Source organism: Diprion similis, chromosome 11 (genome assembly GCF_021155765.1).
Source record: "Diprion similis isolate iyDipSimi1 chromosome 11, iyDipSimi1.1, whole genome shotgun sequence".
Lineage (NCBI taxonomy): Eukaryota > Metazoa > Arthropoda > Insecta > Hymenoptera > Diprionidae > Diprion > Diprion similis.
In genome coordinates this window covers 11,800,188-11,944,366 of record NC_060115.1, presented here as the reverse complement: position 1 = coordinate 11,944,366, position 144,179 = coordinate 11,800,188, and the positions used below count along the sequence as shown (strand labels likewise).

The 144,179-nt window shown below is 37.7% G+C and overlaps 14 protein-coding genes across 28 annotated transcripts in view; 11 read left to right on the top strand and 3 right to left on the bottom strand.

Moving 5' to 3' along the window:
* LOC124412389 (hyaluronidase B-like) overlaps window positions 1-1,288 on the top strand; it is a 3,487-nt gene extending 2,199 nt beyond the window's left edge. The window contains exon 5 of the mRNA XM_046892222.1: window positions 586-1,288. Within this exon, the coding sequence (XP_046748178.1) occupies window positions 586-903 (318 nt within the window). The 3' untranslated portion in view covers window positions 904-1,288. The remainder of the gene's footprint in view (window positions 1-585) is intronic.
* Window positions 1,289-2,304: 1,016 nt separating this feature from the next.
* On the top strand, window positions 2,305-17,062 carry LOC124412551. The gene is made up of 4 exons (XM_046892515.1): window positions 2,305-2,776; window positions 14,057-14,142; window positions 14,965-15,189; window positions 15,778-17,062. The coding sequence occupies exons 2-4, from the start codon at window positions 14,062-14,064 to the stop codon at window positions 16,354-16,356; spliced, it is 885 nt and encodes a 294-aa protein (XP_046748471.1). The 5' UTR covers window positions 2,305-2,776; window positions 14,057-14,061; the 3' UTR covers window positions 16,357-17,062.
* Window positions 17,063-19,891: 2,829 nt separating this feature from the next.
* On the top strand, window positions 19,892-40,020 carry LOC124412550 (polyamine-transporting ATPase 13A3). Of its 2 annotated transcripts, none has more exons than XM_046892514.1 (10): window positions 19,892-20,230; window positions 32,419-32,503; window positions 32,600-32,827; window positions 32,916-33,046; window positions 33,132-33,288; window positions 33,367-33,571; window positions 33,843-35,139; window positions 35,236-35,755; window positions 36,913-37,094; window positions 37,733-40,020. In XM_046892514.1, exons 1-10 carry the CDS (start codon window positions 20,215-20,217, stop codon window positions 39,193-39,195), a joined length of 4,284 nt encoding a protein of 1,427 aa, XP_046748470.1. In that variant the 5' UTR covers window positions 19,892-20,214; the 3' UTR covers window positions 39,196-40,020. The 2 variants fall into 2 exon arrangements, with proteins under 2 accessions (XP_046748470.1, XP_046748469.1); XM_046892513.1 differs by lacking the exon at window positions 19,892-20,230 and adding an exon at window positions 30,250-30,826.
* Window positions 40,021-58,719: 18,699 nt separating this feature from the next.
* LOC124412286 (glycine-rich cell wall structural protein) lies at window positions 58,720-61,040 on the top strand. Its single transcript, XM_046892031.1, has 3 exons — window positions 58,720-58,804; window positions 59,598-60,320; window positions 60,482-61,040. The coding sequence occupies exons 1-3, from the start codon at window positions 58,790-58,792 to the stop codon at window positions 60,740-60,742; spliced, it is 999 nt and encodes a 332-aa protein (XP_046747987.1). The 5' UTR covers window positions 58,720-58,789; the 3' UTR covers window positions 60,743-61,040.
* A 5,459-nt stretch (window positions 61,041-66,499) lies between these two features.
* Window positions 66,500-73,413, top strand: LOC124412767. Its single transcript, XM_046892884.1, has 4 exons — window positions 66,500-66,553; window positions 70,796-70,852; window positions 72,056-72,911; window positions 73,385-73,413. Exons 1-4 carry the CDS (start codon window positions 66,500-66,502, stop codon window positions 73,411-73,413), a joined length of 996 nt encoding a protein of 331 aa, XP_046748840.1.
* A 31-nt stretch (window positions 73,414-73,444) lies between these two features.
* On the top strand, window positions 73,445-75,519 carry LOC124412284. Its single transcript, XM_046892030.1, has 2 exons — window positions 73,445-74,789; window positions 75,391-75,519. The coding sequence occupies exons 1-2, from the start codon at window positions 73,469-73,471 to the stop codon at window positions 75,441-75,443; spliced, it is 1,374 nt and encodes a 457-aa protein (XP_046747986.1). The 5' UTR covers window positions 73,445-73,468; the 3' UTR covers window positions 75,444-75,519.
* A 5,564-nt stretch (window positions 75,520-81,083) lies between these two features.
* LOC124412402 (pollen-specific leucine-rich repeat extensin-like protein 1) lies at window positions 81,084-84,779 on the top strand. The gene is made up of 3 exons (XM_046892244.1): window positions 81,084-81,223; window positions 83,538-84,014; window positions 84,099-84,779. The coding sequence occupies exons 1-3, from the start codon at window positions 81,209-81,211 to the stop codon at window positions 84,234-84,236; spliced, it is 630 nt and encodes a 209-aa protein (XP_046748200.1). The 5' UTR covers window positions 81,084-81,208; the 3' UTR covers window positions 84,237-84,779.
* Window positions 84,780-86,454: 1,675 nt separating this feature from the next.
* Window positions 86,455-91,501, bottom strand: LOC124412247 (lysophospholipid acyltransferase 5). Its single transcript, XM_046891974.1, has 8 exons — window positions 91,334-91,501; window positions 90,896-91,003; window positions 89,597-89,719; window positions 88,702-88,817; window positions 88,459-88,617; window positions 88,113-88,340; window positions 87,713-88,021; window positions 86,455-87,349 (listed from the first exon to the last, which is right to left on the bottom strand). The coding sequence occupies exons 1-8, from the start codon at window positions 91,431-91,433 to the stop codon at window positions 87,077-87,079; spliced, it is 1,416 nt and encodes a 471-aa protein (XP_046747930.1). The 5' UTR covers window positions 91,434-91,501; the 3' UTR covers window positions 86,455-87,076.
* A 6,326-nt stretch (window positions 91,502-97,827) lies between these two features.
* LOC124412681 lies at window positions 97,828-99,861 on the top strand. Its single transcript, XM_046892771.1, has 2 exons — window positions 97,828-98,449; window positions 99,315-99,861. Exons 1-2 carry the CDS (start codon window positions 98,020-98,022, stop codon window positions 99,407-99,409), a joined length of 525 nt encoding a protein of 174 aa, XP_046748727.1. The 5' UTR covers window positions 97,828-98,019; the 3' UTR covers window positions 99,410-99,861.
* Window positions 99,862-100,238: 377 nt separating this feature from the next.
* Window positions 100,239-108,157, bottom strand: LOC124412679. 10 transcript variants are annotated; one of them, XM_046892759.1, is made up of 18 exons: window positions 107,531-108,157; window positions 106,863-106,968; window positions 106,500-106,633; window positions 106,317-106,415; window positions 106,132-106,245; window positions 105,957-106,064; window positions 105,495-105,863; window positions 105,138-105,413; window positions 104,712-104,960; window positions 104,497-104,629; window positions 104,258-104,401; window positions 103,680-104,151; window positions 102,561-102,704; window positions 101,695-101,991; window positions 101,323-101,497; window positions 100,960-101,148; window positions 100,637-100,753; window positions 100,239-100,578 (listed from the first exon to the last, which is right to left on the bottom strand). In XM_046892759.1, the coding sequence occupies exons 1-18, from the start codon at window positions 107,681-107,683 to the stop codon at window positions 100,390-100,392; spliced, it is 3,468 nt and encodes a 1,155-aa protein (XP_046748715.1). In that variant the 5' UTR covers window positions 107,684-108,157; the 3' UTR covers window positions 100,239-100,389. The 10 variants fall into 10 exon arrangements, with proteins under 10 accessions (XP_046748715.1, XP_046748718.1, XP_046748717.1 ...); XM_046892762.1 differs by having other exon boundaries at window positions 104,497-104,623; XM_046892761.1 differs by having other exon boundaries at window positions 100,239-100,575; window positions 107,531-108,156.
* Window positions 108,158-111,199: 3,042 nt separating this feature from the next.
* LOC124412680 (CD151 antigen) lies at window positions 111,200-119,337 on the bottom strand. The gene is made up of 7 exons (XM_046892770.1): window positions 119,119-119,337; window positions 115,065-115,163; window positions 114,741-114,935; window positions 114,267-114,437; window positions 112,245-112,337; window positions 111,936-112,076; window positions 111,200-111,705 (listed from the first exon to the last, which is right to left on the bottom strand). Exons 2-7 carry the CDS (start codon window positions 115,140-115,142, stop codon window positions 111,658-111,660), a joined length of 726 nt encoding a protein of 241 aa, XP_046748726.1. The 5' UTR covers window positions 115,143-115,163; window positions 119,119-119,337; the 3' UTR covers window positions 111,200-111,657.
* A 2,752-nt stretch (window positions 119,338-122,089) lies between these two features.
* Window positions 122,090-126,557, top strand: LOC124412501 (tudor domain-containing protein 3). Of its 4 annotated transcripts, none has more exons than XM_046892416.1 (12): window positions 122,090-122,351; window positions 122,520-122,595; window positions 122,723-122,922; window positions 123,007-123,154; window positions 123,247-123,480; window positions 123,556-123,701; window positions 123,774-124,022; window positions 124,361-125,063; window positions 125,179-125,292; window positions 125,388-125,487; window positions 125,662-125,691; window positions 125,983-126,557. In XM_046892416.1, the coding sequence occupies exons 1-12, from the start codon at window positions 122,326-122,328 to the stop codon at window positions 126,003-126,005; spliced, it is 2,049 nt and encodes a 682-aa protein (XP_046748372.1). In that variant the 5' UTR covers window positions 122,090-122,325; the 3' UTR covers window positions 126,006-126,557. The 4 variants fall into 4 exon arrangements, with proteins under 4 accessions (XP_046748372.1, XP_046748371.1, XP_046748370.1 ...); XM_046892415.1 differs by having other exon boundaries at window positions 125,659-125,691; XM_046892414.1 differs by having other exon boundaries at window positions 125,662-126,557.
* Window positions 126,558-127,081: 524 nt separating this feature from the next.
* LOC124412503 (cytochrome P450 9e2-like) lies at window positions 127,082-128,885 on the top strand. The gene has a single exon (XM_046892420.1). It carries the CDS (start codon window positions 127,315-127,317, stop codon window positions 128,860-128,862), a length of 1,548 nt encoding a protein of 515 aa, XP_046748376.1. The 5' UTR covers window positions 127,082-127,314; the 3' UTR covers window positions 128,863-128,885.
* Window positions 128,886-132,902: 4,017 nt separating this feature from the next.
* LOC124412502 (GRB2-associated-binding protein 2) lies at window positions 132,903-138,899 on the top strand. Of its 2 annotated transcripts, none has more exons than XM_046892419.1 (7): window positions 132,903-133,218; window positions 134,399-134,527; window positions 134,647-134,833; window positions 135,059-135,343; window positions 135,862-136,584; window positions 136,776-136,915; window positions 136,997-138,899. In XM_046892419.1, exons 1-7 carry the CDS (start codon window positions 133,138-133,140, stop codon window positions 137,234-137,236), a joined length of 1,785 nt encoding a protein of 594 aa, XP_046748375.1. In that variant the 5' UTR covers window positions 132,903-133,137; the 3' UTR covers window positions 137,237-138,899. The 2 variants fall into 2 exon arrangements, with proteins under 2 accessions (XP_046748375.1, XP_046748373.1); XM_046892417.1 differs by having other exon boundaries at window positions 135,859-136,584.
* Window positions 138,900-144,179: the final 5,280 nt, after the last annotated feature.

Genomic DNA, 144,179 nt, shown 5'->3' with positions numbered 1-144,179 from the left:
GTAAGCTCAATTGTCGTAAACCATATTTTGAAATAATAGAATGAAAAATTGACAATGTCAACTCACTTGCATAGAAGTAAATCCACGTGTCTAATTTTTTGCATGTGTCGACGTTTGTGGACCACAATACTCCTTAGTTAAATTGTCCTTATCTGACGTATATAGATGCATCTGACGACGCTCGCAGTGATTCATACTGCAGCCGCCTTTGATAACGAGACAGTACTAGATATCAGCGGTTTCATGAATGAGTCTTTTACAACCGTCAACGAGCCTTGACGTGACGTAAATCAGAGCTGCTTCGACCTAGAGATAGAGATCACTAACAATCAAATCACAGTTTGCAAATATTAAACGAACTAGACTGAGTGCATAACAATGTTTCCACAATACATATTCATCTCTTGTCGATGCATCGTTGAATCAAAGGGGTACTCATTCACTTAAATCAAGATCACTGCACACTGTCGTCGAAAATGACAAGCAAACAAATTACCAAAATCATTCAAACCTACTAACCGTAAGATAATTTGAAGAAATGCAATCATCGGTAAAATCTACATAATTGAAATTCGTCTTTTACAGGATGACGTGTACGACGGTTTTAAAACAATAAAAAGTTTAGGAGGAGACGGAATCGTGATATGGGGAAGTTCCAACGACCTGAACACAAAACTGAAGTGTCAGGCGTTCAAGGATTATCTGAACGAGACGCTCGGTCCAATCGCACGGAAATTCAACGAGGAAAGATCTCTATTGGATTTTAGAGAACTCGAAGAAGAAAAAAAGGGACCTGACTATTATACTACGACTGTTTCAACGGAAACGAGTATGGAGATTGAAGAAGAGGAGAGTGAGCGGTCGAGTAGTGTGAAAATCAATTTTATAGTGCAAAATATTTGACGCTCATTAGGGTTATGCGAAAATACTAATGTTGTGTAATTATTATAACTGGTCCTAGACCAGTTACTTTGTAAAGCCAGAGCGGCACTGCACTACAGAGAGCGCGAACAATAAAGTCAATGGCAACGAACAGTTCGAACTGATTCGTAAATTGGGCTCTTCCGTCAATACAACTGCCAATGGCTGAAACGACGCGTTTCGCTTAGCTTTCACACATGTTTCTTTATGTAAATATTTTATACAATGTAGTATTTGCAAGTGTAAGAGTAACGGTCACATTATTCTAAGTAATCAAAGAACTAAAGAAAAAAGTAAAATAGCTCGATGTATATATATAGGCATATTGTAAAAATAAAACTCGAATAAATTATGGCTTACCACCCAAGTGGAGAAATTGCAAATTATACCTGTCACATGACATACGTTGGGTGAAATCTCTGAAGAATTTATATACATATATTATGCACATACCGAGAATCGATGTCAATCCGGTGTTGCAGAAAACGAACGAGGGATTAATAAATCAGTACCCGAAGGTGCGTTCGTGTGAGTATGCGACATAGTGTGGGTACAGTTCGTCACTTTCCGTTTGATTAATTTGAAATCAATCCAGCTGAACCGGAGAACTCGTATATTTTATATCTGCACACACGCAAACGTGCCTGAGAGGCGAAAGACGTGTGCGCTGCAGGTATCCACCTATAGGCCCTATACGCCGTCGCATAAAAAGGTAAAAGAATTGCTATTAATCATGCGGTCGTGTAAAATAAAAGTGAGAATCCTATGACAGGGCGCGGAAGCCGTATATACACTGTCCGAGACTAACTCTTCAAGCCGCGTTCACAACGAACGTTCTGTAATTAATTTATCATTCCCTACAATGGAAGTCACGTATCCGAACCGCTGAACCGAACAGTTCGTCGGTTCTCACACGTCCTTGCATAAACGTGCATCTGTACGCAGGCCCTCTACGATTTGGGCCCGCACGTGTCAGACTCGAAACACGCATGCGCGATAATGCCGCGCGAGCGCGACGGGTGGCCGTGAGAATAAATCGGCAGTGCTATTCAACTCCGTTTCTCTGAACTCTGGGGCCCGCGATAGCGTCGCGCGACGCGTTGGCTTTACTCGATTCCGCTATGTTTTTCCATCTGCTGATTTTTGGTTTTGCAGGTGTGTTTCTTGAAAACGCACGCATGCGATCGACACCTTCTCCGTGATGCGTTGCTGCACGGTTCGATCCTCGTTGAATTGGCCGGTACACTCGCGTGTGCGATAGCGACAATGCGGCGCTCGGTCGAACCTCGTGTAAAATGCACTTTAGCGTCAGAGGACAAGACAAGTTTTACTGGTTCGAAGTGTAAGGCCCCGGGCGATGTGGCTTTTTACAGTCTCCTCCTATATGTACAGTCTCCTCGGAACAGTCTCTTGCGACGGTCGTAGGTAGTCGAGATCGGGCCCCGAGTCCAGGAGAGGAAGGAACAGCACGCCGCCACCGCCACGGGGCCGTCGAGATCTGCAGCTTGACCAGGCTCAGTCGGCTCCTGGCAGCCTCCGCGCGACGCACCAGGGACCCCGTTAAAAGACAGGATTTCGATCGCGACGAGGACGGTCACCGATCCGATCTCGTACGCGACCAATTGCGCCGAATCGTTCTACACGCAGGATCAACACGCGAGTCGAGTATCAGAGTCGCGTCTTTGCATTGTTCGCTTACTTTTAACTACAGAAGTACGTAGTAGGTATATTAATCGAATTGATAAGCGAGATAAACACGCGAGTGTAAATCCGATCGCAAATCGCGATATTTCAATTTTCTATCGTCTAGCTAACTGAAGCGGAGGTGGTACATAAGATACAACCTTCTTTTCCGGTGAGTCTCAATATTTTGTTTTTCATCACCCTCATTTACTCTCGACCCCGTTCTCAGTTATCGCCAATAAATCACGCATCGGATATTATCATACGTCATGCTAATCCTCGATTCGCGACTTACGTCATCGTTGATATTTATCTATTTTGAGCTAGCTAGGAGGCTTGTCAGACTGGTTGGCTTTAGGCGCAAAAGAATTGCGGCCTTACCGAGCTGCAGACATACACACACGCCGTGTTCCCCCCACCATCTGTACATGTTTTACCTCGCTAATATTCCGTGCCGATTTCCCAGCAAGTTCCTATACCGGCTTGCTTCTTACTTGGGGCAACGGCCGACGACCGACCGAATAAAACCAGCACAAATGTTTAACAACGATCTGCCGAAGATCTTTAGTCATTTTTTCATCTAGTACTCGATTGATGTTCATGGTTGAAGCTTGTTTTCCTGTCTTTTCTCGATTGTCTTTCGTAAAACGTTACCCAACCGATTGTTGAAAATCGAGTGATACGCCGAGACATGATGACTGTCTACCGCGACAAATTTGAAATTTAAATTTTTGTATCCACGGCAGACGTTGAGTACACATTCGTATAGGTACAACACCAATAATTACCGACGTATGTATACGATCAACACGTTTCTTCTTAGCGGATGTGTAAAATTGCTCTACGCATTTATACTTAAGCGTAAATGATAAAAATGGCAAGATGCGATAGTTAAGCTAAACACTAGATCTCTGGACATAAGGAAACTAACCGCGGAGAAGTTACTATAATAGAATAGGACGACGATCATGGATACTTAGATACCGATATGCCACTTATGGTTGAGCGAGGTTGATTATCGACCAGGAAAAGAGCAACGATTTCGAAACAATCCAGTCATGATATCATATTAATTACATTTGAAACGAATAATAGTGAAAAATATCATGCGATCGGTACAATGAACCACAGCGTGCTGCCTGGATTGTTGCCCACGCAATGAGGATCCAACGGAAGAGCGGTCATTGGGCCTTCGTGTACGTATAGCTAGGAGGAAGATTACCAATGCATCGCATTTTCCAAACATAAATATGGTAATGACGCACGATGCTCTGTGGTCCACCGGAGCGCGTGGGTGCCAGTTAATAAGATCTTACGCGATAGCGATACATAAAGAAAAGGCGGTCACGCGAGGGAGAAAGAAGGAGGGAAAAATGCCGGTGCCTGGAGGAGCTCTACGAATAAGAAGGGAGCGAAAGAGGCGGGTGGATAGGACGTGGAGAGACGGAAGAAAAAAAAGGGTGAAGGAAGAAGAAAAAAAAGGCGACAACAGCAGGGAGGATGCCCCGAAAACACGGTCGACGTGTGGCGCCATCTCAACTTTTCTTATTCTTTTTCTGTTTCACCCATACTAATTCTTCCCGCGTACGAGGCTCCGGGGTGGGAGATTCTTCGCCGGCCGAAACTCAGCCCTACGGGCCCTCAGGGGGGCCCAGGGCCCAACGTTCGACGCTCGACGCCCGCGCACCACGCGCGTATACCTCCCTATACAGAAAGTAATGCGTGTGGAGGAGCCAGTGCTCTGCCTCTGTATCTTCATGCATGGACCAACACCGAGAATACCCTCTTTATAGTTGGGTAGCGCGGAACAGATCGTTAAAATGTAATGACATTGTTGTTTTTAATGCCCACCTCTTAAAAATGGGCGGGTATATCCGAGGGGACTGCACATCTTTTTCCGAGGCTTGTCTCGCAGGGATATATGTATAGGTTTATGTATGTATGTATGTATACTGTATACCTATGGTATAATAGTATCGCTTAGAAATAAATTAACAACCGCGCATTCGGTGGCGCGGACACCATTCCGACACCTCGGTGAGAAAGGTCATAACGACATAACCTCTTCCGATCAGTTTGCCCCAACGTTTCGTGATTCTTTTTTTCTTGCTCTTCAAAGAAGTAAAAAACTAGCACTTGTTAGGTATACATGTATAGATATTGTTGTTGTTTTTTTTTCTTAAACTTGTTTAATTCCAGTCGCCGAGTAATCGAATGATCATCGCTTTTATACCTAATTTAAAAACACGTTCGATAAATATAACCTTCACTTTCTTTCTCCCTACACATACATTGTCACGATTAAGAATTGTTATATGGTTACGAAAGGTTGAACCATCACGTCCTTTACGAGATCGAAATAACATACTTCTGAAATTTCATTGGTTTACGCAGTTCGTACATTTCTTTCTCATTGGTTCAGAAATTGGAAGTTTTGTATCATCATATTTAATTCAACGAGTTCTCCGATTCTCCGTGACGTTCAAGGTTACCGTTCGAAAAACAATGGCTTGTACGACAAACCGCCGCTGCGTAGTGATGTAGTCCCTAAATTAAAGCCCAAGAAGCCTGTGTGCCATAATTGAGAAAAACCGTTCCTTTCTCATGGGGAACAGAAATAATACATGTACTGTGCATGCGACATATTACTCAGTATATTCTTGCATTTGCATCCTACAGGAATTTCTCATCCCGCCGCGACGATCGTCGTATTTTCGTTACGGCGCCATTTTGGCGACTCGCTTGTCGATTTCTTCACTGAAGCTTGAAACCTGCAGCGATGTTCATTGGCTGAAAAAGCGAACGAGTATCGACAAGTAATATCAAAATATAATATTTCAAATACAATATTTTGTACATGGCCCAAGGGCTGCGGCTGTCTTTATCATTTCAAGAATCATCCGGTGGCAGACTACGTTGCATGCACGTCATGGCTGTATGGTTGCGTCGCGGTACTTGCAAGGCCTACGACCAAGCGAGGTGTAGCCAATATAAACGTGAGGAAGGAGAAATACATACTAACGTATAATGCCCGAGGAGGATGCGTAGTACTGTGAGGTATTCTTCGAAGAACGCAAACATCAAAGCCGTCGGCAAATACCCAAGAATCTCATGAATATATTTGTTTTCACGGGTGTCACTCGCCGAGTTATGGTGGTTACAGCCTCCTTATCTACACTCGCGCGACGCTTACGGGCCCCGATCCACGCGGGTACCTGCTGCTAGCATCCATGCGCCAACTTCATGCTGCCCACCACCGCAGTTTTGCGCAAACTTTACTTTTGCCCGACTCGCGCGTTTGAAGGCACTTGCGCACATGCACGACGAGCATAAACCTACACCAAGAGCGCACCTGGAGCGACGGGTTGGTAGCTTGCGGTTGGTGACGTCGAAGGTGATCCGGCCCCGGCGAGGCACGGATCTTCGGTGTGTATTATACACGCGTATACAGCCACACGCATGCCGCGATGTTAATGCTGTTGAGCGTCGAGTACGCATGATGGGACGGATGTATGTGTGTTAGTACAGCGCGAAGGCATCTACCTATCCCAATATCAGATTACAGACGAACGGGGACGGTGGGGCAGATGGTGGTGATGCCGTTTGCGCGGGGACTCGTTCGCTTCAGTTTTATTTGTTTTATTACATCTTTTTCTGTTTCCTTTTTTCTTTCGTCTCTCTTCGATACTGTATAATTCTGCGAAATCTCCACCGTTGACTCACGGCAAAAATCGCGAATATGCAGTACGCGACTGCTGCTGGTGATTGGAAGCTTATAAACGTTTCGGGTGAATTCTGATGATCGCGGGGACCGCTTTTTCTCATCTGCAGCTGCTGCTACGTGGTTATACACTTTGCACTAGCAATGTCTCTACTCAGCTCTTGATTTGATATTATATCCTGTTCCATACTACATCTTGGAAAATTTAATGTCATTACAGACCTCTGTGAATCGCGACTGTACCGTGAGAACAATTCCATACGAAATTCTCGACGTTTTTTGACTATGTAAATCAAATCTGTATTTTTGAAAAATATAGATATCAGAAATTAAAGATGAAAGTTAAGAGACATTTACGAAGAATAATAATTTTTCAGGAAAAAAACAAAGTACCGGATCAGAATCATTGCGAAGACTTTCTACAAGTGAGTTCAATATTGCCGCAGAAATTCACCTGGAATGTTAAAGAAATTGTCGAAAGCCTAAGGTTCTTTCAGAAAGCTACAGCATAAAGATGAAAGAATTTGTCTATTTTACGGAACGTCCCCAGAGTTACAACAAATACAAAACTAAGAGCTCAATGTTCGCCTTTCAATTTTACTCAAAATTGCAGCAAAGCGTATTTTTTACTCCAGCGTACATGTTGAAAGTAACAATTTTTATCGTAAAACGAATCCCGCACTTATAAATTCAGAATTTTCTGAGTATGCATATCTAATAATCGTGAAATTGAATAAAAATCCGACAATCTGGTGATTCACTTACAGGTATCAAGTCGTAAACTACACCGCCTCTGTCTCACGATAGGAACATGTAGCTGATAGCTGGAGGACAAACGGAGTTACTACGTGTGTTACGTATTTCGAATGTATATTAAACGAGCTCGCAGATGGCCAAGGGATGCAGCTTGTGGAACGATCTCGTGTAATTACGGATACGATCGGGTAGATTAAAAGGAACGTTAACCGTTCGGCTTGTAACCCTATTCTGCCGACGCCTTACTAAATCGTTTATTCGGACACTACGTAATTGCTTTGATATGTGGTGTAGCAAACGAATAACCTTATATTATACGTATACATAGGCATGCATGCGTGTGTGCCGAGGTAAAATCATGGTGGCATAATCGTTAAACGTTCACGTACCTGTATAAATACACGTGGGTATGTATAGGCAGGCACATAATAAGGTATAGCTGTTTATCGAGATCTCCGTTATTTTTTAATTTCGGCACTTTCTCGTTGCGCTTTTACACGTCTATTTCATATTGGTGGGTATACATACCTGTTTACACACGCTCGCGTTGATGTATTTACTCTGAACTGACAACTATTGCACGAGACTATATGTAAGTATGGACACTGAACACATACCTATATATGTATATTGTATACTGCAGTCAAATGCCAGCTAATGAAATTCTGTCTTTCAAGTCATACCTATTATACCGATGGCTATCTATATGTATATTCATAGCAGTACTTGCACTTTTGGTGTTGCCATCACGGACAGCTTCATCCCAATCTCAGGCGTTCAATTTAAATTGATGTGTTTAAATGTAAATTATGTTTACACACGTCTTTGACGAACTTCAAAGGCGCTTGAATAATTAATTCTGTATTGGGTTCTTTGAAGAACAGAACCGCGCTAGCTTTCATTAATCGATGATTGATTTTTGCATGAAAGATTCAAATTGCACGTCAGCCAACAACAAATTTTAGCTTTAGAAATTTGCGCTGCGAAGAGCGAAAAGTACTCGTGATTTAATTTATAGCATTCATCGCAATTGTGTCACTTGAAGAGATGATGAACTCCTGACTCTATTACCCAAGACTTTCCTTGATCCTATAATATACCGGACAAATTTTTATTTATGATGCCCAAGAAAATCCTATGTAGGATCAAATCAATGGAAAGTAGACATTTACTAGGAATGAGAAACTTATCGTATTAACGGAAGTTGTAGAATGATCCAGGAGGATATACGGGAATGAACTTTGGACCATTATACGCAGGAGTTAGTTATGTCTCAGGCCACTATTTAATTATCTCAAATAATTTACCATTTCCATTATCTGCTCGTACGTTAATTGCGAATTATATATTAATATCGTCATAATGTTGCTAAACGTTAAAAGTATGGCCCGTAGCATGTTAAAGGATTGCTATTATTGCTACATCAGAAATAGATTTAGGGCCTGGTTTTCCATTTGATTAATTCACGATGATGTAGCCAGAAATGTCGGAAAATCTGTACTACGGTGAAAACATAAAGGAAAACAACAGTTTAAAGTGAAATAATCAAGGCGTGCAGTGTCCTTTATATGTTTTTTTGGCAACACCGTTTGAAACGGCGAGTTTCTTAAGTTTTCTCATGTACCTAACAGAATGTTGATTTTTATTCGGGCTTTCCTGTTGACTAACAATAAAAGTAGTTTAAGTCCTCTGTTTTATATCAGGAGAAAAAAATTGAAACATTTGACTCGATACGGTTGAATCTGGAAGTTCGCTTTAATTGCCTACCTTAAAACGGCTAATGAAAAAAATTTAACAAGTGTACAATAGGGATATGCAGGGGAAAAGTTATTTTGAAAAATTAGCTGTCAGAGTTAAAGAATCCTTAAATTATATTTCAAGCTTCGTGGAGGAGCGTTTTACGTCATAAGAGACGGTTTCTTTGATTGTGAAGCGATAGGAAGGTTGCGCCGTTGAGTGGCAGCGAGGTGCATATAATATAGGAAAGTCTTATTGTTATGAGAGAAGGTAGAGGCGTCGGAATGGGCGGAGGGGGCGGATGGGCACTTTGCGGTTTCGGAGCGCGTCGAATTTTGTTAAGAATCAAATTAAACTCACGACTGAACGTAGCCCCTTTATTCCCTTTGAAAAATAAGCAAGGCGAATTCTGCAGCAAGAGTCTGAACGAAGCGAACCTGGTGCGAAGAGGAGGTGCCGAGCTCAAAGGCGCAACAAAGAGCTATTGAGCTGGCGTGCGGTTTTCGACCGGAGATTGCAGCTGTCAGGGGCGGGCTTCGTTGGCGTCAATTTCAAGACCCTCCCCTCCCCCCCTCTCGGGGATAGATTGGCTCAATGTTTTTTAATCACTTTTTTCCAATCACCCCAATAAAAAAAAAACGTACACTGCTTCAAGAAAATAATATATCCCTCCGCGTGATGCACCCGATACGGGTCTGATCTGATAACCGAACAAATTCGAGTAGAACTCGCACCCTGAGGGTTCCGGACAAAGTCAATTGTTTTTTTCAGAATTTGTCCTTTACTTGTGCTGTGAGACCTTGCTTTTCTCCAAATTTCATGACTCTGGGTCAACGGGAAGTAACCTGTAGGTATCGATTTGTAAGTTTGCGAGTATCTAAATACGTGACATAAATGGCCATATTTTTTGATTCCGTTGACTTGGAAACTTGAATTTTTTACTTAGTATTTGATATTAATTTCAAATTTAAACCTCTACCCGTTCCTGAGAAAAAGGATTTTGACAGACGGACAGACGGACAGCCAAGTGATCCTATAAGGGTTCCGTTTTTTTCGTATTCAGGTACGGAACCCTAAAAAAGGGTAATGCGGGACTCCAAGGTGCGAAAAGTGGATAGAAACTTTGAATAACTATAACAGAAGAGATTCTACGTGTTTCTTTATATCAAATACTTATTCATTATATTGCAGCATGTATTTTAGGATCTTGATCATATTGGAAATATAGTAAGCCAATAAGAGAGAGGCTATACTACAAGAACAGAGTTAGGATATAGACTGAGTTGACTTTCTAGATAGTTGTTATTCTATGGTCTTCGTCGTTTGTCATGTATAACGCTACCTTATTGTAATCTTGTAACAGATGCCATCAGTGAAACTAAATAGACGCTATGCTAGTTGTACGAAGTTCTGTTTCTCGTTGTATCCTAATAAATACATTATAAACGTTGAAGTGTGCCATGAAAGAAATCCTGTCTCGTATTCATCTCTGCAACAGTTCAAAGCTCATCTAAGTTTCTTCAAATGAATCTTCATTTTGCTGTTATACAATTAAGCACTTCGTAAAATAAAAAATTTCTGCTTAAAAAACTCCAAGTTTTCCAAGTTCTGTTCTCGTTGACGAAACGCCAGTAGGTATTCTAAATCTGTAGTAGTCTGAACTCATATTCACCGATATTGTTTGCAGTAGGTACACATTCCTTCTGCTCTGTGCCATCCGCCACGGCAATGAAGTTCAGGATGAAAAGTTGATCGAACCAAAAATCAAATCTTACAGAATATCGTCTTGGTAATGTATTGAAGAGAATTAAATCCATGTGAAACGAAAGGGTGACTCAACTTTCATTTACTACGTCGTGCAGAACTTCTCTTCACAAAACCTCACGATCGAAGTTACTATGTGTCTACGTAGTACAAATGTTGATAAGTATTTCGTACATTCGTCGAGTTCCATATAGCTTCGAAGAGCGCGTCTTTTCAAAACTGAATTATGTATAAAAAATTTCTCAATTACGAAACTGCATCCCAGTGATGAGGTATAAAAGTTTAAACGGATTCTTTCATAGTTTCCACGTTCTGAATCATAAACTGACAATGAAACCAGTTACGTAAGAGTTTGAACGAAACAATGCCTAGACGTTGGATATCTGCGGTTTTCGATTATCTTGGGATTCTCCGATCAGTATATTACATTATAGAGATTCCGGAAACACGTGGTCATTGTGCAATGATTGTGCCCAGAAATACTTCTTTGATGTATCAAAAAATTTTATGTAACATCTTGGATATTCTGGCGTTTGAATACTTTAGAAGAACTGTATAGAAATAGAATGCAAACATGTTCGTTCTATTTCTCATCAACGCAGGACTTTATGCAACAAACATTTTAGAGTATAAACCGCGGCTTTTGCACCTGGAATTCTGTTCAATCATGTGAGACGATTTACCCCACCAACATTCTCTGTTTTCTACTGCTGCAAGTGTTCCTTTAGTTGAGAATTAAACCCATCGACGTTATTTCATATCCTATTCTTGAATAACATCTGCTTAAAAAACGATGTCTGGTAGGCATCACATGCGGTAGCTGTTGCTATGGATAAATTGTAAAAGACGTAAGCCCACCCTTTATTTCCGAGGTAATAAAGCTCAACTTTTGAATGTTCCCTAAAAATTCGATAAAAACCCTAAAGCGAAGAATGCTTCGCTGTGTCGGTATATTTATAATTCTATCCTTTACAATCCGACCATCGAGATAGAGCCCCGGTTCAAATTCTCGGCCCGTTTAGTTCGGGGCTGCAAAGCTTCATGGCTATGCAGTGCACCTCGATAAAAGCCTTACCAACGAGGACGGCAGTACCTTTGCTGCGAGGTGTTGACCAACAATACCAGGCTGTCCTTTGGCCCTTGTAAATCAGCCTTGAGCCCCTCGATACCTGGGGATGGTCCCTGTCGCGTTGTGCACGGCCATTCAAATCTTCGTTTGCCACGAAGCCTCCGTTAAGATGAGGACCGTATACCTATACCTACACCCGTTTCATTGCAGCTCGGTGCATTGGTACATTATAAAGGTTTCGCTGAATCCCGCAGACAAGAATTACTGGTTCCCCGTACGCTGGAGTCGTCCATGTAATACCTACCGCATGTGCATAATGCATGCAAGTTTGCAGCCGCGGCTCCATGAGCTGGTATATACATATATATACCAATATGTATATATTATATATGTATATGTGTTATGTGTGAACTGCGAGAATACGTGTGTAGCGATGCATGCCTACATATATTGTATACATGCAATTTAGCGCTATTGAAAGACACCGTAAGCTGCGCAGCGCAGGCAGGCTACAGGGGCCGCCATCCTGCACTGCACTGCACTGCAGCACCTTCGTGTAGAGTCGTTCTTGGCAGAGGCTGCGGCAGGTTCCCAGAACTTGAAATAAGAAACGGTTGAAAATCACCGATGCTGGACGTCGGCGCAAAAGGCATAAAAAGGAATACAGCGCCACACGCAAAATAGAAAAAACGCGAGCAAACAAACAACAGGAAAACACAACAAGTTAGAGCGAAAGCAAAAGGTTGGGAATGCGCCGTATTTCAAAGAAAAATTCGTGCTATCAAAGAACGAAAGTCACCTTTGTCAACAGACAGCATCTGATACAGCCACTCTGTGCTCGTTAGTGTCAGCTTGTCTGGTCCCCACGTTTATGGTGTGTAATATGTGTGCCTGTACGTATATCCAGGTGAGATTCCACGACGTTTAATCAGCCCCGTTTTGTCGGCAACTTCTTTCTTATTTCACCATATGTTTGCTACAATCTCATGGATATGATGAGAATTTTTGCACCTCAAAACAACCGTAAAACCAACGACACCGTGTATGTATCTTGCGCATTTTTGAGCTCAAGGCACCTGCGGACTCTAAGAAACACGATGTCTATTTGAGTTTATTCGGATTCGTTTATAAGCCGTAAATCTTACTACTTTGAATAATAAATAAAAAAATATCTCATCTTTCCGAGTAGTAGGCATATCACCATGTCCTTTTATACATAACTTTTTTCAATCATTAGGGCTAGTAAAACTGGCTGTCTAATGGATGCTTGGCTGCAGAATCTAATCGGGTACCGAAAATCATTGTGAGATCACATCAGAAGATTTTACAACTAGTTATAACATACTTGGGGCATTGGTTTCACTTTCAAACACAGTGTGAAGAAAAATCGTATTTTTTACAGCAATTTAGTCGGAAAAATTTACAAGAAGTGACCGAAGTTAGCGGTGCAAAAACTTTTGTTTTTTGTTTCTCGTTTTACATCATTTTTTCAGATTTACACAAGACGTGCATAAATCTGTGACAGCAAACAGTCTGAAAATACTGAATTCCCAACTCAAAGATCGCAGCAATAAAAAGTTGTGAAATTTTATCTTTGTTGTTTCGTTTCGTTACTTCAACTCGAACAATTTGAACAAAGTCAAATATTGAGGAAGGTCAGTCTGTTGCTTGGATAGCCAATTTTTCATGCAAATTTCTAGACACAGTTTCACATTTTGTTGTGGTTACATTATTTCAAGTGAATCGTTGCATCTACTAGTATCGTATTTCTTTTTCCTTTCGCCTATAGACAAGTTAAATTTCCACCATTACCAACAATTTCCAATTCTCAGGATATGATACTTAGATGAAGATCCGATATTTTTGCGAAAGCAATTTGGTGCTGAAGGCGATGAACAAGCTTTTTTGTCGAGTCAGTGGTGTAAAGCAGAATTTTTCATGTTCATCTCACGCGTTTTACAGTCTAGGCAGGTTTAATGCAGAGCGATTGTTGGATGGTCATAATAGTCGGGTAGGGCAGTGCAGTTGTGTTCCGACCAGCAAGTGACGCAACTCGAAGGGGTCGTCGAACCTTGGTCGACCTGAAACCTCACCTGCAGCACGAGGCCCTTGTATCTGCAACAGCCATTAACTTTCATTCATGCGAAAAAATCAACGGAATTTTAAATGACCATGGTTCATTGCGTTCGTCTAGTCAGAACTCCCATCACCACGCTAAAGTTGAGCTAAAGTTGAAAAACATTTTTCTGAGCTTTTCAAACGGCCCTCCATCTATTCAATATGCAGACTTTTCTTGTCCATTTTTGTTTCGTCTTACCATCCGGATTTGCTATCTATCAATGAGGGTTTTAAAATCTTGAGATTTAACAGTCGTGCTTAAATGCAAAACTTTTTAACTGTTTCAGCAAACATGGGCTTGGCAACAATATCGACATTCCTCGCAGTCCTGGCGGTGCAATTCTCGCTTCTACGAGCCCATCGGGAGCATAAGGTACGCTGACATTGTCCAGGTAGGTGATGCCTATCTCAACCTTTCACCTTCCGACATATTCCCATTCGATATAAGCCGTAGATGCCTTTGTGCGTGAGCGTTTATAGGTGCACACGACCGAAGCCTCTTCCTGCCCATAGAAGGGTCTCAGACTTGAATCGAGGCCCAAGCGGCAGCCCCCGTCCTTAAAAGACTCGCAACCCTCTATGGGCATCAAGGCCCGATTGTACAGGATGCGATGTATCTTGGGAAGAGCACGAAGCCACGTCTCAGCGATACTAAGGAACGATTCGCTTCGCTTTGCTTTACCTTGCTTACCCGGAACAAGTCGGAGAGAATAAAAGCTGGGGACTTGCTCGGCTGAAGATTTCTCGACTTATAATAGTCAAAAACGCATTTTAAGTTCCTGGTCTAGTCATCGCTGAGGCGTATTGTAACGTCGATGTATGGATGATTTTCAGCTACGCAGCAAGCAGCAGAGATAATTTATTGAAGGTGGTGATTCTGGGGCGTTTGGTTTCCCGGGTCCAGAGCTGTTGCAGGGCGTTTTATCTCGCTTGTTTAGAAGACAAGGTTTATTGGTGAAGACAAGGTTAAGCGTTGAAAAGTCACAAAGATACACAAGGCGAGTTGGGCTAACCTGCACGGTAACCCGTACACCTCCTAGTCGTAAATGTCTGCTATCGTGGCGTTTATCGATGCGAGGAAGTATTTGTGGAGGCTTACCCCGCTCTTCGTCCAAGCACTCCATATGCAAATTTTCATCCCGTCTTTTACTGCGCCGATATTTAACCTCCGGTACTGGGGCGTTGTTGTTTTCAGGTGCACAACATCGTACTCTATCCCGACAAGCACAGCTGGTGCAAGACAACCCCCATCAAGCAGGTCGTTACCTCGCCGCAATGTTCTTCCCAGGAATTGGATAATAACGTGTGCGTGGGTGCGTGCTTCTCTTATATGGTACCGCACAGCGAACCTTCAGCACCTGGTGACCTCATAAGACCTTACTGCGATTCATGCCAACCGTTGGACAGCATCTGGCACACGGTAAGAAAACACACTTTCTCGATGTATACATACCTATATCAGCTCCGATATTGTGTTGTAGTTTTGTTTGGCTCATTTTCCAATCATGGTACAGTTCGTTTTACTTATACTCAACGGGCATTCACTTTAACGAGAACGTTACGTGACGACACGCGTTATAAGTACAAATATTTGGTTAATCAAACTGTTTTCGCTTGCAAAATTAATTTTATTATCGCTTGTCGTATCTGAAAATGATAGTTAGAATAATTCAAAGACATTGCCATCTTTTTGCTCGCATGTTTGGAATTTGACTCACGATGATACCTCATTATTATTTCTTTAGTCTACTAGATGTAGATATAAACGGAATAAATATTTAGTCAGTAATTTCGAGCATTTGTTAACTATTATAAACGAAATGCCATGTCGAAGTAGAGTACTATTCTGATTCTAAAAATGATAACCTATACAATTGATCGAAAATGGTCTGACATTTACGATGCCATTGACATAGTAAAGAGTCCAGGTATCCATAGTATTGTTCCAGGATTTATACCTATATATGCGTATGTGTATTTACGTGTTTTCTTTTCAAACAATCTCCAGGTGACGTTGGATTGCAAAGATGAGGAAAGCAAGCCGATCACAATGCAAAAGCAAGTGCAGATAATCACAAACTGCTCCTGTAGTTCTTGTACGGAAACATCGAAGATTAAGTTGGACTACGCACCGTTGCTGCAGGAGCCATTGCCTGAAGAAAATTTGGACAAGAATTTGAACATCGTCGATGACACTCCGGACATATTATTGACCCCAACAATCGACGCTTCAGGAAATAATTCCAGGGATATGGTATTGGACCCCGAAAAGGTTATGCAATTACTGGGGCAGTTGAAGGAACCGGAAGGAGTAGAGAAGGTGAGCCCGGTGATGAGAGAAATTACCCAAGACAATTTCGAGAACGTTGAGGAACTGCTCGTCAAGCTTGAGAAGCGGGAACCGGAACACAAGCCGCATCACGTCGGATCGATGCATCGAGGACCCCATCATTCCCTTGTCTTAGACCCCGACGTCAAGGAGAAGATTGACGTTGAACCGCACCACCTTCATCCAGCTGTTGCGGGTCAGGAGATCAGCTACCACGACAACATCCTCGGCGAAAAGGATAAAAAGAAGGATTTCTGAAAATTAGGGCTTGCTAACCGCCATTTTAGAAAGTCATTTTGTACGAATTGTACGCACTTTGACGCTGGTCGCCAAAAAGGCAACGGAATAAACTGCCTTTTCTTTTAGGAAAAAAGAAAGAACCCTTTCACGTAATGAATTATTATTACTATTATTACGATTATTAATATTAGAATAATTTTATTATATTAATTGAGCTGTGGTGAACCCGACGAAGACTATTGAAAATATTTCTCCAAGTGCAACTAGGCGGAAGGCAAGAATTGACTAGATCTTAAGTAGAACGCTGGGTGTTTTTCAACATCTTATTATACTTGTTATATGTACGTAAATATGTAAGCCTAGGTGCCACGGTTTTTTCATTACACCTAAATTTGATATTTACGAATCAAGTACTGTCACATACTGAACTATATGTGTGATACGAATACAGTTTGTGTATTCGGTTTAGGTGAACGGCGATCGTTGAAACTATTAGAAAACTTGCTGAATTTCAATCCTTACATCAATAAAAAAAAAACCTTTGGTCCCTAAGCTTTGGTTGTTGCACTAATATTTGGGACACTAATGATGTTAGTTACCAATTTATGTCTTACGTAACGTTAGTTTCTACCAAGTAGTCGCTCGTCTGAATCGAATGGTAATCTGTATGCATATACCTATCTACATCGACCAGCGAAAAAATAAAACACATGTATTATATAAATTATATTGAGAATCTCAACATTCCCGAAGAATTTATTTATTTTTACAATGCGGCAAAAGGCAATTTGTTCGAGTCAACGCGATTTTTATTATTATTATTATTATTTGCGTAATTATTATTCTTATTATCTATAATAATATTCGTTGTTGAGGAAAATTTTAATATATAATGAATAATAATAATTATTATTTTAATTATTTAACAATAAATTTAAGCATTTGTTTATTATTATTTTGTATAATTTATATAAAATACTCTGCAGTAGCTATATCATATATATCATGTATTACATATATATGTATAACCGAGTCTTATTTTATTATTTCACTTAAAATATAGCGCTTATGTAAGTCGGACTTTGTGTCGTTTCATAATGCGCAGTGCAATGATAACGTCTTTCTGTATTTACTGTAGATTAGTACCTTCCGTTTTGTACTAGTCAATTTATTCTCATTGAATATAGATACAGTGAAAGCACATGTCGTAACAACTACCGATAAGATCAACTACTTACTTGGACTAAGAAAATTTGGTCACTAATTACTAGAAAATGCTGCACGCCGTGATAAGCAAGAAATAAATGTACAACTTTACGGCGTCGTCTGTTGGAAACAATCAGAAATAGAATCTCATTCTTTCCAACCGTAGGAAAGTCTTGGCATTTTTTCACCAAAAAATCGAAATCACTCCTGCAGGAACAAAAATTTTTACGTACGGAAAAGTATGGAGCAATACTGAACATACGAGACTCGTAATAGTTTGAGCATTTTGTAATATTGTTCGACTTGCAGTCAATTAAATAATCAATCTTTATGAGAAGTAAATTTTTTAAATAAACAAAGTAAGCACTCCGCACCGGAATTTATTGTTCAAGAATAGGTGGTAAGTCAATAAGCAATGTATCATGTAACGAGACATCGTTGACAAAAATGAACATTCTGACGGACAGATATACTATTAAAACAGAAAGATCTGTTAATGCGTTCTTCGAAAATTTAGTACAAGTGGAACACATGTCATCTCAATTCGTGAGTTTGGTTCAATCAATTGTTTTCAAGTATTGTGATACACTGATTAAATTATATTTATCGTCTTATACCTTGTATAAGTCTTGAAGTTCTACTTTATCAAGGGAGTTGCTGCACTAAAATTTGAAAATACAGTCAAATCAGCCTCAAACTTAAACCTATCATGTATACAATTCATTTTACGAGTACTATTTATTCAGTTTTTCGTTATTACATATATTCATTATTCGTTACAAGATTTGACACCAACTTGTTCTAAAAATTGGACATCACTGAAGGAACGACTGAATCTCAACAATTTAATAGCCAAAGCTTGGGCAGTTATCCACGAGTTTGGCTGCGAAATGAAGTCTTCGCGGAGAAATCGAGTGCATGGTGCAACGAGTTTAGTACTTTCAATGGCTTCTCATACTGCCTGGCACATAATAATAACAATTATACTCTGGCCATAAACCGTAACTTTCTTCGCGAATATCCGCTGATGCGGCCCTGCATGCCACAACGACGATAACGGTCAATTTAAGTAAGGTATGCCTTGTTGCTCGAAGGTGGGTAGGGCTTGGAATATGCGAGGTATGCTTCTTGCAAGATTAATCAGTACCTCTCAACCTGGGGGTAAGATCGCAACCAGATAGTTAACCGCAATTAATTACAAGTACAGAGTTTCAGGTGTACAATATCCACGTACAACCGATCGCTTCAAATTGCTCAGTATTTATTTGTACTAATGCATCCGTTTTTCAATACAAGATTAGACCTGAAGCCATCCGCAATTCGAATTACGCTTATAAATAAGGTTTTGAATGAAAATTGTTAAGATAGGATTATTGAGATATTTGTCTTACGAGTATAGATCAGACGGCTTATCTTGCATCCAGAAATTATTTTTAATAGATATCTAAAAGATTAGAATTACGTGAGACTGATTTCGAAACTTTCTCACCTAAAATTATCGCAAGATAAACATGTGATCAACTTTACTTTCGTATCGGCCACAAGCACATAAGAAACGACGAAGGTGGTTGGTATCCCATTACTTAAGGGAGTCACATTTCTCAAACAAGAGACGGTGGGGACCCGAATAGTTGTTTAATCATTTTTTCAAAGAACTTGACAAATATTGGTGAAAATGCATAGACCAGTCATGAGTTGAATTGAAGTTTAAAATGAAAAAAGAAAATAAATTGTGGCAATGTTCAAAAGCCAGTGAAGTTCAGGTCAGCATCATTACGTTACTGAAAGTAGTGAGGTTCGAGAAGAATTGTGTGGAATATGTCTACCGAGTAAACGATACTTTAACCAAAATTCCATCAATCTCCGATTGCAGTGCTGGAAAATTTGGAACTCGATTCAGAGAAGTTGGTCGGTGAAATTCGTCAGGAATTAGCAACACCGATATCTGTATACATACATCTGGCGTATAGGTAATTGAAAATGGAGCGATTATTCGACATCGATATACACATGAGAATACGGGCAATTAGAAAATGAGATATCTAGGAACGACCGCTTTGATCGAATTGATAAAGCACTAAGTGTCACGCTAACTGGACTGTCGATGAATGTTCGCAGAGCTAAGATGCACGTACATACCACTTGGCAGTTGCTCACATACCGAGGAAGTTTACGAACGGCTGCGTTGAGACTTAGTCGAATGAAAACGAATCTACTCGCGATGGGATTCCGACTTTCGAAAGCCCCAATTGGCTCGGAGATCAGCACCAAGAGAACGGCGTGCTGATAACTCCAGCAGCTAAAGGGCACAACATCTCGCGCGACCCTCTCATCGTCGAAACGTCGGCCGATTGGCGTGGGCTGTGGAACTTGAAAGAACGATTCACACATTACGCATGCAGGATTTTAGTCTCAGTCAGTCGGATCGTGTACTCCGTATCCGAAGTGAAACGGGTTGTGGTTTCAGTTCTGGTGTGACAGTGTGACAGTTCGCCACAGCGTGCATCGACGCCTCGTAAAATGTAGTTCGACTTGGATCCAGCCTTTTCACAGGGCTCCACAGCCATGAAGCCTAAGAGGTCGTTGGTCGTTGACTACTTCTGAACCGTGTGCTGATGCCGATCAGCGTTCATCAACTCCAGCCAAGTTTACGTTCAATTTTGCGCCATTATGGATATCATGGACGGTAAGTTGCAAAATCTGGACGCAGGTTATGCATAGTCCGTGTCTGCTATCAAGTTGCATCCTAGTCGGGTGCAGAATCAGGTTTTGGATCAGGTTTCTACGGTCGGCATTAAAAAAAAATCACGAGATATCGGAATGCACGAAAGTATTCATCTCTTTCAAATTTTACTGCAACTCGCTCTTTGCAAGTCCCTTTTTTTTCCTTTTACCTTCGTTGTATGTATATCTCACGTATACAGATATGACTATCACACGTGAAGCCACTGGATGGATTGGCCAGTTGATATAACGCTGTTTAAATTTTACCAGATACTGCGTATAATTACGATAACCTTTGCAGATTAATGTCAGCAGTTGTACACGCGTACATGCATGTACTCAATCGACACCCACATGGCATGTATTGTATATACATATATAGCATAAACACATTCGCAGATTGAATGGAATTTTCGTATATCAAAACTTGTTAGCTGAATCAAAAATTGGTATTGATTGAGACGGTGACGATAAACTAAAATCTTTTTGAACATAGTGCGGTATAATGAATGTACAGTTTATTAGTTGTAAAAATGAGCAAATAGGTAACGAATGTAGGATTCGTCGTATTTACTATAGTAACGCACGAACTCCACGCAGCCGAAGAAATCTATCGCACACTACTTAACGGTCTGGAGATGAGAACAACTAGCTTATCGTTAGCAACCATCTATATCATCTGCAGGTTTTGATACGAGTGATATGACCCTGAGAATTAAGCAAATGGTCCAGACCGTACAATCTTTATTACCTGAAATTATACACTTATCACACCTTGTGTGAATTAAGATAAGCTCAAGAAGTATTTCGGTTCATATTAGTAAGATTCATATCTAAATTGGCAACTCTTTCCTGTATGGCTTTGAAATCTTGGAAAGATTGCAAAAACACATCGACACTGTTATTGAAGATTCTCCGCTTTCAACATATGAATGCAGTGACGTGTAAACAATAAACATGGAGGCTTATCTTCGTGGGCAAGTCCTTGGCTAGACGTGAACTTAATTGCTGCTTCATTTCGCATTGGTATATAGTAATATAGCTCGTCTTTGTTTCTTATTTATTAACAGTGATGCTCGATTACTTAAGACTTGTCAGATCTATTCATTCATTCTGCTAACTGGGTGGAACTGACTTGCAGTATTAGATAGTATAGGATTGTCATTGGCACAATTAACATGGCAAGTGGTGCAGTGTTCCTTTGAACCTAGTATTACGGATTTGACAGCGAAATCAATTGTTGCAAGTTCTCTCTCTATTCATTTGAAACCCAGTGGCGCTTGAATCTTATCAAAAGACCCAGACTGGCCGGAATTTTGATAGGTATTATCTCCACTGTTTCATGTCGTAACTGCAGCCGGTTGCTGCATCAAACAAAAGCGTATAATAACACCTGTAGGTAGGTTAATAATTCGAACTCACAATCAGTTCATTACTGAGTTGGAAATATTAATTTGACACAATTTACTATCAAGTAACGTTGAAAAATCTTTGCTTTATTAACGATTGACTAAATGGATTATCAGGCATATTTCCTAGTTGGTAGTCTCCTCTGAATTTATTTCTGAAAAAGCTTACGGCATGTTTCAACACACGATGCCTTACAACCGAAAATCGCTTCCATATAGTGCTAGTAATCCGTACGTATTTGGATGGCCATCTGCTGATAAGTGACATGTTTGATTGAAATCAGCTGTCCAAACATAGTCAGTAGACGAAAATTCTTTTACAAAATTATTGTATCAAAACGGCAGATACTAAATACCAAGATTTCGTGGAGTTATTCATTTTTTCGTTATTCATTTAGAGACGGAATAGCCAATAAGGTATAATATTTTAAATTCAGTCTCACAATCAGTGTTGAAGAATTAAAAATCAATACTTTGGATTTTTGAAGGGGAGTTTCCCAATTAGAACGCTGCTTTTTCCAAATTTTTTTTCTTACAGTAAATTTTTTTTAACATTATTTGGGATACACATGTATCATAAATTACATCTTTCAGGCCCACAAAATTTTTTTTTTTTTTCATATTCGTCCAGGATGCGGCTGAGATGTACGCTTTTCAAATCTTTTAACCATGATATCTCCACTTCAAATCATTTGAAACAAAAAATTCCACGAGATTCCTATAAAGTACTTGTTTTGCTATGGCATGAACTAGGGGCTTGAAAAAATATTGAATAATAACAAAACGGCGGAGCTTTAAATATTTTTTTTCTACTTTTTCTAATTTTTTTCACCATAAACTGTTTATAACTTTTTTAAATATTAATGAAAAGGTATAATCCTAGTTCACCCCAATTTTTTTGGAATTATAATGTTAGATGGTCATAAATCGCCTCCAAATTTAGAAAAAAATTGTCACTATTTTTTTCAGATTTTTATTTCAAGTCCCTACTGTGCCGGCATGCGGCAGGCCCCTGATTTTCTTTTTAATTAGAAAAATAGGGAATTTTACGATTTCCGGGATCTCACCTATTCACAGTGGTTTCGGATAGGAAATTTCCTCCGGATTACGGAACAAATAATTTAAAAAATCCCTCCAGTGCATAAAGTTGTTAAAAATCGATTTTAATACCAAAAAATTAATGAAGTTTGATTTTTTCAATACGGAATACCGAAGATTTTTTGTTATTATTATTTTTTGTTAACGCGCCCCACAAACTAAACGTTTACGTGCCCTCGGTGACCCAATGGTTTTTATTTTTTATTTAAGGATGTATGTTGACACGATTCAGTTGAAAATTGTATTTGATCAGAATTTTAGTATTTCGTGATTCAATAAAAATCTGAAAAAATTCAACAACAATTGGCATGCTATGGTTAACAAATTGATCAAACAAAGAATTATTCAATAATCATAAGAAAATTTTGAAAAATTCACACATTTGATTCGTATAAGAAAAAAAGAGCCGACCAATAAATTATCGAATAATTGTTTGTTTAAACAAGTTGTTAATGACTTTTGGGTGATATTATTATTGATAATTATTGTTCATAGAATGCCAAATGTTTTTGATTTTTTTTTCATATTTCCCTAATTTTTTGTTATTAAAATCGATTTTCAACAACTTTGTGCACAGGTGAAATTTAAAAAAAAAAAATTTCCGTGATCCCGAGGAAGTATCCTATCCGAAACCGCTGTGAATAGGCGAGATCCCGGAAATCTTAAAATTCCCTATTTTTCTAATTAAAAAAAAAAATCAGGTTCCTGCCGGCACAGTAAAAACTCGAAATAAAAATGTGAAAAAATTTGAAAAATTTGGAGCCGATTCAAGACCATCCATCATGATGTTATTTTAACGACCACCCTAATGAGTACATTATAAAAGTAATTCTTTAGATACGACAATCTCCACACTAATACAAGTCAAAAACTTATTTCTATCGTTTTGAATTAGGAAAAATGGTTTTAAGACAAGACGAAATTATAGAGTATAATCTTCACACTCTATTCTAAAATTCCTTGAAATTACACGTCTCCTATCATTATGGTCAGTAGACTGCTGCAGGTGAAATTTTTTATTGTCGTCACTGCAAGTTACAATTCATCGAACGGAAAACTTTCAAGCCTGAGTATCCTGTTCGGTAATTCTACGTTATGAAGTTTCATTCGGCAACCGAAAAATTTATTGCACTCACATCTATGAAATATACTACATAGTGTTAAAATTAACTTTACACATACAGTAGCAGCATAGTGTGCAACAAGCATGAGAAGAACAGCACTAAACATTTTATGATCTCTGGCCTAATACCACTAAAAGAAGCTTGAGACAATAGTTCATAATTAAGGAAGCTTTGAGCTCCGTATCTCTAAATAGATTTCATTTTGAAACATGTATACTACTGCGAAGCATACGCAATCCACGTTAAATATGAGCAACAAGAGTATGTCTAATTAAACCGACACACGTCAATTTGACAAATTATACATGATAATGTATAAATAATGTAGTAATAATACTGGTGGTTTTGCTTTTTTTTTTGGACAGTAGAATTGATTGTCCAGTTCATTCCACGGCATTATACAGCGACATAGTAATTTCAACAACAAACTATATCATTCTTCTCCAGCTATATTGTTGAACATTTTCACAAAACCGAGAGTATTTTTCCAGTGTTATGTGTATTGTGAGCACTATATAAATTTTTCCCATGCACAAAGGTGGTTTGACTACAACTTGAAATGACTTGAAAAATTATGGTATCTTTGTGGATGCAAAAATGGAAGTTCTATGTTCATATCTGTAAAATATGGAGGGATAGTACTAAGCAATATAAGAAAACGTTCATAGTGCGAAATTCAAAATTATTTCACGTAAGCCTCATGGCTGACCTATTCCTGGTGCACTTCGATTGAATAACTTTTTCACGCGAACATTGAAATTTTTTCAAAAAAACCACAGTAATCAAAAATTAGTACCTGAAGAATCCCACATCCAGTGTATCAGACGAGATACTGGAAATGGATCCCCATTCTGGTGAAGCTGTTTGTCAATCAGTAATACTTTCATTCGGGGAAGCGACCCAAATAAAAAAAAGAGTGCGTGACACACGTATGACTAAAAAACTGTGAATGATAGACCAGATTCGTTTTAAAATAACGACTGGCAAACGGAGGTCAAACATTTGTAAGCATCAATCAAGCTGGGGACCATTCGTACTCCTAAACCTCTTGTTATTCATAACTAGTGTTTATGGTTGTTCTTCTTTCGAAAAGCTGAAGGATATTATCGTCGATAGTATGGGAGTCCGATACTCATGTTCTTTGTTTACATTGGCAGGCAGATTATCTCTATTTGTGTTGAATTGTTTCCTCATTGTTTTGTAACACACTACGCGAGTATAATTTAATGGTAACTCTATTTCCAATAATCCAGAAACCCAAAAATTTAAGTTTCCTTTTTTTTCGTTTTCGTCCGTCGTAATATTGTCAAATACAAGTAACCTCATAACGTTCAAATCAGATTACAAATATGAAACATTTGCGTTTTTACAGTCTATCGCAAATGAGAATATCGACATCACTGCTTCCTAACACGAATAACCACCATGTAGGTTTGCGGTTATACAGGCGTTTCCTTCTACACTGTTTTATCTTTTCCTCGGTCGATAATACGGATTTTATCAAATTAGTTGAAGCTTACGCTCGCAGGTGGCATCTAAAGTCTGACCTGGACTAAACTTTGACTTGCTTGGTTTTATTGTGAAGCACGTAATACGTATGATCTTCAGGAATTTACTTGTGACTAGTCTGACAATGAGATGGTATGGGTTTCACTGTTAGGTGTCATTCAGGGCCGGCATAACTGCGCAATTCAATTGAGACACTCCGATGGATATTGCGATATTTGAAAAATCAAATCAATCATACTGTATACAAATAGTAAAATTCACTTTTACTGGAAAACATTCGCACGAACGATATACTTCTCTATTTATAGTCACGAAAGCACCGCAGATGTAAAATAATACATGACTGCACATGTCATTCGTCTGTAACTCAGACTTTACGTATTTTTGCGCAGAAGCGAAACGAGTTATTTTTATCTTGAATTATTTTGAAACGGCCCATTCATGTTATTCGAGAAACTGTTTCTAGTTATAGTTATATTCACTACACGTATAAGAACTGAAACAAAGAAATGTATGCAGAGTTAAAGAACAAAGAATGTGACTTTGTGTTGTCCCATTATGATCGATGGAACCTTCAAGAACATTTATGACGTCTGTTACAACTCCTTAAAAAAATGCAAAGATTTTTAATTAATACCACGAAAAATCGTTTATATAATAAAATCTCCCTGTAACCAACTATACAATCTTTTTGACTTTCATAAAGTTAGACAATAGCTATGTTATTTTTACAAATAATAGCTACCATAAAATTCATATACTCTACCTATTTTTAACATTTCACGACGCTGAGGAACCAAAGTGAACCGAAAAATGAAAATGAGACGTCAAGCACGTGTTTGAGCTTATCAGCGATCAGATAAAGCCAACGTAGACTGTTTCGAATGGTTGCTAGACAAACAAAAGAACAACGTCATAAAGTATTGTCATAAATCATATTAACGAGAGGCATCAATAATAAAGTTTTAACGTTGCGTAAGTGTGGGTCGTTCCAAGAATGAATCAAGTAACTTACAATTAGAAGTTAGAGTAACGATATGGTGAAATGATAAAAACCGATAACATGATAATAATCACACGTTCATGGCGGTGTAGATTTGTAATGTCTATGATGGATAATTTTTCAAACGATGGAACAGGTTATCGGCAGAGCAAAATATAATTGCGGCCAATTGTTCAAAACTATTAGAATTTAATTAACTTTTCCTCGATCGCCAAAGGTGTTTTGCGGGGTCATCCGATTATTGCATCACGCTGTTTTCGACCATTTTGAACCCCCGCCCCCTTCCTTGCCCTTTGACGTCACGAGATCCACGTCGTTTTCGCACCTCCCCCCGTCCCTAGTACGATGGAATATTCGTTAATAACACGACGGATAATGTCAATTGTCCTATCAATAAACAAGCAAATACGCATAAACAGAAGCAGGACGTGCCACGACGAGTTTATATCCCCACCTCCCTGTAACAGTGAATCTAACCTCCGCTCCCACTTAAGAGCGTGACGTAATATTTGAATGATTCCATTTAGTTTCGCGAAGACTTTTTTTCTCTATAAATATCGTAAATTAAAAAATGAATTGAAGAATCAAATAACAAAATTAATTTCCTTATTTAACGAACAAGTAGAATCCAAATTTAGGATATTTTTAAGATTTGGGAAAAAAAATGTCGCATATTGTAGTTGCACGAGGGAGAAATAGTTGTATAAAAGTACGAAGGTTGTATCCCGCTTCAAATTGTCGGAGTGCCAATTTCTTGAATGTATCAGATTACAGCTTGCGTCAAGTCCATTTCGTATAGTCCAAACTATATCGGAATATTTCTTATTGAAGATTATCCCACGATTATAGCCACAGCGAATGATCTATAAATACACCTATAACAGTCATATTACCTGTAACACATATTATCTCAGCATTTGGGAGCTAAATTTCATTCGATCCATGATTCGCTTATTTAGAGTTGAATACAGGTCGCGGATCGATTAGGATATAGCTTGAATATACTTGCTGCGAAATGAACGGGCCCACAGCTACACAGGTACGCACCTGCCGTATAGACCCGGTATGTGGTATACACATAGAAAGCGCGCGCGTGACGTCAGGCGGTCAATACTCAACAATGAAGAGTCAACTCCCAAACGTCGGATTTTGATTGGTATTTGGAGTTACTTCGTTCACTTAAGTCCGATAAATTATCGGGAGGGTGCTGTATGGTTTTTAGACATGTATATACAGACAAAGAGGAACGAGCTTTGATAGTAACGATAGTAAATGAGTCAATGGACGCTCCTGGTCGTACCGTAGGCGGGCTGTTTTATTCTTTCTGCTCGAACCTTTGCCGCGGCGATCGTGAGGCGCAAGGGGAGGCAATATGGCCACGCGCATGTCTTCTGCTAGAAAATGTGCCCGCACCGAATATCCCGTCTCGAAATGCGAATGAAATGAATCAGGATTTTGTATTTTTCGTACAGAAAATCATTTAATGACCAACCGCGTCTTAATCCTGCTCTGGAAAGGAGCTTTAGAGATACTCTGACACTTTTAACTCCGAAGACTCGGTCTCCGGCATTGGCCAGGCCCATATAACCACCATCTTGTATCTCAAGTCAGTTACTCGCCTGCTCAGAGCACGTTCGGCACGTTGTCGTCTTCCTAGACGTGAGCTATCGTACTTGAAATTAATCGTATAAAGCGGCTAGACGTCTGCACAGCTGACGTTGCATGGAGATTTTATATCGCACATACATGCGGATATTAAAGCCGTGGATAAAAAAGTCTGTGATACCGTACTAGTCTGTAAACTACATAAATGTGAAATACAAGTGACGAAAGTGATTCCGGAGCAGGAAGTAACGTTTCTTTTTTTTTTCGTTTTACGTTATCTCACTTTCACTGGAACGACCGCCGTTCAATCCGACAATATGAATAAAATTTTAGGCATAAACTATTGCACAGTTTTCGCTGTACTTAGAAGTCCCGAACATGATGAATCATTTAAGCGATTGATTTGAAAAAAGTTTCGAATAACAATTGTCGTTGGATATTTTTTGCAAGAAAAACAATAGCGAAGTTATCTAAGTGTGAAAAAACCGTTAAATAATGAAATCTCTAACTCTACGGCGAATGTAACTTGTCCCAAAAATTCAAATATATTCACGCTGAATCAGCAATCCGTTTATAATAATAGTAATCATACGCGGAATTCTTGCTTGATGCATAAATTAAAAATTTACATTTGCAAAGAGAAGTGAACAGTATAATAGCGTATTAAAGTGTGAAATAATCAGTGAAGGAACCATATTGAAGCTCTGAATGAAATTCGGAATACCCGAGTGATTAGATCACGTCCGTATCGAGAAATACAATTGGTTGATACTACCTACAAAGTGATCTAACATTTGAATTGTGATATAATTCACGAGAGAGCAGGCGCCATACCTTGAGTCTGGCGTGACGTACCGAGTTAAATATAAATTAGTTCAAGTTCCAAGTTAAATTTAAATAAGTATTTCTAAAATAAGGTTATTTCTATTAATACCGGCATCATTAAACTCAGTAGTCGTTGAAACCGGTATAGACACATTTAACTGTACTTAATATACAAGTGAGGAAGGTGTTGTACTTAAATTATATTTTTCCAATTTTACGGTTCATATACGTTGAACATTATAAACCGTTGATTGCTTTAAATTTAAGAGAAACTTTTCTCCAGAAAGTATCATAAAACTTTTGGTGCTCTATCGAATAGTTATACGTCTGATTCATCGTAGCGTTTCGCGTCGTCGGTAAATATCATTGACTTTGTTACCGGTGGAAGATTAAAAGTCAAAAGACTTTCAAGGACTTATCGATTGATCTTTTGAAGTATTACTGATCAGTTATTTATCAACATTTGTCGGTCGCGCTCGATCGCACTACATATATACTTTTAACCCGTAATGTATTTGAGGTCGAACGATATAGGAAACGGGAGGTTCGCGATAACTGCAGCATTTGCAGCAAGAGCAGATACCGCGCCACGCGGTGGAGGTGCGTCGAGTGGATTCGGTACCAAGGAAAACGGAGGAGAGACAACCAATAGGAAGCTTGATCGTAATTGCCGTCGCGTCCGCAATAGGATCACAGCTAAAAGCTTGGCAAGATTGATCCCTGATAGCTGGAATATTGTTCGGCACTCGTCCTGCGGCTTCGAGAGGAAGAGCTGCGTTCGGCAATTGCCGGTAACGACTGGGAACGCGTTGGAAGATATCGTCGGATTGGTACGAGGAATGAGCGAGGGTGAACGAGCGGTTACAACGCCTCGAATTGGCTGGAGAAAACTCGCCGATCCTGGTGACTGACAGGAATTTCCAAAGAGGCAAAACCCGAAGCGATAGCATCAGCTTCAATATTTCAAACTACCGAAACTCGATATCACGTTATTGATGTACCGCTATCTCGTTCGCTTCCACGAAATTATTAGCTCGCCTAGCTAGCATTAGGCGAAAAAGTATAAGGTAGACTAGCATTTACCGCACTAGTTACAGAGACATAGTTGAAAACTAATTTTTTGACACAATGCTAGCTTTCTATCATTGGCGGTAGCAGATTGGGCGAGAAAGAATTTGGCACTGCTCCCCTTTATTCCCGTATGCACAATGGCAACGATGATTTTCTGACACATGTTCAGAGGTTTCTTCCACACCTTTCCATATGCTGAAATGAACAGTTAGCGGTTATCGTCTCCAAGACTGGAATTCAAGAGTATTTTTTCTTGACTGCAGCAAGTAATCCCATTGTTTTTGCTTGCACTTCCCGGTCATTGTACATCTTCCGTTTTTTTGTTTCCAAATATCGTCACATGAGTCGAGTCGGATGAGTAGTGAAAAACAAATTGGAAGAAGTTGACTCGATTGAGAACTGTGACCCACCCTCTCGTTAAACGATTGAAATTTAAGTTTAGTTCATTTAAAGATTGGTTACTTATTACCATAGACTATACACATACTATAGATATCACGTAGACAATAAATATCAGTAAATATACTATAATACGGTGTAAGTGTTTGATGAATATTGAAATTTTCAAACGAAGTGTGTTTAACTTAAATTTAACTGTGCTATCAAAAAGGCAGCCTGCCATCAATTTTATCGCGGTAAAGTGGTCTGAAGATAACGCGTTACTTAAAAAAAAGGTAACTTGAAGAAAACCCGCAAAGAAACAACGCCTGTAATTATACTTGCGTGTGGAATACCACGAATAAGAATTATTTAATCGTACTGAAACTGTGTTCTACCGGACTAAGTTAAAATGCCAACCACACCAAACAAATTGAATTTGGGCTTTGCTCGAAATGCTTATAGCGTTTTTGGAAACCGCAACGCCAACCCATCCACCGAACACCAGCATGAACAGAAAACAGAACTGTTAGAGGGTGAGAATACTTGGTTTAAACTGAAAATCATTTCTTAATGATGCCTAGTTTAAATCAGAATCAACACTTAGCAAAATAATTCTAATTTCCCGGGGCGAAGTTCAAGATTTTGTGTCCTAGTTACGCAATTACATTAAGATTTTCTGTGCGATAAATCATCCAGCCATTTTTTGTAGCTCTTTCGTACACATCAACCTCGACCATCAGTTAGCAATTATTGGAGTCAAGTAGCGCGCAACTAGCTAATTGTCTCGAAAAACTAACTTCCGGAACACCTGTCGACTCACTTGATTGCCAGTTTTTATATTCCCATAAGAAACGATTCAAACTTTTTTCACACGATGCCAAGTTTGGTATAAAACTGTTCAACAGCAAGTATTGCCACCGACAGTCAGCAGAGTATACTTTAGACGAATGTTGTCACAGATGTCGACGTTTCCATAATTCTATCCTCGCTTATCATGTTCCGTGGATCAGTGATAAAGTTTTTACTACCATCAAGAAATAGAGATTTAGTGACGGGTATCGGTGGGTAGGTGTACTCCTCTACATATCTGCCGACCAAGGACACGCACTACTGTCATCGATAGATGAATCGGCAGAGATTATTATTGGATAATTCCTTGTCTTGTACTTCGAAGAATTGCTCCATCTCAGCAATCATCTCGTGGTTGCCCCCCAAACGCTTTTCAAACATTGAACTCTCCATACGGGGAAAGACAAAGAAGTCCCCAAGTGCCATGTTAAGCAAAATAAAAGTGATGAGACGAAACTTGACGACCCAAAGCAGCCGCACGTGTCCTGCTCACCACGACATGAGCAGCTATGATGAGAAATGTGATACCAAGAGTGTTTTAGGTGTGTTGTGGTGTTTGCCTGAGAGATTATGCTCATATAAGAACCAAAGAATTACAGAAACGTATTACCGGGACTGGGATATTCTAACGTAGTTACGAGAAATCATTAAGACAAAATACCAGCTCATTTGTTGCTGCTTTGGGTTGTTAAACTTTATCTCATCCACCTTATGCGTCTGACCTGGCACCCACTGAGTTCTCTCTATTTCCTCGTGTGAAAAGTTCACTGCGTCTCAGTTGTTTGCAAAATAATGTCGAGATGAGTGGTGTAGCTGGACAATTCCTCGACGCATGAAGTTAAGATTTTTACAATAATGCAATCAGCGCATCCGTCGGTAGCAAAATTGCATGCCTTTGAGTGGTTGTTCAGAGAAAGTGCAACCCTTCTACCGACACTCGTTACTGAAGCTGTATTTTTTTCATGAAAATAATATGAACATATGGCCGACCGACGTTTGATTTTAATAATAATAGAGCGCGCGTTAGGGATGACTGTAACAAATTCACCGACGTCAGTCACGGTATGTTAAAAAAAAATTCTGATAAAAGGCTATTTCATTCAGTATTGGGTGTGCTAGAAATTGAATATATTTCAAGTGACTCCGTCTCATTCTATTTCGATTTCAATACACAATTTCACGAAGTGAATATTCCCTTGGGTCTATTTTATGCTGTAATATTGAGGTGGAACATGCATAATTGTATTGTGTTAACAGTTCGTGCTTTGTGTATTAGGTACTCGAGGTAATGGCCTTCTTCATCTTAAAAATGGTGTTGATTATATCAACGCGGGCGAAGAGGACCAGATGGAAATTTATGGGTTGGTAACTGTTTTACGCAACTTTTGTTTAATAATTTTTAAAATTTTCTTTCATGGGGTCGATTTAATATGATCCAAACAATTATTGCTGCGCAGATACAAGAAGAATCACTTACGGACATCGATCACGTGGATATTTATCATCTGCACAGCGGGTCTGCTTCGCTTGTTCTTCCATTGGGTGCCGCATTTGATGTTACTTGCCACACATTCGAGATGCTCATTGGAAGAAGCAGAGGCGGTGCTTCTGGTAGAAAAGTTCCAAGGAAAACATACCAGTCGTTACGTAAAGAAATTGAGTACCATCAGCGCAGAGGAAGTCTCGTTAGTACACTTTTTTACTACTAGATTTTATTACTAATTAGTAAGCAGACTATCACTTTTTGTATCAACTCTTTAATTGCTCATGCAGAAGACTGCCCAAAGATGGAGAATCATTAATTGGCAAGGACACATTTCCGGAGGATGATTTTTTCACTGAAGTCGAAGAAGATCAAGGTCCGCTGACTTTATCAGTTCATTTAAGCGGTGGTCAGTTTAAAGGTAAAAAAAATGTTGAAATTGTATGTTACGTATCATGAGTTAAGATTAGTTTTGTAAGAGTTGACTGAAAATCGTTTTTCTGCAGATGCCAAATCCATCCTAACATTTTCCTGCAAGAAACTCACTTACGTTTGGGACACGGACAGGTGTGAATTTATAAAATTGAAAAGTTTGGACGAAGGAGTTCTGACCTCAACGCTTCATCAAATGCGAGGGTTGACAGCACAGGATCAATTTATGCGGTGAGTACTCATTCCATCGCCCACTTTCCTAACCGATTAACTATACCTAGATTAAAAATTATTTCATTATTTTCACAGGCGTTTCGTTTATGGAAGCAATGAAATTGTCATCCCGATTAAAAGCATCCTGACACTTCTCGGCTTGGAAGTTTTGAATCCTTTCTATATATTCCAATTGTTCAGCTTCTGCCTTTGGGCTTCCGAAGATTATCTGTACTACGCTATGGCTATTCTAACTATGTCTAGTTTCGGTATTATGATGGCTGTGATTCAAACAAGGAGGGTAAGTTTGATTTTATTTATAACTATGTACGAGTAACAAGTAAAGAAAGCACAGAGGATTTGTGACTTCCGAAAAGTCGGTAGGACAAGGCGCTGATTACATTGAACAAGAATGGTTCTCTCTGATGAATGCAAAATCTGAACAACAAGTCAGATTTCATATCAAAGCTGTATTCACCCTTAAAATTTTGGGAAAAGCAATTGTGTTGATTATCTGCACGTATGAACTTCCTTAACTTTCTTTTTTTTTACATTGTAACTTCTTCTTGCAGAACCAGCACAACTTAAGGTCTACGGTTCACGCATCTGATGTGGCAACGGTTATTCGCGACCCATCAAATGGGAAAACTGCGACCGTACAAACGGAACATTTGGTACCTGGTGATTTGCTCGTAATTCCATCTCACGGATGCATTATGCCTTGCGACGCTGTCCTGTTGACAGGGAATTGTATCCTAAACGAATCGATGTTGACCGGGGAATCTGTACCGGTAACTAAAACGCCTATTCCCGTTTCAAGTGAGATTTTGTACGACACAAAAGAGCACGCAAGGCACACGTTGTACTGTGGAACGCAGGTAATTCAAACAAGGTACTTCGGTACGGAAAAAGTAATCGCTGTCGTCATCAGGACCGGATTTAATACTAGCAAGGGTGGGCTAGTACGATCTATAATGTATCCACCACCGGTTGACTTCAAATTTGAGCAGGACTCCTACAAGTTTGTAATACTCTTAGCTTGCATTGCTAGCATTGGTTTCGTTTACACAATTACCACTAAACTGCTCCAAGGTATTTCCGGAGGCCGAATAGCATTGGAAGCACTTGACTTGATCACTATCGTGGTACCACCAGCTCTTCCAGCTGCTATGACGGTTGGACGACTCATCGCTCAGAACAGGCTGCAAAATAAGAAAATTTATTGCACCAGTCCAAGAGCTATCAATGTCTCGGGTTCAATCGACTGCGTATGCTTTGACAAAACCGGAACGTTAACCGAAGACGGGTTGGACATGTGGGGGGTCGTTCCCATATCAAACAAAATGTTTCAAAGTCCAGTCAAAGACATATCTACTCTTGAATTAGACGGAGTACTCGTTGGTATGGTCACCTGTCACAGTATTACAATAATCGACCGTCAGTTGTCCGGAGATCCCTTGGACCTCAAGATGTTTGAATCAACGGGTTGGACATTGGAAGAGCCAGATGTTTCCGATACTTCCAAGTTCTCTATGCTCTTCCCAACTGTCGTCAGGCCACCAAAAGGGTCAAAGTTCGCCGGAGTTAATTGTAAAGATCTCACGATATCACCGGAACGTCAGAATTCCACAAGATCAGCCATGAACGACCAGGTGAAAGAGACAAGTAGCAATCTTGAGGACACCCTTAGTGAGTCAACGATGCAGCTGAGCGAACAATCACTTGAAATCGGTATAGTCAGGCAGTTTCCATTTACATCGAGCTTGCAGCGAATGAGCGTCATCACGAGAACGTTGGGAGCCAATCACTTTGACCTCTACTGCAAAGGAAGCCCTGAGATGATTCTTAGCTTGTCCAAACCCGAATCAAGTAAGTGACAAATTCATCGTATGAATATACGAAATTTTTCACAGCACTTGAAGACTCTGTATTTAAACTGATGATTTTACTCTTTTTCTCATATAGTTCCATCAAATTTTGCGGTCGTTCTGCAAGAATACACTTCCGAAGGGTACAGAGTAATTGCCCTGGCTCATAAATCGTTGAATAGATTGTCTTACGCTAAAGTACAGCGGATAAGTAGAGAGTCAGCAGAAACGGATTTAAACTTCTTGGCTTTCGTGATATTGGAGAACCGACTGAAGCCTGGTACTTCGCCAGTTATCAAATTGTTGAACGTAGCTTGCATAAAAACAGTGATGGTGACGGGAGACAACATGCTAACTGCCTTATCGGTAGCCAGGGATTGTGGAATTGTGAAACATGACGTCTCCGTAATTGCCGTGGCTGCAATTACGCAGCAAAACCTTACGAAGCCGCAGATTTATTTTACTCAAAGTAATAGTCAGTATAGTCCAACATCGCCTGTGGGAAATGACATAAGTGAAATGACCGATTTAAACAGCGTAGCCAGTTTGGAGACCGTGGAAAATGGATCCACACAAGGCAATCACGCCGGCAATCAAATCAACTATTTGTCTGACGAGTGAGTGTGAATTTGCTTGTAGTATTATAGTTGTGGTTACATATGTAAGGAAGACTATAAAGTTAACTGACTGCTGAGCTATCCGGTTACAAACAAGTGTAGAATAACGTAGATTCTTCTAATTGTATTTTCAAGACAATGAGAGATTAGAAGGAATTCTTTGTGTAACTTTATACACTTCTGAGGTTTGCTGTATTGTTTAAAATAGTAAAGTAGTATCGCGATATATACTATAATTTTTGGTACCATTCCGTGAACTTGAATAAGCACTAAAACTATTGAGGTATATACCGAAATTGAGTATTTTCAATTTACTCTGCGCGTAATTCCAACCAAATACTGGACAAGTGTTCATGACGCTTTTGAAGCGAATTGAGCATTTATAATTTCTCACATAATACTAGTACAGATACCCCGTAAACACGTATCTTCCCAGTTACACAACATGAGCTTCACAAAGCAACCTGATCTTGGCTAGATTGCATCAATATAAGTATAATCCAACTGTTGTTGATTATTTTTATACGACAAATACTACGTAATCCAACTAGAACCCCGCCAAATAACATAACAAGGGTTACGTTGCATCAATACGACAGGAGCGTAACATTTGTTAGTTACTCTTACATAACAGATGTCGTGGTAAAAGTAATGTAAGTTTTGTGAACAATGTTCCGTTATTTTGACACCTTCGCGTTTCAGGGTGTATCGCACCATATCGAATCATTTCCTAACCGAAATAAGTGAAAAAATAATTATGAATAGTCGAAATGTACTAGCGTAATCTGACATGGCGAAGTATATTTGAGTATGAGCGTATGAAGATTAGCATAATCTCGCTAATCAATAGCAGCACATAACTGTGTCTGACGAGTAGTGATAGTAATTAACTCCGGTGATCATGGATCATAACCATCCTTATCTTACAGTGCTTGAAAATCAATTAAAAAAATCGTTAGCACCCATCAGCATTCCTCAAAATATTAAACTTCACCATAGAATCGCTGATATTTTGGTGAATTGCTAGTTTTTTATTAGTAACCGCCAGCTTTCAGAAGTCGATATTTATTGAACGTTCTTAGTTTTTATTCATGTCGAATTACTCTGGTTACCCTAAACTATAATTGTACAACAACGTGTGAACTTTTGTCTTACAGTTTGCACATTTCTACAAACAAATACGTATTTTCATTGACGGGAAAGACTTGGTCAATGGTTAAGCAGCATTATCCGGAATTGATACCAAAGCTAGCCACACGAGGAGCCATTTTTGCGAGGATGTCACCTGACCAGAAACAACAGCTCGTGCAAGAGCTTCAAGCATTGGGATATTATGTCGGTAAGTCAACAATCATGTTGTTCAATTACCTCCAATAACCACCACGGCACTCAAACTACGTAGTGTACAAAAAGTGAAATTTCATTAATGACAAACCTGTTATAATAACTCATAAATAAACAAAGGTTCGAAATGTTGCGTCGCATTAAAATCTCCTCGTTAACGGTCTATTGCAACGCGTACGTGATACACTACGCATCACATTTAGCTCGTAAAAACTAACATGATACGTGCAAAAATCATGAAATCTAAGTGACATAACGATCTCGCATCCCACGTAATCTTGACAAAGTTCTCAGTTATAATGCTAGTCACGCGGTTGAGCTGCTTCGAATAGAGTCGACACTAGCTAAAAGTTTCGTCGAAAGCCAATTGTACTCTAAGCTCCATATATATGAAGTTCAAAGAGTTCGAATACATTTCGCACATTCGTCCAGAAATGCAAAGACATGTCACCACAAGCTGATTTGTTAATCTTGTGTAACCATTTAGCACCAATACCGGTTTTATTCTATTCTGTACGCATGCACGCGACAGTTATGTATCTGATGATTGCATGGTATTCGGTCAAGCCTTTGTCAAGCACGTCTCGCTGGCTGCTCGTTAAGCCTTTGGTAATTGGGGCAATTTAATTACAGCAATGGTCGGAGATGGTGCCAACGACTGTGGTGCTTTGAAGGCAGCGCACACCGGAATCTCATTGTCCGACACAGAATCATCGGTGGCTTCGCCGTTCACGAGTCGTGACACGGACATATCATGTCTACTCTCCGTGATCAGAGAAGGACGAGCAGCGCTATCTACTTCCTTTGGAATCTTCAAGTACATGGCGGCTTATTCCCTCACACAATTCGTTTCAGTTATGCTGCTCTACAATATCAGGTCGAACCTCACAGACATTGAGTATCTCTACATCGATCTCTTTGTTATATCAATATTTGCCTTCTTCTTTGGCCGGACCGAAGCCTACGATGGTCCCCTGGCTAAAACAGCACCTCTAACAAGTCTCATCAGCACATCCCCGATCCTCAGCTTGATATTTCAGATCTTAATCGTCATAATATTCCAATACATGAGCCTCTTCCACCTGGCCCAACAGGATTGCTACAAGACTTGTATCAACAGTCCCAAAACAAATGCAACAACAGAAGAAGAGTATGTTGGATGCTTTGAAAATTATACCATATTCATTATCAGTTCCATGCAGTACATCATCTTAGCAGTTGCATTTTCGAAGGGGCGACCTTACAGAAAGCCGATATGGACGAACTGGGGTCTCCTTTCATCTTTTATACTTATGTCACTTTTCTCAATCTACATGGCACTGAATCCCTTTGATTGGCTCGCGGACCAGTTTGAATTAGTGTTGCCACCGGATGTGGGATTTAGATACGTCGTGCTCTGTTACGGGCTGGCTAATTTCGTTTTGTCAATGGTCGTCGAGTACTTCGTAGTGGATTACATAATATTTGGAAAACTGAGATACCGCTGGCACAATGTCCACAAGTCGAAGAAACGGTATCTTGCAATAGAATGGGACCTGGCCTCAAATCACAAGTGGCCGCCGATATCGCAAGAGCCTTTGCCAGAAGCAGCACCGGACATATTGATTCGTCAGAATTTAACGGAAATCAAAATCGAGAACATCACAGAGACTAATCCGACCAGTGATTTCATCAACTCGAACGTCATTCAAGAAACTAATTCTGATTTCAAGCGATCTGGTTCTGCTAGAGAAGTCACATTGAACCCAAGGTCGCTGTTTAGCAACCAGCGAACGGCGGTTTCCATGCAAACTGTTCCCAACTTTGAAGATGGCAGAGAGATCGACAGGGAAGTCCGCTACACGCCAAGTTCCTGTAAGCTGGAACTTTCTTCAAAAAGGAGGCACAATTCCGAATCAGAGAACGGCATTTATCCATACGAAAAATCGTACCGAAATTATAACACAAACCCAATAGCAACATTGCCAAGACATCCACCTAGCCAGCAAGTCGCGCCATCGGATGAGTTTAAAAGCATAATGGTGCATAAAAGCGAGGAAAGCAACTACCGAAGTGCCACTCAAAGTGTTCTGGAGCTGGACATTTTACCGTCCTGAGGTCGAGTGTTGATAGGATTAATTTTCAAAATCAGCTGACAAGAATTTCTCACTTTTCGACCACGTCACGCCCAAGAATCGTATATTATGCTATTTACATTTACACGTTATACAATTTGTTAAGTTTCTATGAAAGCGTTATGATATTGTATTAAAGTGGAAATTCTGTGCAGGACTAGGATTTCCGAACGATTGTGAAAAATGAAATATGTGGAAAACATTGGCACTGCTATCATTGCTAGAAATAATTTTAGATAGACTCATGTGTCTCTCTTATGGTTAGGGCAACATTTATTGCATATTGTTACTCAATTGTTTCTTTTCTTTGTTTTGATTGTTACTTATTAGTATTTAATATTATAAACTACGAAGCTGTTCTTCAAAGTATTATTATTATTTCTCTTTCTGTTTCTTATACTCTACATCATTCTTATGGTGAGTTTTGGTTCACTCTCCAATTCAGTATAACTTAATTAATTATATTTCGATTTATTTACAACGATCTGTGTAACGATGCACGAATTGAATTGACCGTGACAAACAACAATGGATAAGAAAATTTTATAAATATTTAAAGTAACGTGTCTAAAATCAGGAGTCAAGTAACTCTCTACCATGTAGAAGACATCGTATGTGTAGTTAATTTTTTATAAGCCATGTGTCAACTTAACATAACTGAAATAGATACTTCAATTTTATGGTAAACAATTATATAATGTGAGTAAAAATGAAAAATATCAATCATTGAAAAAAAAAAGAAAAAAGTTTGAAACAAATAGAAAAATATTAAGAAAAATAAATTGTACGTGTAACAGATAATTAATATTTGAATAGATGAAATATGTATTAAATATCGCCGTCGTGCGCTAGTCGCCTGGGTACGGTGAAAAACTGGTGATGTTTACTTTACCTATAGTATAATAATATAGTTTGGTAGACAATTTAAGTGATAATATTTACAAATGAATACATAAATATATGTATATTCAAATATTTAATAATGTGTACTTATACATAAATATGTATACTTAATTGTATGAATTTACACTTAGCGTTAGAGCAACACTTAACATATTGAATAAAATATATTTATAACGGAATTTCAATGTGTAACTATATTTTCATCAATGAATAATTGCGTATTCCATAATAAGACGTATAAGAGAAAAGAACACATAATTTATATGATATGCAGAAAAGAAACATCAGATTTCTTTTGAAAGATAATGTTAGAAATATTCAACTTACACTTTATACTTCGTTTTTGATCGAAACTCGATCGCACGTGACGCGTACTTTGCGAGCAGAATTTTTTCTTTTTTTTTTATCCACGCCTATTCAAATCACTGGTAAGCATTCCTGCGCATGGGTTGATGCAATTTCAAACGAACTATCTTCGTCTATTCTATTACCAACTCGCGAATACAATAGATAGTCTGTTCACAGTAGAACACAAATAAATTGCGACAGAAAAGAAATCGGTTCCGGTTGTTCTGAGAATATTTACATTTAATGTTACACTTTCAGATTAGCCATTTATTATTTTTTTATAAATACGTATCTGAAATTTGTTCGATCAAATCTCGTCACATAATTCAATCACATAAGAAATTATCATATAATTATATATAATATTTCTTTCGTCGGTTGAGAAGTAATAATTATCTGACGAAATAGTAGAAAAATATTACAGTCTAAATTGCATAAGTTGGACCCTTACTCCAGGCATAACGTAACATGATAAAGGGAGCAACATTTCAGGGTGAGACTCGATATGAAAAATGGCTTTGCCATTCTCTAAGCCAAAAACTATTTTTTTCAAATCTTCAATTTTTGGGACACTATCTCGAGTAATTAGGACCCAAAGAGCTCAAAAAACAGCGAAAAACATCGTAGAACCGGAAGTTTAGGAAATGTGGTAAGATTTCACTACTGTAACTTTTGAATGTGATAGTTAATTTTTTTTCTTTCTTTTGTACAAACAAATTCTGCAATTGCAAATCTTCGCTTCCATGGTAAGTTGATGGAAATAATTATCTAAAGTAAAAGTAGCAGATATATATCCCGAAATCTTTTGATGGGCGCATCGAAAGTCAGACAGATCAACTAGTTAATGCAAGTAGCGTAGATTATATGCTGTCGATGTTTTATTTTTTCAATTATGACTTTAATATTTAATTTATGTGTGTTTCGCATTTTGTTATATTACATTGTGTAAAATTTATCTAGGAACAACTAGTAAATATTATAGTGTGATCAATTTTTCGGGAGAATTACCGTTCATTATTTGTTAGTACAATAAATGAGTAGAATAAATTCACGATAAAAAATTATTTCCTCTTAAATTTTTATTTGTCATTGTAAAACTGTTCGAGCAAAATTGTGCAACTGTTATTTTTGCAATTTTTATAGATTCGTCGATAACACGTATTTTGTAAAAAAAATAAAATTCATCGGTTCGCCGTAGTTAAAAAAATAAAAACCATTTTGTTTAGAAAAAACGGAACAATTAATAAGACTTAGTCGTATTATTTTAAAATGTATTCTTATTTGTATATAAATAATACATTATAATAATTCACTTACGTTAGAAGGTGTAAATTTCAAAAACAATTACATTAGAAGTTACAGAAATTAAAAAAAAAATCAGAATTTTGTTTTTACAAATTCTGATGCAAATGAATTACTTCAGTGTATAATGTATGTACAAATAAGAGTACAATTTGCAATAATCCGGCTGAGACTTGTTTAATACTTCAGTTTTAGCAAATAAAATAGTTTTTATTTTTTTTCACTACGGAATACCGTTATGAAAATGTTAACAAAAATAAGAGTCAATGAGGAATCTATAAAAAACGTAAAAATAATAGTTTTATAATTTTTTTCGAAAACTGTCACAGTGAAAAACCAAAATCGAAGAGAAAATACATTTTTTTCATCGTGATTTTATTAAACTAAAGGTCTCTCCATTATGTCTATGAAAACTTTTGACTCTCTCAATAACAAAGATGTAGTCAATTCTGAGAAAAAAATTATTTTACACATTTGAGTTTACATGCTCATTCTCAAAAGCTATTTGAGATCGAACTTTGATACTTTCAGGATTTTAGTATTTTAATAGTAACTATTTATTCATAAAATATCGTTGAGGTATTTTTACCATGCCCATTACTCGTTCGTTATTTTCGCCCAGAATGACTGCGTATTACGTTGATCAATTTTCATGTAAACAGTTTAATTCAACAATTGCTAAAATCCGTCAATTCTTACGTAATCACGTTCATTGATGTGTCCTTCTTACAAGCGAGAATGAGGCAACGTGAATTAGTCAGTGTTATTGATTCAATATTATACTAATCTTGAAAATTTCTGTTGGTAAACATGAGGTAGGTATTGCTACAACACTAGGTACACAGTCTGGAGTATTATCAAACATGATATAATACTGCACTTAGGCTATACCTCAATGTATGCCATGGTCTCATTGCTCGAGTAAGTTTCTGACAATGACAAAGTTTCGTCTTCTCTCCTATTTTTAGCATTCGTTTCATTCAGTCCAATTCCGGGCGAAAGTCTTCAACCAGACCTTACAACGATCTATCTTCGATAAATCGCTTAGGTCAGCGAAACCATGACTTCTTCTCTTCGAAACAGGAAGATGCATCTGCATGGTGATAATTGAACCGGAAACGGAAGCTGTCCAAAGTATGCACCTTTTTCTCCACTACACGATCACGTAGATCGTTTGGCGTGCAGAGATAGTATCAAAATGTATATGTACGTTCCTCTATGTGTGGGTAAAGTTGTTAAAGTAAGTTTAGTATACCTTGCAGGAAACTTTCACCGTCAGTCGACGCTTCCCACGACCTCGTCTTCGTGTTCCTCACAGTACCATACAATGAAACAACCGGCCAGTCCACCTCCACCTCCTTTGATCTCATGCATGTACTCTCGCACGGGAGACGACTGTCCAATTTATATCTTAGCCGACACGTAAACGGTCCTCGTATGCACCTACAGCCAGTGTATGAATAGTGTAATATTGGACAGGCGAATGATGATCGGAAATCGTGTGTGGGCCACCCAAATCTGGGACAAGGATGTTCAGATGGGATTTTATGAGGAGACATCGTCCGTTCGGAATTCTTTCAGTTCCTAGGTCTTATCAGATCCGAGATATCAACTGTCGATATTCCGGCAGCAAATAACTTCTGGTCCACGTGGTACCTACTACTACTACGTAATACGGTATACTGACCACTGTTTTACTGACGCTGCGATATGGTAGAAATTTTAATGGTAAACACAGTTATCTGATACAGTATAAATTTGTATCACTTCTGTAAATAAATTATAAGAAATGAGCAGAGTTTTACTGACGTTTCGATACTGGGTCGGTGACGTGATCTCGATAATGTAGACTTCCTTTCTTCTGCTATCTTCATTAAATAAATACTGAATCTATTTCTCATCACAGAAGCTGCAATACATATAACCATACACTCGAAATTACTGTTTTGCACGTAATAATTCTCTTCGACTTGTCTGGCTGCAGTTTCTAAGCGCGTTGATTGAAATGTTTTCTATCATTATCATGCTGGATAACAGAGCATCATACACGATAAAAGTATAAAAGAACTTCGATTGGCGGATGAGTTCGGAAAAAACGTCGTTTGAATCGTTTAAACTCAACTTACGTATAATATTCCACATGTCCAAGACTCTCGTTTTTTTTGTAAAATTAACCCAACAGATGACGAAGGTTCAATATCCGGATTAACGACATTACCCATCTGCTACATCGGATGTGTTGTATAGTGTGTAACTGTAACGATAAGCTTGTAGTAATGCGGCAGATATACAGTGAACATACTATATATGTCAGAATTACCATATTTGTTATACTTTTGGTGTCATTACTACTGAAACCGTTCAGGATAGCTGGCCATAAAAAACATGTTGAAACGTTAATCGAACTTGCAATTTTGATTACCGTAGCGAGTATATTATCTCAATAGTGGTCATTTTTATTCCTTTGCCTCGTTAAATGCTGAGTTAATGCTAATTTCTTGAAAATTACAATATCGATCAGTCTTGTTAACAATTATATCAATAAACGTGCAACTATACAACGTACACCTATAAAGTCGATGCTGCTCATTGTCAGTAATATCTGGTCAAGATCCATATAGTAAAAAGAATAGTTGTTAAGATACGACCTTATACAACTAACTTGTTAAATCAACTATCACTTATACGATATAATTACTAAGTAACCTTTATTATGTTTAAAGAGTTTAATTACTAAGTAACCTTCATTATTTTAAACGCTACTCTGAGTCCTTTTTCAATGTAAAAATATGGTAAACGTATGCTGCTGACAATCATATTTTTTTAACACTGGGTTACAGTGAAACTTCATCGGATTCACGAAATAAACCGACATGTTTATTAGTGATTTATAATATGTAATATCTCAAAAGTAAAATGTTAATTAGTTGGGCAATTGGTATTGATTGCCAATTAATTTAGCACTCTACAACATACTGAATAAATATATTCAAGATTGAAGTCGTTTGAATGTTGTTCCAATTTTACAAACATTTCAAATGCCATGCAGACACGGAAAGTCGATACTCTCCAGTTGAATACATGAATACAAAAACAACGCAAAAGTTTCTTGAAAGTTATCTAAACATTGTAGGATCAGCGATTAGATATTTTTCTTTTGGGACGTATTATTGCAATATTTTATCATTTTGATAGATAACAACGATAAGAGTCTCTATGTAAAAATGAAATTTGCACATCAATACGAATAAATTGTTACTAATGAGCTGATAATAGAATTGCTAATATTTCTCTCTATGTTTCAGGGATATGAAAAGCACATTCCATAATTGGCATGTCTTTGATGTGATAATCAGGCCATTATACCCGCGGACATTGACTGCACGTTCTTTATATATTTCTAGAAAGTGCAAGCGGTGCTCTGAAATATTCCTTTCAGGTTGCCAAATTCCAAATATGATATTCCTAGAACGTTTCACTAATGCCTGGTATACTCGTGATTTACACTTGCGAATTGACAGTCCAACACACAAAATGAAAAAACAGATGCATATGAACAGGCATTTTGAAATACGTCCTTCAAGGCGTAACAGCAGTCGATTATAACATCGAATCTCAAAACTTAATTGTCCGAAGAAGAAGTAAAAACTGACTGTTTAAAACTACTGCAGGTACGTACAGAGGGATGCCGTTGCCAATGCAGCGAAAATGCAAAACCTGAAAGAAATTTGAACCCAACCCAAGCATGGCAATATGCTTCGCGAAAGACTTGGACAAGTGACGTGAACATCTGTTGATGTGACGTCACAGGTTAAAATGAAACTCATTTCTGCAGTAATGGACAGAGAGTAGCGTCGCGACGTCGTGATATTCTCCCTCGTCACTTTCTGACGAGTGTATATATATGTATATGTAACAGCAAATACGGCGGACATTCTCTTTAAAACATCGAGAGGATGAATACTATTTACTTCTTCAGGGAACCAGATGAGCGTGTTTTAAAATGGGACCTTATTATAGGCTGCGAGAGAATGAGGGAACGTGAGAGTGAGAAAGAGAAAGAGAGCGGGATGCGGCGAGAAGCGAAAGGAGGGGCAAATAAATGATGCGGAGATAATGCAGGACTTTCGATGTCCAACGAAATGCTTTCCGTTCAAATTGGAACAGATTTCGTTCCGAGACATCGAACTTTCACCTCGAACCACCGGTCACTCAGCACTCTGTCCTTTTCACCCTGTGCAGTTTGATCGCTCAGATAACGTGATAGTAGATTTATATATAATCTTTGATCATATGTCGATCATTGAAACGGGTATTCGTAAGAACTTACCGAGCTGAATCTAGAGGATATGCGATGAATTGACGCTGTGTAAAAGAATCATCAGAAACCAATGGTGTCATGTGCACGACAGCTTAGGCAATTTGATCAGACTTCAAGTACATTTAGACACCAAATTGATGTCAAATTTTTAATCGAACCTTTACGAAGGTATTGAAGACAATGCGATTTATTGTGAAAACTAAAATCAGAGGTAACGTAAGATGTGTCATTAGGATGGAATGATATAATCTATGTCACGGTGTGGTCACAAGTGTTCATATCCATTGTACTGCAACTCGATTCATCACTAGCTACACGAAACGAAGAACACGTAGAATCAGTACAAGAATGAAAGGAATCGAATGATTCGAAATTGTTGAAGTGCTTGTATTTTAAATATTTTAAAAACTACTTTCGGAATTATGAAGACAGTAATAAATTTTGTTTTTTATAACAGCCCTAAAGTGAGTAAAGTAAAACCTGATCGAAACGATTGGCTTGTGAAAAAGAGATGGAAAGCATCAACGTATATGTTATACCACGCATTGACGAAACGTAAGAGAATAAATAAAAACCGTTGAAATACCGGTATGAAGTAAAAGCCAGAAATATTCGCCTGCACCCCTCAGCCTCCAGGACGTCGATAATATTTCAGACTATTCTCATCTCCCCGGCAGACAACGTCCGCGCCAGCTCGGTGCCCGGTAACAGAATGTGAAAGTCGCCGGTCATCTGGTCATCTTAAGATTTAAGTACACGTCTATACGTCTGTGTGATGCTCCGGTAGATGTGTAGCCTGCAGCAGGTTATACTAAATAATATACGATATAATGTGATTGCCCGTAAAAGATACGAGGCAATGATCATGCGGCATGTGAGCGATTGGTCCATGATACAAACGCGTATAACGAATTAATTCCGATATAAACGAAATGGAAGAGTATTTAACGGTGGAAAATTCAGATGTCTAATGTGAATGTGGCTAGTTGAATATACATTATCGCTATACTTTGACGCAACTTCCGGTATAACTAACTTTTGGCAGTGAGTATTCCGCTGTGATTAATGATGGCGATGTATTGGATGAATAATTATTACGTCGTAAGCTGCTGCCCTGTGGTTGCCGTTGATATTATTATCGTTGTGTTATTTCTCTTATTACTTTGAATTTTTTTGTAAATTTTTTCTACTCTCTCTTTCTCTGTTTAAAGCGATTTACTTTCAACCTCGACGCGAAGACGTTTCACGTTACTCGTTGGCGTAATATTCCTTGCAATGTGAGGTATGATGGAGGAAAAACATGCTATTGCGAGATAAGAAAAACGAAAACAAATTAGAGTGTGTAAAAGTCGTTCCAGCTCAGTTCCACCAAGCTCGATCACTCGGACGCAGATTATTACTATACTTTTATTTATTTGATGCTTGCAGATCCGAGAAGGAAGTCAATTGTGTAACTATTATTTACCGGAGAACAGGATTAATGAAAAAAATTAGGCAGTTTTTTATTTCGAAAGTTGTGAAGGATACAATGTTATTCATACTTACTTGTTTATTTATTTGATTATTCATTGTTATTTGATTTCTCTTAATTACGCGTTCTGTGTTTTTCGCAGCTTCAAGCTTAAGACTTTTTAGAAAATTTGGTTTTGTGTTTAATTTATCAAATTCCTTCGAATAAGAGTTAACTAGCGTTTTTCATTTCTTCCGAAATTTGCAAATCCTTAAATCGAAATTTAGGAATTGTTTTTTCCTTTGCAATGAGAAAATACATTTCTCCAACAAAAATCATTTCACGAATATTGATTACGTAAGTTGAATTTCTCAACTGCAAACAGTTGCTTCTAAAATAATTTGTCACAGGTGAAGAAAAAAAAAACGAAATTCCCAGCGATAGTTTCTCTGAAGCGAACGTGTTTTGCAGGTAACTAAAATAAAAAAATCGTGCAAGGAATGCCCCATAGATGCCTGACTGTACCGACAATGTAATAAAGTATGCGTACCAGTCCTTTGGATAAAATAAAATCACGATTTCCTATTCAACTATGCCTCGATCAAGTTGACTATTTCAGACTCTTTCAAACATGCTACAAAAACGAATGTAAACCTGCGTAACAACCGAGGATTGGCTTCGCCAACCGCAAAGCTAATCAAGTGCGTTATATCTCTGCAGAATTCCTCTTTCTTCAATCAGTATCGCTGTTTTGCTCGCTTATCGCATAGCCGATTCCGCTCATCTACATTTGAAAGTTCCATCCTTGCAGGATGTAATTTCGACAGGTATTCACCGAAGTAGAATAAAAAAAAAAAAAAATCAAATCGCGGCACTCGGCTTCCGCGTTAAAAAAGAAAGACCCAAAAAAAAAAAAAAAATAAATAAAAACACTTTTACAGACGCGTACAGGATACAGCTTTCTGAAATTTACGTTCAAGTAAATCGGACTGTGTAGTATATAGTTACAGAAAATATTTATGAAAATTTTGAAACATAATTATAAACTTATATCAGATTACGAATATGAAAGTATTGTAACACGCCAGTTCACGCAGAGGGATTTCAAAGAGTGACTGAACAAGAAGAATTTTCACTATTTGCATAGGGACGTACTTGAAGCACGCGAGAACTGTGGAATTCTTTTACATAAATTTCATAATTTAGTATTCTGACCGTCGATTAACGATAGTTAGTATTTTTAAAATAAAATGCACGTTGTGAGTTTATTCTTCGGTGACGTATTACTTTGTCAGAAATTTACAGAGCCAATAAAATTGCGTAGTACCGAGTCCCACATCGTTCCAGCGATTATTTTTTATAACAGAAGGTTAATTGTAAACCGTTCATTATCAAGATGAAAATATGAGTGTAGCTTGCAACTGCACACGAATTTTTCATGTCGTGTTCGTAATTTTTTCGTTTTCATTTTATTCGAGGGTAGCTGCTGCGAAAAAATAACTTTCACATCAAACTGCTCATTTTTACCTTCCATATTTACACACCGATTTACACAATTTGCCCTTGATGGATCCGTTTATTTTTTTATTTTAGATAAAGAAAATTTCTATCTCTTATAGATATGAACACAACGAATATACGGAATATCAAATCCTTTTTATGGAAATTATATAATCCTTATCATCACTTTAAGAATTTTGCACAGGCTGTGAGACAAAATTGAATAAACGTTATCACAGAAGTACAAAATATTGTTTCAGTGGATATTCAATCCGCACAAATCTTCACACCCTGTTCACAAAATACCCATACTGAATTGTGATACATTGATAATATCCTGACGTTGGATTCGAGTTATTCGCAGATATTGCGGAAAAATAATAAATGACCTGACGACTTAGTCAGTACAATTTAGATCTGTTGAAGCTACGTGTTTGTCAGAATTGCGTTATACCTGAGCATGATTCTTGGGCAGGTGTAAAGGTGTTCGTTCATACAACGTTTAACAAGCCGAATATATGGCGGTTACTACGAAATAAACCAACAATATAAGTAGACAATCGCATACGGATCCGTAGATATAATAATAATTATGGGTGAGTTTGTTCTCACCGGGAAGATTCTCATAATTTCTCTTCCTAGGTTACGAGAACACTCACAATGAGCAACGGGCCGTTTATTTTCACGGTTCAACTCGCTTACGTATCTCATGCACCACCTCGAGTCCACTGACATAACCAGGCTTCAGACTTTGGAGGTGAGCGTAAGTAATGGAGGGACATGCAATTCGCACAGACGAACGATAGAATAAACGTTGGGCAAAAATAATTGAATTTAATTCGTCTGTTCGCTTTTGGCTTCCAATGCGGAACGCACGTTATCCATTTGTCGAGGAAAAATCGGCCTCTTCGTGGTTCGCGTAACACGGCCATACGCGATGTCTTTCACGCGGTATAAATCATTTTTCCCGCCCATTTTTTCCCACGATTAAAATCTGGTGTTATATCCTCTCCGTTGGTTCATTCTTTTCACATAACAGTATGCGACGTGCTTACCTCAAGCCTTTTTTCAAGTCTGGCCTGCATGCTTAAGTCCGCACCTACCGAGTCAGCAAACTGCTTCTGTGACTTAGGTTAAAACAAAAGATGGTGCAAATTGCTTTGTGCAACGCGGTGTAATGTAACATAACACGAGATGGCTGTTACGAAAATCACGAGTTTCTGCGTACCCACGTACCTACATACAACCTTACACAATATATATATATACATCCATGCACATGTACATTACCTATACAGGCGCAATAATCGAATAAGAGTCTTGCACAAATCTCGGCGAGTATAGTGCCAGGCAGTTACACGTAATCGAATTTGAATTATGAATTATTGCACTGTGGCGATTCGAACGAGCGATAGACTGTTTGCTTGAATATTCGTAATGCAATGTTTAGGTAAATAGCTATGTTCAAGATAATCGCTGAACTAATCGAGCGTTGGTTGTAAAACCACGTCACACCTTATGCCCACTCTCGTCATAATCCATGGATGACGCCTTCTTCGTCGTCTCGATAATTTCGGTTTTACGAAATTTCAACTCGCTTAATTAGGATCGTCGTAAAATGTGTTAAAGCCTCTCTCTCTCTCTCTCTCTAACCTCAACTCTAGTTAAGATTCACCAAACGCGTGCGTTGAAATGATTTGCTGAGCGGAGCTCTCTTACGGGCATCGCAAAATACTCACCATTTACATCTTTTCTAATGTCGTTTCTATTTACCAGCTAAAATATCAACGCTCATTTTTACGCCTCTCTGCATCCCATTTTACGCAATACCAAGAGATATTTCTCAGTTTCACTAACGTGCCACGTATTTATAAATTCGAGGTATACATATAGTTGTATGACTGTACACCTGCCTTCATGGGTATTATTATTATCATTGTTGTTGTTTCTTGTTATGTTTTTTCTTTTGTCCATCGCGGGTCGCCAAAGCTTCACACCTTGTACCGCCATAAATTCATCTGCCCCTCATTTCTGCAATATACTGTACATGTAAGTATATGCGCGTGTATAAAGACGAGTATTTCATCTTAGCCTACATAAAACACAATTATAACAATCACCTGCTGCATATGCGGTTGTGGCAAGACGGAATTGTCAACTTGCGGGAACATGTACAGTAATCCTGTCAACAGCAGTGGCGTGTTAATTTCTGAAAGCCATTTACGTCGCAGTAATTGTTTAACCGACCTTCCAAAATTCCTTTTAAGACGGTCGGTAAAACTAGTTACTTCATTCATTGCTCACGTGATTTTCTCTTTTCAATACAAAGCAGACATGGCAAATTTTTCAGACAAAGGTTTTAACACTCCCATACAAAGTCCTGATTTATTTCATTACTCTACCTATCGAGCTTTTACAGTGAAACTATTGCAGATATATTTTTGCGAAATTAAGCTTCCTGAGACCATGTCCTGATGGTCCATGATGATCTAATTGTAACATGTTTCGTACTCTTTCGAGATGTAACTTGTAAGTGGTCGTCGTTGAATTTCATTGCAGTGCAAACTTTTAGCACACAGTTGGAATATTGTGGTTGCTGCAATTGGCGAATATTTAAAGAGAGAAAAATAATGAGAGAGGCAGGAATAAAGTAGTAAGAAACAGCTGACCGCAGAAATTATCCTAAGACAAAGTAGACGCGCACTGGTTAGGTCGAAGAATTGCGGTGTAAAGATTTGATCAGTCGGATTAAGTGAGAGGCTCGGTTAACCAAGCACGCCCACGTTTTCAGGTGCTCCATTTTAAACGAGATCCCTTCAAGATAAGCCCGCAGTTTCAAATCGTACCGACGCAATCGAAGCTTCGGAAGTCGAGTATTATCCAATAAAGGAATCGGTATCTCGAATTGAAAAAATGACGGACGATATGATATGCCTACTTGTTCTGGAATTAAGGACGAAAAAAACCGTTGACAGCACATAACTGGGTATATAATATAAGATCTTGACAGCAATCGGTGAAAAAAGAAATTTATCATCACTTATGAATTCTTTGGTTGAATAAAGAAGAAAAAAAAAATGTACAATTGAACAAAAAAAATCAATTTACAACTTTCGGTGAACATGTTTTGTACTGGATTTTAAAACTGATGGTATCTAGTCTTTGTACGGACTGTGGAAACCTATAGTATAGAGAATAACACGTAGTTAACAATAAGACGAGCAAAGCAATATTTCATGAAATAAGACAGCCGTTAACGTAGCATGAAATGAACTGGTGGAATGCAGAAAGCAGGGTATATATGTATAATATTACGTGAAAAATATACTGCGTGATACGTAATCGTTAACGGACGGTTAACGAAAGAAGAATATACAACAAAAGTATCAGTGAGAAATTGCGCAACACACTTTTTGTAAATTATTATGTGTATTACAACGAGCCCTTTATTTTTTATTGTTGAAAACGAAAGCGTTGCAGTAATTCAATAAATTACATACGAAATATGAAACTTTGATTCCGTATGTAAAATTGCGAATTTCACACAAGGGTTTGCGTGATCTTGTGAAAATTTTGACAATTCCATAACCTTATTGTGAAAAAGATTATGCAAAATGTATCAAATGCGTGAACATCCGCGTTTCTCTCGTATAAAATGCACATGGGCTTGAAAATAGTGACAAGATCCAGCATTTTAGGCGTAGTAATTTTGTGAGGCTTCATTCGCTACAGTAACATCAAAAATAGAAAACCATATTTATTTACTCGCGTGAAAATGAGTACAAATAATCTTGCAGATGATACGGAAGAATGATGCGAGACGTTGTTGAACGATGCACTTCTCTAAACAGTTCATAATTCAACCTAGATTGAACTACAACGAATATCCAAACAACCACCTGGGTCCTAACGGCCCCCGAAGACAGTGGATTGACCCAATGACACACTAAACAGGAATCTGTGAATTTCTAAACATACATGCAAAATATTTTGGTGACCCTACGTTAAACGGAGCTAAACGCAACTGCCAACTATGTTAAACGTGTTTACCCTGCAATTTGCCGTCATTACAAGTATAAACAGACGCCACATGTTCGTCACAGACTCAAGAATACTCCGAAATGGAAGAACCTGAATCCACGGGAGCATGAATATCCTTTACAGTGTCGAAAATTCTTGTTAATGAATAAAGAATCGGCAAAGAGTGTTCTCAATTCACCGGGTAAAGTAAGCTGGAATTTGCCATATCGCTTAAGGGAATTATTTGAATGATAGAACGGTGTCTCATTAAGCATAACGCCGGATACCGGTAGACACTCGAACCCACAGAGCAAGTTTTTTTTTTCTTCTTATGCATCTTCAGACGAAGAATGAGGTAAGACAAAGTACGTGGTGTCGGTGGTACTGCTACTGTTGCTGTTACTCCGAGGAGCAAGCGAAGTGTGCGAGAAACACACACATGTGATGATATGCTTTCTCTAAGAGGTGAAAATTCTCAACTTTCTTCAGGAGCCATAGAAATGTGCCCGCGCGTCTTCCGATGCGTTGCCCTCTCGTGTGTTCGAATATGCTGGATATTGTATATGCGCATATGTATATATATATAAACGTATGTACATATGCGATCGTAAAACATATCCGTCCCCCTTTTCGATAAATGGATTATCTCTCCTATTGTTATCGAAATGTAAATGGAAACGTGGAGAGGAAGAAAAAAAGGAAAAGGAGTAAAAAAGAAATCACGATAGTGAGAGTACAAGTCGGGGAATTCGCGAGCTCTTCACCGACGTTTGCGCGTCTCTTTTTCAAATGGGAAGTCAGTATCTTCCACAATGCGGGTCACTAGGAAGCGATGACCAGCCTTCCTGGCTGGAGGATCACCAGGAACTGCCTCCAAGTGTCACCGCGTAGACATGTCGACGTGCAATTGCACCATCATTGCAGGTTGGCCAGGCTATGTTTTCTCCCTCTCTTAACTGCCACATGAATGCCATTTGCTGCACCATCCGAGTGGACAGGCTAGTTTTAAAGGCACATAGATGTAAGAGAAGACGGCCACACACCCACGCCAAGCTAGGCTGTGGTATACACATGGACAGTCCGATAAGGGCAGACAGAGAGAGTGAGAGAAAGAGAGAGAGAGAGTTACTCAGTGATTTGCATTTACAAGAAGATATTTCCAGCTCGCCAGTCGGTATACAGGAAATCGTTCTCACTAGGTGACAATCACCTGCAGGTATTCACGCTGTGATCTGCAGGCGGAAATTGGTCCTACGACGAGAAATTTGTTGTTCTCCTTTGGTTAAACGCGGGGTGTCGATCTAGGAAATTCTTTTTGCAATCGTTACTCGAGCAGCAGTCACGGCCTATAGCTCAGAATGTTCGTCGAGGCACTTGCCTTTCTTCTTTATAAATATCTACACTTCCTTCTTCCTAGAGAGTTAAAGGTCAAAGGCTGGCACCGGGTGCGTTTATTTCGCTTGACGATATTCTGAGTTAAACTACTTTTGCAAACGTTTCTAGGTGTTACACTTTTCACTACTGTATATAGTAGTGGAAGCCTAATTGTAAGTGGACCGGGTGAATAAAAGATAAACGTGTCAGAAACGACGTGTCGAAATATAGTTGGCGAAAATTACTCAAGGTATAAAGTTAAGCGGCAATCTAACCTATTTAACCTCGCTCTCTTATTACACTCCATAAGATTTTCCACTCTCTAAATTGCGACAATAGTCATTTCTCGATATGTATTGCTTCCTAAGACTGCACGAAGCCTGCTGCGACGGTCAATTTGTATGCCTAGTTGGATTCACCTCACGGAATAAAAGTTCCATGTAAACTCTTCTGTCAAACACTTACTCTATTCACATATGTATAGATATACATATACATATTCGCGTGGTAAACTCGATTGGCATTAATATTCTCAACCACACTTGATGACAGTAACATTTTTATCGCATATATGTACACCGAGTTTTAATCCAGCCCTCGCTACTTTCCTGACTTCAAAATCCCTGGCCATTTTTTTTTTTTTTCTTTTTTTTTTGTAATTTATTTTCCATACATAGAATTAATGTTCAAGTCAGCATGACGGAATAGTACGTTTATATCAAATATATTAAATGTGAATTTAGGAATTTTACGTTTTTTAAAGGTGAAAACCATCAGACGGATCATCGATCCAACTTGTGATTCGAGAATGTTCGGAAATGTGGCTTCGCCTAGCCTGACCTCTTCGCCCTTGAGTTTTATCGCAGCGCATGGATGATTCGTGTGCGTATGCTTGAGTAACCACATTAAGTCTGAGGATTTGCTCTAGTTAATCGTGGCTGTTGGACGACTCGAGGCGTTGATCTAAACGGGGCTTACGCATCCATGATGATGTGACTCCATTATAACGAGTTCTGCTAGTTTTCTCACGATGAAAGATCCAACCCAACTTAGTGCGTTGAAATTACAAAATCAATTACGGAACCAATTAGATACTGAAATATATCGTACACGTATTACGTACTCGAGCGATCGGATCGAGCACATGATTTGTGAAAAACATGGCGAGGGTGTCAGTCATAGATCAACTCCTTTCGGTTTCACTTTGTGCACATATAATGTCGAGTAATGACATGTCACGTTTTTATCTACGTATACTGTACGGGCATTTATTTGTAAAGGGCGCGTGAACTTTTTGGTCACGGCGAAATCCACGTGTTAATAACTTCTCCGTGAGTTCTCCAAATGCAAAAGACATAATGCACGTGTAATGCGACGGCTGGTAAGTATATGTAACTGTGTTCATCGGGGCTGTAATTGATTCAGGTGTTTCGAAGTGCGGTCGCGTCTTTTGGTTTCACCGCATCTGCGACCACGAGAGAAATAAGGAGAGGATGAACCCGACGCTTACAGAAGGACTTTGCCTTTCTGCCCTGGAGCACTCGGCTTGAAACGACCGGATGATGCCGGGGCGAAGACGTGGTTTTCCCTCGGAGCCAATGGCCATCCGCTTCAAGACCGATTCCATATGTGGAACGCAGCCTGGGCATCTCTTCACTTTTACTCACCTCCTCTACTGCGATTGCTGCAGCATCAGCATCGTAATCCCGTTTCGTGTCATTTTTTTCCTCCACGTTAGCCATCCTTGATATTAGGATGGCCAGACGCTCATCCACAGACTCTGCGAATTGACGTAATTCTAAATTTGCCGTATCCAATCCGCGTCCGGCCCGTCAGGTATCCTGCGGCCGCTTCTACCTAGTGTACAAGACACAAGTCTTCGAACTAGGTTCCCCTCTCGACAAATATTACTCGGTTAAGTGTTCGCTCGAGGCTACGATCGAGTAATAAGAACTAGGAGAATCGTTCTGTACCTACACGGTTAATTAACAAGCAGAGAACATGATATTTCGAAATACTCAACAATGCACCGAGTTTTCGGCAACCGATTTCTTTCATTCCTTCTCTTCCATTCTCCACATTTTCTTCCAGTGTTAGAATCCAAACTCGTTATTCAGGTCTTGAAACTGGTCTCCAGAATTCTAGAAGCTGTTTGGAATCTGATGACCTAGCATACAAGCTGAGTACACGCATGATCCTTACAGCATTCGATGTAAACGGCTCTTGATTACGTCACACTTGTCAGATTTATTTAACAATCAGTCATGACAATGCACCTGTCGCCATTTAACACTGATGACCTATTGTAAACCTAAGATAATCGTATCTTCAAAACATTTTAAGACTGCTCAGAATCGGCGATTAGGTGTTGAGTCGTCCTCTGCACACGCGTTCAACTCCAGTTACATTATTTATAGCCATACACACTTAAAAACATGCGTTATGCAATCTCTGGTAATAGGCACGACATTAAACTATCAGGTATTTTACTAATTTCTTACACTTAGGTGTACAAAATAATTCCAAGCCTCATCTGGTGGGAAAGTTGGGTCAATATTATTTGGAAACAGTTTGCTCGAACGTTTCAACTCTGATTCAGTGAAGTGTGTTTTCTTTCCACAGAGTTCTTTTTTCTATAATTTCGATCCACGAGCTACAGAATAGTTTAAAGGTTAAACCACAAATTGCAGTTAACGATGTAACATTGAATCACCACTAAAATTTCATTTTTATCGCACTCTCTCTCTCTCTCTCTTTCTCCCATCCTCCCAACTCGTTTTTTTGCTAGTATTTTTATTTTTTTTTATTCTCGGATACCGTATTGCTGTACAAGAAGTTCAGCTCAATCGAAAGAGAAGAATATCCCATGCCATTTGTCAACTTTTATCAAACTGATTTGTCTCCAGAATCGATCCCTTACAACTTGATGATCAACTAAATATAGAAATGATATTTGTCAGTATTCTGGAATGTACTCGTATTACTTGGCCGATGATTTTTAGCTAAAACGCATCGCGAATAACAGACCATTGATCATCGACCCACATGTATACGCATACCTCAAATCCACAGACACATATGTAGACCAGCGAAGGCGCAACACGTTAAACGAGAAAAGTAGTCCGGTTTATAAATTGGTTTTAAATCAATCGAAAACCAGAGTTACACCGCAGGGGTATCGATAAGTCGAAGCTTATTTTATCGATTTGTATGCAAGTAGCGTGCAAGCGAGATGATCCACAGCTTTTTCCTCTTCATTTTTTTTTCTTCCGTTTTGGTAATTACATTAAACACTGCTCATGATAGCGAGAGTTCAGAATAAATGAACATAATCGGGTCAGATGTGTTTCGACGCCTTTCTACAGACAACTAGATGTCCGGTGATTTTTTATTTACTACTCTTGTTTTGTCTTTTATTTCGCAAGATAGATTAAGGACAAACCTTCACAGGCACCTACGTTTATCCGAGTCATACCCTGCATGCAATGATTGCCGTATATCAAACAGATCGCTATTAAGTTTCCTTTAATTAGGTTTGAACGAGAGTGGTACAAGGTCAGTGAGCCTCGGCACTCCTGTGGATCCTAAATAGTCTCGTAAAAGATAGGAATACAAAAACGTCAGTACGTTGGCAATAGCTTGCCACTAGAAAGATACACAGTATTACCATGATTTCATAATATGGAGCCTTTCACCCGATCTAAACGAATTATTCTATGAATTTGCATTGAAAAATTTTCACTCAACTTTCGATTTGGATCGTAAATTTAATATTTTTGTGTTTTTCTCTAACTTGAATAATTTTTTTTTTTCTTCCCCAATCATGTAGGTAATAATCAAGCTGGTTTTTGATAGCGATTTAATTAAGGTGGAAAAGTTAAAAAGAAGGAGAATTAGAGACAATTGGATAGAGAGAGAGAGAGAGACATAGTGAGATGTTTGAAGAGAAATTGAGAAAGAAAGAAGACTGCTGGCTGACTCTCAATTAAAGAATTAAAGTCCAAGTTTTGTACGACACCTCTCGTTCGAGCGACTCTACAGTGAAGATGCGGTGTTTTTTAAATGATGACTTTCTATTCTCAGAATACATTGCATCTGACAGTGTAAATCTCACTGATGAATTTTCCTAATATATTTCATTTAATGGCAAACGAAGTGCGGTTGTAATAGATTTTTTTTCAAATTTTTCCGACCATCCTAACAGGTGTAAATAAATAAATGAACAATGACTGGATTTGCAATAACTCTACCGCATCTCATGGGTGATGGGTCGGAGCGAGTGGGGCCTAGTCTGTATAAAAGGGGGCCTCAAGACATCCACGGAGCATCAGTCCTCAAATCAAGGAACCGCAGCAACCATGAGGGCATTCATGGTGAGTACATCGTATACTCAACGGAATCCTCGAAGCTACGGCAGCGTGTTTCTTCTCGTTGTTTGGTTTTTTCTTTTCTCATCCTCTACCCGTTCGCTAAACGACGATAATAATTACACTGACGAATCGCGGTGCATGTGACGGAAGATAATATACGTATAACGAGAGATTAAACATACGAACTTCTTCATCGTCTTCGTCGGAAGGAAGAAAGGAAGAAAGGATACTCTCAAAATATTCTGAGGATTATTGAACAACAAATCAGGAACGAGACGGATTATATGCCTTGTGAAAAATAATAACGAAGTGCAGAATTTCGAAATGAAAAAGAATCTGAAACGGAAAAAATTGCTAAAACAGATTTTCCCTATATTCTGTGACAAAAACGATCACTCACTCTAGTTCTATTTCTCTCACTCACATAGGAATATACATACGTGTACAGTAGTGATTTTTGTTATTTCACGAAGAAAAAACTTCATTTTTCCACTAACAAGAACAGATCGAGTATCATATTTCCTTATAGTCACTTCACTTTCACCTCCCACTGCCGGGTGCAGTTCCGGGTCGACGCAAACATCTTCTCTGAACCGGCACAAATCCGGACGTATACGTCCCACAAATAATTAAACATTCTTCTATCATACCACACGAGACAAAAAACGGACCGTAAAGAAAACCCGGATTGTTTTCTGTTTTACTCTTTCAATCAAAAAAAAAACCGTTAAAATTAGTTTCTCACACGCCGAATCGGTAATCTCAGCAAACCTAACCTAACCTAAATTATTTTCAGATCGTGGCGCTAGCCGCGGTGGCTATGGCAAGGCCGGAGGCCGGTTACTCTTACTCGCAGCCTCCTAGCGGAAGCTACGGCACACCCGGAAGTGGAGGACTGGGAGGACTGAGTCTCGGGGGCGGCCATGGAGGCGGCGGTCTGAGTCTCGGGGGCGGCCATGGCGGCGGCGGTCTGAGTCTCGGGGGCGGCCATGGCGGCGGCGGCGGCGGCGGTTTCTCAAGCTTTGGCTCCAGCAGCTCCGGAAGTTTCGGAGGTGGATCATTTGGAGGTCTTTCCAGTGGTTCGTTTGGAGGTTCCTCCGGTGGATCCTTTGGAGGCTTCGGCGGATCAGGCGGCGGCTTCGGCGGATCAGGCGGCGGATTCGGGGGTGGACTTGGTGGCGGATTTGGAGGCGGCGCTGTAGGCGGCGGTGGCTCCCTCATCCAGAAGCACATCTACGTCCACGTCCCACCCCCAGAGGCGCCTGAAGACAGGCCCGCCAGGCCTATCCAGGCCCCAGCGCCCCCACAGAAGCACTACAAAATCATCTTCATCAAGGCCCCAACCCCACCCACCCCCACCGCCCCCGTCATCCCAGCTCTGCCTCAACAGGACGAACAGAAGACTCTCATCTACGTTTTGGTCAAGAAACCCGATGAGGCACCAGAAATCAATCTGCCAACCATCGCTCCCACTCAGCCCAGCAAGCCAGAGGTCTACTTCATCAAGTACAAGACCCAGGTGAGTGGAAAAAAAAATTCGCATTGCCGGGGAATTGAGAACACGAATGTCGCATTCCTTGCACAGTTTCTCCAAGTTTAGCTTTATAATAAGTATGTAAGGTGGATTCAACTCGTTGAACAAAGCTAACGGTCCTGGGACCTGATATTTTTCCATTTTAGAAAGAGGTCACGTCCGGCGGTGGTGGTGGAATCGGCGGAGGAATCGGAGGAGGAATCGGCGGAGGAATCGGCGGAGGACTTGACGGCGGAATCGGCGGTGGAATCGGCGGTGGTCACGGCGGCGGTCTTGGCGGCGGTCTTGGCGGCGGTCTTGGCGGCGGTCACGGTGGCGGCGACGGACACGGATCGATCGGCGGAGGCAGCGGCCCCAGCGGACCGAGCTCAAACTACGGTCCCCCTGGTGCCTCAGGCCCCTACTAGTCAACTATATTTCGCGGTCCCTTTTCCCCAGCCTTTAAGACCCCCAAATCCCACTCATACGAACTCGCGATGCTCACACGTACACAGACACACAGGGACGATGCTTGGGACTCGCCCAATCCCGGTCTCGTCTGCTATTTGTAATATAATTATACGAAACGAATACACTATTATTTTTATACGACTGTATTATATAAGCGAATATGATGAGAGGATGATGATGATGTTTTTTATACATATTTTTTGCAAGAAAACGGTGGCGAAATAAAGCTTTTTTATGTAGTTTTACATAAAAATTGGAAAATCTATTCAATTAATATATATGTATACATTGTATACACATATATTCATCACACAACCCAATAATGATAATCAACAATATTTTCACCTGCACGCAAGCCAATACCAGGACAACTTTTATTTTTATAAATACACCTGCAGGTGGCTATTACAGGCATTCGAAAACTGAGATCACTGCAGTAGCTATTACAATCTCAAGTCGATATTTGCTGAAAATTAGTTGAACGGTGCTAATCTTCCTGGAAACTTTTGTCCCATAACTGAAACGGGTAAAAAAAAAAATCGCAACAGTAGTAACGGAGTAAAATTGAAGAATGGACGTTAAAATCCCATAAAAGGATACTGGAGAAGAATGAGCGAAAGTGAAACGCGGACTTGCCTGACTCACGTAGGCCGTGACCACCCTACATATATACCCCAACCCGCGTAAATTGAAACCACGTCCAGCTCATAACTTGCGCCATGAATCATACCTACGTACTGCATTGAATAAGGAACAAATGAAATTTGCCGCGGCGATCGCCTGGAGTCTCGTCTTAATACGCTTATTATATACACATACGTGGATAATATCCATACAACTTGAGGTTTATCGTGCTTCACGTTACACATACGCGTCTTGCAGCAGCCCACGTAGCCAGGGGGCAACTTTCACGAGAAGGACTTGATTTTTTCGTCAAGACCCACAAAAAGGTGTAAACAACGAAAAGAAAAAGAGAAAGAGAGGAAGAGAAAAGAGAAGTCGAAGGAAGAGGAAGGGGACCTGATAAAAAAAAAAGATCAAAAAATATACTTTCGAAAGGTTGGCCGACGGCCTCCTTCAAAAACCGGGACATCTCTTGAGCGATCACCGTTCTCGTTGATATAAGGCAGATTCTGTCTGCATACGTTGTTCGCGTTTCGACGTTTGAAATTCCGATGGCGCGACGGCGCGCGCACACTCACCGTGAAAGCGATCGATTTTGAAAGTAGGGAATCGACAATTTAATCATTTCCTTCTACGGGTTTCACGTATTTTAAATTACCCACCTGTTATTATACACTCGGATATATTATGTACGTTTCTCTACTGTTTTGCCAGGGAACAGGTATTCTCCCATGGGATATAATGCGGATGTACTCCCTGTTTTACTATATTTATACTTACTTTCTGTTTTAGAAGCTTACATTCGCTGTAATAGCAGGCGAGTCAAATAGTAGAGGTTAAAAATAGTGCAGGTTATTGATATTTTAAAACATCGCACATTCGAAAATTAATTAAAATTATATGTTTTCTGAAAATTTATTTTACGTCGGAATCTCCGAAAGTGAGTCTATTACCCCATTTTTTGAAGATTATCAAGGAATTCCAAGTACACCTGAATTAATCAGGGCTTTTTAACCTTTCAAAATAGATTTGAACGATATTTCTTTAGAAAGATAATCTATTGGAAGAAATTTCTTCAAACTCTATACAGAGAATTTTATTCACCTCAGGCAGATCATTTCTAAAACGAGACGATGAATATGCATTAAAGTCAGGTCAGTGCCACTTTCTACATTTTTTAAACCAATCGTTATAATGTTGTTATAGTTTTATTTTCTTCAAGCAGAAAATGAAAATTTTTCTGACAACAGTTTAAAAGCGGATATTTAATTAAAGATTCATCGTAACGACCAGTAACGATGAAAGTATGTATATCTTTAGCTATACGATGGCGTTAAATCATCTCTACGCAAATTTAATTATAGATAAAATAAAATTGGTGAAGTTAATAAGAAAACAAAGCGAATGAATCAAATTTGTGTCAGTGTTGTAAATAAAAATAAGAAGCTAAGATATAAGTTTGTGTTTCATAGAAAAAAAAACCGTTGGTTGTGAAAATGAGCAAGCAAGGAAAGATTTTGCTGCATTTTTTTTTTTTTTTTTTTGATTTTTCTCAAATAGGATTTAATCCCGTTTTATTGTTAAATAAATTCTCACATGACCTGAATTCAAAATTTTTCTTTTTCGCGTAAGATTCTGATTGAACGTGAAGTTTGGAGAATTTCACCAAAGAAAAAAATAAATAATTATTGAACCATTTCGAAGAAAGTATCTAAAAAACTAGTTATAATATATAGTTGATTGACCCTGCGTGGAATCCTTCTGTCTACGCTGTACTGTTCGATCATTCTAAAGTATTCCTCAAGTTCTTAGTGGCCATTGCGTTCTCTGGCGGTAGTCAATAATCAACTTATCAGACTTGAACGATCTTTCAACTTTTATTTCTTCCGTGTTATTAGCTATAGTACAGTGTAAAGAGAGCTTTGCTGATTGAATCAGGTGCGCAAAAACGGTATCGCAGACTGATACGCGTTTCTGCTGTAAAGAGCAGCCGAAAGGATTGATATATACAGAATCTCACATCCTCGACAAAACAGGCAAATCAGGCTCGTCGAGAGAATAGGAATAGTAGACATGCAGGAAAACCATATGCGAGTAATAAATTAGGCATTCTACTGACTACCGCACGACGACCTACACTCTGCATTAACAAGATTAGCGCCAGTCGTTTGTCTTGCAAAAGTATTTATTTTTCAGCGTCTTCACGTAGGTACGCATGTATCATACGCTAATCAAGAGTGTGCGTTAGGACTTTTACACGTATGTACACCGGGTGTCCCGGAATTACATGCGGAATTCCATGTAGACTACAACGTCGTCGTTGTGACAGGATAATTGTGCGAGGCGAACGATGGAGTATTGTGAATGGTAAATGCGAGTAAGAAGCTGTGTTGCAAACATAATTAGCCGCGAATAATTTTCACCAACTTTGGTATTTGCGTCCCGTAATACCGAAAATCTCATTGATAACGAGGCTTCCGTGTCTCACATTGACATATTTCTGTTCTTTCTTTTCGAGTTTAATATTTCTTGTCCTTGCATCTTTATATACTTTCCTCATTTCCGTCAGTTGGCGAAAATTTGCGAGGCAAGTAAGCACTGCTGTTCCAATTCGTTGACACTAGCTGCGCGACACACATTCTCTGAATTTCTTGGAACAAGTTGATTTCATTACGCATGCAGAATCGTGTAGACGATGTTTTTTTGAGGGAGGGGGATGTTGAAAGCATTGCAAAAAGTTGGAAATTCTTTAGTACTTCTTGAAAAAAAAAAATTTCTCACTAGTTCTGCGCTAAAAATGTTGACAGGTATTCACTCGCTGTTTTATAGCCTCTTTTTTTATTTTTATTAATATGTCTTGACTCAAATAAAACGAAGACTGAACGGACGTGACAGAAATTTTCTTCAGTTATTGGCAAAGAAAATTTTTCTTTACAACTTTCTCCAAACTAAAGATTATTGAAATTAACAAACTTTCCTGGAACCTTCAGCAATTTACATGAAACCATGCAACGGAAATTGGAGGGGTGACTTTCACTGAAAGTGTTTTATGCAAACTCACCGGCTTTTTATTTATTTATTTTTCAATATTTCATCCGTTTACACGTCCTATCGCTGCAGTTATCAAACCCAGAATTAGTTAAGGCCAAATTTGAGAGTTTTAGCCTGTTGATTTGAAAATATTTGTGGTGACATAGTGCAATGAAATTTTATGTCATTTAGCGTTTTTCGTTTTTTTTTGGTTGAAAAACCGTACCGTAGCTTCAGGTTATACATATATTTTAGCTACTTAAATAATGTTTGTTCTGTGGAAGCCGTTGGCCCTCGATATGAAAAAAACGCGTATAAAAACACAAAAAGTAAACAGAAAATTAAATACACTGCCAAGATAGATAGATAGAATTCAACTCTGGCGAAATCATTCCAGACCAAAATATTTAAACATATTATACTTGGAGAACATATCAATTATACCTAGAATAATATGAAATTCACCGTCAATTTCCTAAAATATGTCGCACTGTGTCTCGATCAACCGATCGATCCCAGAGCATACCTAAGTATAAATAGACGTTTCACAAGATTCTTTTACAGATCAAAATACCCTGCAGCAACTTTCTGAATACTTGCGTTCGCCGCCATTACAGATATAAATATACGAGACATTCTACAAATAATTATACGTAGTTTGTAGTAATTAACGAGGTTTTCAGAGAGAGAGGGAGAGAGAAAAAGAGCCTCCAAATCGTACACAATTACAAAGGAATACGTAGAAATGGTATTAAAAAAAAAATTGTCACTACAGAACTATTCTAAAATGAAAAAATCAGCACGACAAACATGAATTTCTTGCAACAGCTTTAAAAATGTGATGATCGTGTTTGCGTGACGTCAAGCGTACCTGCCTACCTAGTTCGTCTGGATCGACGGAGTCTCTCATAGTTAAGACGTAATAGTTAACTGCGACTGGAGAGACGCGTGACGAAGCTCTTCGAGGCGGGGATGCGAACGTGTTGGAGGCGCAGCATTCCGCGTAAGAACCTGCCAACGTATACGGAGTATGTGAGGACGTCGATGTACACCGCGTGTATCAAAGTGTCTGGATGGCCTTTAGGCTGACCCTTGCTTTCACCCGGTAGCGTCTCCGGTGGTCACCTACTTCGGGAATGACGTAACGCCCAAGAACAGTACAATTATATCGTTACAGAGACTGAATTCTGACTAAAATTACGCCAAATCTTTCACGCACCGTTCGATTATCTTACATATTTATAAGTTGGTAGAGTAGTTTCATTGCGATATTGTCGATCCTCTTCAATGTCTTTTCGGGGCTTGTAATTCTCTCTCATCCACGAACTCGTCTGCATCTGGCTTGTATTCGCGTGGCAGGTTTCATTCTGTTGAATAATGAGCGGGCAGCAGTGTGTGAATTAACTTTGGTAAACTGGAGAGATGTTAAGTCAGTTACGTCGTAATTACTTCCTGAAAATTTTGATGTGTTAGACGAATGGAAAGAAGGATTTTGTGATTTTGGACTGAATAACTGGGTCTTCAGGTACAGGATTCGCAGTTGATTGTTCAACTGCAGATATCAATTGCAAAGGTTTTGAAATCTCCAGAAAAGAAGCCACCCTATTGTCACAAGACAAATCAAATTTCTGTTGAGAAGAAAGTTTTTGTTTGTAGACAATTTAATTTTGGTGGGTATAATTGACAATATCCAGAAATTTGAATTTTGTTGTTGAGCTTGACTTACGATTAGCGATATATAAGTCAATGACTATTTCGCAAATCTTCACTGTATATCGCTTTATGTTATTTTATTCTCAAAGATCAAATACCCGAACAATTCGAGATGATTTTTGGACAGCTATTTTTTACATATCTTGAAAATACGGCATCTCAGATTAAAAAATGTGCATTCTCCGTTTGTCTGGTTAAATTTTTGCAATTTCAATCACAGTATTCAAGCTCTCATTTGGCTTCACGTTACGTCACATTCACCGAATCAATCAGCAAGTTTAATTTCGCCCTTGCATGCCATCTTTGTGCATAAAAACCAACTACTCGCTGACAGCTGCTGTTACCACATGGCGACGAGTGACGTCATCTACATCAAGCCAATCAGCGTCGTTTACGCAAACGTACGGGAACAGAAGTAAATTCGATTTTCAGTTGAAGGATCTAAATGTTGAGAATGGTTTGGAAAAAAGTTTTTTAAACGTAGAAGTAAGTGATAAGAAAACAGAAGGAATTCTTAAATCTTAAGTTAATTTTGATTCGAACTTTTGATACGAAACGCATTAGTCCACATTTTTGTGAACATCATTTTTGATATTGTGTCAATTCCTGGACATTAATAAACCAAAACCTCGATTATTGTCAGAATTTCGATTCTCTAGTTTCGTAAACTAAGTTCTACTAAAAAGTAATTGAATCATGACCGAATTCGTATTCTGTATACCCAATTGCAAAAGTGAACGCATTGAACTGATTTCCTTATCGAGTGCAATCTCTCTGTTACGAGAAACGTGTTCTTTGTCAATCAACATTTCACTCTACTGAATATGTAGGTGAATCTAGAGGTTTGCGTTTTATCATAAGATATATGATTGCATTTCCATATTGTTTTGCATTTCCGGGTACTGAAGAACGGACAGCAAAAAAGTAAAGGTAAAAAAATCCTCGTCGTTGAGTAGCGACATCCTTAGGTAAATATTCGTACTCGAAATCATAGCTCGGAGGTATTTCTACCGTACCATCTAGACCTCCTAAGATCTTGTGATTTTGAATTAGGCGCCAGAGCTCTTTTTACCGACGCAATTCTCTTTCCTTCTGACGTTATATGCTATCGACCGTTGCTACCTTGGAGATGCGTTACCTTTGGTCACGCAGTCTCATCCTCCGTAATCCGAAGATAACGAGACTTTGCTCTGCTGCACTTTTACTAATCATTTACCGGAGAAGATAAAAGTAAAAAAATTGTGATGAATCTTGTGCAAAATTTTTCACTTTTATTGGCTAAGCCTATTTCTTCAAATAACTCAAATAATATAGCTTCAAAAATTTTTCAATTAGAAAACTGACGTACCGTTTTGTATCTCACGACGTTGACGGATGAAAGTGATATTCACAGAAGCAGAAACGTTCGGGGGGAGAATTCAGAGAGATTACTGTTGAATTGAATTTCAAGGAAAACTCACATCCAAAATCACTAAGTGTACTGTATAAAACCGCTCCACCGTACAGCAGGTGCTCAACACCGGGGTTTAAAATATATCTATATTAAGGAGAAAGTAGTACACCTTTGTCTTGGACGTGAAATTCTCCTGAATTCATTTGAGAAAATGGTGATTAAGACTATTTATATTCGATCAAAATCTTCACGTGTGAATAGTAACAATCGTCAATCGTCCGAAGAACACCTCCTATAAATAAAAGTATGCAATTGGCGAAAAATCGTGTGAAAAAATCGGTACAAATTTTGAAAAATGTTTCATATTTTTGAGTAATTCAAGTTGAGCAGAACGTTTCAACACTTCTGAATCACGTGAAAATTTATTTTGTTATTAAATTTTTTTTAAATGATCGCTCGATTGTTTGAGACTCCATCAAGGAATTTTCGCTTGAAGAATTCTCGAGTTTATTGTACTGAAGTTGAGTATACAAAAAGAATATGTGAGCGCACGTTGATATTGCCACAATTCCAATTACTTTGGATATTGAAACTGTCTGTAGCTCGATTGGAAAACGTTGTAGTGAGACTCCTTTCTCTGCTTTCTTCCGCTTTATTCTTATTTCTGTTATACAACGAGAGATCCAATTTAACGCGATCATCCTCGATCCAGACCTAAACATCTTCGTTTCTTTTCCTTTTGGGATTTCTTGTACTGTATGAAAATATCTTTCCTTTTTTTCAATATTTTTTTTTCAAATCCCGTTGTGTATCAATTATTTTCAACCGATGATATTTTGGAATTTACAAGTTGTATCAACAAAAATAACTTATAGTGATTGAAGTAGATTTCAAACTAACTTTCAAAAATTTATTCTAATCCATTGATTGCAAAAAATTAATTTGAAAGGTAAAAACCGACAAACCGAAAACCAAAAACTCTATGCTCCTACCTAATAAAGCAATATTACTTTGCTGGTTTGAAAAAAATTATTTTCTTGATGTGCAAGTTCGTCAAACTATCGTTGAGAGTTTTTGGTGATATTTTTTAATTTTTGGGGACCCAGATTTTCTAACCCGGTAAAGACATACCGTCTTTGCCAGGCACTTGAAATTTTCGATTTTCTTCAAAATTTTCGAAAAAAATTCGTGGATATCCAAGTTGTGTGAATAGTTTTTGCTTTTAAATAAATTTTGAGCAATTCAAACATTAGTTTAAGTCTACCATTTATCGTTTCCAAAAATTTAGATTTGAAATGAATGTAATCAACGCGTTGTTTTTGTGGATACGACTTTTCAATCTCAATGTATCATCGGTCGAAAATTATCGAACTTCAGCAACCGCCAAACTTCAAGCTTGAGCTAAATTATTGAGAACTGCAAGACGGGCGTCAAATATTTTGAAAAATATCAAAGAGGATACTTTCGCATATTACAGTGTAAAAATCTCCGGAAGGTGAAAAAATTCTTGAATTTTAAGCTCGTTAGAATTTTTACGAACCTTGCACACATGCACATACACAGCGAATAATATTATTTAGATCCTAATATGATAGTTGAGAAAAGAAAGTACGTTGTGCAAAGAAATTCTAGCCTCAGATTTATGTGTTACTTTTATTTCTATATTTCTTCCTTCTTTTTTTCTCTCTTCAACAGTCCGGATAATTTACATATTTTCGGTAACTCACCTGGGAGTCCGTATAGCGTGATGAGAGGTAATTTTAAACACTGAGATCCGCTTTAATGAAAATCTCTGATACGGGTTCACATGAGTTATATGCTTCCGCGAAACTAAGCGATTATCCGCACTCCGCTCACCTCTACTTCCGCTTACAAAACGCACAGGTTATACCCACAAATATATGTATACTTACGTATAGTGTATACCCTGGTGAAACTCTGCCTTCATTCAAAATCCTATCAAATTGAATGCTAGTTCGGCTCACCTGAGAACAATTATGGAAAGTCTAAATTCTTGGCATAAATGAAGAATCAGCCGACTCGGAAATGGGAATATTCCGTTCATCGGAGAACGTCGCAATTGCGGCTGATCAAAAAGGCATCTTTTTTCTGTTAAAATTGCGATTCAAAAATTCATTACAATAAAAAAAAGAAAAAAACAATCTGAAGACTGTGCAGAATTTGAAATTCCGAACGAAATATGCTATTCCACAATTTTTCGCACAAGTTTATACGTATCACGACGGCGCCAATTGTTTACCTAGCTTTGTCGTTATAAAAGTTGAGAACTGCCTTTTTTATGGTCTGTGAAATGTTGAAAGTCTAATATTCATTTTACGCACATTAATGATTTGGCTACTTAAGTCAAAGCAACACTGAATGTCGTAAATGTTTTATGGAATTTAAATAGCCGTTAATTGGAGTGTAAATATTCGACTGCACACGATGTCAAGGTATACTTTCATCCGAATAATGGATAGGGATAAAATAAACAGGGTTTCTCATACGAATAATAATCTAAATCGTTCGAATAGTTCGAATAGTAATAGAATAATCGTTGAATTCCGGTTATACATGGAGGTTTATAAAAAAATCTTATATGGCTGACTGAAAGTGCAGGTAGAGGTTTGAAAATTTACGAGTCAAGTCATCACGAAATACGTGATTCTTCGACCGAATATCACTCGCATCAGTTAAATGCGTAAGTACATAAATGTGAAATTTGGTTTCACAAAGTTTACTTAAACTGTCCCCTTAAACAGAAACCAAACACACACGCGTATAGATAAGCGTGAAGAAGTTTTAATACACGAATACGCTTGTAATGAAGTGTAATTACCAAAATTGAAAAAAAATAATTAACTCTTATTTCAGAGTGATGTTTCTGCACGCAAAACAAATATTAAAAACACTTCGTCCCGCGCGATCGTGTTTCAATAACGCGAATTAACGGAGAGAACATGGTCACTTTGCGTGCCTGGATATTGTGTTAATATTTTTATCATTAAAACTATTAACACATGTAACACTAACCGATATAAGCTGCATGAGCAAGATACCCTTAGAGATACGCTTTCACGAAATTATCCTGATATATTGGATTACCTGCCTAAAGCATCTACACTCGCGTGCTTGAATGATACATACGGTAACGTGGCCAAATAACAACGCTCTATGTTTTCCCAAGTAAAGCCGAAGCCTTGGCCTCGCGAATAATTTGGACAAATTGGATTTTCTTCTTCAGGTTTAGAATGTCGAGCTAATCGTTAATCACCTTCTGCAGACTGGGCGGCCGCCATTCGCACCGGTAAGCAAACCTACCCTCATTTCAGTGCGTCTTATCGGTCCTCAATGACACGGTTTTCCATCGTGTGAAAGTACTGTGTTGCTACTTATTCCAGCTATTACGGGAAAGCCGAAAATTCTAACGGATGTTTCAGCCGTTACAATAGAAGGGTGGTTTTCACTTTTCGGCTATATAAGTCAGTGGGTTAAATCAGCCGTGGCCAGTCCATATCAAACCGTAGTACGGTGCAAAAGTTTTCTTATTTATTTTATTTATTTCACTCATAATATATTATATATTTATATTCATTAATAAACTACGAACTCTCGTTTGGTAATATTAAGTGCGTGAGTGTAGAAAACAAAATGAGAAACCAGGTGCGATATATACTACAAATTTTTCCTTTAATCGTTAATCCACAAGTGATTTACGTAGACACATTAATTATTATATACGTATATATATATGAAATCTTGATAATTGTGGTAGATAAAAAAGAAGAAATTTTTATCAAAGAGCTCTTCGATCTCACAGCGTTGTGAAACATATCATTTCCAACATTCTATGGTGCTGGTAATGATCATTAGAAGAAATTCGCGTGATTCGCTTTTACTATATTAAAAAAAGAGAAATCGAATAAACGATTAAAATTCTTTCATCCATGCATCCAGGACGAAACATCATCTCGATTGAGTTTCTATCAAGTTGTGAATTTTTCAACTCCTCTTTTAATTCTGCAAAATATTCGGTGTAGAGTTCCTTTTTTTCTAAAAAAACGTATGTTAGGATCTTGTATTGCCAATATCATTTTGCAACTAAAATCATGCAATATTGGGACAGCGAGTGCCGTTCCGGCGCTGGCAGATCGAATAATTATCACTGTCAATAGCGTCTCTTCAAAGAGCGTATAATTACAAAAGACAAAATTAACCATTTGAGGAACGCTATTCTCAACGTAAGAATGACACACTTAATACGTACAATTATGTTGTTTAATTGCCGTAATTCGCGTAATAACATAGGACAGAGTCACGGCTTCACGGTAATAATCCAGACCTTACTTTTATGTACCGTACCGACAAACGCTAAGACATATAATATGTACCTGCATGCCTTTCTCATCCTAGAGTGTCTAGTACCTAGTATCGACGAACTATACTTTAATTCTCCTATACGCCCACGTCTCCTCGGTTTTAATGAACTTTTGAATTTGTACGCTCCTAGATCTTATGGCTTTCCATCCTTGGGCTAACTCTGGCGAGACCACCGAATCAGATCGATTTAACGGCGTCCAAAGGACTCGGGGAACAACAAAGGCAGAGAGCATCGAGAAGTATATGGCCGTTCACTTCCTCAGCAACGACAACTGAGGCCCCAGAAATCTATCCAGCTCCGGTGCCCCAGAACAACGATTGGTTTATCCAGGGCGAGACAGCAATACCCGAGGGAATCGATCTGACCAAATATCCGGTTTGGAAAATCCACAAATACAACGGCATCGATCTTCACCCGGTAAATCTTCAGGCACAGAACTTATATCCGCCGGAAGGGGACATAGTTGAGGTGGGATATGCGCCGGGGTCAAGTGCATCCTTGGACTATGCTTCGAGTAGCTACTCAAACGGTTACCAGCAATCAGGACCCGCTCATGAGACTTATCCGACCGGATATTCACCGACGTATTCATCCCCGTCGGCACCGTATCCCGCTGAAGTAGAGAACCATAACTCTGGTGAATACCACAGCTCCGGTTTCACAGCTGAAACCGGTGACTACAACATTCAGACGCAACAGAAGTATGAGACCTACGTGTCGCCACAGTCGCAAACTCAGGCTCAGCCACTCGCGGATTACCGACAAGCTTTTCCGGAGGCTTCACAAATCCCACACGCCAACTATGGACCACCCAACTTGCACAGCGTTGACTACCAAAGAGGACAAATGCAGATGTACGGTCTGGGCGAAGGCCAGAGCTCTTTGGTCCAGCCCCAGTCACTGGAGGAAGAAAAACCCGACTTGAGCTTCTTGGACAACCTCGGTGGCCTCGGCCCTTTCCTGCCCGAAGTCAAGGACGACGAGAGTGCTAATATCCAGGAAAACACTGGCACTTCAAGTCCAGGATTTTTCGAGGGTTTGTTCTCCCGGTTCCGAGGAACGACCCAAGCACCGGTTGCCGAGATTGCTGTGGAAGAGAAGCCAGCCAGCAGCGGCGGATTTTTATCCTCGGTATTTGGCCTGGGTTCCAACAACGCTGGCACTCCGACCACGGAGTCATCAGGAAACATTTTGCCGTCGCTGTTTTATCAGCCACAAACAGAGAGTGCAGCGGCGATCCCACCAACGACTTACTATCTCCCAAAGACCAGAGGCTCCTACATCGCAATTAAACTACCAGCGAATGCTGCACCGGACGTCTCGAAAATCGTTGAGCCCTACAAGGGTGTGTCGAACATCGCCATCCATCAGGCACCTTCGGTGCCTTTCACCCAGTACGAAATCCCACACGTCGTTGGTCCGACCATGGACTCTGGATATACTTACAATCTTCCACAGTCGGAAGTGCGGAACACAGGCTCATATAGCTCGACTACAAACACGGATTCCCAGTCCGAAATCCCACATGTCGTTGGTCCGATCATGGACTCTGGATATACTTACAATCTTCCACAGTCGGAAGTGCGGAACACAGGCTCATATAGCTCGACTACAAACACGGATTCCCAGTCTCCTGTCATCTATGGTCAAACCTTACCGTCATCTCCCAACAACGATCTCTACTACACGCAAAACCGTGACACCTACAAACCCCCGGCTTATGAAACGACTGCATTTGCTCCAAACCAAGGTGGCGCACAAGGTTTTGCGCAAGCGCAGTACCAGCAGTCAAACAAAGGACTTCCTCCTCCGTCGGGTCAGCCGATATACTACTACCAGGAACAAGAACGTTCACAGAATTCGGGCAACTTAGATACACAGTATCAGAATCAACATATTCAAGCAATTTCACAATCCGAAGGACAATCATTCGCGTCGACTAGCTCAACCAGTTATGAGCAGGATCAAAACATCCGAGACCACCAGTACCAGGATTACGATACTGTCCAGGCGGGACAAATTCTGGCCGTAAACGAGAATGAGCCGAAGTCATCTGCCCAGTTGTCCGATAACTTTGTACCTTCTCTGGTCTACGGACAGACCACGGGTAACACTGGCAACCAGGTGAACTTCAACGTTGCTAGCGATGAACTAATCCGCGGTAATGGCGGTGATATTTCGTCCCAGAACTTGGACGACACAGGAGCCCTTGCCGAAGAACTAGTACCACCGAAGAACGAAGAGCCATTGATCACCGCCCCGGTTTATCAGGTCTCGTTTTCGTCGTATCAGAGCCCTGAGAATCCTCTAGGGCCAGCAAAGACCTACGCAACTCCGCCGGTGAAAGACGCGACGAATTTTCAGGATGTTCAGTACCTCGCAGAGGGTGATAACAGCCGTTTCATACAAGATTTGTCGGCGCTCACTTCGTACGGAACACCGACGAATTCTTATCAGTCCGATCCGTTCGTTTCTGCGTCTTCGCAAGTAACAGGGGTTGCCGTTGACGCGCCGAATTCGGACAAGGTTAACGACAGGTCGGAGGTCGGCGTGAATGCGGACGAGGACACGGTTCGTTTTACACCTACTGGGGAACAAGAATCGGGAACGACGAAAGGTGCCAGACTCATGCGCAAGGTTATAAAACGGAGGAATTTCGCTGATGGTATAACGAATGGTAACGCGCAGACGAGACTCACATCGGAGAGACAGACGCCTACCCAGGAAACTGACGGGTCGATGGTAATTGGAAGTGAAAAGGATTCGATACCGGAAGTAAGAGGCAGTCGACAGTTTGGTGGCATGACCGTAATCGATGGCTACTCGAGAGTGCAGCATAAACAGCATCAAGTTATTGCACCAGGTGAGTGAATAAACGTTTTACTTATTTACCTACATAAAACTATTATCCTCCAGGTTCACCGCGCCATCAGTAGAAATAGTTTCACGAGATGTTACAAAATTTTATCACCACATTGACCGAAACCTCGTTTGAAAGTTGAAAGCGATCGTTTTTTTTCCGAGTTTCTTTTTTATTTGCTTCTCTTTTTTCCTCTCATTCTCATGTTCGATAAAAAAAAAAAAAGGAGATACATAAAGAACTAAGAAATAAACAGGAAAGTTCCGCTCAAAAACCAAATTCAAGTGTGAATATACATGTGTACATACACATACATATTATATATATGTATATACACGTACATTTACAGGATGCATTTATGGTTACGAAAGTTGAGTTTTATGCGAAATTTTATCGAAATCATACCAGTCGTCTACTACAGTGGTCAGGTTTCTGCGCTGACTACATTGGAACACGCGAGATCACGCGAAACAGTCGTAAGGCATAATCGGCATAAATACACCCGTGATCCTTCGCTCAGGGAATCACCATTAGGGATATTGTATATGGAGTCTCAACGTCTTTAACCTGCATGCCGTTACAAGAGTGTGTATTTCTGTCACAGATAATGATCAGACCATGGGACTGCCGGTTAATCATGCGCCTGAAACCGTTTAAGGGCGTGCAATAAGCCAAAAACGACGTTCCAGACTGGCGGTTTGCAGAAGAAATCGCATACAACAGTTCTCCAGATATTTAATTTTATTTATAAAGTAAATTATTGTTGCGGCGAGTGTGACATTGTAATACTAATGTCAGCATCTCTCTTCAAGTAGATTTTAAGGCTCACGTCGATCGGCTGTATATTTTCTATAATAAAATATTCTAAACGTGTGAAATATTCGAGTAGATATGTGTTCATAATTCCAGCATTTATGATCGAAGTCTCACAGCCGTCACGAAATATACCTACGCGTCTATACATATACGTAGATATAAGAGTATGGATACTTTCAACAACGAACTCTTTAAGATGGACGAAGAAAACGGCATGTATATTGCATCGTCGCGGGTTATAACGAATTATTGCTATGAATAAGATAATTATTTATCACGAGGACAGATTTCTCGTTAGACGTATCACCGATCGTTAGAAGATATCCTGACGAATATTGCGGTATAACCAGCCTGCACCACCACCATCATCGTCATCATCATCGTGCATCGTTAGTCATATTTCAAGCATAACTCGTAATCTGACGAAAGATGAAAGATGAAAGATGAAAGATGAAAGATCCGCAGACGGTTACGTGAATCCAGACGCAGTCGAGGTACATGTTCATTGAAAGTAAGTGAAACCGTGCTGAAGATCAGTTCAACTTTTACAAACGATGGCAAAAACTGTTACAGTATATCCAATCGCCTGGCGTATATAAAATACGCGTATGAAATGCCAACATCACACGCGTTCACACGTTTATAACACGTAACATCGTGGGTGTGTGTGTAGTAATTTTTCCTCACTGCATTCCAAAAATATGTTAAGCTTTACCGTAATATTGAACAATTCCGTTACTCATTGTCAGACGTACCATGGCATACGTAAGACGGATATGTGTACGTTTAGACCAATTTCGTCGAACCGCAACAGCGGATGGAGAAAGTCGTGCTAATTACAATTACGAGCGTTGCAAAACGCAACCGGTAGGTACCTACCTGCTTCATGCGGTGAATAAACAAGAGGATTCGAACCTGTGTGTGTGTAAGTCAAAAATGAAGGAAAATACCATTGAAAATTTTTGTTTACTTGAAGTGTCTGTAATGACAAACAAATACAATTGCACAGACGCTGGACTCATCGATCGCGAAATAGTCTCGCTACGTAAAAAAAATCATATACCTACATTAATCATTGAAATTAATTTCAATCTGTAAACGACTGGATTATATGACGCAGAATTAACTTTTCCTTTTTGGTGACACTGCCAAGGTTTGAACACTGGTTTTTGGCATTTCAGTACAGTTGCAAAGATGACAATGACAACTGAGCGCCAGATGAAATCTGAACTCTGAAGTGTTTTTATAGTTTCAATCGCAGATTATTATTATTGCAATACCCGATCTACTTTCATCGTGGGAATGTCGAAAGCCTTGCGACATCTGATGACCGCTCGGAGTACTTTTAATGACTCGTTACACTTTGTGATGTGTCAATGACATTTATGAATCGTGTAAAAGTGTGGCTACAGTTGATCTCTGTAAAATTCATATCATGGTTCACCACGTGATGAGAAAATGAACAAAATCATACGGAGGAGTAAAATCGATTCAAAAAACCTGTTGATTTCGACACGGAAAATTCATTATTGACCCAAATTGTTTCTATTATAATCCATCGCGGATAATAACGGACACCTACGTATGCGTATAATGTAAGAGTATATCTGAAAAGTATTTCGCCCCCACATTAGAGATTAATGCAGTAAGAAAGTGAATGGCATAAAAGTTGGTTGACGGTATTCAAGAGCAGACCCGACACGACGCGACGCGACACAAAGCGGACGGTCAAAGCTTACAAATTTTATACATTTAAGATAGGGATACGTGTACGTAGGTACCTACCTCATCACACTTGCATAACCTCAATTCAAAAGAATGCCGCGTGACTTCGATCACTTTCGATTTAAGCTGTGTATTTTCGTTCGCCCACATGAAATCGAGACCTTGAGACCATTTCTTACAACAAGTAAGTAAGTACTGATCTTGCTGGTGGGAAAAAAATTTGCGGTTAAAGTACGCTGCGAATATCCACGTGTGGTTATTCTTCAACCTAACAACAATAACAGTACTCCAGTCGCACAGGTTGCACGTACCTACTGGACTTAATTTAGTACGCTGACAGTAATCACGATTTTAGAGCGATAATAGAATGCACAACAGGTACATACTGAACTCTCACTATCGTTTAGCACGTAGGTGTGAATTACACGGGGAAAATGTCGCGAGTGAATGCTGGTCAGAGAATATCTCGCCGAAATTTGACTGCACTACGGGCAAGCAAACTTCAAAAACGTATATTCTGTTGAATTCTTATAGATCCGAATCCAAATGCGAAGAATGACTTTCAACTTTTAAAGCTTCCCTGACTTCTTCCTTTTTGAAAAAAACACCATTTCGTATGGGAGTTTTTTTTTTTAATAAATATATATGAGAAACGATCCGATCCGTGACGAATTTAGACTCTAATTAGGCTAATGACCGTAAACCGTTACGCTTCGCACCGTGAATCCAGAGTTGTGTCAGGTATGCAGGTAAAAATGTACGAACTTGAGGTACAGCCGTACCACCCTCCTCGTGTGAAAATGAAATGAAAGGTGGAATAAATTTTCCTAAATTGCCATGCACGGTATAGCTTTATCATTCGGACAATCCAGTTCTTTTCTTTTATTTGCAAAGTAATAGGGATCCTTACTCCATAGAAACCGTATCATGGCTTCCTTGTATAGGTACATTCATGTGCTATGATGAGTATAATCTGTGAATGCTTTAATGATAAATATTTGTCACAGGTAAACCGATAATCTTGGATTCAATCTCGTAATGCCACGATCGTTGAAGTTGATTTGGGCCCAAGTTTGAATTCATTTCGATTTCCGATCGCTTCTCCCTTGTCAATTACGCATCGATTCAGTGTCACTTTAGATCCTTGCGCACACATACGCTTGTATAAAATTGGCCAACGTAGTAAATGCTAATCAAGGAATTTATACCTTGGTATGGAAATTTATCTTTCATGAGATGAACTTATGCCCAAGGACTTCAGAACCGATGTGGACATTGAAATTTGATCAAAACATTCACCATCCAAGTATTCAATTTATTCGCGTCATCATTACGGTAGTTAATAAGCAGATAAATATACGAATTTTCTCTTTGAAACTGCGTCTTCTTCTTTCTTTCCTTTAAATACAGTACGCAATAAGCTATTGGTTAACAACCATCCGCGGCTCTCAAGTTAGCGTAACTCGAATTAACATATCGAGGAATATCTCCTGCTAGTACGCAAGTTCTACGAAAGCCCCCCCCCCCCCCCCCCCCCCCCCCCAAGCATAGATGATCCATTTATCAAGGCACTTCGACTCTCTGCATACTGCCTCGCTTAAGCCTAAATAAAATACTAAAGTGAAATTCTTTCACGCGACTTGGCCATCCAAATCACGTCTGCTGCCCGCTGGTAGCATTTGAATCACGATTTTGAACTGATCATAAATCCATGATTGTCGTAACGAAGACCTATGATAGTTCGTAACGCGGTTGCATATAATTTGATAGACCAAACCAACGACTAACTATGTAAGAATATGTGATCTACATGCAGGTTACAGCGAGTATAATTCATCCCAAGGTGAGGACACCTTGTAATTATTTGGTCAGCGGAGAAAGTATGACGAAGGAATTAATGTGGAAACCGTAGCGGACCAGATGCAGAAAAGAAAAATATCCAACGATTATGCACATCAAGTCGATCTTGTTATTCTGAAATAAATTTCTGCTGCACTTTAAATGAATACTTCGAAATAAATATCATCTGTATTATTTAGAATACCCACAATATGCTATATATATTATATATATATAGGGCAGTGAGAAATAAAACAGGAAGAAAATAATGACTGCAAAATCCTTAAAACTAATTGAAGCACGTTCAATAGCTTATCATACAAGTATAAGTCATGTCGCAAATAATTATCCGTGCGAAAAATTCCTCAAATATATCTTGAAATTGGGGTACTAATTACGTGCTGCACCTGTCACAAACTTATAAGTGCATGCCGTTATACTTATATGGATATACAATGCACATACCTGATGGCTAAAAAGAGACGGAACAAGGACTTTCGAAGTTCCGCAAAGTTTGTTCATTCTTTTCTATGTTTCATGACATATTTTGATGGTTTCGATACATTAAAAGCAAAAGTAAAATAATCCCATAATTGATAACGCTGATTATCGCGGGTGATTGGTGCAAGCAGAGCTTTAAAACATGACAATTTCGTGGATCGTTATAGCGGTATTTCCAAAGGAGCAAAAATCTGCAGCTCCAAAGCCCAGTTAAGAGTTTTTGTGTTATGGCTACAGTAGTGAGCTTCAGGAGTGCATTAGAAAAAATATACTGTTTACTATCTTTTAATCTTTTTTGCTGTCGTTGAATTATCTTGAAACTAGTCAAACACACCATTTTCAAACTCCTTTCCCTGATATAATAAGCATAAATTAAAGCAACTTGTAGTGCATCAGTTTGAGTCAAAATGATACAGACGTTTTATATTTATGTTGACTTATTACTGCGGTTGGAAAAGACGATATTGTTTAATCCTGAGCATCCCAAAGCTGGATAGGTTGCATTTTTTAAGTAAAAAATCGACTATCCTACACCTTAACGAGTTGGTTTTAATTTCAGATAACATTAGCATGAGCCTTCAGTAGTGCGAATTTGATGCCAAATCCAACCTTCCATATATCCCAGATTCTTAACCCATCCAGCATTCAAGCCAAACACGATTCGGTGTATGTAAATTCAACTCCAAAATGTCCAGCACTATTATCTATGACGTGTAACATGTTGAATGTGAGAAATCCAGATTTTCACACTGTGATCAGGTAAGTTACAGTGACGTAAACTTTTTACGATGATCACAACAGAATATTGACTCGAGAAATCACATTCGAAATACTTTTACTTCGGCTGAACTTAATCCAAAAAGTAAACTGTTTTAAACCTAAATACTTATATATTCCTTTTCTCTACTCTTCATGTTTATATCTGCGACGTGAATTCAACAAGTCATCCATTAACACTACTGATGCGTGTATAAAATTTTTTTCATTCTCTTTTAGGCTTGAGGGGTACTTAATAAATCAATAACACATTTAAAGTTCGGATTCATCTGATTGATCGGTACAGAACTAAGCCCATGCTCCATAAATCTATATTTCTAAAAGTGTTCCTAGGTTTATAACTCTTCAGTGAATTAAATCGTAACGATTGAGTTACGCGTGGCACTTAGCACGTCGTAAATTGCACCACCAAGGTAGAGCACCGCAGTAGGGTATCCCTTGGAAGAAGTTCGCTGGGAGGGTCCTCATGCCCCAATCAAACGGGGCCTTGATTCGCCTTGCCTTGCACCATGCACGAGTTACCATGTCCCCTCCACCGGCAAATTCTGACGCGGTAATCAACCGGACAAGCCATGCAACACGCGGGGTGCTGCTGGTCTTTGGGGGAGTTGGCCAAGGTATAAAAGTGAAGAAGAGGCGCTACCGCGGCATACTGAGTCAGTGATTGTGTATGAACCAGGCAGTGAGCTAAGGTGGTCCATCATCGTCGAGCTTTGAATCGAGTAAAAGGCTATCTGTTCAAACCTTCGAATTTGCGCGATATAATGAAGGTCCTATTAGTAAGTAATATTATTTTTGAGAGTGTCTAAGTCGAATGCAAAGATCTTTATTTCGTGGACTTTAACCGAAGCGCATGTCGCATGAACGCCGAATTTCACGTGGAATTGTTTCTGAAAAGTGATTGTTTCTCCAGTTCGGATAACTTTTTTACGTTAAAGAAAAACCGCGTCAATAAACCATATCTCGAGGTCTGAATGTCGAAATTCATCTTAGCTATATTTGATCATTGGTTTTTGACCAACTGTTCGAGGGGACGTTTAACTTTGTTGCTAAAAATTGTAGCTTTCGAAAGATTCACTTTTCATTTGCGCTGGTATAGTCGGTGTAGATCGAACTAAAATAATGTTAACGGATATTTCGTCACAAGTTTTAATTTCTCAAATAATTCGTATAATCATTTTTCCTAACGTTCACGTTATTACCGCACTATTTCCTCTTCCTCTATGAGACTTAATCTCATTATTTGATATTAAACCATGATTTCTGAGTAACAATTTGAGAAGTAATGTTTGGATATAAATGAAGTAATAATTCTTGTTGCACAATTCATTTCTCCGACGCACAAAAATTTTAGACGCTGTATAATCTCATATCATCCGATGATTGATTTCACTGTCTTCGCAAGTACGCAATTAGTATTAACTCTGATTTCCAGGATTATAAACATCAGTTTAAGAAGTTAGTGTACCCGTAATACAAACATTTTTTTTTTGTTCACGGACAATACGTCCAGGCGATCGCGTGAACATATGCCAAAAAGCTCTGTTACCCGGATGACAAAACTAACTGTCTTAATGAACTTAATGAGGGCAGCAATTTTCCTCGGAGATTTTCGAGTAAAAGTTTTTGCTCTACATTATATTTTGTCTTTTTTTTTCTCTTTTTTGATTGCTGTTTAAACAGAGAAATAGAATACAAATGAGTAAAAACTGGTTTAGCTTATTAATGCGCAAGAAAAAACGCAAAGGATTTTTAGTATTCAACAGAACTGACTGAAGCCAGAAATATATTTAATCTGATCAGCAAAATGACCGTTAGGTGTAGGAAAAGGAGTAATTTTTATTGGTACTTTCATAGCGACGAGTCGTTAGGGAGTTCTTGAACTTGAAGCGAAGCTAAAAATAAGGTCGACAGAATCATTATATCCGGCGGCAGTCGAATATATGGCTTTTCTATACATATATAGTTTTATCATTAATATCTGACCGTCGAGCAGAGCAAGAAATACCACCGAGTCACATTGAAACATATAATTATGAACCAGCAGAGGAATGCTTATAAATTATACATCTCACTTAACTTTCCATTTCGTTGGTTTTCTCTTGCATGTATAATTAAAGGTATTCACAAATCATAATCTTTTACCCAACCGAAAAAACATTTGAATGAAATATTGAAAGTATTATAGCAGAATTTCAATTAGCTACAAACTTATTCAGCTTCACATGAAGTACCACGCAACATCTCTAAGAATTAGTAAGATATGAATTATTTATCATTATCAATAGCTGGTTATACTTGGCCAATTATTATGCAACTATACAGCAGATGACAAAATTGATTTGTGGAAAATTCTCTGGACCCAAAAAAAACAACTCATTCTGTAACTGGTATAATATGATCGCGAACGAAGATCTATGTGATATTTTATGACGTTACACAATCTCTGATATTCCTAGGTTACCATTCATCTTTACGGTCCTGTTTATACCAAGAATTTAAAATTCATAAATATAAATTGTAGGCGTAGATCGTATTGGGACTAAGGTCAATATTCAAAAATCCGAAACGGGAAAAGTGGCACAATAACAAATTTCGCAATCCACACTCCGAGATACAAAATTAGGAAGGGCATAACCTACAGGACATAGATTACAATTTACTGACGCAACATTTATAATATTCAGGACTTATTTTCCGGGATATGTTGGAGTCAATTTTCTACCGGACGTAATTAGGAGGTAACACGTGTACGAGATTGTAGCAATTACGGCAGGGCATTACGATGCCTACGAAAGCGTGAAATCCATCATCATTGCACTATATAACATCTTTGGGCGTCAAGACGGCATACCCGCCAGCCTCGAAAGGCATACAATTCGTGTATTTCTTAACCTATATAACATCATTTTTCTCGCTACAACTTTTGCCAATTATTCTTTCACTACATATAAATGCCGAAGGTGAAACACAGCTCTGTAGGTATAAGAAAACACAACACACTCTCATCGCCAAACCACCGATTCAGGCAATCAGTTAAGGAACCAGTGCCAGAGGAGAAATTAAAGAAGAGAAATCATTCGATTGTTCCAGGTATTCAGTGCGGTCTGCGCAGTGTCCTTGGCAAGGCCGGAACCACCATCGTACCTTCCACCATCCAGCTTTGGTTCCTCCTCGTCCTACGGCCCCCCGGCACCATCACTACCCAGCGCGAGTTACGGTTCTCCGGTTGTCCAGGAATCGTACGGACCTCCAGCCCAGCAGGCTGTGATCCACAAACACGTCTACGTCCACGTACCACCGCCAGAAGCCCCGGAGTACAAAGCCCCTAAGCCCGTATACCAGCCTCCACCACCCCAGAAGCACTACAAAATCGTCTTCATCAAGGCACCTACCCCACCAACCCCAACTGCTCCAGTACTACCACCTCTGCCACCACAGGATGAGGAAAAGACTCTGATCTACGTCTTGGTCAAGAAGCCAGAAGAGGCGCCAGAGGTCGTTCTTCCGACTCAACAGCCTACTCAACCAAGCAAACCGGAAGTTTACTTCATCAGATACAAGACGCAGGTGAGTGATGATTTGGCCACATGGAATTGGCGGAGCTGTTTTTTACGTGACTTTATAAAATGACATTCGATGTTTCATGAACAGAAGGAACAGGGTGGATACCCAGCTTCCGTTGGAAGCGAATATGGAGCCCCAGCACCATCTGGCCATGGGTCATCTTCATCTGGTTCAGTTTCTGACAGCTACGGCGCACCAGCACCCTCGGCGAGCGGACCTTACTAATCATATGTTGACAGTACACGACGGCGATCGTTAATCACTATCGCGTATTTATCACCGTCAATTGGCAATATGTAACGTCGAGTTTCGGTACGACCCTGATGACTGCGCTTTTATGGTTCAATTGTAGACAGCTATTTGACTAGTAGCCAGTAGGCAATATGTAGATATTAGGAATAAAATTACATCAAAGCCGGGGATATAGACAACCTGACATACAGCAATACAAAATACTGCTGCAGCTGCCAAATGTTAAATATGAATGTTGAAATTTTTGACGATGAGACGATGTTTGGAATAACGAACTAAAGGCAGGGTAACAGACATATTAAAAGAACTCGAAATTTCTTAATAGCACTGAGTTAATCAGAGCACAAGGGTAAAAAGTCAATCAGCTAACGCGGAAACTCATAAAACTTACTTATAACCTGTCTCTAAGTACCTTTGTAATTTTATATTTTTTATAACGTAGGCAGTAAGTCTAAATATTAAGTTGTCTATTTTGTAAGAAAACTTATGAAAATACAACGTTTCAATATTTAAAAACTTCAGAATGTGTCGCTCCCGTTATCCCGCATTCAATAACAGCCTGATAATGTGTATGACAACAATTCAATAGATCAAGAAACAAATAGTGCTGCTTTTTGTGGCGGGTTAAAAATTCATTTTGAAAAACCCATTTATCGCAAGTAACGGAGCATGTTTATAGCAGAATTCTGCAGAGAAAAGGGAGAGACAACGAAGAAGAAAACCGTATAAATATTCTTTCTGATTTGAAGTTCGATATTTTGTGACCTTATTTTTCTTTTTCTTTTAATCATCGTTCAATAAATAATAAACAACCGGTTTTCTTTCGAAATAACTGGTAAATTCGTTATAAAATATTGAAAACGTATTAAATATTCAACGTCAACTCATTTAGTCGACGCCAGCGTCGATAAGACATATCACACTAACGGGAGTACATCAAAATTGCAAATGTGATTGACATTCAGGCTCAGTCAGACATTAAGTCGGATCTTACCAATTCGAAGACTCGAATCCTCCAAATGTCTCAATTTATTAAAGTTTCAAAATAGCATCAAAGTCAAGTTCATTCATAATATAGAATTCTACCACAGAGTTTCTAACTATTTTTATTTGTCTCCGAATTTTCGTTACCACCTCATATACTTCAACATTTAACCAAATAATGTAAGTTCCGCGAGTTTCGATAAAAATGACATGAATTCTTAACATGTAATAGTTATTTTCGTAACAAGTGCGAAACTCACACGTGTCAAGAAGTTCGTATATGCCCACATGCCAAAAATCCTATATTCTGTGATACCTCCAGTAAAAAACTGAAACTACAAAGTTCCTAATCGAGTTTTTGAAGGAGGTAGCGTAAAAAATATATAGAATCTAAAGTGCAAAATTTTAGCTGCCATATTCAATTTTCTTTTTCATAATAGTATTGTGTGAAACCAGCTTCAATTTTTTTGGATAATCGTTGACCGATTTTCTGAATATTCGATCAAAAATATTTCAAATCTCCCTGCTTCATGAGATCAATGTAGGAAGCCGAAAGGTAAATATATAAATAGCAATTGTAAAGTTGAATGATAATAAATTCATTATTTCGAAAACAGTGCTTCCACATTAGCAACAACTGGATTAATAAAATTTAACTTTTAATTCGATACCATAAAACAGTGACGGTTTGTTAGTTAGATTCCACAGATGCAGTTTTATAAATCTGTACATAAATTCACTTTGAATAGAGGTGAAGAAAGTCGACAGACAGCAGTATAACTCCTAGAATTAGGGAGTTAAAGAAAAATATTTTACAATGCTCAAAAATATATTTATGGAGCAAATGAGAAATACTCTTACAAAGTCACACTTAATTGCTAATTTGTGGCAAATACTTTGGGATTTGTCCTAGTTTTGTTTAACGTAATATAATAAAGTACATTGAAGACCATTGATGACCGAAAAATTATATTAATATACATGTTGTCATAAATAAATAAATAATGCGTTGGGCTATGATAAACTTTGTGGGACATAAGAACTAATTTGAGCTTTTGACTTTAATAAAGTTTTAGAAATTTCTTTACCATCTTTCCCAAAAAGATTGCATAGGAAAAGATATTTCGTTATTCTCATAAACTAGAAATAAATTGCCTATGTATTACACGACAAAGTCACTCGAGCAGTTTAATTATCTGATCGACACAACTTTGCACATGAATGAAATCCCTGTCTCGAAGTAATTACGTGCCGAAATCTCTACGTATTTTCCACCTTTTCACTGATTTACTTACAAAATTACAAAATACTCTGTTCCACTGCCACACTCTGTCGGATCTACTATTCGATTATATTGTGCATTCTTTCAAATGAATTTCCGATTGGATTTGACACGCTCATAAAATGATGCTCACTTTACCATTAGTTACATATATACTTGCACATCTATAATACAGCTATAATACGCTTTTCTATCTCAATCTTTAGAGGTAGAGTTTTCAGGTTGTTAGTCGCAACAATTAAGAATTTGCACAGATAGTTTCAGAATTGACTGTGTTGGAAATTCAGTACAGGAATAAATTTTTTCAACTAAAACTGCGTATGAAGATACAACAACACGTGATCAAATATTATCGTCTTTGCCATTGTTTGATACAAGAACGCCCAAATCTACAGACCATTTAAACAGAGTACGACAAAAAAGTTCATCACAATCATTAAGAGTCGAACATTTAATTTCTTTGATTATTTGGCGAAGCGAAAAAGGATGTTGAGTGTAAAAAGTACCCGGAATAAATTCGCATGGAATATGAATTTACATATATTCTCTATTCTTCGTGTGATCTCTGTCGCTTTTCTCGAATAAGTGATTTCAGAAATGGGGCTATCAATGGATAACCCATGAATAATATATGTCCGAGAAAATGGAAATTTGCAAATACTTGCAAGTATTTACTGTGTTTAAGTAAGACAAATGGTATTAGCGCATAGCCCATGAATACAAGCGTGTATATTTTCATGACAAACCAGACAAGCACAGCTATTATTGGATTGTTCAAAAGTGCCTGCAGCTTCTTATTTGAATTAAGTACAGGCCCAATCTGAAAAACAAATTATCATCACAGTTACCATTCTCATTAGACAAAGTATCGAATGATACTCGATGAACAAAGATAAATTGTTTTGTGGTAACGATTGCGGAAGATAATACATTTCATGCAAATCAAGAGACACAATTTGGACATCATAATCTTAAAAACCTATAAACGCAAATTTTAACCCAAATTTGATAAACTGTGTTTAGCATACAGGTTTTTTACTTTTTTTTCTTAGTGCACACTACATCGCTACTAATTGCAGTTTGATATGAAAAAAAAAAACAATAGCATTTCCTGATGCTGAGAACTTTGATGAGATAATGAATACTAGAATCAGTAGTCAGAGGCAATAGTAATAAAACTTACGTCTTTTTCGAAATTCATAATGATGAATTCCATGAAGAAACATAGATAATATCCACTGTGAAAACCGTGCCAAACGGCAAGAAATAATAAAGTTGCTGTTTGGCTGTAGATTTTTGATCCTAAGAACTTCAATCTTTTGTAGATATACTCGGCACACCAGTGATTAGTATTCGTGTTGAAGGAAAGAATGTAGTGATTGAATTGTGTCGCATTTTCGAATACCAAAAGCTCGACATTGGCACAACCATCCCACCTTTCAACCCCGTTTTTGTCTTTTCCATTGTAAGTTATACCAAAAACAATACAAACCTAAGAAAAAATTATAAGCCGTTACGTTCAAATATTTCGATTCACTTTTCTTTAAATAAAGTGATTCAATTGTTAGGTAAGTAGTTATTACCCCCTCAGTTATCAGCCAGCAGCTGATATACTTATATAAGTTAACTCGACCCCACAGTCCCAATAAGAGCCACCGCTTCCAAAAGCTCTCATTAGAAAACGATGGGTCAACTATATAGTCGTCAGAAACGTACATAGAGCCAATTTGGAAGACTACAATGTAGCCAAAACCAGCCAGAGCTCTCAAAAGACCAGGAACTATACATGGTGGCAATTCGTTTGAGGAGTCCTGTAACACAACCACAATTGATTACCAGTAAAGTTGTGAAATAAAATTGAAGAATAACTGCTCTCAGAGATGGAAGAAAACAATGAATGAGGAAAGTATTAAGTAAAAACTGACATACCGGACCCCTCAATTCGCCATTGACATACTTGAGATATCGCTTCATGCTAAATTGTGGACCGACTAAAAACGAACCAGGAAAATATATGTAGGCTGCGATCTCTAAAAACGATGGCGTCGACTTTAAAGCTGTCTCCTTCTGGGACGCTGACAGCATTTCCTAAATTTTTTGATCAGACACAATCAATGAATTGTGAGTTACATTCCTAGCAACTTGTAAAAATAAATACAGTTTTATAATTACTTCTTTTTTTCTGCCGTCACATACATCGAATGCTAAACCTATCAGCCTTAAGGTCAGTACACATTGTGGCATTGTCCATTTTATATCGTAATCTTCTGTACTTGTTGTATAATATCCTTAGAACAAAAATTGAGAATGAATGAATCAATACTTTAGCAAGTAACTGAATAAAATAATGGTAACATTTTTTTAATAAAACTTCCTAATGCCAAACATATTTCAGTTAGTGTTTGAGTTTCTGCAATCACTGGAGAAATACGTTTTTTGTATTACATACATTTCAAATTACAGTTAGATTATCCTAAAAATTTTATCGTCAAGTGCATTATATGCTTATGCGATGACACATGAGTCAAATTCATATCTTGACATACTTCAACTTTGACCCATAGTATAAATAAGAAAATGTGGTCATTCTCATCAAGCTGCTTGCATTTGTAAACAGGTTTGTTGTTTTTTTCAATAGTATTTACTTGTCTGTAGCTTGGCTATCATATTATTATAAACAGTATAAACCATACATTAATGTCGATCAGAAATTGAATTATGCTGTTATGCATTTTAATAGGAGCTATTTGTAAATTGCGTTTCTTGTTCGGAACAAAATATCGGTTTTTAGACTTATCTTCACAAAGAGTAAATTAAGCCATAATTGCAATTGTACCCATTGTGTTCTTGAGCACATAAATACAATTTTAAATAATATAACATTGATTTATGAGCAGTAAAAAGATATTACAAAAATGAAAAGAAATAAAATTCATTCTATCAAATTGAATGTCACTGAAAGCTAAATAATAGACTGTATCGACTTTACTCTTACGACGATTATAGAATCAGAGGTCACAGAATGTTCCAAAGCTAATTATTCATGATGACAATGAATTTTGCTTACCCACTAGCAGGTATGCCATGTTGAATACAAAAGACATGATCACCGATAAATTCGTTCCACCGATTATCCTCAGTATCAAGTAGGTAACACATAGTGAAAATGCAGAGTGCAGGATATCCGGACCTAGAAATATTTATAATTGAAAATATGCGTATTACAATTAACAACAACAGAAAACTTGTGTTGAGATAACACAACTACGATGCGCAAAAACTTGAAAAAGGGAATGTAGCATAAGCAAGGCAATGACTATCTTATCTGAGATGTAGCTCAGCCTTGTGCTATCAGTTGATAAATGTTACACTATTCGAGTTAAAATATATAATATTATAAAACTGTTAGCTGACAGAACTCTGTTAATTCACCACATACGTATAAATACATTTGGATGAAAGTTTCTTAATTATACGTTATTCAGTATTCAGTTCTATAACTGATATATTTTTCTCCCTTGGCTCAAATAAAAAATATCACCACTCGTAACTCTCTTACTAGCTACTTTGTACAATTTATTACAATATCCTTTTGAAAACATTTGAAATACCACAAAATCCTTCAACTCTAAAATTAAGTGTTGCATAATTTTGCGCCATCTTCTCTATATTTTGAAATCTACTGAACTCATTTCCAATCTTGTGATACTATTAGAAATTGAATGAAATCTGATTTACATAAAGCTATAATTAGGTATTTGCCAGACAAACTTCCCTAAAAATTAAAACTAAGATATGGCAATTTTTCAAACAGCTATTATTTTTTAGCGTATCATATTTTATACAAATTTTGCACTTGCATTAAGATCATATTCTCATATTCTTGAAACAAAACTGAATAAATATTTCAAAAGTGTGAAACAAAAGATACTAATTAATAATAACATAAAAATTAAAAATAAAGAAATAAGCCTCCGCTTTTAAAATTTAACTTCTTTCAATTTGTCTACATACAAGAGCTCTTACTTTGGATTTATAACAATACGACTGATCAAACAACTAAAGTTGATATCAAAAATCAAACAATAAACTGAACTTGTCAGCCAACAAATGGACAAGTGGATTTGAACATATCACAATATCTTCAAGATCTTGAACATACTTTGATTAATAAGAAGCCAAGTGTACACTAGCAAAGCAAAAAACTTCCCGGTGAAAGAAACTTTATAGCAAAGCAAAAGGTAAAAAATAAAAAGGCTGAAACAGTCGTGTAATTGTGTTTATAATTATAGATCAATCTTTAAACGGTATTTATAGGATTGCACAATGTGTATGATAGAAACTTCTCCAAGCATAACAGTCTTACCGTAATTCCAATACCCAATGCTCAACCCGGAAAGTATAAAAAATATATGTTGCGTGGTTTGTTCCTTGCCATATAGCTTATACCTGTGAAACAATGCCAATGGAAAACCTGAAAATTAAACAAAAAATTTCAGTATATATTAATTAAAATTTGTATTGATAATAATAAATATTTACAGGAATCCAAGTGTCAACATTCGGTACAAAAATACTCGATAAAAAGAATAATCACAACCCGAATTCACAACGATATCGAATATTTTTATTTCAGCTTTCAAAGCCAACGAAAACGAGTATATATCAGTGATCTACAAATGTCAAAAGAAATTAGGTTATGACCGAGATTCCTGACCGTTAGAGAAAAAAGTGCCATCTTATTGTAATCCGATTAATGACAACGACCTAGTAATAAGTATGAAATTAAAAAACATCACTTTACCTAGTAGAATTGAAGCCAAAAGTCTAACTGCAGCTTCAGGTACGTTTAATGATGTCGCTAAGCCTGCCAACCAGCCCTGGCTAATCCCCTCGGTGGCCATGTTTGAAATGCTAAATCCACTCGCGGCTGTCGCCACCGATTGTGCGCGACGATCTGACCGCCAACAGCCAACATCGCTCTGACGGAGTCCAACGTCGCAACGACGTAACAACTGACACGACATAAGTTCGAATTCTGGAACTTGTGTGTCCTAGGCTTCGATTGGAGGAAAATCATAACGTAGGAATGAAACGGTTGTCATTGGTCAGTGAGAAATATCGCTCCGCTACGAACCAATCAGAGCTCGTGTGGCCTAATACAGATGTGCTGACATGGTGTGCGTTTCATTTGAAAAAAAAAATCGAAATCGGTGTATTGCGCATGCATGCATATATATATACTGTGGAAAATTATTCACGAAAGCAAGAGCATTTTAAAGCCTTGAATTTTGAATTGATAATTCACAGGTGCATAATAACAATATATATATTGTACATCGAATTAGCTGATGCAGCTGACCGTTACCGTATTTTCTAGATCGTTATATAAATTGTTATTCTTCGATTACGAAAATTACACAGGTGTATTTCAAAAAATTAGTGGAATCTTTTAAACGAAATTAGTCAAATACTTCATATAATACGTCATATTTTTTATTGAATGGTTTTTTTTTTTATTTATTTATTTATTAATTTTTTCTTTTTTTTCTGTGACCATAAGTCATGCACTTTGTAAAAAAGTATCGCAACGGAAAAAAATTCACAAAAGAAAAATTGTCAAATAGAAAACAACGTAAAAAAACATGAAAAATATAAAAACGGGGCTATAATTACCACACCGACGTCCACGCTGTTGATCCTGTATTATGCAAAAAGTAGTTAATATTTAACACTAATTGAAAACTCATTGAAAATTGAATATCTCGCGAAGGGGATCAGCTATAATTTTCCAGCTTGTGGTTTTTTTTCATCTGAAAACTTTCTGCACACACAATTTTTGGATGCATTTTTGTCAAACCTTTTGCAGCTTGGGTTACATAGATTCCGAAGGTTGAATAAAACAAATTTTATCCAATTTTTTAAAAGTATAATAAAAAAACTATCTGATTCAAGTTTAAGGCATGTGAAAGAGTAATACTTCGTAAAATTTTCATGAAATTTTCAAACATCCTCATCGTGCCAGGCAGCGAATGTGCAGCAGCTGTTGTTACTGTATTGTTGGTCTTTGACCCGCTCCTGGAGGTGAAAGGTCCACAGTATAGCGCAGGAATTGCTGATTATGTGCAGTAACTTGCAAAAATAATTATTATTATTAGCCCTATCGAGACGGCAAGAAAAACTTTAAACACATTTTTCTCAAAACTGACTTTTTGCAACTTAAGGCTGCAATATTTTAGCAAGCAATGAACAGATTAACTTCAAATTTGGAGAGCCTATTAAAAACTCACCTTGCATCTTGCTTCCGTCCGGACTACAGACAACTTTTAAATATTTAAATTATGCTTTGTAGGTCAACAAGTTTTACATCACATGAAAAATCAGGTTTTCAAAATTGCACCATTCTGTTAAATTATTTCGATTCCACACTGAATCAGTCGGATCCTGTCCTCAAGTTTTGATTTTCCCACTATTTCACCCGAATTTCTTCAAATTTTTATCCAAAATATGAAATATTTTTAATTATTACAATTTTGTAACGAAATTTCCTTTTTTTCGTAAAAGAAAATACTTTTTCACGAATTTTTGGCGATGAGTAATAACTCTAAAGAGGCATTTAAACTACCAGCATTAATTCTACAATATATTCTATCAAGGAATATCTAACAATGAGAATTTTTTTCGAGTCGATGGAATGAGTAGTTCTGAAATGGTAGACTATGAAAAAAGCACAGAGTCTCACAGACCCAGAGTGCACTCTGTGATTGAAAAAATAGATGTGAAAAAATACCATCATTTTTCAGACGCTAGAGACAAGTCTTACGATCACAAATGTGCCTGGCTTATCTTTTTCAGATCATTAAAATAGTCATAATCATGGTCCAGGTCGTAAAGCAGCAGTCTTACAGCACAGCTTGCACGACCTTAAGAATTCAATAGGTATTGTGTGACAAAAAAATTCCTGCATTATATAATACTATGAATGAAAATAGTCACTCAGTTTCATTGTGATACCAAATGTGAAAAATTGTGCCTGATTCACAAATGGCTCTTCGAAAAGAATAAATTAATGCTATATTACAAACATGTATTATTACATGCGATTGAATTTTCGTTCCACTGACTACGGCTTATTAACAAGATGTCGTCTGGTGGTTGTCTGTCAGATGACGTTCGTAGACAAAAGTTACCTTTTTGCGAGCCGAACCAACAACTTATCTAGACAATATAAGTGAGTCAACGAATGTCCATTTATATGTTGCCTCTTTCTTGTCTGTAGGATGGTTCAAAGATGACTTTACGACCCGAACGATAGTCGAAATTTAGACATCTTGTTGTATTCGAAAAAGGTATCTTTGACCATTCTTGGAGTGATCTAAATGTTTCTTACACGAGTAACTGGACGTTGTTTTCAAATTGTGAGGGTTTATAAGACCCACGTATATATTTATATATGTCGACATACATGTATGTATATTTATCTTTACCACATAGGAAGATGTATAATATATACTCAGTAGGATGTAGCATATTTTATTCGAATGCATTTATATATAACAATGACAGGCGATATTTCAGAGCCATTATTACAAAATTTCCAAGTTCTTTATACTTAGTCATGGCCTAAACTTTCATACCTTTAAACAAATAAAGTATGCATTACTTTTTAATAATCTGCAAGATGTATCAATAATTAACCCTTATTATAATATAATAATAAAAGCAATATATGCTCATATGAGCATATTAAGCACTAGACTGTATCAAAAAAATTAACAATTTTTTTTTTTGAAAAATATACTGAAAATATTGTTCAGGATAATGAAAAAAGGCGCCTGTTAAAATGGGAGCTCTTAATTTTTATTTTAAGAAATGCCTCATTGCGATTTTCTACTTTCCATAAGAATAACATGGCAAAAATGGTTCTTGCTCCTTGCGATTTTTATAACTAGATAACGACGCGTCGTACAGAAAATTGATAAACATTTTTTTGTAGGAAATTGAACGTTCTACAAAAAAATGTTTATCAATTTTCTGTACCTTGCGATTTTTATAACTAGATAACGACGCGTCCTACAGAAAATTGATAAACATTTTTTTGTAGGAAATTGAACGTTCTACAAAAAAATGTTTATCAATTTTCTGTACGACGCGTCGTTATCTAGTTATAAAAATCGCAAGGAGCAAGAACCATTTTTGCCATGTTATTCTTATGGAAAGTAGAAAATCGCAATGAGGCACTTCTTAGTATTAAAATTAAGAGCTCCCATTTTAACAGGCACCTTTTTTCGCTATCCTGAACAATATTTTCAGTATATTTTTCAAAAAAAAAAAAAATAGTCAATTTTTTTGATACAGTCTATTGAGCACGTACGTCTTGACCACCAGACATGCGTAACATAGATATTGCAACTACCAGCAGACTAGCAGTTGTCTTGATCGGTTGACTTATAGACAACTTGTACAAGATAACTCCTTGTGGACGTTTTCAAGGTATCTTAGGTAAGTTATCTTGAAGTCGACGTTAAATGGTGTTGATAAGTTATCTGAAAACAGACATCTTAAAGGCAACTTTTAGACACCGGTTTGGGGGGGGGGGGGGGGGGGGGGCTTACTGGGCTCTTATGGGAGAGTTCAATCTATTCTACAAGTCTATGCGTTTGACCCAACATCAATTTGCATTACAGAACGAATGCTCCGAAAGTCTGAATCCATGTAAACACATTTCGATATATACTGAATGGCATAAACTTGTTTCTACATTCCAATATGACCATAGAAACGAGGAACAAAAGAAACTGTTCTTTAAAAATGATATGTAAAGCTGCGTCATAATAGAAATTCAAAGCAATAACTGCTGGTTCATTCTGTAGTTACATAAAACTTCACTACTAAACTTGCATAAAATGAAAACACATTTTAATTAAGAGGAAAATTTTACTATATTGTGCACATCTGTGTAACGAAGATAATAATTAATCAATAAACAAGACTTTTACAACTTTTAGATTGTGATTATATTCAGATGCTAGTTCGAAACTAATTAATTTCCCTTCGACTACGCAAAGTATGTGCTCAGTAATTAATCCTATTTATTGTACGGTCAAGCCTTAAAAATTTTGTCAACAGAATTACACACAAAATATTTGTTAATTGAGAAAAAATGCAACAGAAATAGTGATTATTTTTAAATCACCTTATTGGGCATCGATTGTGACATTTCCTTGTCGGTTGAATAGTTAAATTCATCTTAAAATTTGTTCAGATCAACAAGCCATTAATTTTTCAAAAAAATTAATTACTACCCTAAATTAAAAAGTTGCCCAATTGAATTTGGCCAACATTCAAAACGCTTAAAAACTATTACCCTTTCGTGGTGATCTATAGGTGCTATGACATTAGTAACTAAATTACAAGTGGAAGTTTCGAATACTTTTATCATAGTACAACTGAACATTTTCAAATAGCGGACAGTCACAATCCAGATAACACACTCTTGGCTGTTAGTTGACTTAATATCGACAGAAATTCTTCGTTAACTATTTCAAGTCAGCTGGGAATAAGCATATTATGATCATATTGTTGACTGCATATTGGCTAAGAGTGCGCGATGTCCTTTGAAATATCATAGTAAAGGTAACACCCGACGTCAACTATTATTAGGTTTTCAGTTTACCATCAGCAGTCGAGATAAAAAGGCAATAATTTGCAATTAGCTATAGCGTCAAGTATTAAATAGCGATTCGTCAGTCTAACTGCCACCAGACATTGACGTTCATTCGACACATGATATTAAATTCATGCGACTTACCCATGCTGCATTTTGACAATCGGTCCAGCCGCACCATCTAAAGTGAATCCCTTCCGTCATGAATTACATATTCCTATACATATATGTATGTATATGGAGATAAAGGAATAAATTTCATATTTCCTCGGAGAATACCAAATAAATTTTATATTACTCTGGAGAACACTGAGGTAAATTGTTTTATCCTGAAATGGCACTCATTCATTGGCAAGACAAATAAAGAATATCACTGATGGAGAACCCACTATAATTTTTCACCTCGCAATAAATAGAATAAACTCGCTCTCTAAAATACGCGCTGCACTTGCTATAACAATAACATTCATCGTGACTAAATTTTGACTAGAAGATCGGACACAGAGCATTGGAACTTACGTAAATAATTTCGAATGTTACCTGAGCTTAGCTTGCAATAACGAATAACAATTGACTCTATGAATTTTTCATAGGCTAAATGACTTTATGGTGCCAGTTGATTGCTATATTCATACCTCTGTGGCCTGAATCTTTGCACGCGACAAATTACAAATGTAAAACAGAATATTCGCGGCTACTTTTCATATTTCTTTAACTTCAATAACGAAAATAACAATCATACGATAACGGCAAGCCAAGACCCGTCCGGTAAATTGGAGGCAGGAAGAAAAATTTTCTGCCGATTGTCAGTTGTTTGTATCCGAACTCCAGCGTAAAGTCGCAAATCCCGCCAAGATCCGTTGACTATGAAGTAGGACGATGACAAAGCATTGATAACGAATAACAATTGAATGCGCTTGAAGATATTCTGATCTTTGTTCTGTACAACGCATAGAATCGGGCAACAGCCAGCGAAAAAATGATAAAATTACAATTTAGAGTAAAGCCCCAAGAATAGTCTTTTGCGTTTTTGAAAAAATATCTCATCTTTTTGTATCCGCCAATCGTTTGATCTGAGACACACGTAGTCAATTTCTTTATTTTACTATAACCTAGGGATTATTTGTTAGTCGGGAGGTTGGCTACATTTGTGGAATTCACTCTGCCTTATACCGCATCCACATGATGTTCAACCTCATGCTATATCCACATGATGCGCACAACAGATTTCCCTAGACGGATAGCAACAAGACCAGCATAGCTCACCACGCCTTCACTTGTTTTCTAATTGTTCAATTATTATTCTCTTTAACGACGCTTGTTATATTCTCTTCGCAATACCTTTGAGTAAAAGATATATTTGGTTTTTATTAATTAGGAGTCTTGACTGTCTCGTTTATTTGAATTGCTACACATTGGGCTACCTGTGCGCTCTCTTTTGGCGACCTGCGGTACTATTTTTCTGGCAACCCTGATTACTGGACAACTTACCACGGTAAGTCAATTCTGCTTACAAGAAATACCGGCCGTTGGGGTTAGGGGGGGGCGAATGGATTGTAGGACGCGACGCATGTTGCCCGTTTTCCGCCGAGGTAGGGTGTGGAGGGAGACCGAGCGATTCAGCGATCAGTGTCAGTTACTCAGTTCAGTTCAGTTGTCCACAGACAACAGTTGTCGTCAGGTAGCAACCGGTAGTAACGGTGCAAACATTGAACCTACAATCTCTTAGCATCGTGTAGCGTCTCATTGCGCGTGTGGTTTGTTTCCCGTTTTTGATTCTCGTTTCGTGCATATATTGTTGCTATATCAAATAAAATAACACGATGGCTGTTAGCGAGGCGTATTATGGTATCAGCGGTGCATCTTACGTATCGGCTAACGCGTACTACGGTTTTGTGCCGCAAAATAACGCGAACCTGCAGCCGGGTAATTGTAGCAGTGGCTGCTGGGACGTGAATATGAAAGATACAACGAGCGGAAACTGCCACGGTGCAATGGAAACCGATGACGAAGGCCGCGCCGTTGATCTCGTAAATAACTATTGCGTGATTCCAGAAGCTTTGCGCGGGGCTAATCCGGCTGCTTTTCCTTCTCCGGACGATCACGATCATCCGGTACTGAGACTCTGCGCTTTCGGCCAAGCCCGGCAGCAAGCGTGTCAGGATGCCGCGCGACGACGAAACAACCGGAAACGCAACAATAACGGGGAGCTGATGCTCGCTGACCCGGATCAGTTCAAAAGATTACGGAAAGGTATAATTTTTGATTATCCATTTTCCTTTAACGTATGTTGAGTATGGACTCCATGGATTATACCCGAAATAATCGAGCGCTATATTTATATATGTACGTAAATCATGTGTCATAAGTTATATTTAATCAGTATTTACATACCTATCTGCATACGTGTTTGTATATACAATATATCTTTTCTCACGCATACAGATACGCATTCGTTTACCTGTACGATATTTCAGCTTCATTTCGCCGAATAGAACATAAAAACTTCGGTCTGTCTGGTGGCACGGAGTGTGTATTTTTCTTACGGAAACAAAGAGCGCCACTGTTGAAAATGGTTGCTAAAAATACCGCTGATGCGAGATAGTTTTGCATGTTCTTTGAATCGGTGATGTCGCCTATTCAATTGAAATCCACCATTTGAAATTGCTGAGTAGTGTAAACGAATGAACAAACGAACAAATCAATTACACAGATAACTTTTGATCATACAATTTTTCCAACAGCCAAATTTAGTTTCGAAAATGTTTTTCTCTCCGTTTTCTCCTTTCTCTTTTATTGTTAAAAACGATGGCCAACGGAATCGAACGAGAGACGAAGATAATTTGAGAGCCTTCCAATCCTTTGTGAACTACACCTTGCGTTATCAATAGTAGAGTAAAGCATACCACAGGTTGCTGGGTCTACTCGTCGAATGAGCCCAAGTAATTAATATTAAGACTAGTAATAATTTATTTATTAAGCGACTGTAACTTTCATAGTATAATATATGCACGTCGTTATGTTGTTCTGATATAAAGATACGGCCATTATTTATTTTTTATTTCTTTGTGGCGGACAGAATTGATTAGGCACTTAATAAGAGAGTATTTCTTTTCAGAGGTAGTGGTAACTGCTGCACTTACCATGGTAGAACGTACGCAAAAGACTGTGGATTGGCCGAGGTGCGTTGTAAATCGGCACGACTGTGCATAAATGGAGAATTGAAATATCGTGAGGAACAGGAATTGATGGCTACGGTTAATAGCTGTTTTTGGGCAGCAGGTAACCGTAGTAAATTAGTTTATCACGATAGTAAAAAATGTAACAATCTATTGAATGATAATTTAAAGTTGAGAAACAGCCACGATGACGCCGAGTACGAGAGAATGTTGTTAGAAACACATGGGTGCTCGGTGTACCATCATCAACGATTTCAATCACAAAGTGGAATTGAGGAAGCAGAATTTTAGAATTTGGTGGCACTTAAAAATCGTTTAATAATTGTTCAATGTTTTTTCACGAATTGTTTTTCTTACCAGTTGACATGCAATACGTCGTTACCACTCATACTCGTCAAGATTTTCAATGTATGGGACTGCAATTGGTACGATATTAAGTAATCAAGTTATATGTATGAGATGAATAAATATTTACTTTTCTATGTAACAAACACGTGTTATAAATGTTTTCCATGTTCAGAATAATGCGTTTTGCTGATTTTCATATTTCATGTCAAGCACGTTATAGTGGGCTTGGAAAAACTAGTGAAACTAAGGTGGGTTAGAGCATTGGCTATACTAGCGCTTACTATATTTCTGTACTGTAATTGGGTAGCAATGCACTTAGTCAAGCATGTTTCATTTAAAATCAAAGACAAACCAGTAACCTATAATATTTTAGCAAAATATTAACAGTAATTTAATCCTTAGCCATATTAGAACACAAAAATTCCTTGCAATCAGTACACCGAGTTATGCAGTGTTAGGTAGTCATTTTCAAATTGCTCAAATTAAACACACGGGCTACAAAAAGTACGACCATGCACCTATTTACTCATATTCATCGTTCCATTTGTACATAGCCGTAACCATGGATGCTCTTAGCCGATAATGTAGATTGTAATTTTCAATAATAGTGTGGGAGCACCGAGAGCGTGAGGTCAATTAAGTGCAAATAAAGCCAGCTACCAGATTTCAAATTGACTCATTTGCCTGATGATATAATCGAGTAGGAACTCTATCAAGCCCGATATCATCACTTCTTTCTCCATCCTCTTCCATGTATTCCATCTCTGCTACCAAATCAGCTATCAAAGCATTGGCTGAAGCTGTTGATGTGTCTCCTCCACCTTCTTCACCAGCATTTTCGTCACTAGCAACCTGCTTTAAAATGCAACTGTAATAATCAAATATAATATACGAGTGTAAAATAGAATGGTACCTGGGGATTGTGAGAAGCTTCGGGTCGCGATTGATCAGCTTCTGCCAAGTCTTCATTGTAACCCGGTGTTACAGATGCCGATGCATTAATGCCTACACTTTCTGCTTGAAATCCTCCCTGTAAGATGTAAGAGAATTGTTCTTTGTTATCTGTGATATAAATTAGTTTCTTCTAATATAAGTGTTACCACGTCCAATTTACTTTATAAATATTGTTTCTAGTGGAATGACAGAGATCTGATTAGTCAGCAAAGTTGACAGCATTTTTAGGTTTTATCATAATATCTACTTTTTTCTCACCATATTCTCTAAACCTGATTTTACTGGCAAAAGTGGTAACGTCATAGACAATGGTGGTGGAGGTAACGGAGGTGGGGGTAGTGACAAAGCGCCAACTGCATTCACTGCACTTCCTACTGTATTATTGAGGGTACCCGTGTCAGAATCTTCATCACTAGATTGACAACTTTCACTGGCTGTCTGATCAGTTGTTTCATTTTGTAACCATCCAACCTGGTTAGAAAAAATTTCAACGGATCAATAAATAGATCTTACACATTTGAGTCGAGTAATGCTAATAGATTTTATAACCAATTATGATTTATTTTCAATATACGAGTAAAAGCTAAGTTTTTAATTGTTACTGCTTCGAGCAAATAATTATTACTATATGGTAACTTTGATTACCAAAGGATTATTGGATGAATGTGAATCCCGCAAAGCCCTCAGTGAACGCAAGAGACGAGGACGTAACCTGTGATCTTCGCAAATAATTTTAACCTCCCTCAGCACCCGAACGAGGTAGCCAGGTCTTGAAGTATTCACAGTTACTAGCGATGACACTGCGTCGCTCATTTCATTGCTATAAATCAGAATAATTGTGATTCAAGAGTTTGCGACCTTGTAGTACAATTTTTTGATATTGCAAATGAAAAGTTTTGAATACAGACTGTGAAGTTAGCGCTAAGAATCAGCAAACGTTCTGCATTATATGATATTAATGCTAGTTTTTCTTTATAATATTAGAAGGTTAATCATCTGTTGACAAGACCATCTTACCTAAGCTGACGCAGACAAACCTGACCATCGTTATTTGCAGGTACTGATCGAGTGCAAGCCAATTGTTGCTCATCAAAAAAGTTGTCCACATGATGCGATTGTTGTAAGGTCGTATCATTGGCTAAGACATTACTTAAGCTACTCCTTGAATTTACAACTTCTTGCTGTTGAAAATTAGATTGCAGCTGAAGATTTTGTGGGTACTGCATCTCAGCGGATAACAAAGTTGGTAACGACAAATTCTCCAATCCATGCTCTCTATTGCGCTTGTCTTTTCTAGACCTAAATCCAATGTTATTGCAAGTCAATACAATTTCATAAATCGAATATTTTGGATACTTGAAGATTCGAATTTTCCATTTTCATGTGTTAGCAATTTTGAGTCAGACAGATTGCATTTTGGACTACCGTCACCAATTCAGCTGAAACCAGTTGGTACGCTTTTTGTATATGTCAAGATTATTACCTATTATCTAGGTATCTAGTTTTAATTTCTCTGCGAATTATTTAAGAAATTGCTTTTACAGATCTACCAGATTAAATTTTTTTTACTTGATCTATTCAAAATTAATGGTTGGCATCTCCAATTTATTTAACAAAAATGAATTAATATTTTATGTTATAATATTAATTCAGTTTTCTTAATAATTTGGGGAAAATCACCCTTTGCTTTCGTGTACGGGTAATATTACACCCTAAGAGACTTATCTTAACTCGAACAGATAATGATCATGCTAATTTTAACCAAATCGATGGTGGTGGTCTGAAATTCAATCGATCTGACACAAAACTCCCACTTCTTACATAAATAACTAGTAAGTACAAGATTTAACTTTATGAATAATGCATTGATAAATTGTGCATACGTGAGTCCAGTGTTGTTTCCCCCGCCAGACGCAGTACCTGGTGCAGAAGATACAGTGTTTGTGGTTGGAGTACTTGCAGTTGTGTGTGGGTTGCGATCCGATGCAGTTTTTCCATTCACCGAGAGTAAATTTTGCCTCGAGTAACTGAAAGGGAACAATCAGCAAACCCAAATCTCATGCGTAAAACATTAATATTCAAAATCTGTTATTGAAAAATATATGGAAGGGAATATCTGTGAGTAAATGACTTATGGTGTACTGACTGAACTGATTAATTGTGATGAACTGTTGTTAGATGGCACACTTTTAAATAGTTAATCAATCTTTCAAGTTATTGTTACAACTTTTGCTGTGCAGTCTAATTTCAAGAAAAGGGCAACATAACGAATTTCGTGTTAGTGATTACAGTGAAAAGCAAATGTCAAACACACCAATCAAGCTATTTCAATAAAGTAAGGCAAGAGGAGTATAATGTAAACCTACCTAGGGCCTTTTAAACAGAAACGTTACAATTTTCAATACTACAAGCAATGCTTGTGAACATGATTTAACAGGGGTTACGAGTAAATAGAAGTACACGAAAATGAATGCGCAGAAAATGATTTTATTTTATATATGATCGTCGGAGTTGTACAATATTTTAATTCGACTCGTGAAGTTCGAAATTGAATTCATATGTTTTATATTCAACTGAGGATGTCGAAAAAACTTAACGAGAAGTTACAAAGCGTCTTTCCCAAAAACACTCAACTAACATTCGTGTTTAAACCGGGGATAATAACTTACAGGATGGCTATGATTAACCCAGAATCTCTGCTCAGATATAATTTTAAACAATAATGTAAGCGAAATTAAAATGGAACATCTTAAAAGAAAATAGGTACGTTATCAAATTGAAATTGAAGAAATAATGATGAAATACTAAATAGTGTGACATATAAAAAAAAACCAACATCTACAGAAAGATTTGCAGCCAGATCACCATAAATTGAATAAAATGGTCATTGAACATTCATATGAAGAGTTAAGAGATTGAAACTAAGCAAATGAATAGTTTGGTACTAACATCGAAACATGACTATAACTCGATAAACCTACATTAAGACTTTCACGAATTACCTTCGAAAGTTGTCCCAATAGTTGTTGGCTCTATTTCCTGGTGGAACTTGGTTGTTCAACTGTTGTTGTTGGTGTGGAGAATTGGGTATAGGAACAGGCGCTGGTGTGGGTGTAGGTGTGGGTAAAGCAACGAGATTAGGAAGTGATGAGCTCGGTGGCAAAGTAGCGTCCAATGAACTTCCATTGTGTTGCACAGCACGATTAAGATTGGAATACTCTTCAGCATTTCCTACATTACTATAATTGTTATTGGCCCGTCCTTGTAGCTGTTGCTGTTGCTGTTGTAGCTGCTGTGGTTGTCGTAGCTGTAATTGTAGTTGAACAATTGCTGCTCGCATTGATTGTAATTCTCGTTGTTGAGCCCACAATAATTGGCAGCATTGCTGCATAGTCATTCCCATCATTTGCAGTTGTTGTGCTTGAGAGCCCAATAACAGCTGTCGATAATATTCAGCCATACCCGCCACTCCTGCTAGACAGTATTTAATCCGTCGATTCTTAATTTTGCAATACAGTTAGATTTTCATTTCTTAATTTCAAAAAGGTAAATTGGGAGATGAAGTAGATTTTAAGCTCACCTTGTGGAGGCTGTTCAACCATTCCAATTGGCGGGGGAGCACCCCACCAATTACCATTTGTCGTCGTAGCATTGCCGTTAGGTCCGACATCTAATAAATTTTCAGAAATTGACACACCGTCTACACTTTGTTCGTTAGATTCACCTGTAATGAAATAAGAGTAATGAAGGAAAACCAATTTTATGAACATTATAAATTGATTTTATTTTCGTTAAAGTTACTATATATTCGTTACTAACCTGTTGCAGGATTCGGCAAAGGCCACAAGTTTGCTGCAACGCTAGTGTTACTAAGTTGTGAATTGGTTTCTCTAACGCCACCCCAATCTCCTCTACCAACATCTTGATTCACACTAGATGAGTGTCCCTGTTCCTATGTAAAAGTATATTTTCATGAAAGAAAATATTTATATTTTACTGAGCACAAGATGATGGGTATAAAATCTGCTCCAAACCTTTCTCATTAAGTCTTCCAGCTGGCGTCTCTTAGCTTGTGCAAATTGTAGTTCGCAACGTTCGTCATTACTGCTGCTATTAGTATTGTTGTTACTCTGTTTCTTCTCAGATAGATTGAGTCCAAGAAGAGAAGGAGGTGGAGTTGATGAGGTAACAACGGGTGTAGGAGTCGTTTGCTTTAGGCGTTGCAATTCGGCACGAGCGGCCTGCAGTAATACAGACTGTTCTCTGAGTTCCCTAGTCACAGCCTGTCATTTGAAGGGAATAAATTATTTTTCAACTTTGTTTTTTCAAACGTAGATGGTAGAAATTGATTAGCTGCAGATGAATTTTGGTAATTTTGAAAGGCAGCTTTTCAGTTAGAGTGCGATTTTCACATTTTATGAAATATTAAACGTGATGAAAATTTAAAGTTAACGGCTTACTTGAACTTGGTCAACCGAGGGTGCATCTGCAAAGTTACCAGCCTTCCTTCTCGACAAATCATTAGGCTCACTCTGTCGATCTATTGAATTACGAGAACTATTAGCCGACACTTCTTCTCTGACCTCTTCATCAGCTTCCGGTTCAATTTCAGATTCTGATGGATGTCGATCTCGTGTAGCATCTTCCATCAGAGCTTTAAGGCGTGCCAGCTGTGCTTTCATCGCATCCAATTCGGCGACTTTATCTCTTCCCGGTGCGCGTGAACCTTCAGAGCTCTGCAATCAGGATACAAAAATTGTTCTGATTGGCTAATAAGTAGATTTTAAATGATTAGGTATCAATCATTGTATACTAACACAGCTGCCTCTGTCAAAAGCATCCACTGCTTGCAACTCTGCGACGAGGTGATCCATTCTTTTCTTCTTATTTTGTAACTGAACTAACTTTCCCCTAAGGGCGGCATGTTCCGATTCCAGTTCATCGGCGTTTGATTGTCCTTGATGCTGTTGCCTGTCTGGACCTTCCCAGGCACCCTGTTCACCTTGTTGCAAAAATACTTGTTGGGCTTGACGTGCTGCATTCAATCTTTCTTTAGCTCGCAAATGCATTCCTAATAGAGAAGCTTCTTGTTCTTGAAGCTGGGCAAGCTTCCTTTGAGTTTCTTCTACCTTGCGTTGGAGCTGAGCTTCTCTGCCGCCATCTCCATGTTCGTCAATTTCACCATTCTGCATCGAATAAACCGCAAGTTAAATCTACTGAAATTGATTCGATCCAATCAAACTATAAGTTCTAAGTTGAGTTATGAAAGTACAACGCACCATGCAGTTAGGGTTAGTCAAGATGAATCGTTCTTGTAAAGTTAGAACATCCATTAAATCACTGAATCTTCTCATTTGGTCGGACCGCTGCACTGAATGATCACCAGACTAAAATCGCATGCAAGTTTTATTGTTAGTAAACAACAGAACATCAAACAAGTAACGTATTAACAACCTCATCAGGAATTCCCCGATTTTGATAAGTCTCTAGAAGATTGGCCAATTTTTTTTCACTGTCATAAAGATCCTCCACCATTTTAGACAACTTCTCATGTTGCGTAACTGCGCGCTAAATCAACAATTTACAGTAGGAACATTACAGTGTAGTAATAAATGGATGAACAAAACTGATTTACTTACAGGGTCGCTGGATTGACTCAGTGAATCCATCATTGTAGAAGTCACCCGAATGTAGTCCTGGATTTGATTAAGTCGACTTTCAACTTGTCCTCTATCTGGCTGTTAAAATTGAAATGTTCAGATACTATTACGAACAGCCATTCACTGATATTTTATGTTTTCATTGAAAGCAAAATATTCTACCATCTTATCTACATTTGTAGGCTTGTTCCCCTGTGACTGCGGTGGTGGTGATTGGGTGTGAGAGTCTGGTGGTGCCATTCTATGCCACTGAGTACGATCTTCGCCTATGTGGTTACGCTGTTGGCTACTGCAATCTAAAGTTATTTTCAAATATGTCAATCTACATCTAGTACTGTGAAACAGATTTCGAGATCAGCCTGTACTATGATAATCGCAGACACAAGAATAATATGAGCTAATTGAAATGTATCTTACTATTTTTCAAGTAAACTGGTCATTTTTATAAAAGGATAATTTTCTACGAGGAGAATCACAGATTTTTGCATCCATAACTTCTCAATTATAGCAGTTTCAAATCAATACCAAATTCTGCGAGATCCTGGTAGCCTATGGAAGGTGCGGATGATGTGGATCGAGTATTACTATTTTTTTCCGACCTGTGTGGATCAGTTACCAGGTGCCACTCGAGCTGCAACAATTGTACAAATTAATAAATTATATGAAATTTCAATATGAACAATAATTGGAAAATGTAAAAACACCTATAATACCAGATTATTTTTTTCTTCTGAGGTCCGATTGATTGGATTGACTTTGGTATCTAAACCGTGGTGGCTTTGCAGCTGAGAATACAAGCTTGACTACATTTATGTGTCGGCAGTGTATATTCTTAGCGCAAAAGACTCCCCGCTTTTTCATACCCTATTTATAGACGGATTTTGAATCTAATGTGATAGTTTACCACCCGTTACATTGAACATACCGTGTGATACACTCAACGAAAATGAAAAGTAAATCAGGTGCTAATCTTAATGTAAAAAATAGTTTTTCTTTTACGATTTATTAAGTGAGGAAATTGTTAGTGTATTGTAGTTTGGAATCCATTTTCATGCTCTTACACATGTCAAAAGTTAGCCTTATATTCAATTCTACTTCATATAAAATGAATAATAATGACATTTGATTCAAATGCATTTTTTTAAACATTATCAGGAAGAGGATGCAGATCGAAATGACTGATTTTGGCTTACCAGATTATTTGGTTGGTGTGAAACATCCCTCTGATCAATTGGTCCAATCATTACTTGATTACTGTTGGACCTTTCGCGATTTCTATCATTTCTACGATTACTTTTCGGGACAGTACCTGTGTAACGTGGTCGATCATTTATACCGGGTGACATGTTTTACTTATTTTTTTTTTATTATTCTTTCCGATTTGGTTATAGGTCAATGAGTAAAATCGTGATAATCTCTAGTTATTCTTCAAATAACTATCATTAGAAATTATTAATGCAGCTGGGAATAAGGGGTCAAAAGTACTTGTTAATGACGTTTTTATTTCTGTTGTTTATAAACTAATGTGTATGAATATGTGTGCACTGATACAGTGTGCGCACTCTTGTTAAAAATATTTGGTTATTTTCACTAGATGTCAGCGTGCACTTTCTGTCTAATGCGCTTTCATTCAATACTGCGATCATGTAATTATTCGATAACCGTCATTTGCTCCGAACGGTATTCGCTATTGACGTCCCTTGCGGACGCAAACTATAAATAAATATCGTCGTCGCATAGTTTCACCAGTTTAACCACTAAACAAACCACTACACTCGTCCATTTTGACAGAAGAAGAACAGCGATATCCACTGCTGGATTTCTGTATTTTCTGTTATATCCTGAGCCATGGTTTTGTATATAGGGTTCTATGCTGGAGACCACGGACTTACTGGAGACGTTGACTTGGAGACGATCGCTGGCGTGGGAAGCCCTCATTTTGAAGCTGGTTTTGTGGTTCATATCTTGGCCGCTCGAAGCGCTGATGGGTAGGAGTACGGAAAACCACATCTATAACCGTATTTTAGGTATCCGTCAACGTTGATCGAAAATTATAAAATTTTCAGTCAATGCCTACAAGAAACCGTCAACCCAAGCGTCGACTATAGTTTTAAGTCAATTTCAAACAGCAATCCCGAAAATTACTTAATAATCGGGTAATTATTAAAGCGGTAAGACTCCGCCTTTTCTTGAACACAACTATACTGTCTTGTGATGAAAGTGATTGTACCGTTTTTGGGCTGATCGTTAGAACAGGTATTCACACTTTACTCGATTACACAATCGTTTGTATATTTTGAATAAGATAACCGTCATTATTTTCAATTTTTATTGTGAAATATGAAAATACATGAACATGGTATACTATACCCCTACATGTATGGTGACCCGCATTGCCGTGATGAAACTACGGAGTTTATCTCAAAATGAGGGCTCTCCTTATCGCCTGAAAATTAGGACCATTTCCACATGTGTTTACAAGACTGTTTTTTCAGTCAATAACACGACCGTGGTCGAGGGGACCATTTTTAATGAATGCTGATGGTGAGTTGTGCTTGCTCGTAGATATAAATCAGCCTTAAGGCCATATACTGGTCCCTCTCTTACCGGCCGAAATATCTCATTCTAATTTTTTGTTTACAGGATAAACAACCGAATAAGATCGGTTTAAATTTCGACTGTGCTTTATAATCCAAGAATTCAGGAAAGAAAATTGTATCAAATAACATGAAGCTATGGAGAATACCGGAATTTATTCACTCTGAAACTTATAACCCGTGATATCTACGTAGTACAGGCTAATATTACCTTTATATATTATATATATTTGTAGTTAACGTAGATACTATCTTCAAAAATAATACAAATCAATCTCCAATGGGCTGCGTAATCTAGGGCACTATCGTTCATAGATACTGTTACCTCCTCGCTCGCGATGTCCGCTCGCCTGTCGCCGCGGACGACGGCAATTCGGTGAACACCGACCTGCGTTACGTAGTTGGTCACCATGTGTAGTCTATTTAAACGTCCAATCGACGTATACGCTCGTAGACTTACATGGAGTAAGGTAATAAATCGAAAAAGGTGAACCCTGTTTGGATACCATCCAATCGGACACCATCATTATAGGACACCTAAAAGAAACGAAAGTTCTATTGAACACCAGATTTGTTGAGCACAGACTTCGAAGAGAAGAGTCTATCGATTCAAAAATGAGACTTCAGCATTACCTTTCTCCGTCTGACAAGTTTGGTTTTAATCGAGCATCTCAACATATTTGTTTAATCTTTGGGACGCGATAAAACCGTGTCCGTAACACCACTAGTGCCCAATAATTCTTGTTGATCATTAGAGTTGGAGATATTTAACAATTTTACTACCCCAGTTATACTACCATAGTTACTACCCCAAAAATTACTTTCATCTGTTAATTGAAATTTGACTAGAAGTTAGTTGAAATTCAACCGATAATCGAATTACAGTTTAACTGTTATTGTGTGAATTAAACTAAAATCCATGTCTTAAAATACAGTAAAGCGTATAGAATTGTAATAAGCTCGGAGCTATAAAAGAAAAATTCCTTAGTTGGATCTGGTATAATGGTCCAATTTTATCGCATTGAGTTGATCTGTAGAAAAAAATGGTCACAAAATGAAAAAGGTCAAAGGGAAAGTCGTTTGTTTTTTTGGAAATACAAATGATGATTTGCATATTATATTTCAGTATCTGGAAATTAATTTTTTTGCTATTCTTCAGGTAATCAACACTGTCATTTACGCCTGGTACAATACATAGCGGCAATTTGTCAGTCGTATGTAAATTATTGCAAAAGCGCAATCGCAAGTCTAGGATCGCTAAATAACAGCTAGTATTCTACGAATAGCATTCTTGCGTCATCAAATTATACCTACATAATTATAGGCACCAGGGACGACTGTAAAACGGAGTTATATTGTAGTCGTCATCGCAAAAAAGTTACCTCGCAACATAAATATGTGCTATTTCAAAACACATTTTATGCCTCACCCAACCATTGCCTAGCATTTTCCAACATGTGTGGCGTGTGTGTGTGTGTGTGTGTGTGTGTGCGTACGTGTGGACATATGTGGTCGTGCAGAAATATTGTATCCTGAATTCCAACTAATTCTGAACGGTCAGATCGATTATATTGAGGTTTACGAAAGAAAATGACCTATTCAATGGAAATGTGAAACAATACTTACTAATATTCGCAGACCTGCAGCAAGCATTATGATTTATGATTTCATCTTTGACTCAAACGCCATGATACCAATCTGTGCGTTGAAGCTAAACTGTCGGGAAATGTGACGTTACTTCTACGAATAGCTACGAGTATTTTGAGGGCTTTCGTAAAGTATGTGTTTGGTCAGATACTATTAATACAGCATATTTTGTGCAAGGTGATGATATAATGGTGGATCAAAATACATATGGGTAGTACTATCCAGTACACTGTAGAGGAAGCATCTTAGTTTTTTGATATAAATTTATACTGTTCCCGATAAATCAATCTCCATCAGTCTGGTATTTTTTTCAATTATTATTCATGTATCTATAAAGGTGAATATGAATTTTTGTTGTCAACTACTAAAAGTGAAATAGAATTATGTTTTTGTTATTTCAACTGGATTCCCTTAGCTTCAAATTTTTAATAGTCACGATAATTATCGTATAATGGTTTTGGAAGTTGTTGATAATCTATCGATGATGCTGGGATTAATAGGGATGATGAATATTCAATAATAATCATTTCTACAATTAAGATATTCGTTTCTATTACAATATGTTGGAAAACAACTTACAAAAAGTTCAATTATACAAAAGGTAAAATTAATGGTAAATTGTGCGAACAAGTATTGTTTATCATATGCAAAATATGTAAACTGGTATATGCTTACGCATTCATACTCCAGCGTATTATATACCTATACTTATGCACATTATATGATATGTAATAATATAATATATTATTATGATAATAATGAATAAAATCTAAGATATATATGGGAAATTTGAAAATATACTTCAACGCTGTATATATTAGTATAATATTCAATGTGCGAATCAGGAATAAAGTACAGAAAAGATGTAGTAATCATTTTGATATGAAAAATGAAGTAAATGAGGCTGTATTTTGATTGCTAAATAATATCATTCGTATTGAAATTAAATAATATTATACTTATGTCTATAATAATTATGAAATTTTTTTGTGAAATAATGCGCAGAACAACACACGAGGTACTTCTTAGTCGGTAGGTGGTGATATCTCCTCTTAGAGGACGTAGTCGTCCTGGCGTCATTCTATCATTTTAAATAGAGCGCACGAGAAGACCATACCGAAAAACTAAAAACGAAGAACGTAATTTGAAATATTTTTTTACCTTTTGGAAAAAAATTATATATGGTGAACCGATTTAATTATTAATCAATCGAACAATTTGATAAACAATAAATCGAATTCTACGATGAAACGAATAACCGCACAGCCCTAGATTCTACCAAAAACAACGTGTTCACTCTCTACATAAAATACATGTGAAATCAAAGGCAAATCACTTCGATAAAAAAACTCACCATCAAACAGGCAACGGCAATTCCCGCGCCGCCGATAATAGCAGCGTGTTTTTGTACGTAGAGTTGAGTACTGTTTAAACATCCAACCTGATAGGTATTCGACGGATTGGATTTGTCCGATCCTCCGCTACAGTCGAAGTACTGAAAGCAGGACGAAACATATGATTTATAAACACTTCAACGATTTTCCATAAATCGTTAAGCCTCGTTTAGATATCAAGATAATGATAACAACAACGATAATAATAATAATGATGATAATAATAATAATAATAACAACAATAATAATAATAGTTAAGGATTCATTACCCGTCCTGGTGATATTTCTTTGCAGCAACTTTTCGGTACTTGAAGTTCATATTGTCTCCAGTCGTCCCAGGACTTCACACCGCAACAATGGAGCTAAATGAGAGATAGAAATGATTATTTTGAGTGCGACCTTATATTTCACCCAGCGGTAAATGTCAATGGAAAAAAAGGATAATATATTGGCATATCAATACTAATATTGTAAAGAAATAATGTTTGCGCGTTTGTATGTACGGGGTGATCTCTGGAACTACTGAACCGATTTTAAAAGTTCTTTCACTAATAAAAAGCTTAACTATTTCTGAGAAACATAGGCTATAAGTCAATTTGATAAAAGTAAGTTTTGTTGGAATTCAGGAAAATGCACTGCTTGACTGATTTATCGGCGTGCGCTAACCAAATGGTTGGATCTAAGTACGTGGAATGTAACATAGGTGTGATGTAATAGATAACTTTATGTTTCGCGATTACAAAATCATCTTTTGTGCAAGCTTTAAGCAGCAAGAAACTTACGTCATGAAAGGGGGTCTATACCCCGGGGACCAGCTCTATGAAGACACTATGTCATATGGTCGCTGATTTTTTTTTGACGTACTGTTTTCATCAAAAATCAAAGTAATTTCGTCAATTTTTGAAAATCCTTAAATTTATCCCCAGATTTCAAAAGAATGGAAAAAACCCTAGAAAATGAGTTCAAGATCAAGTAGTTGCAACGATTCTTTCGAAAGATATAGCGTTAATTTTAAGAAAAAAGTTTTCATTTCTCAAGAATTTCGGTAACGCGTGATCAAAAACAAAAAAATGCAGGTCACTTTTTTTATTCATAAACAATATGTTTAGCCTACCCAATGAGATGTTAATTTTTTATGAAAATAGTAGAGAGAACCATCTGAAGTACATTTGGCTCGATCCACGCTTCCATCAAATGCCACGAAATTGAACTTGTTAATATCTCGATGCGAATTAAGCGAGCTCACGATGTACGATTCACATTCCAATTGCAGTAATTTTTTGTCCTTTACTTGCAGATATTTACGAGTAATGATTTAATAATGCAGTCTGACAAAATGTCCCGCGTAAGAGTGACCGCGTCATATTTATATTAATGAGTGACATCAACTTAAGTGTATATACGTTAATAGTCTGCTAAATAATACCGCCTCCAGTAATTCCGCATCACAAGCCGTCTTCTACGCCAATATTAATGACGGAAGTGGTTGATAAGAGACATGTTGTAAAAATAGGCCACTTATAGCAACTACATATAAGATGCGTGGTTAGAGTGGATTTCGTTATGAAGGGTATGTTATACAGTCTTAATACAAAAAAAAACCTTTATGATGAAAGTTAAATCTAATTATATCTCCTATATTATGTGGTTAAAATTATATAAAATGTGATAATATCCATCCTACAAGAATTTATTCATTACATCTTTTGTAATCCCTGCAGAAAATGTTCGTGTGATAAATCATAAGATGTTATGACCGAAATCAATATTTAATTTATTACATGGTTTATCTTGTAGATTAATCGTACCTTCACTTGGGTGAAATGTTTTTTGAAAATAAAACTAGATTATAGAAAAAAAAAAAAAAACCAAAGCTAAGTACAAAATTTATCAAATTTATTTGATAGTCATCGCCTTCAACTTCAACTCAACAAGATTCAGTTATAACGGAAGAAAGACACATAATTACACGGGACAGAATCAAAATGAATAATTACTCCGCGAAACCTATAAATACGCGGTGCTTAAACAAAAAGTGTTTCAGGTTCGAAACTACAGATAAAATTTTAAAATTGCAGGAATCAATTGGATTTATCCTAATCCTGAATTCTGGGAAAGTAATATTTTACAGTAGTACTAACTAAACAGTTTCTTATGCAATGTATGCACTAAATTAGTGAGAATGAAATCAGTCAACGTGCATATAAATATCATACGTATATAACCGGAATAGAAAAGGAATGATAACGGTATTTATCATGCAAAAATAATAATTCAACTAAACAAGGTACCGTGCTTTGAGTGATGTCCCAGGCGTCCCTGACCCGCGAGTGCTTGTCGTATTGGCTCATTGAATTCTTCAAGTCTTGTTGGACGTTGGATTTTACCTTTTCACGGAACACGTAGCCGAGAACTCCGCCGATGAGAACGGTGACGAAAAGCAGAAGAACCACGATGAAATACTGCAAGGAAAATTAGATAAACTTGAAAAAAGAAATTTTTACTCAATCGTTGCAAAATGTATATCTTGGTATATCGTAACTCGTCGATTCACGCCTGTAACTATTGTACGATTGCACAAATCGGTTACCGCAATACGTACGCGTTAAACGGGTTGCGTTACGCAGGCGCTATGCGTTGCGCGCGTGTTCAAACTGCAAATTTATAGTTGAAATTTTCGCCGTCTCAAGTGAGATTTAAAGACTTAGCTTCATTCGGAACGTGCAGTTATGCTATTGAATATGTGATTCAGGTGTTTTACTCACACTTAGAAGCATGCACTTGATTTCACGCGACGCTCCGACGCATCCCAAGAAAGATATGAAAGCGATTACGATTCCTCCTACAAGCAATACGTAGACAGCTCCTGTCAGCAAGTTCGTCCCGATCAATTCCGAGATCGCTGTCACGTTATCCACCAATGACCAGATACTCAACCCAGCAATAGCTACACCTCCAATCTGAAAAGGATCATCAATAACATTCGAATCGGTAATTTTATTATTACTTCAACAGTCAAAGTTACTTCTGTGTTCTAATGTAATCGTAAGTAAAGAACCATACTCAGTAAAGAGACCAGAAATACTTACGAAGATGATGAAATTCGTGAAGAATAGCGAATACTTCATAAAACGGCCGCAGCCATCTATTTCAGTGCCGTAGCCCATTCCTGCGTATTACTTGTTGAACTGAAAGCCATAATGTACAAGATATCTTTTATTCATGCGAAAATGCAGGGTAATGATTATTGCAAAGAAAAAAAAAAAACAAGTGGTGCATTATTACATATAAAGTGCATTATAGGCAGTTCCTATACCGATATACATACGATATCAATTTAAAATGATCGTATTTGTACTTCGAGTGAAAAATTTTCAACACCGATATTCCTCAACCGATTCTCCATTGCGCAGGAACGTGCAAAATCAGCATATAGCGCCGCGTGATTGTCTTTGTCATCCTACATTATTTCATAAGCTATTAATATTATTTAAGGATAGTCCAGGTTCGGTTTGGCCTTCTACTGAATGTATGAACGTGTAGGTATAGGTAAGTCCATGTAATTTTTCCGGTTACCACCTGTAGGAAATTATTTTGTAATCGCGTGCAGCACGAGGCATGCGGCGATGACGTAATCGGGATAGTTTAAAAACCAAGCTACGCCTCTGACTCTTCATCGCTTGCGAATGCGCGAACTAATTACGAGTCCTTTCCGAGCTTGTCCTCCCACTGAGAATAATGATTCAAAGTGACCGTGGTTCGTCAATCGTGGTGAGTGCATCTTTTAATGCGCACCCAAGCCCTGGTAAAAATTCCATTAGACGAAAATAGACACGCACAAAAACACACAAAAAATCGCGCGGAATCAGTTTCCTCTCCGTTTCTTTACGGTTCTTGTCACATTTTCTGTAAGTTCCTGTCCGCGTTTAACGAAATTTTTACCAGGGAGGTGAACATTACGCGTTTGATTTATCTCGAATTCAAATCACAGGATTTTCTACTTGGTTATTCAAGTACCTACAGATATCTCGAGTACGTACTTTTTGTATGGCCTCGCTTTGCGGTCGACAGACACGTGAAATTCAGATTTCGACTGATTTTATAATTCTCAAAGTACTCGTTGATACAATCACGAAACATATTCGTCCACACCTGTTGTTCATTTCATTAGTGATATTTATCATTTTATTTTAAAGTGACTTTTCTATTTTTTTTTTATCATATCACCATTGAATCCTACGCAGTTGATCCTCCATGCGAAAAAATTACCTTATACAAATATTCAAAGTTAATTCACTTCTATCTTCGAAACGATCATACATTATCGTTGCTATAGCGATATCGTAGTGTGGAAATTGTTATCCGGGGGAAATTTGAGGTCAGTTTAACCGTCGTGTAAAAGCACGTCTGACATGTTATGCATCAGCCTTGTGGCAACCAAATGAATCAGTTTTATTTTTATATTTTCCTTTATTTGCAATTGATATTATGACCGACGTCATTTTACAACATGCATGAGATTATGCAAGAATAGAATAGATGGTTTTGTTAATCCCATATCAATATTGGACAAAGATGAGTAGCAAGAATTACAATCGACAGCGATGTAAACAAACAACCGAAGAAAGACGAAAATCTTAAAGCTGAAAGAACATTATACCTCATAACAAGCATAGAAATTAATGAAAGAAAACATAATAAAGAACTTGAGCAAAGATAACGCAACAGGATTCAGATTCTTGTATGAAAGGAATCCGCTGTATAAAAGATACGATAGGAAACGAGGAAAGTATATAATAAAGTAACACTGCTTGAAGTGCGCGCTTAACGAAAATCGATACCTTGAATGCTGCAATAATTGTGCAAAAGCTTCGTGTACATACGATTCAATTTTGGTATCTTGAAGAATTGTGAGCGGTGACCTTGTCTGCATATACTCATCAATGTACTCGACAATTTCACGCTGTTTTTATTTTTGTTTTACTTTTTTTTTTTTTTTCTTTGCTGTGCACTAAATCAGTAGGTCAATTAGCGAATCGTTCGCCTTTGATCTTGTCTCGGCCAAGGTTCATTCTCGCTGCAACCATTCAGTCGGACGGATACGGTGGATACACGTATATGCCTAGTTAACTTGCACTCCGAAGAACTAGCTCTTACATCTCGCATCAGTTGAGTAAGACCTAAATTTGTGCGTTACTCCTACCACTCCAAAGCGGTAAGGCTGACTTTCACGGCGGGAATGGGAGAGGAATATACTATACATATACCTTTCCAGACAGCACAGAAGGCAAAATGCCTGCGTATAGTCGACTTCTTCAAGTCGTCTTTTAGGTAATTTAAATCTTGGCAATTAGTCGACTTCTCGAGTTATCTTTCAACCGAGTACTCAAAGCGGACCAATTTCAAATATATTTACTGATTATCGACACCCACAGTAGAGCCAAGTGAGCAAAGTGTGATGTACAATCAATAACCGTGGAAATTATACTTAGAATTATGTAATTCTGTTCTGTGAGTGTTAATTGCCAGAAGACACTGCCGAAGTGCATGAAAATTATTAGTTAAACTTGTAACGTTAAAAACAGCATGATTTCTTTCTCAATGACGCGATAACGTAATATCTATCTGCACATTTGCAACGCGTTGCTTTACGTGAATTTGCACTGTATCCACTGTTGCCAATGTAAGGATGTATTTGAAAACTTGGAAATTGTTATTTTGAAAAATAGTACTTACGCGAGGCGTTAACTGAAATTTTACAGAGGAATATTTCTACTGCACGTTCAAAATTGCAAAGCAAAACCGGAAACCAAAATACAGGGCTGCCATTTAGTCCAATAAATAAGCATGAAAGGTACTTCTTAGGTATGAATCCGGAAAATTGATCTTATTTTTGATAATACAAAGATGAACGTAGGATACTTATTTACGTTTTTCTTTGTCCCTAAACAACTTTTGTTTGACATAGTTTTAGATAAATTGCTGGGGTTGATTACAAAATCATTATCCCCTATAGATCAAGTTTCCGAATTAACACTTAAAAGTACTATCTTTCGATTTTTTCTGGGCTCAATTCTGTAACCCATTCGTTATAGTTAAGAACGGTCCTTCCCACTTGTAGCATTAAACAAGCGGCTGACGCGGCGTTGAAACGGTGATCATCTTGGGAGTGGGCGAGAAGCAGAATAAATAGGTATAATAGGGAAGCTGCAGCTGTGCAGGGTAATGCGGAGTAACAGTCAAAGCGTATTATAACGCGAGTCTACGCAGTTCCGAGGACGAGCGAGATGGAGATGCAGGATCCGACACAACGAAAGATGGCTCCGAAAGTAACCCAAACCGAGGTCATCCGGTTTTACGTAGAGTTTTACGCTACGCTCAGAGTACCTACAGCGTGTGTAGGCATATCGCAGCCTCGATCATGAACGCAGTATGTGTGATTCATTGTAGTAAGAGCTTGCACGACGCATTAGGTGAATCGGTAGTAAGCAACTCTGGCACCTTTCGATACGAGTGTTTGTTGTATATGCCAGGTAAAGGGTGTATATTGAAAGCGACGCTATTTGGGGAGAATTTAATAATCTTGGAATCTCGTTGTTTTGGAGCTGATATCATACCTCGTCACACTCGTTGAAGTTGGATAATTGTTAGTACCGTGGTGGGTTAAATTGGTTTTGCTGGAAATGGTTTGGGTATTGTTATATACGAATAGGCGTGACCCACGCCGCGTGTTGTTTATAACTACACGCTATAATAGCATTCTGAAAAGAGTTCCAACTTGGAGAGTGAAAAAACTAACCGTTCATTCCTCTACCTGATGTACCAGCAGCTTTTTTTACATTCCAGGAAATGAGTTGGTGAAATCTACGTGCGGTCGTAATTTGTAACGGTTTTTGGAGTAGTTTAATGTTATGTACCAGCTATTCACAGGCATTGTATGCACGTATATTTATAGCCAAGTATATATTTGATTAAGCGTATAATACAGTTAGTCCCGGTGAAAGATATAACCCGTATCTAAATATCACGTTTTTCGGAAAGCAAATCAAAACTCAAAACCCTGGATCCAAGATCTAGGTAGATAGATTAATCAGTTATTGTATAAGTATAGAGTAAACAAACAGTTGTGAATGATTTTCTGACCTCCTTAACAAAGTATCTGCAACTTGGATAAACCGCAGGACGTATCTCAGGAACAAATCAAATCGAATAGCACTGACTTTATAGACACTGATAATAGAACTAACAAATAAGAAATGTTAAATGTTATAAGTGTTATAACGGGTAACGCTTGGCGAGGCGTTACACAGCTACACGGGACGGGTTTTAGGAACGGACTGAGTTCTGAAGCTACTTTCGCTGCAGCGACGAACGCTTACCTCCACCAGCATACCAGCTACGATATACAACTGTACTAAACTTCGCTTTGTATACTGGTAAACTTTACAATTCTTCAGGCCTGGTGGGGTTCGGTTACGACCACAGATGCTACACACTCACCTGTCGACATTACGCATCTGCACGCAATACTCAAAGCTCACAACTGCGTTTATAAGTTTCCTTCCCTATAAGCATCTACACATATTTATGGTACTTACGCTACAACTTCGTACTCTGTGTAAATAAGAACTCGCAATGATGAACGTGTATGATAAAATGAAAAATTTACAGTTATTTTCTGGGCTTAGATACTCTCGTGCCGGAATACGTTAATGGCGTATAATGCGATGATAATTCAACCAGTTGTTTTATTCGTACACTCGTTCGTCATCTGCATTTATTATACGCTGTATCGTGATGCAGAAATTAATTAATGTGTTCCTAGACGAAAAATTCATCATTTTCATCACTTGTACGATAAATTAATTTTTTTTTCTCTTGTGTACGTTCACACTTGTATAGATATAACGCAAGAAGATATAAGACTCTTATATAGGTATATGATGATCACAACCTGATTCCCACTTCCCAATTTAGGCGGACGTACTGTATTGTAGGTACATTCCACCGGGTGTAAGTTTAACTCTCTGCTTTCTCTGTATACACTATATCACAAACTCTCGGGGTCATGTACAGGTTTCCGATACCTTGGCAACACTCGTTACTAACAATAACATGCTTTACTCTTAGAATGATAGGTATCCTTACAAAAAATATCGACGTCAGTATCCTGTAGAATTTTTATTATTTTTAGTAGGGATATAGATAATAACGTCTTTGGGATTGTCGATCTCGTTCGTCTGCTGCGGTTAGCAATTCAAGCGGCAATTATTTTTGTACTAAAAGCAGATTATTTTGTGTTTGTACTACACAGGACGTGTCGTATCTATCGGTGTAAAGTACACCACACCAAAATGATTGTAAAGTTGTTATACACGAATGGCAAGACGATCGAATTCTTCTTCTTACCGTGTGAATCAACGACATCCGGTATAAAATAACATTGGTCCATATAACTGTACAAGCAATATTGGATGTCCTAAATCTGTAAGCAGCGCATCCATAGGCAACGGAAAAGCCACGCCCTCTATAGCTGGACCTCTCTGTTGTTTCTTAGAAGATATCATTGATGTATATTTATAATCATCTTACAGAATATCTTATATTGTTGATTTCAATGTACCATTACAAGAAGAACACATTGAACAATTACAAGCAATTCACCTAGCTATGTTGTATATGTGAATGCATCAATTATTGCTTGGGTTATAATGTATTAAAGAAGTATTCTGCAATGTTGAAAGAAATATTGAAATTGTTATAAGTCATAGACAGTGCTTATTATAAAATATATACATAACTGGCAGGGTATAACTGACTTGCAAATTGCGGCATATGGAATAGTGAGATACTGAATCACTTTTAAGCTTTTGTAGAGCTGTTATGGAACGATTTTGTAGTTAATTGTATATTGCCAAGAGGTTCGACGGTTTTCCAAAACATCAAGCATGCCCCTTCGGTATGTAAGTTCTATGATGTGCCCGCTCCAGGGATCTCAGCGACCATATTGGATTTTGAGGGTTTATATGTACCTTACAAATGAATCTAAATATTTCTGATATTCACGCAATGCGATGTGAAGGCTTTTCTACATTTTGAACTTTGTTCCGAATGAATCAATACATACGAGGTAGCAATTATACCTTTATCAGAAAACGCCTCATTGTTCGCTTTGCGGTTAAACTTCCGTTAGGTTGGTTTGGTTTTTACGTGAAATTGTGTCATTCAGCCGATGAGATTGCTGTTCTATACCACGTAAAACATTAGTAATAATAGTTACCCTCCGATTAGTTGGCATTCTCATAATTAATAGGTTGTCTTTAATTGCCAAGTTTTACTGTACAAAGAATTGATCGAATCCCTGATATATGCTACCGCCGATTTCAGTTTGAATAATCCTGCTGAAATGATCCCTACAAATATCGACTATTCGAAAAGCAATACTAGGATTGAATAATATCTTGTACTTATTTCTGTATAGTGGATTGCAAAAGGGCTATCTCTCGTGAAGCTGAAAAATTATCAGCATCGTTACAACAATGAGCATGTTATTATAATATATATTATAAATAGCTCATTCTGGGCATCAGGTCAGTTAAAATCAATTAGGTAGTGTATATTTTATATAGTATAATACATTATGTGATTATATGTATATCATGATGACTTAAGAATTGTTACATTTAGTATACAGATCAAAATTGCCGAAAAAAAAATTTAATGATTCCTCTAGAAACCCGAAGACGTCGGCCCATAAAAAACTTCTTTCGCGTGAATTTTTTAGATTCTGCTCCACCCTAATAAACATGTATGAATTTATGAAAGAAGCTTCTTCTATTCTTCTGTCAGAGGAAGTTATGTCACGTGACCGCGGCGATTCCAGGTGCGAACAATAAACGCGCCAATGCCAATGTTTTCAGTATAATTTCATATGAATACGTATCGGATTTGTATTAATCCGTTACGAATATGGAAACTCGATGGTCTAAGGATACGAAAAATAAATTTGAAAAAATAAAAATCGAAAAAATCGATTTCGCCGCCGAATTCGAGCGTCGATTTCGAATGCAAAAGTTGTGGCAACAGAAGTCGCATCTCTTCGAGAATCGACGAATCATATTCTATGGCCAACCAAAATGGCCGACGCGCATCTGTCGTGTCCCGACCACGGTTAGCTGTTTCGGTTGTAATGTAGTCAAGTGCAGTAATGATAGAAGTGAATAACTAATGTAAACAATTCCTAAACTTAAACAAAACGCTCCGATCAACCCGGTGCATCACTTCACGTCTAACCATCAAATAATTCCCCTTGAAAATATTTCGGCGAGTCGTCTTAAGGACCTGGCAGAAATGGATGAACTTCGTGCACAGGGCTGGTGAGTTCGATTTTCTTATTATTTTACAGGCTCGTTTACAAGTCTCAGTTAACACTTGTGTAAACAGGTCTTGCCATTTTGTTGACGACGAAGTTATCCCTAAAAATGCCTGACACGTAGACGATTCATTGATTTGATGTATTTTAATTTTTTTTCTTCAACTTTTAGGTATCTGTCAGACGACGGTTACAACCTCTTGGGAGATTCCAGAGACGTCCAAAAAATAATCAAAAAGGCTTTAGATGTAAGCAGTTTTTCTTTGTTTACCATTTAGGTGTATATTTTTTTTAAGTATCGGTATTATTTAGTGCTGATCTTTGGTAGGGAAAAATTTGTTTTTATGTGGATTAACAGAGCTGATTTTATTGCAGTATGATCTTAAGGAAATTAGCAGCGGCCAAGGAGACTTGACTCAGGGAAATGTTGTGTGGCAAATACAAAAGTTACGCAATGTAGCGGCACCAAAAGGTAACGAAGAATCTCGATCAACTCCACGTTTGTTAAAACTCTCCTTAACAGATGGACAAAATAATTTTCAAGCTATAGAAATTGAGCCAATATCTTCTCTGAGGTAATATATTGAAAATGTAACCAGAAATAAAAAGTCTGTTTCGAGTCTTGCTTAAACAATGAGGGATTTCTTCTTTATCCACAGCATCAATACACCACCCGGTACAAAATTGTTGATGAAAAAGGGTGTGTTGGCAATATCTCATGGTATTATCTTACTAAAACCATCGCACATCTTGTCTGTACTTGGAGGAAAAGTACCCAGTCTCGTGGAAAAATGGGAAATGAACAAAGTAATGGAGTCTGAGTATACTTTTGCACTGCAAAAAGAATTGAATATGAGTGATGTGATTTTCAACTTATATTCTTTAAACATTCGATACAGAAATTAGCGCAACATTCCCGAGTCAGACCAGCAGAAGAGGGCGGACCACCACCGTGGATTCCATTTGGTAAAAAAATTATAAAAATCTCTGAACAAGATAAGAACTTCAAGGCCCTTGCTGACAAGGAAAGGGCATCAAAGGAGAATGCCGAGTTCGAAGCTCAAAGAAAAGATGCCATTGCTGAGGCTGCCAAACAGGGTAATAAAAAAGTATTTGGAGGTGGAAATAAACAGGTGAGAATCAACTACACATTAGCACGATCAATCATTGGTGAAATTCAACTATATTATTTTCATCTGTTTTTTCAGCTTTTGGATCATAGCGTTCAGAGGATTGTTGATCAAGGGTATTCGATTGAACAGGCCGAGTACGCCTTGAAGCTAAGTCGAAATAATGTTGATCGTGCATTACGGAGTCTACAGCGTAATGATAACAGATATAATAGAGAGCCTGTGTAAGTTTCAAAATCTAAAAATGGGTGTAAAATCAGTTACAAAAGTGGAAAATTTTTATTTCTATTTTACAGAAATTCTACCAGCGCTAGGGAGGTCAGAGAGCCAAAGGGAAAACGATTTGAGAAAAAAGTAGAAGATGGAAAACCTAGCAGTGGTAGGGTGTCTTTGTTTGATTTCCTTGAAGACAAGCTTCCTGCCCAAACCGATTTACCAGAAGAAACTAACAACAAACCTCAAGGAACGAATGATTTTTACAATAGTAAAGGAACCTATGATCGATTTGAATCAAAAAGTGCTGATCATATGGGAAGAGGTGGAAGGTAAAGAACGATAAACATACCATTTGAAAACCTAAAAACAGATTAATATTCTACACTTTGTATATTGAATTTTATGTTAATGCAGTATAGACTGTGTTTTTTATTTAATGAAATTTACACGAAGCTTATATTATAGTAAATTAATATTGGTCGCATCAAATTTTTTCTGGAATATCGGGATGTCAGTATTCCCATTCTAGAGTCAGAAAAATTGTATCATAGCCTGACTCTTTTTATACTTTGTTACAGTTCTTTTTTCTTTATGGTATAAAATTGTATCAATTTTCTTTCAGCCAAAATTCTTAATGTTTTGAGTCATATTTGTGACAATATTTCAGAAATCCAAGGGGGGGACGATCTTATCAGCCTGCACCACGATATTCAGAAGATGTAAAATCTAGTAAGCCGAAGCTAAGTAAAGCTAACTCCACAGCAGTCCAATATCCGCAACATAATCCTGCAAATGCTTCTTCCAATCAAAGGAAACCACCCAGGTTTCAAAAACCACAAGAAAATTCTACCGCTACTTACCAGCATGAAAATAATTACAAAATGGGCTTCAATAAAAGTTCTCATTCTTCTGAAAACAAAAACGGTATTGCTCAGCCTCGTTTGGAAAGTTCCAGCGAGAATGGTTACAATAGAAATCGACAGGAACAACAGCAAGGAAATTACAATAATAATAGACAGCAGAACCATTATCAAGCAGAACCGAAACACAGAGAGAACCAAGATCATAATACATACAACCCTAATGTACATAATAGAACAAACACGAGTTATCAAACCCATAAAAATACTTCCATAGAGAGCTATCAAAATCCGAATGGGAGTTCAAGTGAACAAAATTACCGAAATCGTCAAAACAGAAACCCGCCTACTACATCTAATGGGCGATACAACAGCAAAGAGACTGGTAGTTTGAATGAGCAAAAGGGTGGTAACAATAACAATAATCAATCAGCCATCCAGCAAGCTGAAGGTATGTGGGTTTGGCAGCCTGGTGACAAATGCATGGCCAAATATTGGGAAGACAACAGGGTGAGCTAGTTTGTAAAATATCTATTCGCCCTTTCTTATTTGTCTGGAATTAATACGTGCTCTCATTAATTAAAGGGGAATTCTAAGTCGTAACTGTTTTTTCTTTTTCTTGTAGTATTACAACGCAGAGGTCACAGCAGTTTCGCATAGGACTTGTGTGGTGCTATTCAAAGATTTTAACAATTTTGAAGAAGTGTTACAAGCCGACTGTATACCAATAACGATCGAGGTATTTGACCAATATTAACTTTTTTTTGCCATTTGAAATTTGAAATCTAATTTGAAAGCATAACACTAGATGTTAATTACCCTTCAAATTGCTAGGATGGTCCAATCCCGCAAGATGGTAGTCGAGACTTTAAGCAACATGCACAACGTGGTGAAAATCGTCAGCAACGCAACAATCAAGGCAATCATATAACTAGTGAGTATAAAGCAATGACCCATCGACCAGCAATGATCCCTAATTTGATCTATTCTTTTGTTTTCCAATATGAGCGTCAGAGGAAATCATTTGTTAGCAGAAAATTCTAACGAATTACTTTGTAAATCTATTATAATCGACTCTTATTAAAAGATTAAACGTATAATGTAGCAGGAATGGAGTTCCGAAGAGGGGGTGGAGGCAGTGGAACTGGTACCAGAGGCTACAATAAAAGGTCGCAGCATCGCAGTACTCGACCTATATACCAGCCGCCAGGTCAACGTAATCACTCGCCATGTCGGGCACCAAAGGATATGAATTCAGCTTCTTAACATAGTATTGGTAGCCTCGATTAAATTTATTAATGCAAATATTAATTATGCAAACTTTTAGAAAAACAAATACTTCAATGCTGTCACATATAATTAACCAAAGACTGACTTCGCAAGCAGCAGCCGCAATCTGCAACATTGTCTCATGGCAGCGCTTTACTAGGAGCGTTGTGTAACGTGTATTGATATAATTTAATCGAATATTACTTTCATTTGTTGCAGGGTATGATAAGTTTATGCCTAAAGCTTACACATTAATCATGAATCTAAAATATTTTGACTTACCCTCATCAGATATAGCTATAAGAAGAAAGAATAAGAATCTAAAATATTGATCATGATGCGGTCGAATCTCATTGTAAGTAACACGTGTCTCTGAGTCCTATTTTCACGTGCAATTCTGCAGTTCATGCAATGAAAGAGTACAAGAGCTTCATAATGATACTTGTAACTAGATTCGACTGTAATAAGAGGCAGCGTAACGGGATAATACATGTTGAGTAGAAAATCGTAAACCTGGTGATAAACTTGAAAAAAGGTATTAATTATTGTACATTAACTGTGGCTTTAGCAAGATTTACATTTAATTTACAAGCGTAATAAGCAAGGATACTTTAATCTGCGTCTGATGTATCTTTCGTAATAATAGTAATATTTATAATTTCACCAACTATGAAGAAGCGATAACTCTGTACCTTGTTTACCTTCCTAACACAGTAATAAAATTTATAATGTAAGGACTACTGAAAAACTTTTCACACTCTATATTATCTTAGTCCTTGCCGGTAACCACGGCGCCGCCCTTTCTGCGCACTACCTCTACCAACGTGCACTTACCATAAGAGAGCCTTACGCGCTTTTACCATAATAGTCAACCTTCAGGGCGTTCCCGGTTTCCCACCTTTTTGCGAGGTATAAGTTCTATGGGTAAAATACATCGAAATTGTTTAATCGGACCTCAAAAATATCGGCCAGAAATAATCGATTATTTAAATAAATAATCGATCTATTCGATTGATCATATGTCTCTCATAATATATATATGTATACATATAGGTATATGATGAAATAATGGGCGTTGTAAGTGACGAAACAAAAGTATAATAGTTCGAAGCGGAGATATAAAACGGAGGAAAGCCCAGAGTGATTCAGTCAGCGCCAGTCAGTCAGCGCGGAATCGTTCTCAGCAATGCGGACATATTGTGTGGAGAATGTATTTCACGCAATAGTTGAGCGAGATCTTCACAATTTGTAAACAGAAAATTTTTTGCCATTCTATACCCAGTTTGGTGCGCTTTAGGTCGATTTCCATCTTCAGAGTATTGAAAAAGAATCCTTTTCTCTCGGACAGATTTGGTGGGAAACAGAATTAGACTGTTTTGGTGAGTGGGAGGTTCGATCGAAAGTGACGCTGACATTGTTTTTCCAAACAACCTGTTATAACACACAGTGAGAGATTTTTTTTTGGGGAGGGGAAATAATATTCAGATCCAAGATGAAAGAGGAGTGGAGTATAAGCTTGTGGTCTGTCGCTTTAGCTGTCCTTGGTGTACTTGGTATATTTTTGGGGACGTATCTGTTGAGGAACTTTACAGTACTTTGGTATTTCAAGAAGCGTAATGTACCGTACAGCAAGCCAGTCTTCATATTTGGCAACATGCTGCCGATGCTGCGGCAGAGAAAATCACTCGCCGAATTCTTCCAGGATTTATACCGAGAATTTCCGAACGAAAAATACTTCGGTGCATTTGAATTCGGAAATCCCATCTACGTTCTGCGGGATACCGAACTGATAAAATCGGTAACCGTTAAGCACTTCGATCACTTTTCCAACCACAAAGCCTACGTGGACGAGTCGGTGGATCCTCTTTTCGGTGGTAATTTATTCTCCATGACAGGGGAACGTTGGAAGGAGATGAGGTCAATAGTTAGTCCGACATTCACCTCCAGTAAAATGCGCGTGATGTTCGAGCTGATATCAAAATGCGCGGACGATTTTACTGATTATTTAGAAAAACAGCCCCGCCCGTTAACCGTTGAAATGAAGGGCCTCTTCACGAGATATACGAACGACGTGATAGCCACGGCCGCGTTTGGCGTCAGCGTTAATTCCTTGGAGAATCAGGAAAACGAGTTTTACCTTATGGGCAAAGACGCCACAAACCCTGGTGGCCTGACGACCATTAAAATGTTCTTGTTCTCCTGGAGTCCCACGTTGATGAAGATCCTGAGACAGACCTACGTCTCGAACAAAGTGGCAACATTTTTCCGAAATTTAGTCAAGGACACGATATCGACGAGAATTAAGGATGGAATCGTTAGACCGGATTTGATTCATCAACTGATGCAGGCCAAGCATAAACGGGGAGACGAAAAACTCTCTATTGATGAAATTACTGGGCAGGCTTTCATTTTCTTCTTCGCCGGTTTCGACACTGCTTCAACGCTGATGTCATTCACTTGTCACCAGCTGGCCGTTCATTCCGATATTCAGGATAAACTGATCGCCGAGATTGACGCCGCGTACGACGAAGATGGCGGCAAACTCTCTTACGACAAAGTCAGCCAACTCAAGTACCTCGATATGGTTTTGAATGAAACATTGCGCTACTATCCACCCGCCGTGAACACCGACCGCTTAAGCAATCTTGAATTTGAGCTGCCGCCGCCGAATGGAACTGACAAACCGGTAATCGCCAAGCCTGGGACTCGAGTCTGGATTCCGATATTCGCCCTTCATCATGACTCCCAATATTTCCCCGACCCTGAGAAGTTCGATCCGGAAAGATTCAGTCCGGAAAACAAGGGAAGCATCAACCCCTTTGCTTACATGCCATTCGGCGTCGGTCCCAGAAACTGTCCTGGAAGCAGGTTCGCCTTGATGGAAACTAAGATCGTGCTCTGCTGTCTTTTGAGAAAATTCCGCATTTGCGTCGGTTCCAAAACCCAAGTTCCTTTAGTCCTCAGCAGGACTTCACCAGTCATGACGGCCGAGCATGGATTCTGGCTGGATTTGGAATCGAGGAAATCCGCCGCTTGTTGACCGTCAATAAAATATGGATTTTGCTGAATCGACGAGAGATGTTTGATGATTCAGTGAATTCACAAAGGTGAAGGAGATTTATTGGCGATTGAACGTTGGATTTGTGTTTTTACTTTATACTTTTATTAATCTTTTTCTACTGAAATTATGTGCGCATAGTATAATAATCCTACATCGACTGCGTCAGAACTTTTTCAATTTTCTTGTTTATCATATTTATATAATAGAAGTTATAGTAGAAGTCTAAAACCATGTTGTATACATTTATGAAAAAAGAAAATAAAATCACTTTGTAATAGCCATCTATTGCAATAAATACTGCGACACGGAGTTAAAATGGTTTCTTCACTTCTTTAATTTTTTTCACGAAAGTATAACAGAGTGATTGCTTCTTACGTGATTGCAAAAAGCCGCAGCAGCATTTCCCACCATCGAAGCATTCTGATTGGTGTACTAAGGTTAGGTTAGTCAACCAATCAGAATGCTTGGATGGTGGGAAATACTGCACTCTGCTACGTTTTGTTGCCATGAAATCCCAGCCTGACAATGAGATTGATAAGAACTAAGGAATCCGATATCTTGGTGGGAGAAAAATATTTATTCAACTTATACACGTGGACATTAATGATAAGATTGTATTCACAGTTATTAAACTGAAGCCAGAGGCTGAAGTTAGTAGTCAGATGTGTAATAAACTTCTCTAAGTCGGACAATATTCGGCTCTAGTTTTCTAGTACGTAGCGACTATCTTGCACAAAAACATTGACCGTCAGAGCAGAAGACCGATACGTTGATCATCGAACCCGGTTTCACGTTGATAAATTTTGTTGAAATAAAATAGTGATTTCACATGATTTTTAAAGTAAATTCATTACGGATCCGTGAATGTGTATATTAATGTGGAAATATGGTGAGACTGTGCAACATTATTTTATGCAAAGCGGATGCTTGTTTCGACATAACCTGTTATGCGTAAGTATATTATTGTGTCCATAAAAACGAATGATTGTTTTTGAGTCCCTCATTTTTTACAAATTTAAAAGCAATCTGAATCTTTTAAGTTTATATGTAGTCGCCACTTTCTGTCCAAACACTGTCATAATACTCCAACTGGTAGAAATTATTTGAAAAAAGATGCATCACAATATGTTTCGAAGTACTTCCGTATGGCGAACCAATTAAAACCAGTAAAACTATGGTTTGTTGATATTTTATGTGATACATCAAATGATTTGGATTTCATGTTATGCAGATGAAAGATTGTGTTTCTAATAATATGTTGTTTCAGATCACAAATACTAATGTGAACGATGATCAAAGCGTCAAACGGTAACGATGTGCAGCAGAGAATTTAACAGATGATATTGGGAATATCTGAAACTAAACAATCGAGTCATTTGAGGAACGTTGATGCCATGGCAATACGTGCAGAGTCCTCTTACTTTTGCTTTGGGATTTGCGATAAATACTCATAGTTTCATCAATCTGGCAGAAGATTTGTTCAATTTAGCAGATAATTCTTTGAAATTTTTTTTAGCTTACAAATTCTTGCAACACCACATTGAATTAACTTATTGCTGTATCAGATCTCATAAGTGGTGGAACAATAATCCAAACTGTTTGCAATTTAAATGGGCTATATGTCAGTTACTGTTCAGAAATAAAGTTGAGCTGAGCATTAATGCAAATTGTTTAGGTGATATAACAGAAGTAATGTCAATCTTAGAATTCCGTAGTTCGAAAAGATCTATTATCGATGCTACATTAGATACTAATAACGATAACCAAGATCTGCCAGATCATCTGTTAGAGGCATTAGATAAAGTGGAACTATCAGCGCTTCAGAATAATGTATTATATTATATCATTGCAACTATCATATGTAATATAATCGCCAAACTGCCTGTCAGGATTGTAAAAATCTTTTACTGGATGACGGACAACATAAGACAGCTGATCACTGCTATACCGTTGATATGAATAATCTTTCTTCGTAGTTTATTCTTTTCATCAAATGCTGCATTTAACATTGTTACGAACGCCGAAAGGGCTTTCCGAGCAGATTTGCATACAAGTATGATAGACAAGTCTAATTTTAAAAGAAATATAATTGTTCCGGTTATACACAAATTGATATCCACTAATAGTGTGTTTTACAGTAAAAAACATTCTATTGATACTGTCGCAAAAGTTGAGGATCTGCATGAAATTCAACTCAGGAAGACTTTAGTGTCTTTATAGGCTAATTTGCGAATACATAGTCATGCAAAAAAGATGACCCAGCGACATTTGGGTGCTCGCATCAATCATAGGCAACATCTTTATAATACAATATTATTTTACAATATTTGGCTTATTGATATCTCATATATCATTCCCTTTCTTTTATAAGTTTAAATTATGGATGCGAGGGATAATATTGCTTTTTAAGAAATTTCACTCGCTACTTTCTGTTATACTTATTATAATTTATTTATTTGGATAAACGTTTGTTTTATGATAATATTTGCCTGTGATAGTTTTGTTTCTTCCTGTACCTTCATACTTTGATTACTAATTACATCTCTACTTATATTATCCCATATTTTTGTTATTACCTATTCTTACATCCCCTTATCCTTACTACCATTTTCCTCATTCTAGTTTACGCAGGTTACTGTAGCATACATTATAGGTACGTACCATCTAAACTGATTTTTATCTTAATTTTTAGAGGAACCAGTACCCCGGGAGTAGAAAAAACGGATTGTCAAATAGACTGGAAAAATCAGAGGAGAATGCTTCGGCCTATGTTATGATACATCTGGTTAGTTTTTGAAAACTACGAAAGTATGGGTTTTGCAATCAGTGTCAACAGATCTGGTAAGTAAATTTATTTGTACATATTCAAAATCAATTGCATAACTAATTTACCATTCAAATTCAAATTTGAAGCTTTCTATGTAGATATTTAGTCGTATATTCTATTTATAATTATTTTCACTCACTTTATCATATAATTGTAGTTTGATAAATATACATCTGTTTTTATCATTTTTTTATTGTATTTTTGTGCATACATATAAAATATTGTTTACAATTGAATAAACATAATCGGGCAACAATATATCCAAGAACTGAATAAAACAATTTCAAATTATATTTTTTCGTGCCTATTAAATCCTTTTCGTTCCTTTCATTGGCTTCACAAAGGACTTATAGGTATAGTCTATTGCGCCCCCAATATTTCTCAAAGCGTCTGACTAATGTTTGCAGGTCAGTGTGTATACATGCGTGTCCGCGCGCATTCCTATGTATAGAGTTCAGTGACACGGTATGCCTCGAAATGCAGCTTCTTTCTTCAAAAAAGTTTCTCTCTCCCGCACTGAATTGGACTTAAGTAAGATGTGTACCAACGGCGCCAAATTACCCCAGATTGGTGGTGATTAATTATTGTGACGTTGAATCTGCGTTGAGAAAAAATGAGCGGGACTTTAAAAATAATTCCCTCACAATATAGGGATTTCTTTAGACAGTTGGTAGACATCTCACATCAAGGCTTTGATGTCGAAGAAAGGGGCGTGTCGTAAGAGTTTTAAGCACACTTCGATTCGCATGGAAGCGACATTGCGGTTGTTCGCTTTCATGAGTCTAGATTTTCATGGGCAGCAAAACGCTGCCGCAATATTATGCTGCCCAGTTCTTGGCCAATAGGAATGTCAAGAATATAGATAATTCGCATTCATCGTCCATCAGGTGGCGCTAGTGTCGATCAAGTTCCAGTCATCTAAGAAAGGTAAGATCATTTTTACTTATTAATCCAACGATCATCCCTCCTCCAGATTATCCGAAAAGCGCGATAAGCATGCTTATTCAGTACCTGCTGATCCAGAACTACAGACTTTGCCGTAGCTGTGCCTACACAATTAGATCTAGTGTCTAACTTCTGGAATCGGCGTGGAGTGGAGTTATGACGTCACGCACTAGTGATTAAAAATCACTATCCCTATGAGTACAATAACAGATGCTAGTATTTAGTCCTCTTTATACCACTGCTTTATACAATGTCTTTATACGTTCGTGGATTAAACTTCCTGTAGTGACGAATGAAGTGAGATAACCTAATCTTACGAACCAACTTTGGTTGTGTAGCGAGATTACGATGCTCGTTGGTGAGTTACTTGCTTGTGTATCGACCAAAAATAGATAAATGGATCGAATACGTGCGTGTTAGTCGCTCGGTCTTCTCAATGATGTATCATTAATTCTTACGACTCGTTAAGAAGTGTGTAGGGCATGGATACGCTTAAAACAAGTCAAGAAATCGTCCACGAAGGCTGGCTTATAAAATCGCCACCCTCAAAATTGTGGAGAGCGGTAAGGTTTCCTCTAATATCTAATCGAAGATGACTCTTACCATTGTTTACGTTAACCAGGGCTTCTATCATCCGACAACTAATCATTCCCGTTTAATGTTCGAATAACCCATGTTCTGATTGAACGGGATTCATCTATCGTCAAGCCCCATACTTGATCGAAACACTTCGAACCGTTTTTTACGAGTTAACATTTTTCCTAACAAAATAACCGTCAGTCTAACCTAGGAAGTGAATGATATCCCTTCCACCTTATCCTTGGACACTCATGAATATACCAGAAATGTGTACACTTGTCTTTCCTAAGTCAATCCTGGATCCATCTTTTTGTTCGCTTGGGTTTTTCCTAACAATCATTCTTTATTTGCTCAACTGTGGAAAATGGCTCAACACTACTACGAACAGTTGGTCAAATATCTGTTTGTTGCACGTACTTCAGAGCTTCGTTTATGCCACTAAAATTTATGATTTATTCTTAATAATCATTGTTTGTTGTCAATTTTTATTTAAATATAAGTTGTCTTTGTCATATTTGTCGAGCTACTGCTTTCAGTATTTTTACAGGCAACTACTTCAAATGTAAACTTATTATTTAGAGCATCTAATCAAAGCCTCTAAGTAAATGTACTTAATTGTCAGCATTCTTGACATCTCAATTAGACTACTTCATTCTATTGCATCTTATTGAATCAATTGTCATAAGGTGTAGATAGCATGTTGAATACCTTGTGTAATACAGTAGAAGTACATCAAAATAATATCATTTTAGACGAATCTAATTTAAATATTTCATTGTTTCCATTGAATGGCAATTTATCTTCTTTAGATCTTTACTGAATTATAACATTTTTTCCATAAAATTAGTCTAACTGCTACTTTTCTGGTTTATTCGCTATGGTTCAATGTCTTAGTTTCCATTGACACATAGCTCCGTGAGTCATGCTGCAACAAAAATGAATCTCCTTGAAACTGATTCCAACGTCACTAACTAGTTAGCATCTGTTGCAACCAGAAAAAATCTGTTTCATCAGTACTGTTCAATTAATTGAATTCCAGCGAAAAGTAATGTTAAACAAAAATAATCAATCATATATTTGGATATTGGACTGTTTTAAATCAATATAAATCATAAATCATAAAAAATATTACTATGTATCATGCCTTGAAACTGATTGCTTTAGAGATGGCGCAAGCGTTGGTTCGCGCTTCGTCACAGCGGAGAATTGCCTGGACAATATTTCTTGGAATATTACACAGACAGACGTTGCAGAAAGCTGAAGGGTCGCATAGATTTGGATCAATGCGAACAGGTAGTTATTTGAATTTCAAAAAACTTGGAATACATTGAAGTTAGTTTTTGCTAAAAATTACAAGTCATCGCAATTTAGGAATTAGTACAATCATTGCTTAATCAATTTCATATGTGTAGGTGGATGCTGGTTTGAGATTTGAAAATCGAAAGCAGAAATATCAATTCATGTTCGACGTGAAGACTCCGAAAAGAACTTATTACTTGGTGGCAGAGAGCGAAGCTGATATGAACAAGTGGGTCGATGCAGTTTGCCAGGTTTGCGGTTTGAAAGCTTACACACAGGATGACGATCAGCAGTGTCAAAGTAAGTCTAAAAATAAGTATCTCTGTCTAAAACTAGTTAAATTTACAATTCTGTTACAATTTGTCTGCCTCTTAGATATTAATTGAATTTCAAAATGCAGATCTTTCTTGACAAAAAATAGTTTTTGGCTGTTTGGTTTTTTTTTATGTGTAGACGAATATACTATGAACATATTCTAGTGTCGCTAACGAAAGTTGTCTGTATTTCGATTTTTCTGTTCAACAGTGTTTCCATTCGAGCCTCAAGAGTCGCCTCCGATCTCACCAACCAGTACTATATCTGGACCCTACATTCCAATCAGTGAATGCATTTCTGGCCGCTCCTTGAACGACACAAGCTCTCTTAGTTCTGCTCTGGGACAGAATACAGAACAATATTATGATGCCCCAAGAAAGTTGGCTCCTTCTCCACCCAGATCTCCGACTACAACAGACGCAGAAAGTGTATTTACTGACGATGAATGGACTTCCCCAGTTCCCAGTGTCAATTGGGAGACGTTCCCGTCTTCTCGTAAGTAAAAAATTGTCATTAAAGCAGTAGTTGACCTAATTGAACAGACTTAATTCACGGATATTCCTTTCAAAACTTAAGTGTATTGACAATAATTTCTAAGGAATAAAGATGCCATCTGCTTTGAATCATATTTTGGTTTTGCAAAATCAAATTACGTGTTGATTCTTTTGTGATGGATCATTTAATTGATCTGAGTTTTTTAGTAGTACTTTACATAATTCATATTCACATTGACTCAATAATGATTGTACAAAGTTATTTTCTACATTCGAACGTTTTTGGGTAGAAATTTACTTTATTTATTATTCGCATTCATACTAACTTTTTCTGACATTATTTGTAATTTCTATTTGGAACACTTTCTTCTTATACCGTTTTTGAATCCAACATCTACCTATTAGGAATATTCATCACTTTCCTTCGATACAGATTTTTCTCATTCTGATCAATTATGTAAGAATTCTGTGAGGTTGAAAAAAAAAACTTTACTTTGAACTGAAAAATTTTTTAAGCAGGTGAAGCTAGACCCAGTAACGTATCAGGAGATGCAGAGATTGGATCTTGGAGCGTAATGAAAAGATTTGGAAAGCTTCAGATCGTAGATTCAGTGACACCTCCGACTGTAGAAAAGATACCAGCACCTCCACGACCTCCAAAACCTCCTCATATGGTGCCAGAGAATTTTGGTCACAATTATTTGAATCTTGATGGTGCGGCGGAAAGTTCCAAGCCCACAACTCCTGCCACTCCTGCTCCATCTACTCCAGCTACCGCAATTATAACCGATGAAACTTACGACTTTCCCCGGTCCCATCAGCCAGGATCGAATGTGGATACAAACACAAACACCGCGGGTCGACCAGGCAGGCATTGCTACTCCAATGCTGCGCCTACGAACACGGATGGGCACGTTTTTCGATACGATTTTCATGAAGAGGAACCATCCAGCCCCCGTTCTGAATCATCGACAACGGCAACGTACTCAAACTTGCCTAGCCCTCTAACTAGGGACTCTTCAAGCGCTGTACCATCCCTAATGCCTCCACCGCCTCCAGTTGTTTACAGAGATTTGAAACCAGGCAGAAGAACTAGTGATTCGACGTCAATCATTAGCAATGAACCATCACCTGGCCCTGTTTTATCTGTACCGGAATCAAGTTCAACTGAGCACTCGCCAGCTGAGCCACCGAGTATTAACAGAAAACTCAAGCCATCTCTCGCTAAATCACCTATCGATGGTAAGTTTGTGGAAATCCATTCAAATTTATTTATGAGTCAGGGAGCGTTATTTAGAATTCATATGTTGTAAGTTGCCCTAATTTATAATCTACATGCTACAGGTATACCGGAATTCGAATACTCTTCTGTTTTTTCAAATAACAGTTAGAAATCAAAACAATAAACAATATTTTTCTATTTCTTATTCCAGGACCATTACAATTAGCATCGCCACCAGGCAAAGGCAGAATACGTGCAGCACCCAGTCCGACACCGCCAACTCACTCTCAATCTATTCGACATCAGTCGACGTCTGACGAAGATAACAATGCGTGCGATGACAAAGAAGAGGTAAATATCGTTTGGTCGAAATTAGGAATTAATCATTAAATTGATATGTGTTTTGACATGGTTGTCTATTTACTTTTCCAGATATATTACTTTCAAGATCAGAATACATTTATACCTGCCTCGCACCGTTCTTTCGAAGTTCTGCAATACTTGGACTTGGATCTGCAAGGAAGTTTCGTATCGTCCCCTTTGCCACCTGCCCAGTCACCACCGAGTACGACAGTCTATAAGACTGTAGATTTTCTGAAAACTGAGGCCTTCAATCGCACCAGACAATTAGTAGAAGAAGAAAGAGCGCAATGTACAGCTGAACTTACGTAACTCAATGTGCTTAATGTGGTGTGTCATGATTTCATTCTAAATAGGATATTAGACGCTCTCTATCCTAGAAAATGATGGAAATCGAAAAGTGGAACACAAAAAATGCATGTTGCGCCTATCTCTTGATGATGATAAACGGGTGATACTGTAATTGAAGTAGAAAGGAATAACTTGAGCCGTAGGACGGGCTGGTATAACTTTTATAATAGTGACCTTAATTTCATAGCACAATTTATATAAAGACTATATAGAGACACATGAGGTGCGTATAGTTTTATTTTTTACTTGTTAGATGCAATACATATCGTATGCTTTGCTCCGTGTGCTCTAATTGGCTGATAAATTTACCAAAATTACTTAAAACTCACTTTTAACTATGAAGGCAGCAATGTTAAAGGTGTTGTTTGAGTCATGTCATATTTAGTAGCCTCTCGGTGAGAAAGCCACAGAGTCTAAACCGATTGACACTCTGTCACGATACATGTATAGCAATTTAACAGTCGTTTTTCATAAACATGCTTACGTTTATCGATGCAATAAATTATCGCAATGAAAGCCAATTATTAAAAAGCGACAAATGAAATCTAATCCGTCTCAAAATCGAATTTACGAAGTCGACCAATTTCAATCTGATTTGTTTTTTTGTTTATTACATTAGTATTACTGACGGAAAAACCTTAGTACACGTTTCAACGTGTGATCAATGATCTCATAAGACCCTAAAGGGCTGTGTATTTATCTTTAATTATGTTTCTTCTTTCTGTTTTTTATTTCAGAAAACATAACTGTGAAATGAGTTGCTTGACTATAAATCTTCATCGATGGAAACCGTTCAAAACAGTAAAAATTCAAATGCACCAACTGATATTCATTGCACTTCATTCGCGTATTTAGACTCCCACGATTTTTTTGAATTGCGTGTATAAAAATGATAAGTATTTAAAACTTTTTTTCTATGGATGAAAAGTAACTGACTGTGGAGAAATGATAGTTGTCAGTATATAGTATTGATCAAAAATAACGAAAAGAAACATAACACTGACAACTAGATAAATCGTAGGACATTACTGGATCTAATGAGTCGTCACACGTGAAAATATAAATCCATAAAATTGAATAACTTTGAATACCGTATGCCGATGCAACATTCCGAAAATTTTGAGGATTGCTGGAGAAACTTATTGTGTGGAATAGTCCAGTATAACTCGATAAAAAAACGTCAAACTTAACTGATGATTCCTGCAATCATTTGCATAAATATCGAAATCGCAAGCTAATGTGGCATTGTTAGCAGTTTTCACAAAATGCCACGATTTCTTTAGGGCTTATAATTTTTGTTTCTGACAAGTTTACAATTTCAGAGGCTCAGAATAAGTAAAGCCGCTATTTTTTGTATATGTAATAATTTTAATTGGAATCCAAATCGATGTTTGGGATTCAGAAACTTCTACATAATTATTTTCTGATATTTTTATCCGAGGGAATAGATAAGTCAATCGTTGTGTAAAAGATGTCTTCACCGTTTAATCAGAATACTTCAAATTGCTTCTCCAATACTGTAAAGTATTACTTTTTTTTTCAAACTTTATCATAATTCATGAAAATTTTGACAGAAATCTTGATTTATTACTATAGCATAATCACTTTTTTGTACATTTGTTTAATGATTAAAATCGAAGAAATGTTTTTGTGACACGTGTCTCCAAACAAGATCGCATTAGTGTTAATTAGTATTTGATTCAAACAGAGGTAAAAATTATCGGAGTTTGATAGCAATATTTTAGTAAACCAAAAATATAATGATAAACTAAATAATAATTCCAAACGTGATAGAAAAAAAGTGTCTTCGAGAAAAATCTGCATTATTTTGTATCGTCTTTAAAAGTTGTTATCTTCAACTACGATTAAATTTCGTGTAATTTGCGGAGATGAAAATTCGGAAAAATTCACTGTATTCCGAAAAGTATCAGTTTCATTATTACAATCTGATCTTACAGACTTTCTTTTTTTACAATAATTGTGAGGATAACTTTGATACCATTATCATTTCATCATGATAAATACAATAGCTAGTACTCCGTTTAAGAAAGTCTCAACGATGTGCAACCCTTCGTCTTTAAAATCTGCAACGAATTTTGAAGCAGGCGCATTGTAGAGTTTCATAAACTTGTTGCTTTTGATAAAATATATATTGCCTCTAGCTAATATATAATTATAATAATAGACAAATATATTATAATATATGAACGTGCCTATACTTTAATGTTTAATATCTATCGTTAATCTATGCTAGGTATACATATTCAATATACATATATACAAACACATAAATATGCTAAATAGTTCACGTAATCGTGTAGTTAGGAGGTTAAAATTTTTTTTCTCTTTTTTTGTTTTTATTTCAAACCTGTGTCACAAACTTATTTAGGAGAAATTTTTAGACAAGTCGGATATTCTCTGATTGCTAGTAACGGCTCTTCATACGTTATATACTGATATATACGCTCGTAAATATGTACTGTACAAAATAGCAATTGCTGTCGAATATGTAAGTGCTGATAGGTCAAATAATAGTAATATCATAATTGACGGATTTAAATATTAGAGACACTGCATGCCATATATATATTATATAACAATACATATGTACTATATACATACATAAGTATGTATATAAATAACTATACTTGTACACATATATTTTTATTTTTATAAAATATCAATATTTTAATGTTTTTTAGTTCTATTTTTAATGGATAGAGTTTTCTTGTTGATGTGTCACTAAAGTAGCGGTCACAGTCAATCAATTAAGCACGATTAATGCAATTTTTATTCACTTTTATTAACATTGTAAATCATCGAGGTTCACTAGGCAACAATAATTTTTTTTAACTGAAAGGACTAATAATCAGATATCAAATTATATAAGTGAATTTAATTATCCAGGAGCAGATCATCCATTATTATAAATCATTTTTGTTGAAAGCCCTTTTATTTGTTTATCTTGTACCCGTTTGTATTTTGAAATTTGACTATTGATGTTTTGGACCTTGACTTGAAGCACTATTGTGGTCAGATATTTGACGTCTTATTTCTGATCATCCCACTACTTATAATAGATACTACAAGGACATAATTGTTTCAATGCATATAATGTAAATGGACAAAGCAAGTAAAGCATTCGGCTTTGTCCCAATATGACTCATATCTTTGTAAAAAGTTTTCAGTTTCTTCGTTTTTCGAATGTAGCAGTTACATCTTTCAGTTATCAACCTTAAAAAATGTATTCATGTGAACTCCCAGTTATCCAATTGGAAACAAAAATATAGTTTTATATGGAATGCCTCTTTAGTAAAATCTCTTGAATGTGAAATGAATTTTTGTGGGCTTTTTGGTGCGAGTCAAATTTCACATGAAACTAGCGTTATTATTTGCAAATTCTCAATATGTTTCATCAAATTGTAGTGTTGAAATTTTTACAATTTTAAAGAAGATCAGCTGTGAATGTATTCATTGCAAACGAAATTAATACTAACTAGTGTCATGTAAACTAGTGGGTATTATGTGCTGATATCAACTGCAAATTATGTAAAGTAAAATATTGAAACTCAAAACTTGTTCATTCAGAAAAATTTACTTTGGCGATGTCGAAGTGAATACTAAATCCTATGTGTCATAGAATTTGAAAATAATATTGAACCGTAGAAGAGGGGGCAAAAGTGGGGATTATTAGGACATAATGCAATATGTAAAGAAGATGCAGCAAATTGTAATACAGACCAATATTATTATAAAGTTTGAAGCGGAGCTTCAAATTTATAGGGACTATACAAGCGAGATATTGTACAATTTTATAGGTATATAATTAAAACCCACCAATATTAATTTCTAGTACATATATAAAAATAATATCACCAAACACGCACAATATGTTTAAAAAAACATGTCGGCAATATTATAATATAAATATAAATAATAAATATATGTCGAAATAGCTCGGTTTTAAATATGGATTTACCGTTTCCTGTGTTGTTCTATAATGTCCCAGGCGTCGAAGCAGTTCTCAAAACTTGACCTTCAATGTTTGAAACTTGCAGTTATTTCATACATGGGAAAATCTATATTTTTTATTATTCTTCGAATGTTAGTATATAGACTTACAAAGTAATGTGCGACTTTCTGCGCTGGATAGTATGGAAACGGCCCCTGTTTTCAATTCTGTATTGTTTAGATTCATTTTTTACTAGAAAACCATAAGTTTTGATTGGTTTCAAGGATCGTCGAGAATTTCTTGTAGTATCTTAGTTTTTTCCTTCTGAAAAACAGTAGTTGCAACTAATTTCTTTTTTTACTTATCTGTTGTACCCATTACTCTCTGGAATCAATATATAACGAATTTTAATTGATTATTGCTTTTATTTTTTTTTTTTACGAACTAAATAATTACAGTCACCTAGGGTGAAGCTGTTTGTACATTATTTTGGGGTGCATCCATGATTAGGAAATATACAAGGAACTTATAAATATCCTATTTTGCTCGATGAATGTTTGTTGTTATCTATCTTGGAGCAATGCCGTAAATACGGGGGAAAGAATATTAACATAGAAGTTTCCCCTTACTTGATATATTATTATATTATTACTAGAGGAAACTAAGTCTAGTACGAGTAGAACTTCAATTTGTACAAGTTCGTTGAAAATTTACTTTAAATATTAAATCTATGCGCAATAATATATCACAGAATGAACAAAATCGGTGGGGTACACATCGGGTATTCGCATTGTTAGAGACTAGAAAAGAAGACTCTAACCGCTTTCACGGCTTGATTCAGTTTTGAATTTCGAACGCCTGCCGCGACAATATAACGACAACTTCACTGTGATCAAGTTTTCGACATGCGTAATCGATCCGGTACGAAGTGCGTCGGCTCGAAGGCGATCGCGCGATTTTCATTTTATTTCGCTTACGACCAGCGAGCGACGACGACGAACAGAGTCCAGCATCGTGTCGTACAAATTGCGTTTTCCGGAGTATTGTGAATTGGTAAGAGAGTGCTTTCGTGCCAGAGTGACATATTCGGCGATTGAACTTGACATTGTTGTTAGTATTTTGCGAGTATTAAACTTGTTATTGTATTCGATGTATAGTGCAATGAAAGTTTTGTGATTGCGGATGCAAATATGATGCCAATTGCTTCTGGGAAATATGTAAGTAAATATTTCAATAATCTTACATTCTCGTTGTGAAAAGTATATCTAATAACGAAGGATAGACCATTCGATAGAATTAGATTCACCTTTGAATGGTAGAAAATGAAATTGAAGAAGGAAAAACTTTTCCTTGCATTAACAAAAGAGCCATCTTTAATTTGATTGGCTAAAAAAGATCGGCCGAATTATTCTTATAAGTTACAATAATTTTACGTCTTGACTATATCCAATTGTAAAAGAATAACAATATCAGTTGTGTTTCTGCTTGTTGAATACTTGTGGAAATTCCGTTTCCACATAACACCTCAGATTGCACAGGCCCACAAAGAAAAAAAGTATTTGAACTCTGCACGCGAAACATGTCGTTTTACATACTATTTATCCCTTTTTTATATATAAAAAAACATTGATACACAGTCGAATGAGTGTTTGAAATTACAATTATCACAACTTTACGTTTTCGGGGTCGCTGAATTCGATTCTGAGGTCAATTTGACCCCATCAGTTCAAAATCAAGGTCAAAACGAGAAAGAATTGTTAAAACAGAGACAATCGTCATAACTATATGTTCTTAGGTCGGCTGAATTCGAATCTAGGATTCTTTAGGACGTAATCAAGACCGCCGTTTACACGAGCCTACACGAATGGAGGAAAGTTGAAATTTTTATGTTCCAACTTATTCTGAAGCCAATTAAGTAGAAACTGCTGATTAATTCTGCTACCACTTGGGATGTGACTGAAACGATAATAACTGCTTCGAAAGAAGATGTGTAGAATGATTCGGTTTCAGCTCCAGCAGTCTGTCTAGAGCTTAGGGGTGATCGGGTATAGACTGTTTAGATTTAAACTGAGGTTTCTGGCCTTCCTAGGGTTTGGGGGCTATGTGATGAGTGATTTTAAATTCTCGAACTGTTGACCGTTAGTCTAGTGGGTGGTGAGGTTTAAATGGTCGTGGCACATTGTTTATTTAAAATTTATAGATAGATTACGTGTTTACATCTGATTTTTGGGATTTTTTATACCTTTAACAGCCATTTACTAAAGTTTGAATCAGAGGATACGTTTCCTGACGCCAGATTTGGATTCGGTGACCCCAAAAACGTATATATTTATGATTATTGACTCTGCTTTAACAGTTGTTTCTCGTTCTGACCTTGAAATGAACTCGATTTTGACCTGATAGGATTAAATCGATCCCAGATTCGGATTCAGCAAAGTTATGATGATTGTAATTTCGAAAGCTCATACGATTGTGTATTACTGTTTTCTTACTTCCAACAGCCATTTACTGAAAATCGGCCTGGAAGACCCCCATTCTAACTTCAGATTCGGATTCAGGGATAAAAAGTACGTAAGAAAATATGTTTCGCATGCAGAGTTCAGACACTATTCTTTTTTGTCTTTGTGGACCTGTGTTGTTCAAAGGGTTCGATCACTGCTTTCAGCAATAGCAGTTCGTTTTGCTAAATACTCTTTGCGTTATCTACTGTTTCCGCAATGGTAAGTACGATCTTGTTACCGACCTGCGTTTACCATTTTACCACAAAAATTGGCCCCATGAATCTATTTTGCATCAGAGGGTACAAACCAAGTGCAGTTAGTTGCTGCAGTTTTGCGAAGAACTGCAATGACATTGGATCTGATGGACAAACATCAGTTACCGACGGATGGTAACATTGGTCTCTTGTAATCAATATACCGAATAGTGGCAATTTATCGATCACTGTAAGCT

Bases quoted from the DNA above. Each gene is read 5' to 3' on its own strand.
- LOC124412551 (XM_046892515.1), top strand. From the start codon at position 14,062: ATGGGCTTGGCAACAATATCGACATTCCTCGCAGTCCTGGCGGTGCAA. The intron at 14,143-14,964 runs GTACGCTGACAT...TGTTGTTTTCAG, and splicing joins GAGCCCATCGGGAGCATAAG to GTGCACAACATCGTACTCTA. The intron at 15,190-15,777 runs GTAAGAAAACAC...AACAATCTCCAG, and splicing joins TGGACAGCATCTGGCACACG to GTGACGTTGGATTGCAAAGA.
- LOC124412550 (XM_046892513.1), top strand. From the start codon at position 30,703: ATGCCAACCACACCAAACAAATTGAATTTGGGCTTTGCTCGAAATGCT. The intron at 30,827-32,418 runs GTGAGAATACTT...TTTGTGTATTAG, and splicing joins GAAAACAGAACTGTTAGAGG to GTACTCGAGGTAATGGCCTT. The intron at 32,504-32,599 runs GTTGGTAACTGT...ATTGCTGCGCAG, and splicing joins GACCAGATGGAAATTTATGG to ATACAAGAAGAATCACTTAC.
- LOC124412286 (XM_046892031.1), top strand. The intron at 60,321-60,481 runs GTGAGTGGAAAA...TTTCCATTTTAG, and splicing joins TCATCAAGTACAAGACCCAG to AAAGAGGTCACGTCCGGCGG.
- LOC124412767 (XM_046892884.1), top strand. From the start codon at position 66,500: ATGGCGACGAGTGACGTCATCTACATCAAGCCAATCAGCGTCGTTTAC. The intron at 70,853-72,055 runs GTAAGCAAACCT...GTACGCTCCTAG, and splicing joins GGCGGCCGCCATTCGCACCG to ATCTTATGGCTTTCCATCCT. The intron at 72,912-73,384 runs GTGCTAATATCC...AATCTTCCACAG, and splicing joins CGAAGTCAAGGACGACGAGA to TCGGAAGTGCGGAACACAGG.
- LOC124412284 (XM_046892030.1), top strand. From the start codon at position 73,469: ATGGACTCTGGATATACTTACAATCTTCCACAGTCGGAAGTGCGGAAC. The intron at 74,790-75,390 runs GTGAGTGAATAA...TTTCTGTCACAG, and splicing joins GCATCAAGTTATTGCACCAG to ATAATGATCAGACCATGGGA.
- LOC124412402 (XM_046892244.1), top strand. The intron at 84,015-84,098 runs GTGAGTGATGAT...TTTCATGAACAG, and splicing joins TCATCAGATACAAGACGCAG to AAGGAACAGGGTGGATACCC.
- LOC124412247 (XM_046891974.1), bottom strand. From the start codon at position 91,433: ATGGCCACCGAGGGGATTAGCCAGGGCTGGTTGGCAGGCTTAGCGACA. The intron at 88,341-88,458 runs GTATGTCAGTTT...GTTGTGTTACAG, and splicing joins ATGGCGAATTGAGGGGTCCG to GACTCCTCAAACGAATTGCC. The intron at 88,022-88,112 runs GTAATAACTACT...ATTTTTTCTTAG, and splicing joins GCTGGCTGATAACTGAGGGG to GTTTGTATTGTTTTTGGTAT.
- LOC124412681 (XM_046892771.1), top strand. From the start codon at position 98,020: ATGGCTGTTAGCGAGGCGTATTATGGTATCAGCGGTGCATCTTACGTA. The intron at 98,450-99,314 runs GTATAATTTTTG...ATTTCTTTTCAG, and splicing joins GTTCAAAAGATTACGGAAAG to AGGTAGTGGTAACTGCTGCA.
- LOC124412679 (XM_046892759.1), bottom strand. From the start codon at position 107,683: ATGTCACCCGGTATAAATGATCGACCACGTTACACAGGTACTGTCCCG. The intron at 106,246-106,316 runs GTAAGTAAATCA...TTGTTGATTTAG, and splicing joins TGAGTCAATCCAGCGACCCT to CGCGCAGTTACGCAACATGA. The intron at 105,414-105,494 runs GTTAGTATACAA...TCCTGATTGCAG, and splicing joins CTTTTGACAGAGGCAGCTGT to AGCTCTGAAGGTTCACGCGC.
- LOC124412680 (XM_046892770.1), bottom strand. From the start codon at position 115,142: ATGGGCTACGGCACTGAAATAGATGGCTGCGGCCGTTTTATGAAGTAT. The intron at 112,338-114,266 runs GTACCTTGTTTA...TCTCTCATTTAG, and splicing joins GGGACATCACTCAAAGCACG to CTCCATTGTTGCGGTGTGAA. The intron at 112,077-112,244 runs GTAATGAATCCT...TCCTGCTTTCAG, and splicing joins AAGAAATATCACCAGGACGG to TACTTCGACTGTAGCGGAGG.
- LOC124412501 (XM_046892413.1), top strand. From the start codon at position 122,326: ATGGATGAACTTCGTGCACAGGGCTG. The intron at 122,352-122,519 runs GTGAGTTCGATT...TTCAACTTTTAG, and splicing joins GAACTTCGTGCACAGGGCTG to GTATCTGTCAGACGACGGTT. The intron at 125,488-125,658 runs GTGAGTATAAAG...CGTATAATGTAG, and splicing joins TCAAGGCAATCATATAACTA to CAGGAATGGAGTTCCGAAGA.
- LOC124412503 (XM_046892420.1), top strand. From the start codon at position 127,315: ATGAAAGAGGAGTGGAGTATAAGCTTGTGGTCTGTCGCTTTAGCTGTC.
- LOC124412502 (XM_046892417.1), top strand. From the start codon at position 133,138: ATGGATACGCTTAAAACAAGTCAAGAAATCGTCCACGAAGGCTGGCTT. The intron at 133,219-134,398 runs GTAAGGTTTCCT...TGATTGCTTTAG, and splicing joins CCTCAAAATTGTGGAGAGCG to AGATGGCGCAAGCGTTGGTT. The intron at 134,528-134,646 runs GTAGTTATTTGA...TCATATGTGTAG, and splicing joins ATTTGGATCAATGCGAACAG to GTGGATGCTGGTTTGAGATT.